This window comes from Triticum urartu, chromosome 4A (assembly GCF_056163025.1).
Source record: "Triticum urartu cultivar PI428250 chromosome 4A, HENAU_Tu73, whole genome shotgun sequence".
Lineage (NCBI taxonomy): Eukaryota > Viridiplantae > Streptophyta > Magnoliopsida > Poales > Poaceae > Triticum > Triticum urartu.
Genome location: NC_141876.1, coordinates 228,085,141 through 228,229,319, shown reverse-complemented (window position 1 = coordinate 228,229,319; position 144,179 = coordinate 228,085,141).

The following is a 144,179-nucleotide window of genomic DNA, read 5'->3' as shown; positions in this document are numbered from 1 at the left end:
TCAATCCTTGATTCAGCTGTCGCCTGCGCCAGTATTCAGATGGTAAGTTTCACCCAGAGTAGAAGAGGATAGAGAAGGTCAACAAGGGCCAACCAGCCTAGCTCAGCATTAAGTTTCAACTGTCAATGACTCGGAGATCATTCAACAAGGCACCTATAGGGTGATAAGCATGGCTAAGCATTTGTACTCTACGGGAACTTTATACTTCTACTCAAGTGTCAAGTAAAAAGGCGACAAGCGGATCAAGGTAATGTGTCAATCGACACGCTAGCTACGAGAATTAAAATAGCATGCACATAGTAACAATAAAACTCAATGCAATTTTGTAAACCATAGGATAAGTATGAACAAAGAAGGAGGCATGCCTTCGTTGTTGAGTCCTTCTTCGGTAACCTGATTATGTCCATGTCCAACACCGTCGTCACTCCCTACTCGTTGTAATGATAGCAAAAGAGAAATAATAAATACTAAAACAAAAGTAAGTCCAAATAACATCCAAAACAAATTCAGAATGGATGGGTAGCAAGATATTGATGACAATGTAGATTCCAAAGTTAGGTAGGACGATAGGAAGGTAGGAAAGATGATTCAGTGAACCAAAGAGTTTAGGTTGACATGAATAAGGAAGGCTTGGTGACCAAGACTAACGTTCTAATACGAACTATGACACTGACTACTAGTAGTGCCCACCCCACATCTCATCCAACTATATAGGAAACTACTATGTAACATGTTGGAAATATGCCCTAGAGGCAATAATAAATTGGTTATTATTATATATTTCCTTGTTCATGATAATCGTTTATTATCCATGCTATAATTGTATTGATAGGAAACTCAGATACATGTGTGGATACATAGACAACACCATGTCCTTAGTAAGCCTCTAGTTGACTAGCTCGTTAATCAATAGATGGTTACGGTTTCCTAACCATGGACATTGGATGTCGTTGATAACGGGATCACATCATTAGGAGAATGATGTGATGGACAAGACCCAATCCTAAGCATAGCACTAGATCGTGTAGTTCGTATGCTAAAGCTTTTCTAATGTCAAGTATCATTTCCTTAGACCATGAGATTGTGCAACTCCCGGATACCGTAGGAGTGCTTTGGGTGTATCAAACGTCACAACGTAACTGGGTGACTATAAAGGTGCATTACAGGTATCTCCGAAAGTGTCTGTTGGGTTGGCACGAATCGAGACTGGGATTTGTCACTCCGTGTAAGCGGAGAGGTATCTCTGGGCCCACTCGGTAGGACGTCATCATATGCGCAATGTGACCAAGGAGTTGATCACGGGATGATGTGTTACGGAACGAGTAAAGAGACTTGCCGGTAACGAGATTGAACTAGGTGTTGGATACCGACGATCGAATCTCGGGCAAGTAACATACCGGTAGACAAAGGGAATTGTATACGGGATTGATTAAGTCCTTGACATCGTGGTTCATCCGATGAGATCATCGTGGAACATGTGGGAGCCATCATGGGTATCCAGATCCCGCTGTTGGTTATTGACCGGAGAACGTCTCGGTCATGTCTGCATGTCTCCCGAACCCGTAGGGTCTACACACTTAAGGTTCGATGACGCTAGGGTTATAAAGGAAGCTTGTATGTGGTTACCGAATGTTGTTCGGAGTCCCGGATGAGATCCCGGACGTCACGAGGAGTTCCGGAATGGTCCGGAGGTAAAGATTTATATATGGGAAGTCCTATTTCGGCCATCGGGACAAGTTTCGGGGTCATCGGTATTGTACCGGGATCACCGGAAGGGTCCCGGGGGCCCACCGGGTGGGGCCACCTATCCCGGAGGGTCCCATGGGCTGAAGTGGGAAGGGATCCAGCCCAAAGTGGGCTGGGGCGCAACTTCCCTTATGGCCCATGCGCCTAGGGTGAAGGGGGAACCCTAAGGAAGAGTCCCAGCAGGGGAAGGCACCTCCTAGGTGCCTTTGGGGGGAGGACTCCTCCCCTGGCCGCCGCCCCCTTGGAGATTGGATCTCCTAGGGGCTGGCGCACCCCCCCCTTGGGATCCCTATATATAGTGGGGTAGGAGGGCCTCTCAAACACACCTTATGCCTTTGGTGCAGCCCCTCCCTCTCTCCCAAGTTCTTCTCCTCTCCCGTGGTGCTTGGCGAAGCCCTGCAGGATTGCCACGCTCCTCCACCACCACCACGCCGTTGTGCTGCTGCTGGATGGAGTCTTCCTCAACCTCTCCCTCTCTCCTTGCTGGATCAAGGCATGGGAGACGTCACCGGGCTGTATACGTGTTGAACGCGGAGGTGCCGTCCGTTCGGCACTAGGATCATCGGTGATCCGAATCATGACGAGTACGACTCCATCAACCCCGTTCACTTGAACGCTTCCGCTTAGCGATCTACAAAGGTATGTAGATGCACTCTCCTTCCCCTCGTTGCTGGTCTCTCCATAGATAGATCTTGGTGACACGTAGGAAATTTTTTGAATTTCTGCTACGTTCCCCAACAGTGGCATCATGAGCTAGGTCTATTGCGTAGATTCTATGCACGAGTAGAACACAAAGTAGTTGTGGGCGTTGATTTTATTCAATATGCTTACCGTTACTAGTCTTATCTTGATTCGGCGGCATCGTGGGATGAAGCGGCCCGGACCAACCTTACACGTACTCTTACGTGAGACCGGTTCCACCGACAAACATGCACTAGTTGCATAAGGTGGCTGGCGGGTGTCTGTCTCTCCCACTTTAGTCGGATCGGATTCGATGAAAAGGGTCCTTACGAAGGGTAAATAGCAATTGGCATATCATGTTGTGGTCTTTGCGTAGGTAAGAAACGTTCTTGCTAGAAACCCATAGCAGCCACGTAAAACATGCAAACAACAATTAGAGGACGTCTAACTTGTTTTTGCAGGGTATGCTATGTGATGTGATATGGCCAAAAGGATGTGATGAATGATATATGTGATGTATGAGATTGATCATGTTCTTGTCAAGGGAATCACGACTTGCATGTCAATGACGAGACAACTTCAAGAAGACACGATGATGGAGATCATGATGATGGAGATCATGGTGTCGTGCCGATGACGATGATGATCATGGAGCCCCGAAGATGGAAATCAAAAGGAGCAATATGATATTGGCCATATCATGTCACTATTTGATTGCATGTGATGTTTATCATGTTTATACATCTTATTTGCTTAGAACGACGGTAGTAAATAAGATGATCCCTTACAACAATTTCAAGAAGTGTTCTCCCCTAACTGTGCACCGTTGCTACAGTTCGTCGTTTCTAAGCACCACGTGTTAATCGGGTGTGATGGATCCTTACGTTCACATACAACGGGTGTAAGACAGTTTTACACATGCAAAAACACTTAGGGTTAACTTGACGAGCCTAGCATGTACAGACATGGCCTCGGAACACAGAAGACCGAAAGGTCGAGCATGAGTCGTATAGAAGATACGATCAACATGAAGATGTTCACCGACGTTGACTAGTCCGTCTCACGCACAGATCGGACACGGCCTAGTTGACTCGGATCATGTAATCACTTAGATGACTAGAGGGATGTCTATCTAAGTGGGAGTTCATAAGATGAACTTAATTATCCTGAACATAGTCAAAAAGGATTTTGCAAATTATGTCGTAGCCCGCGTTTTCAGTTCTACAGTTTAGATATGTTCCTAGAGAAAAATTAGTTGAAAGTTGATAGTAGCAATTATGCGGACTAGGTCCGTAAACTGAGGATTGTCCTCATTGCTTCATAGAAGGCTTATGTCCTTAATGCACCGCTCAGTGTGCTGAACCTCGAACGTTGTCTGTGGATGTTGTGAACATCTGACATACATGCTTTGATAACTACGTGATAGTTCAGTTAAACGGTTTAGAGTTGAGGCACCGAAGACGTTTTTGAAACATCGCGAAACATATAAGATGTTTTGAGGGCTGAAATTGGGATTTCAGGCTCGTGCCCACGTCAAGAGATATAAGACCTCCGACGATTTTCTTAGCCTGCAAACTAAGGGAGAAAAACTCAATTGCTGAGCTTGTGCTCAGATTGTCTGAATACAACAATCTTTTGAATCGAGTGGGATTTGATCTTCCAGATGAGATAATGATGTTTCTCCGAAGTCATTACCACCAAGCTGCTAGAGCTTCGTGATGAACTATAATATATCAGGGACATGTATGATGATCCTTGAGATATTCGCAATGTTTGACACCGCGAAAGTAGAAATCAAAAGGGGGCATCAATCGTTGATGGTTAGTAAAACCGCTAGTTTCAAGAAGGGCAAGGGCAAGAAGGGATACTTCATGAAACGGCAATTCAGCTGCTGCTCTAGTGAAGAAACCCAAGGTTGAACCCAAACCCGAGACTAAGTGCTTCTGTAATAAGGGGAACAACCACTGGAGCAGAATTACCCTAGATACTTGGTAGATAAGAAGGCTGGCAAGGTCGATAGAAGTATATTGGATATACATTGTGTTGATGTGTACTTTACTAGTACTCCTAGTAGCACCAGGGTATTAGATACCGGTTTGGTTGCTAAGTGTTAGTAACTCGAAACAAAAAGGCTACCGAATAAACGGAGACTAGCTAAAGGTGAGCTGACGATATGTGTTGGAAGTATTCTCAATGTTGATATGATCAAGCATCGCACGCTCCCTCTACCATCGAGATTGGTGTTTGTGTTGAGCATAGACATGATTGGATTATGTCTATCGCAATACGGTTATTCATTTAAGGAGAATAATGGTTACTCTGTTTATTTGAACAATACCTTCAATGGTCTTACACCTAAAATGAATGGTTTATTGTATCTCGATCGTAGTGATACACATGTTCATGCCAAAAGATAGTAATGATAGTACCACCTACTTGTGGCACTGCCACGTAAGTCATATCGGTATAAAACGCATGAAGAAGCTCCATGTTGATGGATTTTTGGACTCACTCATTGTTGAAAGGATTGAGACATGCGAACCATGTTTGTTGGTAGATATGCATGAAGAAACTCCATGCGAATGGACCGTTTGAACTCACTTGATTTTGAATCACTTGAGACATGCAAATCATACCACATGGGCAAGATGACTGAAAGCCCCGGTTTCAGTAAAATGGAACAAGAAAGCAACTTGTTGGAAGTAATACATTTTTGATGTGTGCAGTCCAATGAGTGCTAAGGCATGTAGTGGATATCGTTATGTTCTTACTTCACAGATGATTTGAGTAGATGTTGAGTATATTTACTTGATGAATCACGAGTTTGAATTATTGAAAGGTTCAAGTAATTTCAGGGTGAAGTTGACAGATCGTCGTGACAAGAGGATAAAATATCTATGATATGATCATAGAGATGAATATCTGAACTACGAGTTTGGCACAGAATTAAGACATTGTGGAAATTGTTTCACAACTGATACAGCCTGGAACACCATAGTGTGATGGTGTGTCCGAACATCATAACTGCACCCTATTGGATATGATGCATACCATGATGTCTCTTATCGAATTACCACGATAGTTTATGGGTTAGGCATTAGAGACAACCACATTCACTTTAAAAGGGGCACCACGTAATTCCGATGAGATGACACCGTATGAACTATGGTTTAGAGAAACCTAAGCTGTCATTTCTTAAAAGTTTGGGGCTGCGACGCTTATGTGAAAAGTTTCGGGCTGATAAGCTCGAACCCAAAGCGGATAAATGCATCTTCATAGGACACCCGAAACAGTTGGGCATACCTCCTGTCTCAGATTCGAAAGCAATAAGGGATTGTTTCTAGAATCAGGTCCTTTCTCGAGGAAAAGTTTCTCTCGAAAGAATTGAGTGGGAGGATGGTGGAGACTTGATGAGGTTATTGAACCGTTACTTCAACTAGTGTATAGCAGGGCACAAAGAGTTGTTCCTGTGGCACCTACACCAATTGAAGTGGAAGCTTATGATATTGATCATGAAACTTCAGATCAAGTCACTACCAAACATCGTAGGATGACAAGGATGCGTACTACTTCAGAGTGGTACGTAACCCTGTCTTGGAAGTCATGTTGCTAGACAACAATGAACCTACAAGCTATGGAGAAGCGATGGTGGGCCCGGATTCCGATAAATGGCTCGAGGCCATATAATCCGAGAGAGGATCCATATATGAAAACAAAGTGTAGACTTTGGAAGAACTACTTGATGGTCGTAAGGCTGTTAGGTACATATGGATTTTAAAAGGAAGACGGACAATGATGGTAAATGTCACCATTAAGAAAGCTCGACTTGTCGTTAAGAAGTTTCCCGACAAGTTCAAGGAGTTGACTACGGTGAGACTTTCTCACTCGTAGCGATGCTAAGAGTCTGTTGGAATTATATTAGCGATTACTGCATTATTTATGAAATCTTGCAGATAGGATGTCAAAACATTGTCTCCTCGACGTTTTTTTTGAGGAAAGGTTGTATGTGATACAACCGGAAGGTTTTGTCAATCCTGAAAGATGCTAATAAGTATGCAAAGCTCCAGCAATCCTTCTAAGGACTGGAGTAAGCATCTCGGAGTTGGAATGTATGCTTTGATGAGATGATCAAAGATTTTGGGTTTATACAAAGTTTATGAGAAACTTGTATTTCCAAAGAAGTGAGTGGGAGCACTATAGAATTTCCGATGAGTATGTGTTGTTAACATGTTGTTGATCGGAAATGATGTAGAATTTCTAGAAAGCATGTAGGGTTATTTGGAAAGTGTTTTTCAATGGAAAGCCTGGATTAAGCTACTTGAACATTGAGCATCAAGATCTATAAGGACAGATCAAAACGCTTAATAGTACTTTCAAATGAGCACATACCTTGACATGATCTTGAAGGTGTTCAAGATGGATCAGTCAAAGAAGGAGTTCTTGCCTGAGTTGTAAGGTATGAAGTTAAGACTTAAAGCTCGACCATGGCAGAATAGAGAGAAAGGACGAAGGTCGTCCCCTATGCTTAAGACATAGGCTCTACAGTATGCTATGCTGTGTACCGCACCTGAAGTGTGCCTTGCCATGAGTCAGTCAAGGGGTACAAGTGTGATCCAAGAATGGATCACAGGACAGCGGTCAAAGTTATCCTTAGTAACTAGTGGACTAAGGAATTTTCTCGATTATGGAGGTGGTAAAAGAGTTCGTCGTAAAGGGTTACGTCGATGCAAGCTTAACACCTATCCGGATAGCTCTGAGTAGAGATACCGGATACATATAATGGAGCAACAATTTAGAATAGCTCCAAGTAGAACAGTTATTTGGAATAATTCCAAATAGAGCGTGATAGCTGCATCTAGGAGATGACATAGAGATTTGTAAAACGCACACGAATCTGAAAGGTTCAGACCCGTTGACTAAAACCTCTCTCACAAGCAACATGATCAAACCCAGAACTCATTGAGTGTTAATCACATAGTGATGTGAACTAGATTATTGACTCTAGTAAACTCTTTGGATGTTGGTTACATGGCGATGTAACCTGTGAGTGTTAATCACATGGCGATGTGAACTAGATTATTGACTCTAGTGCAAGTGGGAGACTGTTGGAAATATGCCCTAGAGGCAATAATAAATTGGTTATTATTATATATTTCCTTGTTCATGATAATCGTTTATTATCCATGCTATAATTGTATTGATAGGAAACTCAGATACATGTGTGGATACATAGACAACACCATGTCCCTAGTAAGCCTCTAGTTGACTAGCTCGTTAATCAATAGATGGTTACGGTTTCCTAACCATGGACATTGGATGTCGTTGATAACGGGATCACATCATTAGGAGAATGATGTGATGGACAAGACCCAATCCTAAGCATAGCACTAGATCGTGTAGTTCGTATGCTAAAGCTTTTCTAATGTCAAGTATCATTTCCTTAGACCATGAGATTGTGCAACTCCCGGATACCGTAGGAGTGCTTTGGGTGTATCAAACGTCACAACGTAACTGGGTGACTATAAAGGTGCATTACAGGTATCTCCGAAAGTGTCTGTTGGGTTGGCACGAATCGAGACTGGGATTTGTCACTCCGTGTAAGCGGAGAGGTATCTCTGGGCCCACTCGGTAGGACGTCATCATATGCGCAATGTGACCAAGGAGTTGATCACGGGATGATGTGTTACGGAACGAGTAAAGAGACTTGCCGGTAACGAGATTGAACTAGGTGTTGGATACCGACGATCGAATCTCGGGCAAGTAACATACCGGTAGACAAAGGGAATTGTATACGGGATTGATTAAGTCCTTGACATCGTGGTTCATCCGATGAGATCATCGTGGAACATGTGGGAGCCATAATGGGTATCTAGATCCCGCTGTTGGTTATTGACCGGAGAACGTCTCGGTCATGTCTGCATGTCTCCCGAACCCGTAGGGTCTACACACTTAAGGTTCGATGACGCTAGGGTTATAAAGGAAGCTTGTATGTGGTTACCGAATGTTGTTCGGAGTCCCGGATGAGATCCCGGACGTCACGAGGAGTTCCGGAATGGTCCGGAGGTAAAGATTTATATATAGGAAGTCCTATTTCGGCCATCGGGACAAGTTTCGGGGTCATCGGTATTGTACCGGGACCACCGGAAGGGTCCTGGGGGCCCACCGGGTGGGGCCACCTATCCCGGAGGGTCCCATGGGATGAAGTGGGAAGGGATCCAGCCCAAAGTGGGCTGGGGCGCCACTTCCCTTATGGCCCATGCGCCTAGGGTGAAGGGGGAACCCTAAGGAAGAGTCCCAGCAGGGGAAGGCACCTCCTAGGTGCCTTTGGGGGGAGGACTCCTCCCCTGGCCGCCGCCCCCTTGGAGATTGGATCTCCTAGGGGCTGGCGCACCCCCCCTTGGGATCCCTATATATAGTGGGGTAGGAGGGCCTCTCAAACACACCTTATGCCTTTGGTGCAGCCCCTCCCTCTCTCCCAAGTTCTTCTCCTCTCCCGTGGTGCTTGGCGAAGCCCTGCAGGATTGCCACGCTCCTCCACCATCACCACGCCGTTGTGCTGCTGCTGGATGGAGTCTTCCTCAACCTCTCCCTCTCTCCTTGCTGGATCAAGGCATGGGAGACGTCACCGGGCTGTACGTGTGTTGAACGCGGAGGTGCCGTCCGTTCGGCACTAGGATCATCGGTGATCTGAATCACGACGAGTACGACTCCATCAACCCCGTTCACTTGAACGCTTCCGCTTAGCGATCTACAAAGGTATGTAGATGCACTCTCCTTCCCCTCGTTGCTGGTCTCTCCATAGATAGATCTTGGTGACACGTAGGAAATTTTTTGAATTTCTGCTACGTTCCCCAACATAACAAATGTAATGGCATCAACAAACATGGAAAGGAGCCATCCTATGCATTACACGACATGGCATGACAAAAGTTAAGTTAACCACAAACAAATATTTAGATAGAATCTAAATATTGGTCAATAATAGTCAAACATATTCATCAACTATATAATAATTCACAAGGCAATAAATCCATAAGACAATAAACAAACATTACAAATCAATACTAGTTAAGCAATCAAACACCATTCGACAACATGGATTGAATTGATCTAGGTCTATCCCTAAAACATTATTAAAATAAAATAGGACCAACATCATTACATCGAGCAATTTCATTTGTCAAACAATCAACAAGAACTGCACAACACACGGAACAAGTGGATGAACAACTATGGCATGATATGATTAAGAGTAACCATTAACCATAAATAAACATTTAGATACTTCTAAATATTTATAATGGTTAACAAGAAGCAAAATCAAACATCAGCCATAATAAGTATTTACAAGCTTTTCTAGAATAGAAGACAAGCCAAGACCATGACAAAACTAATTAAGTAATAAGACACAACTTACAAGGGATGTGAGTATAGAATCACTAGATGTCTTAACAAATAAGACAAGCATCAGACATACGAGTGACTATGAGAAGATACTATAAACTAGGACATAGTCTTAGTAATAAAGAACAACCAATACTAATAACCACTATCAGTTATAATATCACCACCACACAACTCATTTAGCATGAAAGGTAAAGAATTCTAAGCATGTGATGAACTATTGCAAGACATATAAAACACTCACAACACTAACATGAGACAAGTCAAGCCTATATGAGCAACATAAGTACAACTACAACACATGGAATATAATAAGGCATGAGACATCACTTGCATGAAAGATGTCTAGGCATATAACAATGCAACAACTAGATATATATACCCCTAAGCATGGAATACCATTACATAAGCTACACACTATGCTACCAATACCATACACTCACAATAACAACATAACTTAGTTGATACTACACTAACCAAATATCGAGCAGGTTATTAGCACACAACATTATCATGCTAATAGCGACTTACAAGCATAAGGGATAAATCATACTAAGCAAGTAAACATCAAGGATGTTGCATCAATGAAATCAAGTGACGAAATATCAAAGCATGAATAACAGAAATGGCATGCATTTGGTATCTAGTACAACTTACACTTGCACCAACATAGGACACTCAACTAGGCAAAAATACGTTATGCAACAAAGAACCACAATGGATTTGTTCGCGAACAAGAAAGCATTTCATTTGACTTCTAGCATAAAGAAACTATGCAACGACATGTAGTAAAAATATATAAACATCTATCGTAGACATGGCATGAATTTGAACCAATAAAACAAACATGCGACGATGTACAAAACTATGAGAAATAAATCAAAGAATTTTGTACAACAACTCTAGTCAGTCACATCTAACTCATAAGATTATGATATAATTGAGAACGATTCCTAGGCATGTCATGAACATAAAAATATACTAGACAAACTATAAAAATTACCGAACTCAAAACACCACCGGATTCTAGGCATAAACGACTATATAAAACCCGATTGACCAAACAAGTGGTCTCGTAAATCATATATAACTCCTACGATTATCAAATAATTATGAACGACTCCTAGGTATTCATCACACAAGTAAAAATAAATAAATAGTGTAAGAACATGCACGTAGTGCAATTCCCATTTGCACTAAACGAACTCCTAATATGATATGTACGCAAAATCTAAAACCACAAGCGGGTTCCTCTAACCACTTACAATGTTTCATCTATTGGGATCAAGATCAAACGATGAACCAAAACAATGGAAATATGCGTGTAATATTTGGTTCTTGCGATGGATAGCATCAACGCACCCAACGACAAAAAAATAGGAGGAACTATGATGTCTAGGAGATAATACAAGTGGCATTGAGAAGATTTGCAAGTGGAATTGGGTAGAGGCTCACCCGAGTTTGACGGAACGGTGCAACGAACTTGATGAACAGTGTACGCGTACATGCAGAATTCTTTGTGTGTGGTTGACGGGTCGTGTTCTTTCTTCTCTGAATGGATTCATGGCATGAAGGAGAATATCCTGGTGCGAGGGTTCAGATGGAGATGGCCTGCGTCACCGGAATCGAGCACCGGTGTCCATGGTGCATCATCCTTTGGAGAGGGGTTCTGGAGACAGAGAGGAAGGGAGATGGCAGGGAGACTTGCGAAGTGGAAGAGGAGTTGGAGGCGTACATAATGGTTCCTTCAGTTTTGGAAAGGGATTATTTATAAGGAAGGTTAGAGGAGGGTCAGATTCATGGTTGTACGTTTGATCTTCTGTGGTGTGCGTGGACGAGGAGAGGAAGCTCTTGGGCCTGGTGCTAGAAGATAGGTAAGTGGAGAGAAAATTAAAGGAGGGTGGAGCAGTTTTCTTTCTGTAATTGTAGGTGGTGGCTGTTGACGTTTCTTTTCTTTATAGGTTTGTGAGCCTATAGAGGAGAAGAGGAATTCGCTGGCTAGGAGACATGGGCTAGTTCCGTCAGGCCCATGAGGACGGGAGGTTAGGGAGAAAAATAAAACAAAAATAAAATAGATGGGCTAGGCCCACTCAGTTGAATGAGAAATTAAAAAAAACTAGGTTGTACTCACGTGATGAAACGGGATAAAGCTCACAAGAGAAAGGAAATAAAACAAGAGAGATAAATGGTTTGCCTCATATGGTGCACATCCAAAAATATACTACGAGGGAAGAGGAAGATAAATTGGGTCTGAGAATTCATTCGAGAGTTTGAGAGAGGAAATGAATTAGATTTTCCTAAACGGATTTCTAGAAATAAAAAGAAGCTCAAACAAAATAACACAAACTTAGAAATAGAAGAATCACAGACTCGCATATTTAAATATGCTTAAGACAAAAATAAACCCAACTACAAGAGAAGAACAAAACTCAATTTAATTTTAAGTTCGCATTATATCAAGTTAAACCCTTCAAATTTTCAAAGTCCAATTTAAGCTTCGTTACCAAATAAAGCAAACGAAATTTTCTCGCCCTGATTTTTGGGAAAACTATTTCCTAAACGTTCCGAACATCTGGATGTTACAAATCTACCCCCCTTAAAAGAAATCTCGACCCCGAGATTCAGGCTGACTAAAGAGAATGGGTTTGGGTAAGCTTCGTCTTCGGCACTATTCTTCTTAGAAGCTTATGTAATCACATTTCATTCTGATCTTGGTGCCAAGAAACTTCGGGGTCTTGATTGGAGATGCTTTGGTTGTTGGTACTCTAGCTTTCTCAAGACTTTTAAACAGTCTTTTGATCTTGGTGATGGCAATTTGATAGCTTCTCTAAGCGGTTGAACATTCTTCAATCTTGCATTACACGACATGGCATGACAAAAGTTAAGTTAACCACAAACAAATATTTAGATAGAATCTAAATATTGGTCAATAATAGTCAAACATATTCATCAACTATATAATAATTCACAAGGCAATAAATCCATAAGACAATAAACAAACATTACAAATCAATACTAGTTAAGCAATCAAACACCATTCGACAACATGGATTGAATTGATCTAGGTCTATCCCTAAAACATTATTAAAATAAAATAGGACCAACATCATTACATCAAACAATTTCATTTGTCAAACAATCAACAAGAACTGCACAACACACGGAACAAGTGGATGAACAACTATGGCATGATATGATTAAGAGTAACCATTAACCATAAATAAACATTTAGATACTTCTAAATATTTATAATGGTTAACAAGAAGCAAAATCAAACATCAGCCATAATAAGTATTTACAAGCTTTTCTAGAACAGAAGACAAGCCAAGACCATGACAAAACTAATTAAGTAATAAGACACAACTTACAAGGGATGTGAGTATAGAATCACCAGATGTCTTAACAAATAAGACAAGCATCAGACATACGAGTGACTATGAGAAGATACTATAAACTAGGACATAGTCTTAGTAATAAAGAACAACCAATACTAATAACCACTATCAGTTATAATATCACCACCACACAACTCATTTAGCATGAAAGGTAAAGAATTCTAAGCATGTGATGAACTATTGCAACACATATAAAACACTCACAACACTAACATGAGACAAGTCAAGCCTATATGAGCAACATAAGTACAACTACAACACATGGAATATAATAAGGCATGAGACATCACTTGCATGAAAGATGTTGTGACGCCCCGAGACCGATGCTCGAGAAGACTTCCATGTGTTTCGGGTTTCGCCGTGTGTTTCATTTGTGCCCGCCCTTTTATTTGTGCATTGCATCATGTCATCATGTCATCATGTCATAAGTCTTTTGCATCTCACTAAATAAATTGCATGGATTTTCGGTCCATTTAAATCGAGGGAATTCACATGGTGATTCTCTTTATAACATATCCTCCCGATATTAGGGAGCTATTATAAATATTTCCATTCTTGTGGAGTTACCGTGACGCACTTGCAATGTAACTCTCAAGTCTTTTCTGCTTCGAGTTGCTTCTCAAACCTTGCCATATATCCTTTCGTCATTTTCCAGAGCTACACCTAAATTCTCATCATTTTTGGACACTTCCAAAACCTAGTCCTAGTTCAAACCCATTTGAATTAAATTCAAATGAGTTTGAATTTACATCTTCCAATCTTGGCCTTTTATATTTTCTCGAAATAAGCGTATTTTTGTGAGTTCGGGAAATTTATCCCCATGTCCAAAAATCTTTTCCTAATCATCTCTTTCTTTTCCTCTCTTATTGTCTTTTCTGCTAAAGATTTGGAGGGAGAAGAGAGAGCCCAGCAGCCTGGCCATTTTCCTTTCCATTGGGCCGGCCTCCCAAGGCCCACTCCCCAGCTAACCCTAGTGCAGGGAGAGAGCCCATCTCCTCTCCCTCTCGATCCCATCTCTCCCTCGACCCCTTCCCGCACCACCGCCTCTCCCTTCGTCCCTCCCAGCGCTCGATCCCCTCGCGCTTCTCTCGATCCCGCACGTATCCCCCTCCTCCTCTTGCGCCACCAGAGGAGACCCTCTCCTCGATCCTCACCCTCCCCTTGGCGCTGCCATGCCGGCCTGCGACGCCACCGCCGAGCTCCACCAGGACCACGCCGGCCTCTCCTCCTTCCTCGCCGTGCCTCTGCCTTCGGCCGTTGCCAGCGAGCAGCTCTCCTCCTTCATCCATGGCGGCCGCCGCTCCTGCCAAGTCCCTCGTCCGGATCCGTCAAGCCCCGCCGCCTCCTACTGTTTTCTTCCCTCGCCGGAGCCGCGTCAAGTCACGTTGCTGCCCCACTTCCCCGTCTTCGCCAGCGCACGTCGCCGCTCCGCCGCCCGCATGGCTCCAGCCTGCAGCCGCTACTCCCTGTGTCGAGGAGTCGCCGCGCCAAGTCCCTGTGCCAGGCGCCTCCGCCTCTGCTCCGCTCCACCTTGCTGCCCCGACGTGCCTCGTCCTCCTCGCCTTGCCGCTCCATGCCCATCGTTGTACCTCCCCTACTGCTCCCTGCATCAGTCCTAGGGCTGACCCTCTCACCCACGAGCACTTCCGGCTGCTGCTGTTGTCGCAACGTTCCCGAACAGACGGCTACCTCCATTTGGATTTCGTCAAGTTCCACTTCAGCAAGTGTACCCCTACGTGTTGGTTACCGCACCGGACCGCCAAGTTCGACTACCGGACGGTTACACCAAGTTCATCTACGTGCGTGTACGACTACAGATCCGGGGTGCGTCTAGTACCTCTCCGAACAAACGTGAATGACTGCCGTCGCAAGAACGGGACCAGAGAGTCCGAAGACCCCAAGTACCACGACACCAATGACATGAACATCTACGGAACGTGTACGACTACTTCCTTCTCCGAAGAATCGGGTAACGGAACCGTCAAGTTCGTCTACCGCCTACATGTACAACTACCGTCGCCGAGATCGTGAGAACCTCTACCATCGACCCTAGAGCATGCGAGAATGACTACTTCCACTACGAACGTCCCAAGAACAACTACTTCCTCTACTTTGCACCGAACAATCGTCCCGTTTGCACACTTCGAAGGTATAACCCCGAGACGACGTCCGTGAACGAATGCTTGCGATGTTTGGGATGCTCATGTTTGCACCGTGTCCAAATTGTCACTTGTTTCCTTGTCGCCAACTCGTGGGACACCCGGAATCCGGGAGCGCCCCACCATCTTTTGCACGCATCCGCACACTTCTCCTTTGCATCGGTATCTCAATCGATTTACCGGAACCGGAACGCTGCCATGGCACCGTTTTCGTTATCGTTGCCGTGGCACCCCTTTTTCGTTTCCGCCACGATGACAAATGCTTCATAATGCTCTTGTCAACATTTTTTTTAAAATCGCATAAAACTTGAACATGTCATCCGCATCATGTTAACAACATTAAGATGGTTTAAATTGTTGTTTGCATTAATTTAATAATGCTTATGGGGTTTTACCGGATTCATTATTTGTTATATCCGGCCCCATTTAAATTGTTTAGATGATGTAGTTTTGTTATGCCTCACTTCTTGCCATGTTTAATAACATTGAATATTGGTGAGTACATTACCGAGAGAGAACTAAATAATTGATGTGGTGTTCCGTCAATATGCAACCCGTTGCATATTGTGCTCCACTTAATTTGTAGTGTTGTTTGTTGCACTTTGCCATGCCATGCTTCTTTAAACCGGACATGCATCATACTTGGTTGTGCATCATGCCATGCTTGTGCTGGTTGTTTACCATGTTGTTTGCTTCTTTCCGGTGATGCTTCTTCGAGTTGTTTCCGTTAACGTTGCGTTTGTGAGGAACCGTTCGACTACGTCTGTTTGTCTTCTTCATGGACTCGTTCTTCTTCCTTGCGGGATTTCAGGCAAGATGACCATACCCTCGAAATCACTTCTATCTTTGCTTGCTAGATGCTCACTCTTTTGCTATGCCTATGTTGCGATACCTACCACTTGCTTATCATGCCTCCCATATTGTTAAGCCAAGCCTCTAACCCACCTTATCCTAGCAAACCGTTGTTTGGCTATGTTACCGCTTTGCTCAGCCCCTCTTATAGCGTTGTTAGTTGCAGGTGAAGATTGAAGTTTGTTCCTTGTTGGAACATGGAGATGTTGTTCCTTGTTGGAACATGTTTACTTGTTGGCATATCACAATATCTCTTATTTAATTAATGCATCTATATACTTGGTAAAGGGTGGAAGGCTCGGCCTTATGCCTGGTGTTTTGTTCCACTCTTGCCGCCCTAGTTTCCGTCATATCGGTGTTATGTTCCCGGATTTTGCGTTCCTTACGCGGTTGGGTTATTATGGGAACCCCTTGACAGTTCACCTTGAATAAAACTCCTCCAGCAAGGTCCAACCTTGGTTTTACCATTCGCCACCTAGCCTTTTTCCCTTGGGAGTCGCGCATCCCGAGGGTCATCTTTATTTTAACCCCCCCGAGCCAGTGCTTGTCTAAGTGTTGGTCCGAACTAGAGTCCTTTGCAGCACCACCTCGGGGAAACTTGAGGTCTGGTTTTAGTTGTACGGAGCGCTCATCCGGTGTTGCCCTGAGAACGAGATATGTGCAGCTCCTATCAGGATGTCGGCGCATCGGGCGGTCTTGCTGGTCTTGTTTTACCTGTCGAAATGTCTTGTAACCGGGATTCCGAGCCTGATCGGGTCTTCCCGCTAGAAGGAATATCCTTCGTTGACCGTGAGAGCTTGTGATGGGCTAAGTTGGGACACCCCTGCAGGGATTTGAACTTTCGAAAGCCGTGCCCGCGGTTATGGGCAGATGGGAATTTGTTAATGTCCGGTTGTAGAAAACCTGAAGTTGACCTTAATTAAAATGCACCAACCGCGTGTGTTACCGTGATAGTCTCTTCTCGGTGGGGTCCGGGAAGCGAACACGGTGTTGGAGTTATGCTTGACGTAGGTTGTTCTAGGATCACTTCTTGATTATAGTTTCTCGATCATGCTTTTGCCTTCTCTTCTCGCTCTCATTTGCGTATGTTAGCCACCATATATGCTAGTCGCTTGCTGCAGCTCCACCTCATACCTTTACCTTACCCATAAGCTTAAATAGTCTTGATCGCGAGGGTGTGAGATTGCTGAGTCCCCGTGACTCACAGATACTTCCAAAACCAGCTTGCAGGTGCCATTGAACCGTGCAGATGATGCAACCAAGCTCAAGGAGGAGCTCGATGAAGATCTTGTCCTTTGGGTTGTTTCGTGCTAGTTGATTAGTAGTGGAGCCCAGTCAGGACGATCGGGGATCTGTGTAGCATTTGGGGTAGTCTTCTTTTATTTTGGCTTCGTAGTCGGGCCTTGATTGTATTTGGATGATGTAATGCTTTATTCATGTAATTGTGTGAAGTGGCGATTGTAAGCCAACTATGTATCTCTTTCCCTTATGTATTACATGGGTTGTGCGAAGATTACCTCACTTGCGACATTGCCTGCAATGCGGTTATGCCTCTAAGTCGTGCTTCGACACGTGGGAGATATAGCCGCATCGAGGGCGTTACAAGCTGGTAATCAGAGCCTTCCCCGACCTTAGGAGCCCCCCTACTTGATCGAATTAGCTGACGAGTTGAGTCTAGAAAAATGTTTTGAGTCATTTAGGAATTATATATCGGAGAGCTTAGGAATTCTTTTTACTCCCCAGTCCCTTCATCGCTCTGGTAAGGCATCCTGATGTAGAGTTTTGACTCTTCTCTTCTCAAATTTCACTTATTTTTTTAGGATCACGCGGGTATCTTGGAATCGTTCCGATGGTTTTGTGACGAGAACATTGTCTTGGTGCTTCCTGGCATTTAGGGGTTGTGGCAGTGTCCCGGGGAGTTGAGCTCCGAGGTGTTGTCGTCACAATTTTATCGTTGCAGTTCTGGAATACCTGAGTTTAGTTTTGCCGACATCAAAAATCTCTTTTATGCAGTTGTTGGTGAGATAACCTCGACGCCACCCAGTACTGGGGCAGGAGTTCGGGAGTATTGCCATAACTTGTATAGCGGATGCTTTTCGAAGGTTGAGGTAGATGATTTCCGAAGGTTTCTTGGTTATGTGTTGAAGGATGGATACAGCTGGATGTAGGATTTGCTAGTTTTGGGTGAGATATTATGCTTCCCCTGTATCCCCAACACCTGATTGCATAACCGGAAAGTTTCGGGAGTTTATAAGTGGGAATTCAAGTAGCTCTCAGGATATCTTTCCGTCAGATGTATGATATGAAATTGGGGTTCGACGTCTAGTGGTCCGCCTATTCACGGTCGGTTTTACAGTGGTCTCGTTGTGTCTTAAAGAGTCCTTGGCTATGCCGACTCGGGGACGCTTCGTATGTCATGTGCACTGCCTTGTACATGATGGTGCTGTACGATCGAGCCCGTGTAGGCCCCACCACGAAAACTTCGGACGAAATCTCTATCATATGTTTGTTTTGGCTTATTCTGCAAGCCAATCCTTTGTTTTGTTTTGAATTGTGGTATTCGAGTTGCTTCGAAGTTAAATGTTGATTCCATACCTTCCCCAAATGGTGTTCTCATACTCCGAGGTGAATACTAATCCTTCTCGATAATCGAGATTGTTATGCCAATCTTGTTCTACCGGGGTGTCTCTTTTCAAGTGGATCCGATCACTTCAACATTCACAAGATCAATTATCAGTTCTTCTCAATGTTGTTTGTTTCATCCATCTCCAAGTTGCCTTTGTTTTTTCCCGCCCTCCCTCCCTTGTTTTTCTTTAAGGACTCAGATTTCTTAATCGAGTATCCATCTTATTGATGTGAAGCCTCTCCATTCTTTTCCTTCAATGTTCTTATCCGGTGATTCTCATGAAGATACTAACGGAGCTTCTAGTTCATCATTCTTCTTTCTTTTATCTTCTCCGGTGGTTTCAAGTCAAGCTTTGTTGCTCTTACCCCTTTCCTCATTTCAATGCCTTCTCATACCGGTGTACCTCATAACAATTCACTTCTCACTATTCATTTGTTCCGGCGTGCTCAAAGCTTTCTCAAAAGGCTCGTCTTGTCATTCAAGATCTGTTCAACCTATTTTGAGGTTGTTATCCCATTCAAGCCATTTAATTCAACTGGTGCAATCTCTCCTTCAAATCATTCAACGGTGTTTCTTTTGAGTGGGCCCTAACCCACATGTCTTTTCCCAGGATCTTACCTGACTCCTCTTATTTTCCCGGAGCTATCCTCAAAATTTCCTTTCGAAGTTTGACGTAAGTATGATTTATCATCAGTTAAATGTCTTTCTCCAAGATCTTTCAAATTCATTTCATTGTTGATTCAACTTTTATATTCTTCTTTATTCCGGTGCCTCAATAATTCTTGGTGGTGTTTCTCGTTGTCATTCTCATCTTTTGAAGATCGAAGAAGAGTTTCTCTTTAATCTTGCTCTTTTCTCTTCAAGATTCGTGTTTCTAGCTTTATGCCATCCTCTCATAATTATTTTTGATTGTGGGAATCTTTTTTCACCCATTAGGATATATTCAAGGGTATTTTTAGTTCGATTATCCGGAGCCCATCATTTCAGAAGACTTGTTCATTCTCAGCTTTCAGCTCTCGTTCCCCAAATATCACCGGTGCATCATTCAATATTCATTAATCAGCGCGTGATCTCTTTGTTTCAGTTGTATCTAAATTCTCTCAAGTATCTTCGTTCATTTTCATTTCTTACGGTGGTTCTTCCAGGTTTCTCTTCCTTATCAATTTATTCGTTGTCAATCCCACCGGTGGTTCGTCGAAGACCTTCTCAAGTTTACGCGATATCTATCTTAATCCTTTCTTCGAGAATAAGTAGTATGCCAAATCCGTTTGCTCGTCGTCAATTTAATTGGTGAAGGATGCGCACAACGTAATTCTTATTCTTTGTTTCATCCAAGTGATTTAATTCCTTATTCCGGAGGCTCATCAAATTCTTGATTTCATTTGTTCATCTTTCTTTTCTAGAGTTCCAAGCTTTTCCGCATTATCTCGTCGCGAAGCTCCATCTAAATCATTGCAAGGCTCCACCTTGTGTTTTCAACTACCCTTTCTTTCCGTTTGATCATTCTTTTGTTTAACGGAGTTCTTCATGGAGGTTCTACATGATGGTTCATCAAGGATTTATTTCCTTCTCGAAGTTTTCATCGAGATTCTTTTAAGGAGCTCAAGCATTCTTCTTCTTGTAATCCGTAGTGCAATTCTTTCTTCCGTACCATTGGAGGTGGTATTATGTCATTCTTGATAATTTTCCTTCGTGCTTCATGTTTCTCAAGCTATCAAGAATTAGGTATTTTAAATTCATCAACCTCTTCGTTGGAATTATCTTGGGTTATGTTTCACCTAAAGCCTTCCCTAAGGATTGTTACTATTTATGGTGCTTATAAACGACCCTAGTTCTTCATCTATCCTCCTGGTGAAATAGCTTTCTCGTCTCCTTGTTCATATCAATCCAATTCTTTCTCCCGTGAGTGGGAGGTTGTCAGCTCATAATTTGAGATGTATTCCATAAGACCATATCAAGCTTATTATTTTAGTTGTTGGTTTTCCAACAACTCCGTTCTAGCATTTGTTGTAACCGTGCTCTCTCAAGATCTTGTTTCCCTGCGTTCCGGAGGCATTGTGATGTTGCTCTCTACAACCCATCTTCTTGTTTTGTCAGGATCATGTTCTTTTTGTCCTTATCCTTTTAACCGGAGTGTCGTGCCCGCTTTTCGAGTTCTTCCCATCCTGTCAAATTTTTTCCCTCCCTTCTCAACCGGAGTGCCGCCTGAAATCGTTCTTACCCGTTGTGCCATTCTTTCAATAGTTACAGAGGCAGCGTATTGTTGTTTTCATCAAGTATCCCCTCATCTTGTCAAATTCATGTTCAATTCCTTCCGTTTATAGTCGGAGTGCTCTCCAAATTATATCATTCTTAATCCTTCTCTATCTTGTCTTAACCGGAGTGGTTTCAATATATATCTTGCCCTTCAACCTCAAGGATTTTTTCGCAATGATTCTTTGTCCCTCTTTTCTAACGGAGTGTTTTCGACTTTGTTCACCTTCGTTGTATTCTTTTCTCGAATTTGTTCAACCTCGCAAGGTTCTTTGGTCTCACTCGTTTGTCAAAGAAGCAACTTAGGTTTACCTCTTCTCTTTCTCTTTCGTTTTCCCTCCGGTGCCATTCTAGATCTCGGGACGAGATCCTCTCGTAGTGGTGGAGTGTTGTGACGCCCCGAGACCAATGCTCGAGAAGACTTCCATGTGTTCCGGGTTTCGCCGTGTGTTTCATTTGTGCCCGCCCTTTTATTTGTGCATTGCATCATGTCATCATGTCATAAGTCTGTTGCATCTCACTAAATAAATTGCATGGATTTTCGGTCCATATAAATCGAGGGAATTCACATGGTGATTCTCTTTATAACATATCCTCCCGATATTAGGGAGCTATTATAAATATTTCCATTCTTGTGGAGTTACCGTGACGCACTTGCAATGTAACTCTCAAGTCTTTTCTGCTTCGAGTTGCTCCTCAAACCTTGCGCAATATCCTTTCATCATTTTCCGGAGCTCCACCTAAATTCTCAACATTTTTGGACACTTCCAAAACCTAGTCCTAGTTCAAACCCATTTGAATTAAATTCAAATGAGTTCGAATTTACATCTTCCAATCTTGGCCTTTTATATTTTCTCGAAACAAGCGTATTTTTGTGACTTCGGGAAATTTATCCCCATGTCCAAAAATCTTTTCCTAATCATCTCTTTCTTTTCCCCTCTTATTGTCTTTTCTGCTAAAGATTTGGAGGGAGAAGAGAAAGCCCAGCAGCCTGGCCGTTTTCCTTTCCATTGGGCCGGCCTCCCAAGGTCCACTCCCCAGCTAACCCTAGTGCAGGGAGAGATCCCATCTCCTCTCCCTCCCGATCCCATCTCTCCCTCGACCCCTTCCCGCACCGCCGCCTCTCCCTTCGTCCCTCCCAGCGCTCGATCCCCTCGCGCTTCTCTCGATCCCGCACATCTCCCCCTCCTCCTCTTGCGCCACCAGAGGAGACCCTCTCCTCGATACTCACCCTCCCCTTGGCGCTGCCATGCCGGCCTGCGACGCCACCGCCGAGCTCCACCAGGACCATGCTGGCCTCTCCTCCTTCCTCGCCGTGCCTCTGCCTTCGGCCGTTGCCAGCGAGCAGCTCTCCTCCTTCGTCCATGGCGGCCGCCGCTCCTGCCAAGTCCCTCGTCCGGACCCGTCAAGCCCAGCCGCCTCCTACTGTTTTCTTCCCTCGCCGGAGCCGCGTCAAGTCACGTTGCTGCCCCGCTTCCCCGTCTTCGCCGCGCACGTCGTTGCCCCGCCGCCCGCATGGCTCCAGCCTGCAGCCGCTACTCCCTGCGTCGAGGAGTCGCCGCGCCAAGTCCCTGTGCCAGGCGCCTCCGCCTCTGCTCCGCTCCGCCTTGCTGCCCCGACATGCCTCGTCCTCGTCGCCTTGCTGCTCCATGCCCATCGCTGTACCTCCCCTGCTGCTCCCTGCATCAGTCCTAGGGCCGACCCTCTCACCCGCGGGCACTTCCGGCTGCTGCTGTTGTCGCAACGTCCCCGAACAGACGGCTACCTCCATTTGGATTTCATCAAGTTCCGCTTCAACAAGTGTACCCCTACGTGTTGGTTACCGCACCGGACCGCCAAGTTCGACTACCGCACGGTTACACCAAGTTCATCTACGTGCATGTACGACTACAGATCCGGGGTGCGTCTAGTACCTCTCCGAACAAACGTGAATGACTGCCGTCGCAAGAACGGGACCGGAGAGTCCGAAGACCCCAAGTACCACAACACCGATGACATGAACATCTATGGAACGTGTACGACTACTTCCGTCTCCGAAGAACCGGATAACGGAACCGTCAAGTTCGTCTACCGCCTACATGTACAACTACCGTCGCCGAGATCACGAGAACCTCTACCATCGACCCTAGAGCATGCGAGAACGACTACTTCCACTACGAACGTCCCGAGAACAACTACTTCCTCTACTTTGCACCGAACGGGAATCGTCCCGTTTGCACACTTCAAAGGTATAACCCTGAGACGACGTCCGTGAACGAATGCTTGCGATGTTTGGGATGCTCATGTTTGCACCGTGTCCAAATTGTCACTCGTTTCCTTGTCGCCAACTCGTGGGACACCCGAAATCCGGGAGCACCCCACCATCTTTTGCACGTGTCCGCACACTTCTCCTTTGCATCGGTATCTCAATCGAGTTACCGAAACCGGAACGCTGCCATGGCACCATTTTCGTTATCGTTACCGTGGCACCCCTTTTTTGTTTCCGCCACGATGACAAATGCTTCATAATGCTCTTGTCAACATTTTCTTAAAATCGCATAAAACTTGAACATGTCATCCGCATCATGTTAACAACATTAAGATGGTTTAAATTGTTGTTTGCATTAATTTACTAATGCTTATGGGGTTTTACCGGATTCGTTATTTGTTATATCCGGCCCCATTTAAATTGTTTAGATGATGTAGTTTTGTTATGCCTCACTTCTTGCCATGTTTAATAACATTGAATATTGGTGAGTACATTACCGAGAGAGAACTAAATAATTGATGTGGTGTTCCGTCAATATGCAACCCATTGCATATTGAGCTCCACTTAATTTGTAGTGTTGTTTGTTGCACTTTGCCATGCCATGCTTCTTTAAACCGGACATGCATCATACTTGGTTGTGCATCATGCCATGCTTGTGCTGGTTGTTTACCATGTTGTTTGCTTCTTTCCGGTGATGCTTCTTCGAGTTGTTTCCGTTAACGTCGCGTTTGTGAGGAACCGTTCGACTACGTCTGTTTGTCTTCTTCATGGACTCGTTCTTCTTCCTTGCGGGATTTCAGGCAAGATGACCATACCCTCGAAATCACTTCTATCTTTGCTTGCTAGATGCTCGCTCTTTTGCTATGCCTATGTTGCGATACCTACCACTTGCTTATCATGTCTCCCATATTGTTAAGCCAAGCCTCTAACCCACCTTATCCTAGCAAACCGTTGTTTGGCTATGTTACCGCTTTGCTCAGCCCCTCTTATAGCGTTGTTAGTTGCGGGTGAAGATTGAAGTTTGTTCCTTGTTGGAACATGGAGATGTTGTTCCTTGTTGGAACATGTTTACTTGTTGGCATATCACAATATCTCTTATTTAATTAATGCATCTATATACTTGGTAAAGGGTGGAAGGCTCGGCCTTATGCCTGGTGTTTTGTTCCACTCTTGCCGCCCTAGTTTCCGTCATATCGGTGTTATGTTCCCAGATTTTGCATTCCTTACGCGGTTGGGTTATTATGGGAACCCCTTGACAGTTCACCTTGAATAAAACTCCTCCAGCAAGGCCCAACCTTGGTTTTACCATTTGCCACCTAGCCTTTTTCCCTTGGGAGTCGCGCATCCCGAGGGTCATCTTTATTTTAACCCCCCCGGGCCAGTGCTTGTCTAAGTGTTGGTCCGAACTAGAGTCCTTTGCAGCACCACCTCGGGGAAACTTGAGGGCTGGTTTTAGTTGTACGGAGCGCTCATCCGGTGTTGCCCAGAGAACGAGATATGTGCAGCTCCTATCAGGATGTCGGCGCATCGGGCGGTCTTGCTGGTCTTGTTTCACCTGTCGAAATGTCTTGTAACCGGGATTCCGAGCCTGATCGGGTCTTCCCGCTAGAAGGAATATCCTTCGTTGACCGTGAGAGCTTGTGATGGGCTAAGTTGGGACACCCCTGCAGGGATTTGAACTTTCGAAAGCCGTGCCCGCGGTTATGGGCAGATGGGAATTTGTTAATGTCCGGTTGTAGGAAACCTGAAGTTGACCTTAATTAAAATGCACCAACCGCATGTGTTACCGTGATGGTCTCTTCTCGGCGGGGTCCAGGAAGCAAACACGGTGTTGGAGTTATGCTTGACGTAGGTTGTTCTAGGATCACTTCTTGATCATAGTTTCTCGACCGTGCTTTTGCCTTCTTTTTTCGCTCTCATTTGCGTATGTTAGCCACCGCTTGCTGCAGCTCCACCTCATACCTTTACCTTACCCATAAGCTTAAATAGTCTTGATCGCGAGGGTGTGAGATTGCTGAGTCCCCATGACTCACAGATACTTCCAAAACCAGCTTGCAGGTGCCATTGAACTGTGCAGATGATGCAACCAAGCTCAAGGAGGAGCTCGATGAAGATCTTGTCCTTTGGGTTGTTTCGTGCTAGTTGATTAGTAGTGGAGCCCAGTCAGGACGATCGGGGATCTGTGTAGCATTTGGGGTAGTCTTCTTTTATTTTGGCTTCGTAGTCGGGCCTTGATTGTATTTGGATGATGTAATGCTTTATTCATGTAATTGTGTGAAGTGGCGATTGTAAGCCAACTATGTATCTCTTTCCCTTATGTATTACATGGGTTGTGTGAAGATTACCTCACTTGCGACATTGCTTTCAATGCGGTTATGCCTCTAAGTCGTGCTTCGACACGTGGGAGATATAGCCACATCGAGGGTGTTACAACCTCATCCTGAGTTTCCAAATCGGTCCTTCTCTATAGAGAAAAATGGGAAAATTTGATGTATTATAACCATCATGGAGGTAGGATGTATGGGACGAAGCAAAGTAATTGCCATGAATAACATTACTTACACATAACTCCTGGACAAACACCTGCAAGTGGCATTTTCCTTCATCTTCAGTATAACATTTCCAAGATGGGAAGATACACACATACGATTTAACAACATCAAATGCGATAGATGCTAAACTACGACTAGCTGGTTGTGCTTCCTCCACAGGAATAGGCGTACTAACTGGTGGAGTTGGGGTTCGCCGTGATAGTACTGGCCCTATGGGCACTGGAGCTGCCTTACTAACTGCTCTTGTTTGGGAGCTCTGTGGTGGAGATGGTGCTGTGTCAACAGGAACTGGGTTACTATCAGCTGGGGTTAGGGTTAGATTGGGTGAAGCTGGTTCTCTGTCCATCGTAGTAGGGGTACAATCTGCGAGAGTATGGGTTATGTGTGGTAGGGCTGGTTCTTGTGCATGTACAACCGGGGTGCTATCTCCACCAAGAGGTAGCACTGTTTTATTTGAAGACCGTGTTTTTAGTCCGCTAGATACTGGCATCACCCGCTCCAATTCAAATGGATGATAAATAGGAAACATAGTTGAATGAACATACATTGTATGAGAGACAGATGCAATAGATAGTTTGGAAAAAAGAGGGCATGAAATAGTTGACATGTATATTGTTTAACTAAAACGGATAGCATGACATAATTTCACATATATGATGTCTATCTAAACTGGATAGCATAGCATAACATAATTCAAAGATATGATGAATAACTAAATAGGATCGCATGACATAATTCACCTACATGTTATCTAAGTAATCAAGATCGCATCATTTAATTCACATATGTGATTTATATGCTAAATAGAGGGCATTCGATATGATGTCTGAACTAAGAACATGGTGTTGAGTATTGTGTATATGATGTCTAAACTATGCAATGCAAGACACCGTATGCATGATATGAGCAGTATAACCATGCCAAGTTAGAGCATACACCTCAGTGGGGGAATAGGACTGGCCATCTATCTCTGAATCCATCTCTGAGGAGCTATCGGGACCCAACAAGAGATCTGCTTCGACAGGTAGCACTGTCTGCTCTGAAGGCCTTGTTTTCACTCCAGATTTTTCCATCTCCCACCCAAATGGCCGATTCACAGGAAGAGTAGTTTAATGTAAAACATTGTCGACAAATGGAAATGTAATGAAGAAAAGGATGGGCAAGATATCATTCAAATATATGATGCCTGGTTAAACAGGATGGCATTGCACATTTCACATATATTATGGCTGGCTAAAAGACATGAGACTGCATAATTCCCATATATGATATAGAAACTAAACAGGTGGCATTACAGAACATGCCTAAACTAAGAAGATGACATATATGATGTTAAAAGTAGGCACTGCAAGGCAACATATGCATGATATGACTAACATCATCATGCCAAGGTAGAGCAAACACCTTGGGGGGTAAATAGGAGTGGTCAGCAGCGTCCGAATCCGCCTCAGAACAGATATCTTCCTCTGGATTACAATCTGGAGAGGGGTGGGGAGGGTTTGCCATTGAACCCACCATGGAGCGATGTCTGCATGACATTGTATTGTCGCGTAGAACTCTTCTCTTTTTCTCTACATGTTCAGCATGACTGTGTACAATATCTGACATGCATACGAAAAAATATGGTGAGATTATGTAAGGAGAGCATGTAGAAATTTAGAGTGATGGTAACAACGAGTGGATCGATGTTTTTCCGTTGAACCAAAATAGCCCTAATGGGTCGACGTGAATGTATAGTAATAAGTGATGCAATAAGTGTACAACCTCTTTGCTGTAGCCGTGTCGACCTCAGCATCATTGGGTTGGTCGCTAAAGCAGTTGAGGCAGAGGTGGCTGTCGGAGGTGTGGAGGAAGATCTGAGGAATCTGTAGACGGCGTCCAGGGCACTGCTCTGTTGTGACGGATCATTCTGTTGTTGGAGCAGCTCCGGTGAGCCGTAAGACGTCAAGGCTAAAGTAGCACAAGACAGACATCATCATTCTCAAGTGGGATTCTAATAGCATCTCCAATAGATGATGTAAAATGGATGTAAAATTAACATCACCAAAAACCACCTGACTACAACAGATGAGGTAAAAATTGTTGACTCTGAACTTAACTGTCGAAACTGAAATTTACTGTGGAATCTGAATGCCACTGTCGAAACTGAACGCAATGGTAGCAGAGAGGCGCTTGACATGTAGTTTAGGGAGGGCCTGCAGTTCATCTTCAACCTGCACCCCCCTGAGCCGCCAGCCACCACCGGCCGAACCGCCGGCCCCAGCGCCGCCTCGCCGCCCCGAAACATGTCGCCACCGCCGCCCCGGCCAGCCCTCTAGGCCCCCTGCCCCCCACCCTGAACCCTAAGATAGATAGTGGGGTACCTCTCCGGCGAGCCCCCGTCCCCGCTGCGGGTGGTTCTTCCTTAACTCCGGCAAGCCCCCCCCAACCCATGAAAATCGACTGACCCAATAGTCGATTCACTCGACTGAAGTGTGGCTTAATCGGAGCAGAGCAGCAGCACGAGTGAGGGGGAGAGTAGCAGCAGCAGCTGGGCGAGCGAGCGATCGAGCGAGAGCCGGAGCAGTAGCAGCAGATCTGGCTGGTATGGATGCCGCCGCAGAAGGGGCCTCACACTGGGGGAGAGCCGCCGTGGAGATGTCGCCCGTGGCGCCGGCTTCAAGGTAGCCACTCCATGGGGGTGCGGGATGGAGCACCGTCGGTGCCGGGAGGTCGAGTTAAGGAGAAGGTGCGATGCGATGAGTGTACAACCTCTTTGGTGGCGCCGAGTAGGCCTCGACTTCGTTCGAGGAGTCGGTGAGGATGCTGCGGTTCCGTGGAGCAGGTTAAGGCGGTGCTGTGGGGATGGAGCAGCCGCGATAGACGAGGTGATCGTCGGAGCAGCTCCTTGGAGGTGGAGGATGGGACAGCTGAACCGGCGAGATGGCGAGATGGACGACGGATCCTCATCCGGGGAGGTGGACGAGGGACGTCGAGCTGTTGCGCTGGACGACATCGTCGGGGAAGAGGCTCCGGCTGTGCAGCGGTGACGTGGCGGACGGAGGAGGGTGGGGTTTCGCGGCTGGAGCGGAGAGGTTATGGAGGCCTAGGATTTCGAATGGCGAAAAGGGGGCAATGGGAGGGGGTGAAGCATGACTTAGGAACGCGCTTGTCCAAAATGTAGGGTGTGTTACAAAAGTACCCCCCACCGATTTGAACTAGCGGCCCTTTCGGCTCAGGGTTAGAAGGGGGATTTCACGTGTCGGGATTTGGCAGCTCGAGGGAGTTTTCGCGCGCGTTGTAATTTCGGGATAGCAAGGCGCGGGTTGTGAAGGAGCCAGTTTTGGGAGCACGATATCTGAATTTTCGGGATATAACAAGACGCGGGTTGAATTCTAGGGACAATCCTAACATGTAGTAATATTGTACTTGTACGTACCAAATCGATTCACACTTCCCTCAACCAAAAATAAAACAAAAAAATAAAACTATTCACACCACACAAAGAGAGAGTCTTGCCCCGTTTTACTATACAAATGCTATTCAAAGCTACTCCCTCCTTCCATCTATATAGGGCCTAATGCGTTTTTCGATGCTAACTTTGACCAAATATTAGAGCAATGATATATGACATGCAACATACACAAAGCACACCGTTAAATTCGTTTGTGAAAGGTTCTTTCAATGATATAATTTGCACATTGTGCATGTCATGTACTATTTATCTTGTCAATAGTCAAAGGCGGTCTTAAAAATCTCATTACGCCCTATATAGATGGAAGGAGGGAGTATGAATCCATGTTATGTCCGATTAAATTTTTTCTCTTGCTGTATAATGCATGTAACCTACTCATACCAACATTTTAGTGCATTCCAAATGTCTATACTACCACTGCAATTCGAACTAAATTTGAATTCGTTTCTCTATTTCAATAAGAATCTACAATCATGATTGTTGCCAACTTCAACCATCATAGTTTCCTTGCTATCCGCCAGATATAAATCAGACGGCCTATAATGCAGGATGGCAGGCACACCATCATCAACAACTCCGTTTTTTATAAGAGTAGAGATAAAACATATTAAATGTAGTATACCATGTTCATAACCATACCATGTGTATCATCGTTATATATATTCACACATCCGTCGGTTTGAAACACTATGATAAATTCTTCAAATATCCGAATTCCCTTTTTATAATGAAGTATATATGATCTTTATTCGTCTTTTACACCCACACAACCCTCTTATCTTGGTAGCTAGCGCTAACTTTCTCTTGTGCATGCACATGCCCGCATCCCTCTCACCCTCCCTCAGCATTCTCCAGCTCCATCGCGCAAATTCGTCTTTTCACTTTAGGTCGTTCACCCAGTGTGTGTAGGCCCCCCAGCTCCTTCTTTACGGCACACATCGATCGATATGCCTCTCTAGCCAGGTGTGCCTAGCACAAACACAAGCTTCCCCTCTTCTCTTGTCATCGTCCATGCCTCACTCCACCACTCTTTTCATCATTCTCGTACTCGCACGCTCCTCCCCCTCTATATAGTATGCCTCTCGTACCACCTCCTACATGCATCCCTCTCTCTCTATCCTTCTCCTGGTGCCTCATTTGCTTCTAACACACACATGCATGTATACCGATCGATCTCCCAACATATACCTAGATCGACTTTAACTACCCCCCATCGATCGACATACCTCACAAGTTATGTCTCTCCTTTCTCTTACAAAGGGCGATTGATCTTCCTACATAGTTACGTCTTCTTACCACAGCCACATCGTCCCCCCTCATCATTCGTGCATGCCTCCTGACCCGTCTCTCACACGCACGTGCACAGACAACAAGTAGCCATATCCTCTCCTATTGATATTGCGGGCGTGCCCTCCGTTTTTCTAGCAAGCCTATCCCACCATTTGTTAGAAGCAACTCCACTGCCACCCCCTCCAACACTCTAGCTCTTTCTCTCTCCCAACCTTATTCATCTCCTGCACATATGCATGGATGCCGATCGATCTCCTTAATACATGAGGTAGGCCTCTCTCCTCCTCCACACATATACCAGCCATTGTACCTCTATAGTTAATTGGGCCTCCCTCTTCTCCCACCACACACCGATAGTCGAGCGCTGCAGGTAGGTATCCATGCCACAGAGACAAACTGCACATGTCCGATCTCACGTTCCAGTAGGCCAGCCACTCTATATCTTTGACGTGGGCACACACAAATTCGATGGCACTCTTTATCGATCGTGCACGCGCGCACACACACACACATCATCCCTCTCTTCGATTCTATGGACACCTCATGCCGATGATACATCCACTCTCTTCTCGTGGATTGCCCCTCTATATATATGTTATATCCGGGACTCTATTTCACACACATTGCATATGTTAAATTTTTTGATTGACCCCCCTCCACAAAAAAACTCTCAAGAACCCACACACTATATCTCTCTAGGTTTGTATCTCTCTCACACAACCCCACGTAGGCGGTGTACGTATACAAGAAGAGAATAGGTGCACCGTGCACGTACTCATGCTTCGTGCCTAGCCACACACGCGCGGGTACATGGTGGAGCTCATTTCTCCGCAGAAGCTGAATTTGTTTTTGAAACATCAAGTGGCCAGAGACTCGAAAACTTATTTTCCCATTAGTGACTTGTCAGGGTGGTGGATTTTAGTTTGTATGATAATGCTGCATCCACCTAAAGTAACGAAAGTTCTTACGTAAACTTCCTAGTAATTCCCTCTTCGTAGGTGCAGCATTACTCCTAACATTTGTAATATCAGTTTGAAACTTGTAATATTGTCGTGTCCATTCCTCACTCTGTGCATTTAAAAACCGAACCGAAAAACCATACCGAAAATAAACCAAACGGAACCAATTTTATGGTTTCTGGTTTTGGTATGGTATGAACTTTTCATACCGATTTGAACTTGGTTTTTATGGTATATAAGGAAAACCGAACGGTTAACCGAATAAACCAAAGTAAAAAATAAATTTATATTTCTTGAGATGAACAACCATACAAGTTGTCATTTTTCTTGTACATGAGTCAAAGGCACTACTAAGCACGTAATTTTTTCTTGTAACATAGTCATTTTTCTATTTTTAAAATGCTAAGCACGTCCATAACCATCAACAGATGAATCAATGCATGCATATATACTAATATATATAGTCATATACTATTTGTGTAGAATAGTATGTGTTTTGAGTCATAAATTTGCTAATTATTATTACGTAATTTCCAAATTCACGTCAACTTTGGTTTTATGGTATATACCGAAGCCATACCGAAATAATTTGGTATATACCGAAACCGAACCGTATTTTAATTTCATACCATATTTACCGAAGTATTAATACCGTACAAACTGATAAACCGTATAAATCGGACCATGTAAACCGAATAAACCGAACGCACAGGGTGACCTATTCCTGCGTTTTGAAAATCCTGCGAATCAAACAGGTCCTAAGTTGGTGATGATGTTGTGCCTCCCATCTTTCACCAATAGCCATCGGATCTAGATCTGACGCATACAAACCAAGCTTCTCCATTTTTGCAAAAAGATGCCCGCACTTGTTCCCTATTTACAAAGAACTCCTTGTCTCTCACAATCAGCCTCATCTCCTCCCCACCACATCTAGGAGTAGAAGGCCGTGGAAAAATCTGCCGTGATGGCCGCTGCCGGAGCCGTCCACCCTCAATCTTGGTGTTCGTGCAATGCACGGGCATCTACGCACGGGAAATTATGTCGAACAGGGCTAGTTGTAAGCAGGCTAGCTCTAAAGCCATGATGATAGTGACTGCAGACGGTGAGGCTGACTATGGTATGTCGAACACGGCGCCTATACTCAGGTGTCATCTCTAGCGCAGGGTCTTGTCACTTCACTCTGAGGAGCAGCACGTAATAATTTGACCAACGGATAGTACAGTGCTAGTACTCCTACTACTACATTGGTAGTACTACTACTAGTACAAGTAGCACCACCGTCTGGATTTAGGAGTACTACCACATCCATCTGGATTTTAGTATTTGACTAGCAATATCTAGTAATGCATGTCACCAAAAATGTACTACTCCCTCTGTAAATAAATACATGGTGTTTTATTCCTATCGGCGAGAGAACTTAAAGTTTTTTTGCTACTCCTAACTAGAGTACTAATAGGATTACATGCAATGAAATAAACACTGCATGTCATGTTTGGTAGTCTCAAGTCATTGAAAGCATGCATGGCCCACATCTCTCATTGGTTGATATGTCACGAAATAAGAAACAAGGAGGGAGTTAATGCACCGTGCCTAAGTATTTTGGGATTATTTGGTTTTCGTAAGGTGACTTACACAACATTTTTGTTTACATGCATTAACATTTAATAGTTAAATCAAAGGTCAAAACTTGGCGCAAAATGCAAAGGGGACCAATAAACCAGTAAACATCAAACTTCTCTCGTTTGGCCCCAACTAGAGGTCCGGTGAGATGACTATACTGCACCGGCACGGAGGGGGGCGCAACTTCATTGACTTACGGCAACTGCCTTTGGGTGAATGACACGTGGCCCTAGGGGGTGGCTGGCCCACCTATCTTACAACCAAAGGCAGGTGCAGTAGAGGGCCTAGGAGTAGTACGAAATCCTACGCACCTACGCACGCTAACCAAGGGCTGAGTGATCACTCGTATCGCAAGATCAGTTGACTAGAAGCTACGCTAGACCCATGGAGGCGATGAGCGCGAGCATCAGCCGGCTGTGCCAGATGGTCCATGACGCCGACCTGTGGCCCGGCACCGAGGAATGTCTCAAGGTATTATTGCTTCAGGCCGCCAGGGCGAGGGGCCGCTTGGACGACAGCTTCGTCTCCTTGCTCGACGAGGTCCTCGTCGGTTTCCTTGACAAGTTCACCGTCGTCAAGAAGCTTGCGGACGACTTTGACGTAAGCCTCCAGCCGACGCGCCCAGGCTCTGCGATGCCCGCCACCCTCAACGGCCACTATGGTAACAACCTCTTTGACGCACTGGTGGCCCTGCGACTGGCCGCCGTCGCGCCAGAGAATGTCCACCTCGAGGTCGCGCTCGCTGCGCAGCGCCTGGCACAGCAAGACACCATCGACATAATCACCCACGTCTATGCACAAATCATCCATAAGGACTACTACAAGCAAGAGGAGGACGATAGGACGCTGGCCTTCTTGGAGCGCAGGGCAACCTTGGAAGGCACTGTTTAGAAGCACGTTCAGCTCGCCGCCAACGCCGCTGCTCCTCACACATCGGTTGGTGACCCGGCGCACTAGGGCGTGAGGATGTCGTTGAACGCTGATGGATCCGTATGTATTTTTATCTTTCCGTCAAATCCATGTAGTAGTATATGATACTATAGTAATTATCTTACCTTTCGCATCAACTTCATAATTTTCGTATGTACTCCATGCATGAACGGCGCCAGAACCAAACTTCTCATTACTCTAGGCAAAATTGTTATTTTCTATCTATCGGTCGCGCCATGGAGCAGAACCAAATTTTACAAGTTACGAGTTCAAAAGGAAAAGCCTGCCGTGTTCGCATCGCACCCCCACACGGTTGGTCCGGCACACCGCTCAAGCGGGAATGCGTGCGGTGTTGCATTTTCACTTACAAGTGGGACCGTAGTTGAGCAAACCGACTATCGGCAAACCCCCACCCCGCCCACCGTGCGATGGCTGAGAAAACAGGAGGGAGAAGAGATGGTTGTAGCATGGACTCCAAGAAAATTGGTGTCGGATGGGACTCGTGTGGGTGGCGTGTGCCATACTGCTTGACGTGAATGCTACTGAGTTATGGCCCATGCCACCCCACTATATCGAGGTACGTAGAACAAATTTCCTGCAGTCCATGCTCAGCCCTCCTCTATCTCTCTTCTCAGCCAGCCAGCGGACGCGCGGAGCCCATCGTCTGTTTGCTCACATGCGGCCCAACATGTCAGTGAAAATGCAAGAGGACCCACTAAACCTGCACATCTTTCACCTCGACGTGCTGGTGATGAAAAACAAATCCAATAAAGATCTTCGGTGGCCGCTTTTGGAGTTACTGAAGAGTAGTAAGATTCTATTTACAGTTTAACCAAAGATGCACATCTCGTGGCTTCAACTACCACTCTATTTTCTTTCATGACACGACCGGGATGCTGGATGTCCCACGTGTCGGATAAAGGAGGAAGAACCCGACCAAATCTTCAGTTCTGCTCTCGGATGAGATTAGTGCAATTGTTGATACTCCTACTAGAATAGAGGCTAGACATGAGACTAGATGCGAGGAAGCAACATCTACTTCTTTACACTCGAAGAAGAAAGAAGCATGCAAGATCGAGCCTCCCCAGATCAACAATGAATGCATCGAGAAGGCACTAATCCAACTTACACGAGTAGTAAAATGTATTCTTGTGGTTCTTGTTTTCTTTGGTCTTTCTTTTCTAGTCAAAATTATCGTTGGAGTTCGTGCAAAATGGAGGTCTGTTTGGGGTCGTGCGTTGGAGTTGGCCTTACAAGTGGGACCGCAGTTAAGGAAACCGACTATCGGCAAACCCCTACCTCGCCCGCCGTGCGATGGCTGAAGTTAGGCTGGTCATAGTGGGAGTAACTTAGCAAGTAACATAGCGCATTTCAAGACAAGTTTGCTTATGTAGCATATAGTTAATGAGGAGAGAAATGTTTGGAGTAACATAATATGTTACTATAAGATAACGCAAACCAAAGCAAAATGAGTCTATAATGTAATAATGCAATCATCTTTGATACTACTTGTATGTTACTTTGCACTATGAAGGTAGTAACAAAGACTAGTGTCATATGCATGACACTAGTCTAAGTTACTCCCCACTATAACCAGCCTTAGAGAAACGATGAGGTTGAAGAGATTGCTATAGCACGGACTCCAAGAAATAATATGGTGTCAGATGGATGTCGTGGTGGTGGCGTGTGCCGTACTCCTGGACGTGAATGCTTCTTTTGGCACATGCCACCGTACTACTCCTACTACTTATTCCTACTAGTATATAGTATACTAGTATCGAGGATTCGAGGTGCTGGTTACGTACAATGAACACATTAACATATGGCTACAGTAAAAACACCCACCCGACGCACGAAGCATGTGAAGGTAGTACAAATTTAGAGAAGCAACTCGAAAGCCATTCATAAATTTAGTAAGTTTATCACAGGCATATCATTTTATTACATACAACAGGTAATCAACCCGCATCGACAACGAGGATACATTATAAATACAAAAGTTTTCATGACACAACAAATAACAAGCCATCAAATGAACTTCAACTCAACCATTCCGCGGCGTTGGAAACACTTGCTTTGAACCACAACTGATTCTCTGGGACGGGCCATCTGTTGTCGATCTGGAGACCAACGCAGGACCGATCATCCAGGCTGAAGCGGCCTACTATATCAGTACGAGGGTAGGGAACCACCCAAATGTCTGAGGTATAGACACAGTTGCTTCTCATAAATGTGTCAGCAGCAATTGGATCCCCTTTCACTATCATCGGATAGTTTTGTCCAAGGAAGAGCGAGTTTTCTCCAAGACTATAAATTCTGTGCCAGGGAGAAGGAGTTGGCGCTGGCACACTAGTATCCATCCCGAATACCATGCAACGGGTGTTGGAATAGGTCCAGAGAGTGCGACCATGGGAGACACCTGCTTCCTTACCAGTAACATCATCAGTGGGTTGTATACACATAAGAAGAGGTGATCCATCGGAATTAGTTGCCAGGCGCCACAGAGTATATCGGTGCTGCTCGTCCTCATGCTCGTTATCATCACCATCGTCATCTCCCCCTTGGTTATAAAAATTTTCAAGTATAGGTGCTGGGATGTTCACAGGACCTTGGAAACACACGAAGAAGGTTAATTAGTAAAGGGAAACTTGCTAACCCGCATGCATGTGGATGAAACAATTATAATTACGGTGGAAGACAAACGTACTGAAACTACTAGGATGTCATGCAAAAACAGTGCCACGAGTGGTGGCAGCAAACACAAGGCCCTCGTATTGAATTGCATCACAGTACTCATCCATGTACAGAAACTGATTTTTGAGCAATATCCATCGAGTCGAACCACGAAGGATGGCAACAAGCTTGTCGAAGATAGCAACAACTTGATAGTTGTTGTAATTCCAAGAACGGTTGGGAACTCGACAAATTGCTATCTTCCATAGAAGACAGTCACCATGATCGTATTTGAACGTGCGTACATTACCGGTGTGCTCAACCTCTGGGCAGTGTGCTGAGATTTTTGGAAGTGGAACCCGGTGACGAGTGTACACATTCACAAGTTCCCACTCGGAGTTGGACCCAATGTAAACAACTCAATCTCCATTTGCACCTGCCCAAGACATGCCCTCGAGCGATGGCATCTTAACATCATACGTATCATTATCAAACACCATCAACTGGCACAGGGCGAGGCCTCCATCGTGCCGGCGCCAGTCATCAGGGTCACGGCAAAGAAGATAGGGGAGATCAAACCGCTCCTTGACTCTTGGGTTCTTTGTAATGATGTTATTAGTTGAGTCGAGAATGGGCTTGAACGAACCTGCCATGCTAGCCGAGGTGATGACATCGCACCGATCAATGAGTTCCTCCACCACATCATCTTTCAGATCGGGGCAAGAATAACGGGGTCGTTTCCGGCCTGTTCCCTCCATGGAGAAGACAATCGACCAATGGCAGAAGAAAGGGTGAAGGGCTGAAGGAAAATGGAGGAGGGAGAGGAAGAGCGTGCATCAGTAGTTCCAAATCGAGAGGGAAAGGCGAAGAGTCGGTGGACAGTTGCGAGTTTGCCACGGTTCATGAAGAGGCGCCCCGGCCTACTCGTCCGTTCGGAAATACTGGGCTGTGCGGGACACTCTGGCCTGTCTAGACAGCCTTTTCTTTTATGTTTACCACAGACCAGCCCAGTAGTTTTTTTTCTTTCTGAAATGGCTAGCCCAGTTCTTTTGTGATTTGTCAAGTAAGTCGCTTTATCAGGCCTGCTGGGCTGCAAATCTTCCAAGACGAGGAGAGCTTCATTCCGCTGGCCGAGAAAATGGCCTATCAGTAATGAGAAATGGGTTGTACATTTTTAAAACACATCAAACCGGCAATTATTTTCAAATATCTTTTTTCATTTCAAGATTTTAAATTGCATTGATTTTTATGCGTGGACAATTTATTGTATTTTATATTGATATACATTTACTTTTAAAATCAGTCCTAATGTGACTCGAAATTTCGGGATTAAAAACAGTTCAGACCGCACCGACATATGCAAAATTTTGTATAATTTTTTAACCGTGGCCACAATATGGGCTGTAATGCTAACATAAAGAATATGGGCTCCAAAAAAACCCGTAAGAATTAGCAAATGGGTCGTAAATTATTTGAAATAATGACAGATGGGCTGTATGCTGTTTTCCACAGATTTGAGGCTTTCAACAGATGGCCTGTATACTGTTGGATGTCCATCCAACGGCCATCGTGCTTCTTCAATCTCTGCTCTTCCTGCTCCAGCCGTTCAAACAAGCGCCGGCGGGACTGCCTGCTCCCTCCTCCCCGCGGCCGGCTGTGCTACCGCGCAGGCCTCACCGCCCCACCATACTCCCATCGCTGGCCTAGCCATCCCTCTACTCACCCACACCTGTTGTTATTCTCCGGCGACGGCAGACGAACCAGTAAACCTTCGTATAGTCGTACTCCCCTCCGCGTGGGAAACGAAAACAACGGCCGAGTCTTCCCTGCCTCTGTGTCGTTCCCTTCCTAGGCCTTGCCGTTGTCCACCGCCCTGGTGCTCTCGGCGTGGCGTGGTCAGCGACCGACATGCATCTGAAGTAGACTGTACGTGGAGAGGCTGACAGCTGGGTCCACGGCCGCACGCAAGGAAATGCCTCCTTATTACGCGCAAAATAATGATTTCCTCCACCTGACATCTGGGACCCACCGAAACGGCCTCTGTATTTCGTGAAAAAAACGTTACCGCCGCTGACAGCTCGGACCCACCAGCTATATCTTCGCACGCAAGGAAGTGCCTCCTTATTATGCACAAAAAAATGAATACTCCCCCTTCTAGCTGGGACCCAGTGTAGTGGGTGAGGGAGTCCGGGATTAGGGGTCTCCGGACAGCCGGACTATATCCTTTGGCTGGGCTGTTGGACAATGAAGATACAAGATTGAAGACTTCATCTCGTGTCCGGATGGGACTCTACTTGGCGTGGAAGGCAAGCTAGGCAGTACGGATATGTATATATCCTCCTTTGTAACCGACCTTGTGTAACCCTAGCCCTCTCCAGTGTCTATATAAACCGGGGGGTTTTAGTCCGTAGGACACAATAACATACAATCATACCATAGGCTAGCTTCTAGGGTTTAGCCTCTCTGATCTCGTGGTAGATCTACTCTTGTACTACCCATATCATCAATATTAATCGAGCAGGACGTAGGGTTTTACCTCCATCAAGAGGGCCCGAACCTGGGTAAAACATCGTGTTCCCTGCCTCGGGACCCCCTACCCGAGATCCGCCGGTTTTGACACCGACAGTGGGCCTACTAAGTTGACGGGGACGAAGGGCTTTGTCAACTTAGTCAATATGCACGATTCTAGCTCGACTGACCGTACGATGTCCATCCAATGGCTGTAGTGCTTCTTCAACCTCTAGTCTTCTTGCTCCAGCCGCCCAAAGCAGCGCCGGTCGTGCCGCCTATTCCTGCCTCCCATGGCCGGCTGTGCTGCCGCGGAGGCCTCACCGCCCCCATACTACTCCCACCGCTGGCTAGGCCATCCCTCCACTCCACTCACCCACACCCCCTGTTATTCTGTGGCGACGGCAACGCAGCCAAACCAGTGCACCCTCGTACTCCTCTCCACGTGGGCATCCACTGCCGCGTCTTCCACGGCTCCGCGTCGTCCCCTTCCTAGGCCTCGCCGTCGTCCACCGCCGTGGTGCTATCGGCACAGCATGGTCAATGTGGTCAACGACCGAATTCCATCGGAAGAATACTGTACGTGGAGAGGCTGACAGATGGGTCTACGGCAGCTGCAAGGAAGTGCCTCCTTACTACGCGGAAAATAATTATTCATCCACCTCACAGCAGGGATCCACCGGACGCCCACCAGTATATCGCGAAAAAAACGTTTGCCCCTGACTGCTGGGACCAACCCGACGAGCCACCGTATTTCGTGACAAAAACGTTCCCCCTGCTGTCAACTCGGACCCACCGGAAGTGCCTCCTTATTATGCACAAAAAATGAATACCCCCCTGCTAGCTGGGACCCACCTTAGTGGCAGGCTGATTTGTGGGCCTACTAAGTTGACGGGGACAGAGGGCTTTGTCAACTTAGACAATATGCACGATTCTAGCTCCAGTGACCGTATGATGTCCATCCAATGGCCGTAGTGCTTCTTCAACCTCTGGTCTTCTTGCTCCAGCCGCCCAAACCAGCGCCGGTCATGCCTCGTGCCCGTGCCTCCCGTGGCCGGCTGTGATGCGGCGGAGGCCTCACCGCCCCCTACTACTCCCACCGCTGGCCAGGCCATACCTCTTCTCACGCACACCCCCTGTTATTTTGCGGCGACGGCAACCTCACACCGCAGTGAACCAGTGAACCCTCGTACCCCTCTACGCGTGGGCATCCACTGCCGCATCTTCCCCAGCTCTGCGTCGTCCCCTTCCTGGCCTCGCCGTCGTCCACTGCCCTGGTGCTCTCGGTGCGGCGTGGTCAACGTGGTCAAGGAACGGCTTCCATCGGACGTGGACTGTACGTGGAGAGGCTGACAGCTGGGTCCACGGCTGCAGCAAGGAAGTGCCTCCTTATTATGTGCAAAATAATTATTCCTCCACCTGACAACGGGGACCCACCGGACGGGCCACCAGTATTTTGCGAAAAAATCTTTTCCCCCTGACTGCTGGGACCCACCGGACGGGCCACTGTATTTCGCAAAAAAAATGTCCCCCCGCTGTCAGCTCGGACCCACCAGAAGTGCCTCCTTATTACGCACAAAAAATGAATACTCCCCCGGCTAGCTGGGACCCACCTTGCTGGGAGGCTGACTTGTGGGCCTACTAAGTTGACGAGGATGAAGGGCTTTGTCAACTTAGTCAATATGAACGATTCTAGCTCAAGTGACCGTACGATGTCCATCCAACAGCCGTAGTGCTTCTTCAACCTCTGGTCTTCTTGCTCCAGCCGCCCAAAGCAGCGCCGGTCGTGCCGCATGCCCCTGCCTCCCGTGGCCGGCTGTGCTGCCACAGTGGCCTCACCGCCCCCTACTATTCCCACCGCTGGCCAGACCCTGCGGCGACGGCAGCCTCACACCGCAGCCGAACCAGTGAACCCTCGTAGTCCTCTCCGCGCGGGCTTCCACTGTCGCGTTGTCCCCTTCCTAGGCCTCGCCGGCGTCCACCGCCGTGGTGCTCTCTGCGCGGCGTGGTCAACATGGTCAAGGAACGACTTCCATCGGAAGAGTACTGTACGTGGAGAGGCTGACAGCTGGGTCCACGGCCACAACCCAGTTTTTTTGTGATTTGCCAAGTAAGTCGCTTTGTCAGGCATGTTGGCTTGCAAATCTTTCAAGACGAGGAGAGCTTTCATTCGGCTGGCCGAGAAAATGGCCCATCAGTAATGAGAAATGGGTTTTACATTTTTAAAACACATCAAACCGGCAATTAGTTTCAAATAACTTTTTTTTCATTTCAAGATTTTAAATTACATTAATTTTTATGCGTGGAGAATTTGTTGGATTTTATATTGATATACATTTATTTTTAAAATCAGTTTGAATGTGAGTCGAAATTTCAGGATTAAAAACAGTTCGGACCACACCGAAATATGCAAAATTTTGTATAATTTTTTAACCGTTGCCACAATATGGGCTGTAATGCTAACAAAAAGAATATGGGCTCCAAAAAAACCTTAATAATTAGCAAATGGGCTGTAAATTATTAGAAATAATGGCAGATGGGTTGTATGATGTTTTCCACAGATTTGAGGCTTTCCTAAAAAAAGGTTGACGAACAAGCACTGACTGTTGGATGTCCATCCAACGGCCGTCGTGCTTCTTCAATCTCTGCTCTTCCTGCTCCAGCCGCTCAAACAAGCACCGGCGGGACTGCCTGCTCCCTCCTTCTCGCGGCCAGCTATGCTGCCGCGCAGGCCTCACCGGCCGACCAAACTCCCATCGCTGGCCTAGCCATCCCTCTACTCACCCACACCTGCTGTTATTCTCCGGCGACGGCAGACGAACCAGTAAACCCTCATACAGTCGTACTCCCCTCTGCGTGGGAAACAACTGACGAGTCTTCCCTGCCTCTGTGTCGTCCCCTTCCTAGGCCTCGCCGTCGTCCACCGCCCTGGTGCTCTCGACGCGGCGTGGTCAGCGTGGTCAAGGAACGACTTCCATCGGACGTGGACTGTACGTGGAGAGACTGACAGCTGGGTCCACGGCCGCAGCAAGGAAGTGCCTCCTTATTACGCGGAAAATAATGATTCCTCCACCTGACAGCTGGGACCCACCGGACGAGCCACTGTATTTCGCAGAAAAACGTTTCCCCCTGACGGCTGGGACCCACCAGCTACATCTTCGCATGCAAGGAAGTGCGTCCGGGCAAAAAAAATGATTCACCCCCTGACTGCTGGGACCCACCAGCTACATCTTTGCAGGCAAGGAAGTGCCTGACAGTCGGGACACACCTGGTCGAAGTGTACGTAGCGTTGTCTTTCTGGTCGCGAACGTGTACGTACATACTAGTCGATGTAGAGGCGCGCACGTGTCGTAGTAGAGGCGCACACGTAGCATGTACACGTACGTACAGCGGCCAGGGTGCAAGAAAGAAAATACGGCCATGTATGTGTACGTACGGGCGGGGTCTCGAATGCCTACTCACGCATATGTACGGCGAGGGCTCGTGTACATGGCTGGGTCAGAACGGAGAAACAATGTCGTCGTCGTGTTCATGGGGAGGCAACGGAATGCGTCGTGTTCATGGGGAGGCAACGGAATGCGTCGTGTTCATCAGGAGGCAACGAAACGCGTGGGAGCCAACTGGCTGGGTCGGAACGGAATGCGTGGTTGTGTTCATCGGGAGGGCTTGGATGGAACAGGCGATGGAAACGAGGCCTGTCATACCGCACAACGGAGGAAACGGACCTCCTACGTTCGGAACTGGGTCCTGTTGATCGGGAGGGGTCTAGCGTACCGCAAAACGGAGCAAACGGACCTCCCACGGTCGAAACGGGGATCTTGTTGATCGGGAGGGGTGTGGCGTACCGCAAAACGGACGAAACGGACTTGTGTTGGAGCGCTACGGTCGAAAGGGGGTCCTGTTCATCGGGAGGGGTGTGGCGTACCACAAAACGGGACTCCACGGGATACTGTTCATCTCCACCGTCGACCCCCTCCAGCCTCCACGAGCTACTGTTCATCCACGGGCTCCTGTTGATCCAGCCTCCACCGCGCGCTACTCCACCGGCTACTGTTCAACCAGCCCTCTCCACGGGCTCCTGTTCAACCACCCCTCCACGGGCTACTGTTCATCCTGCCCTCCACCGTCTACTGTTCATCCTGCCCTCCACCGTCTACTGTTCATCCTGCCCTCCATGGGGTGGTCCTGTTCATCCAGCCCTCCACGGGGTCCTGTTCATCCAGCCCCAACCGGCTCGATCGATCTGGGTCCTGTTCATCCAGAGGAAACACCACGGGGTCCTGTTCATCCACCCCCACCGGGAACTGTTCATCCAACCCCCGCCCCCCCGCAATGCTCACTGTTCATCCAGAGGCAGCATCGATCGGCTTCAGTTAGCAACAGCAGCGAAGGAATCACTCGATCGGGTTCAGTTAACAGCCATCGATCGATCTCTCGGGTTCAATAAAGTGTAGCCTGTAGTGCAATCGCTCGGGTTTAGTTAGAGCCCAACACCTCGCTCGGGTTCAGTTAGAGCCAACGCCTCGCACACACGCGCGTACGTGTACGAGAGAAATGCTCATCGCTCAGCCCCCAACCTCTCACCGTAACCGGGAACTGCCCGAAATTTTCCTCCCCCTCGCTTCTACCACAGTTTTTTCCGTCATGGACGGCCCAAAGAATGTCCTGCATCTGTGTCTCCGGCCCGCCCAGGACAAAAAGCCCATTTTCTATCATGATTTTTTGTCATAGAAGTAGGAGCCCACCACATCTATGATGATACCGGGTTTTGTCACAATTATCGTCATAGAAGTGTCATATGTATGATAGAAAAAAATTCGTTCGGCCCAAAATGTCACAGATGTGTCTTTTTTTGTAGTGGTGGGTCCCAGCCATCAGGTTTGACCTGCTGATGTCATTTTGTCGTCAAGGCGACGCGGTTAACATTTTCTGGATTAAAAATAATCCAGGAAATTCCAGAAAATAGTTAAAACTTCTAAAAATCATAGAAAATAATCTATAACTCAGATTGAAAAGATTTATATATGAAAAATTATCAGAAACATCTAATCTATGAACATGTACTGTTTCCATGCATGTTAGAACAACTCCTAGCTACTGAATTGTACAAATGAAATAAATGGCATTTGCATATTCACATATGGAGTTGCATTTGAATCTTTGATTCAAGCCAACTACATTTAATCTGGTTGCTAGTTGCATTAGCTCAAATCACATCATATTGCCATGTCATGATCATGCATCATATTGTTGCATTATGCTACCTCTTGAGCACTGCGTTGCTTTTCCCTTGAAGAGGAAAGGGTGCTGCAGCAAAGTAGCGCAAGTATTTCCCTCAGTTTTTGAGAACCAAGGTATCAATCTAGTTGGAGACTACACGCAAGTCCCTCGTACCTACACAAACAAATAAGAACCTCGCAACCAACGCGATAAAGGGGTAGTCAATATCTTCACTATCACTAGCAAAGGACACCGCAAGATTGAACCCAAAGCTAAGCACTTCTCCCATTGCAAGAAAGATCAACCTAGTAGGCCAAACCCAAACTGATAACTTGAAGAGACTTGCAAGATAACCAATCATACATAAAAGGTTTCAGAGAAGAATCAAATATTGTTCTTAGATAAACTTGATCATAAACCCACAATTCATCGGATCTCGACAAATACACCGCAAAAAGAGTTACATACAATAGATCTTCATCGAGGAGAACATTGTATTGAAATCCAAAGAGAGAGCAGAAGCCATCTAGCTAATAACTATGGACCCGAAGGTCTAAAGTAAACTACTCACACATCATTAGAGAGGCTATGGTGTTGATGTAGAAGCCCTCCGTGATTGACTCCCCCTCCAGCGGAGCTCCGGAAAAGGCCCCGAGATGGGATCTCTTGGGTACAGAAGGTTGTGGCGGTGGAAATAGGGTTTCGTGGTGCTCCTGGAAGTTTTCGGGGTATATGGATATATATATATATATAGGAGGATGAAGTAGGTCGGTGGAGCCATGAGGGGCCCCCAAGGGTGGAGGGCGTGCCCAGGGGGGTAGGCACACCCCCTGCCTCATGGCCTCCTCGTTGGTTGCTTGATGTCCACTCCAAGTCTCCTGGATCATGTTTGTTCCAAAAATAACTCTCCCGAAGGTTTTATTCCGTTTGGATTCCGTTTGATATTCCTTTTCTGCGAAACTCTGAAATAGGCAAAAAAACAGCAATTTGCACTTGGCCTTGGGTAAGTAGGTTAGTCCCAAAAATAATATAAAAGTGTATAAATAAGCCCATTAACATCCAAAACAGATAATATAATAGCATGGAACAATCAAAAATTATAGATACGTTGCAGACGCATTAAGCATCCCCAAGCTTAATTCCTGCTCGTCCTCGAGTAGGTAAATGATAAAAACAGAATTTTTCATGTGGAATGCTACCTAGCATGGTTCTCAATGTAATTTTATTTATTGTGGCATGAATGTTTAGATCCGAGAGATTCAAGACAAAAGTTTAATATTGACAAAAAAATAATAATACTTCAAGCATACTAACTAAGCAATCATGTCTTCTCAAAATAACATGGCAAAAGAAAGTTCATCCCTACAAAATCATATAGTTTGGTCATTCTCCATTTTCGTCACACAAGAATGCTCTCATCTTGCACAACCCCGATGACAAGCCAAACAATTATTTCATACTTTAGTAATCTCAAACTTTTTTCAACTTTCACGCAATACATGAGCGTGAGCCATGGATATAGCACTAAGGGTGGAATAGATTAATGATAGGGGGTTATGTGGAGAAGACAAAAAAGGAGAAAGTCTCACATCAACGAGGCTAATCAACGGGCTAGGGAGATGCCCATCAATTGATGTCAATGCATGGAGTAGGGTTTGCCATGCAACAGATGCACTAGAGCTATAAATGTATGAAAGCTCAACAAAAGAAACTAAGTGGGTGTGCATCCAACTTGCTTCCTCATGAAGACCGAGGGCATTTGAGGAAGCCCATTGTTAGAATATACAAGCCAAGTTCTATAATGAAAAATTACCACTAGTGTATGAAAGTTACCAAACAAGAGACTCTCTATCATAAAGATAATGGTGCTACTCTGAAGCACAAGTGTGGAAAAAAGGATAGTAGCATTACCCCTTTTTATTTCTTTTTTTCTCTTTTTTTCCTTTTTTTGTGACTTTCTTGTTTTTGGCCTTCCTCTTTTTTATTTGGGACAATGCTCTATTAATGATGATCATTACACTTCTATTTATTTACAACTCAATGATTACAACTCGATACTAGAACAAAGTATGACTCTATACGAATGCCTTCGGCGGTGTACCGGGAAGGGCAATGAATCAAGAGTGACATGTATGATAAATTATGCATGGTGGCTTTGCCACAAATACAATGTCAACTACATGATCATGCAAAGCAATATGACAATGATGAAGCATGTTATGAATGAAACGGTGGAAAGTTGCATGGAAATATATCTCGGAATGGCTATGGAAATGCCATAATAGGTAGGTATGGTGGCTTTTTTTAGGAAGATATGAGGAGGTTTATGTGTGATAGAGCGTATCATATCATGTGATTTGGATGCACCGGCGAAGTTTGCACCAACTCTCAAGGTGAGAAAGGGCTATGCACAGTACCGAAGAGGCTAGCAATGATGGAGGGGTGAGAGTTCGTCTAATCCATGGACTCGACATTAGTCATAAAGAACTCACATACTTATTGCAAAAATCTACAAGTCATCAAAAACCAAGCACTACGCGCATGCTCCTAGGGTGATAGATTTATAGGAAAAGACCATGGCTCCTCCCCGACCGCCACTCATAAGGAAGACAATCAAAGAACACGTCATGTTTCAAATTTGTTACACAACGGTTACCATACGTGCATGCTGCGGGACATGCAATCTTCAACAAAAGTATTTCTCAAATTCTCAATTACTCAACTAGCACACTCTAATATCACCACCTTTATATCTCAAAACAATTATCAAGTATGAAACTTCTCATAGTATTCGATGCACTTTCTATGATAGTTTTTATTATACCCATCTTGGATGCCTATCATAGTAGGACTAGTTTCATAACCAAAGAAAATTACCATGCTGTTCTAAAGGACTCTCAAAATAATATAAGTGAAGCATGAGAGATCAATAATTTCTATAAAATAAAACCACCACTGTGCTCTAAAAGATATAAGTGAAGCACTAGAGCAAAATTATCTACCTCAAAAGATATAAGTGAAGCACTTAGAGTATTATAATAAATTTCAATTCATGTATATCTCTCCCAAAAGGTGTGTACAGAAAGGATTATTGTGGTAAACTAGAAAGAAAAGACTCAAATCATACAAGGCGCTCCAAGCAAAACACATATCATGTGGTGAATAAAAATATAGCCTCAAGTAAAGTTACCGATAGAAGAAGACGAAAGAGAGGATGCCTTCTGGGGCATCCCCAAGATTAGGCTTTTGGTTGTCCTTGAATTTTAGCTTGGGGTGCCTTGGGCATCGCCAAGCTTAGGTTCTTTCCACTCGTTGTTCCATAATCCATCAAATCTTTACCCAAAACTTCACAACACAAAACTTAAACTGAAAATCTCATGAGCTCCGTTACTATAAGAAAATAAACCACTACTTAAGGTACTGTAATGAACTCATTCTTTAATTATATTGGTGTTAAACCTACTGTATTCCAACTTCTCTATGGTTAATAACCTCCGATACTAGCCATAGATTCATCGAAATAAGCAAACAACACACGAAAAACAGAATCTGTCAAAAACAGAACAGTCTGTAGTAATCTATAGGTTTAGAATACTTATGTAACCCCAAAAATTCTAAAATAAATTTCTGGACATGGGGAATTTATGTATTAATAATCTTCAAAAAGAATCAACCTAATCGCACTCTCCAGCAAATCTCGTGAGCACTGAAGTTTCTGTTTTTTACAGCCAGATCGCAAAGACTTTCCCCAAGTCTTCCCAAAGGTTCTACTTGGCACAAACACTAGCATAAAACCACATCTAAACAGAGGCTAGATGAATTATTTATTACTAAACAGAACCAAAAGCAAGGAACAAAACTAAAATTGGGTTGCCTCCCAACAAGCGCTACCGTTTAATGCCCCACTACTAGGAAAAGGGCTATAGATGATATGGCCACTAATGGCGCACCAGACATGTGGTGCGCCACTACTATATAGTAATGGCGCACCATGAGTTGGTGCGCCATTAGTGTGATAGACACTAATGGCGCACCAGACCAACGGTGCGCCACTAGTAACAATTTTTTATATTTTTCCAAAAATACTAATGGCGCACCTGCCATACAGTGTGCCACTACTATGTTTTTTTGTTGCAAAACTACTCTAATGGCGCACCTCAAGCCGACGACCCACCGCACCCTCCCCCGCTCCACCGCCGCCAACGACCAACCGCACCCTTCCCCACTCCACCGCCACTGATGACCCACCGCACCCTCCCCCGCTCCACGTACCGCCGGCGCCGACACCCCGCACCCTCCCCCGCTCCACCGCCGCCGACGACCCCCCGCATCCTCCCCCGCTCCACCATCACAAATGACTGCAAGTAAAAATCCAAAAAAACAAATTTGATTATATTTTCAAATAACAAATTGGATGATATTTTCAAATAACAAATTTAATGAATGCAACAAAAAATAAAAAAAATTTGATGATATTTTTTTATATTCATAAATATTTTCAAATAACAAATTTGATGATATTCTTTAAAAAATTATTACAGTTTTTATAAAAAAATATTACTGTTTCATATTCATATTCATTTTCTAAAAAAATATTAGATGCAACAAAAAAAAATTAAAAAATTACTTATGGCGCACCTCTAGCCGGTGCGCCATTGCTATCTAAAAAAAATACTAATGGCGCACTGCTAGGGGGTGCGCCATTGCTATTAAAAAAGATTTATAATGGCGCACCGCTAGGGGGTGCGCCATTGCTAAGCCTCCCCCCACTAAAATCCCCAATCCCCTTTCAATTCTTCCCCTTTCTGATCCACTGCGCCCGCTGCCCCCGCCGCACCCGACCACTACCACCCCGGCGCCTTGCTGCCCATCGCCCCACCGCCCCCGACACCCCCGACCCCCACCAGACCGCCGCCTTCCTCCTCCCCCACCCCCTAATCCAGCCTCGCCGCCGCCTTCCTCCTCCCCCACCCCCAATCCAGCCCCGCCGCCGACGACTCCGCCCGCCGCCGGCTCCCCGCACCATCTCCTCCTCCACCGACAACCCCGAGTTCAGGGCCGTGCCCACCATCTCCTCTGCCTCCGGACGCCGCCCCCTCACTCGTCGTGAAGAGCATCCAAGCGAGACGCCGACGCCCCCCTCTTCACCGCCCTCCTCGACGACGCCCCCGTCTTCAACGCCGGCCGTTGCCGACCTGCCTCTGCCTCGTCACCAGACGGTGAGCTCCTCTACACACAATCGATGTAGGTTTTAGGGGGGCACATAGAAATTGACATGTTATCATGCATAATATATTCTGTGTGCAAGTAAATTATAGCTTTGTAAAGAAGAGTATGATATGAAGCAAATCATTTTCAAACATTAATGCTAACTAGTCAAAGGGAAGTGACTGAATGCAGAGTTGACTTGCACATGTTACAGTTGTTGTGAGTCTAGGATGATGCAAGAATTAGACTCAACAGAACAGAGCAACCCAAATAATAAGAGTGTAAGTGACAAAGAAGAAAGTGAAAACACAGAAAGTTCCAAAAGCAAACAGAACAATTACCAATCCTTGGGTCATTTAGTGCAGGAAGGATGTAGAATTTCCCGTATTCACCACCCTCAGGCTTAGGGAGGCTGGTCAAAATATGGTTGTAGGCATGCTCAGTACCTGCACGGAAAGACAAGCAACAAGATGAATACTTAGCATAAATGAGGTGTAATGCATTAACAAAACAGCTATTGGTTGGTGGTCACTAGTTGTTATTGTTGGTGTGGTTATGTTTGTAGCAGCAGAGTAGTAATAGCAGAGGAGAGGAGCATATTGATGCATGTGATGATTGGTCAGTTTTTTATATGATGATGAGGAGGAGTATGTTATTTGGCATGACTAGAGAAGGCAGGCTTGATATGCATGCATGCATTCTTTGCTTGTTTATATTCATTCTTGTAAACTCTACATGCTCATCTATCTAACTATCTATCTACCTGCTTTAGTATGTATATATGCATTGTATTTTTATTTCCTTTGGAAAGTAAAGTTAATGTGAAAGGAAGAGAGAAAAAGAAAGGGAGGAAGAAAGATGCTTCAGTCAGTCTAAGCCCAGATTAATTTGAGTGGCAATCACCTGCCTGGCTGGCTGGCATGATCATCTTTTACAGAATTTTTTTTTCAGCAAAGGTCATGTCTCCGACCATCGTGTCGTGATGATTTTGCAGGTACCCCGAGAGGCCCTTGAGTTTGCTGGAATGTCGATTAACTTCTGTTCCGGCAAATTCGGGTACTCCATATGTCCTATTTTCAGCAAAGGTCATGCTGAAATTTTCCGTGAATTTTAGCATGATTTTGCTAAAAATAGGACATATGGGGTACTTGCGACTAATGCATGGGCCGAGGTATCTTAGTACTTAATTAAGTAGGATCAACTACCTCTTGTGTTATACATATATAAGTGTGATATCAACTCAGAGTTATTAGTAATGTCAGTTGCTCGTCATCGATAAACCCTAATCTAGTAGGATGACCTACTAAAAAAGCCCATACCACATATTCTATTTGGATGGCCCTGCTAACCCTTGACCATAAATACTTGAGATGGATGTAGCAGGCTTAAAGAAAGAAATGTTTTTAGGCCAACTCCACTAGGCCTGGCTGAAAATGCACATGTGTGCATGACTAACAATATTCTATTGTAAAGCTAAACAGGAAAGAGGAACCACTCATCCTAACCATTTGCTCTCAAATTACCACTTCACTTCTTACTACTGAAAATCTTAGACCATCTCCATTCACCAATAGCTCAAACCAGTTCGAAGGACGTGTTTTCACTACACTGTGGATTATCTTATTGGACCCAACGCAAGAGATGATGTAGTTTTGAATTATGAACGTAGGATATGTCGTCATCGGACGATGAAAGTCTCCCGGCGGAGTGCGGCTGGTGCCACCACGATCGAGGTCTGTGCGATATGCCTCACCTAGACGATGATCGGCGCTTCAGCATTAAGCTCGAGGAGACCTTCGAAGTTGAAACGGTAGACAACGATGACAAGTGTTATTTTCATAATTAAGCATGACTTCAACTATTTCAACGTGTAATTTTCATCTTTTACAATTCGAGTATAGCTTATCCCATGCCATGCAAGACGCTATGTCTTGGAGAGGATGGATTTTGAAGACCATGAAATTTCTAAAACAAAGAAAATTCACATAAGGACTCATCACGATGTGGATTTTGAATTAAATCTGTATAATTCTGGGAGTGTAACCCATTTTGGTTGCAAAAATTGGGAAGCATTTTGCAAGATGTATGGTTTTGATGAGGGTATGCTTGTCACCATGGATCTTGGTGATCCTAAAATTGAGCAAGAGAATATGGACATTTGGGTCCTTGTTGATACGGCTCCAATTCTACCGCTATGAGAGTTTCTGAAACATAGTTACTAGCTAATTTATATTGTTTATTTCAAAATAGTTGACAGCTTATTTCCATTGACAGCTTATTTTTATTGTTCAAAGAATGTGCGGGAGATGGTAGCAAAACCCACTACACCGATGGCTCCGAATTAACTACTTACAAGGAGAAAAATCATCTGGTCGGATTTTGTACTGGCATTGACAATTACAATATCTACAATCAAACTCCTCAACATTATGGTCAATACGTGCCACTAGTGCATGTGTTCAACTACGGTAACTACCATGGAGATACCCTGGTAAGATTTTTTTACTATTACGACATCTGTGCATCTTTTGCATACTTCTAAAACTAGTACATCATTGCTAACTATGAAGTTATTACTATGTTTTTCAACAGATAATCCCAGAGAATTGTGTGCTTCATTTGATGTATCAGAAAGGTAGTCTTAATGTTTTGAACATACAGCCAGGTCATCCTACGAATCTCAACTGTCCATACGAGATTTCTAAAAGAAGTGGAGACGTGAAAATCAAAGAATGGAAAATATGTATGGACAGTCGTAAGGAGGTTCTTGGAAGCAAAATGAAGCGAAGCACAAGAATTGGAGACAGGATGATCTCCATTCTCCATAGTGGAGAGTCAGGGTCTATATTGTTTTATGCTATTTTACCTTAAATAGGGTATTTAGGTCCTGCCTAATACTGATGATCATGTGCTAAGAACAATTAAGTAGGGTTGGTTCGATGACTATCAAAACGATGATCGTATGACTTGTTATTAATAACGAGTAGAAGTTGTATGATGATGACTAGTAGGACTTGTTAGGATTAGTATTACTTCCGACAAACTCGCTACTCGCGGTCTCGAGACTTGTAATGTTCTATCTTTGTTCAGTCTTTTGAATTCGGAGACTAATATGATGAATTGAATTCGGAGACTAATCTTCTATTGTATTCGATGAATCTGCTATTGGTGTGTGCTGCTAGCTATATTCTGTCCAATAATATATTTTGTAACCTGTGAAAATATCAGGAGAAAAAATCCCTAATATTCATACTAGTGGCGCACCACCACATAGTGCACCGTTAGTAAGCCAGAGCACACTAATGGCGCATCATCCACTAGTGCGCCATTAGTATGCCAAAGCACATGGGTAAATATGGCCCCCTGGGAGGCATACTAATGGCGCACCATGGGCTATACTAATGGCGCACTGCATGGTGCGCCATTAGTATACCAGATACTAATGGGGCACCACAGGTGCGCCATTAGTAAAAAATACTAATGGCGTGCTACTAGTGGCGTACCTGTAGTGCGCCATTAGTAGGCAAAACAGGTGCGCCACTAGTCGGCCTTTTCCTAGTAGTTCCCCTAGCTAGGCATAAAAGCAAGAATAGATATAGGTATTATCATCTTTGGTTTTAATTTTTTTAGCGAAATCATGCTCGGATCCAGCAGGTTCTTTATGTTTCCCTTCATATTCGGAAATTTTTAGATCTAAAGAATCCAACCACTTATTGCAAAGGGTAATCAACATATTCACGCAGCGAAGGTTTCCGCTAACAATCTTAAGAGGTTCAAGAGACTTTTGTAAAATTTTCGTAACATCGCAAATCTTTTCAAAAACTTGTGTCTCTTCCTGGGTATGATGTGACCCCTTTTGTTGAGGTAGTGCTCCCACTATTCCCTCTATAATTTCATGAGAAATACTAGGATTAATTTCAATAAAATTCCCTTTGGCAACGCAATCCAAGAGTTGTCTATGCGACATATTCAGCCCAACATAAAAATTGCAAAGTAAAATTCTAAAATTCACCTCTAGGGTGCAATTACGATAAGATTCCATCATCCTAAACCAAGCATCTTTTAAATTTTCTCCTTGACTTTGTTTGAAGTGAAGAACTTCAAACTCGGGAGACAAAGGGACGGATAATGGACTAGTCATGACGGCAAATGGTGACACAAGAGGCAAGCGAAAAGAGACGAACAGAAAAGAGGGCGAATAAAACGGCAAGAGTGAAATGGGGGAGAGGAAAACGAGAGGTAAATGGCAAATAATGTAATGCGAGGGATAAGAGTTTGTGATGGGTACTTGGTATGTCTTGACTTGTGCATAGATCTCCCCGGCAACGGCGCCAGAAATCCTTCTTGCTACCTCTTGAGCACTGCGTTGTTTTTCCCTTCAAGAGGAAAGGGTGATGCATAAAAGTAGCGTAAGTATTTCCCTCAGTTTTTGAGAACCAAGGTATCAATCCAGTAGGAGACTACAGGCAAGTCCCTCGTACCTACACAAACAAATAAGAACCTCGCAACCAACGTGATAAAGGGGTTGTCAATCCCTTCACGGTCACTTACGAGAGTGAGATCTGATAGAGATAATAATAAGATAAATATTTTTGGTATTTTTATGATATATATTGAAAGTAAAGATTGCAAAGTAAAATATATTGGAAACTTATATGATAAAAGATAGACCCGGGGGCCATAGGTTTCACTAGTGGCTTCTCTCAAGATAGCATAAGTATTACGGTGGGTGAACAAATTACTGTCGAGCAATTGATAGAGAAGTGCATAATTATGAGAATATCTAGGCATGATCATGTATATAGGCATCACGTCCGCGATAAGTAGACCGAAAGGATTCTGCATCTACTACTATTACTCCACACATCGACCGCTATCCAGCATGCATCTAGAGTATTAAGTTCATAAGAATAGAGTAATGCATTAGGCAAGATGACATGATGTAGAGGGAAAAACTCGAGCAATATGATATAAAACCAATCTTTTTATACTCGATGGCAACAATACAATACATGCCTTGCTGCCCCTGCTGTCACTAGGAAAGGACACCGCAAGATTGAACCCAAAGCTAAGCACTTCTCCCATTGCAAGAAAGATCAATCGAGTAGGCCAAACCAAATTGATAATTCAAAGGTACTTGCAAAGATAACCAATCATACATAAAAGATTTCAGAGAAGAATCAAATATTGTTCATAGATAAACTTGATCATAAACCCACAATTCATTGGATCTCGACAAACACACCGCAAAAAGAGTTACATCAAATAGATCTCCAAGAAGACAAGGAGCACATTGTATTGAGATCCAAAGAGATAGAAGAAGCCATATAGCTAATAACTATGGACCCGAAGGTCTGAAGTAAACTACTCACACATCATCGGAGAGGCTATGGTGTTCATGTAGAAGCCCTCCGTGATTGATTCCCCCTCCGGGGGAGCTCTGGAAAAGTCCCCAAGAAGTGATCTCTTGGGTACAGAAAGTTGCGGCTGTGGAAATAGGGTTTCGTGGTGCTACTGGATGTTTTCAGGGTATATGGATATATATAGGAGGAAGAAGTAGTTCGCTGGAACCACGAGGGGCCCACGAGGGTGGAGGGCACGCACAGGGGGGTAGGCGTGCCCCCTGCCTCTTGGCCTCCTCGTTGGTTGCTTGACGTCCACTCCAAGTCTCCTGGATCACATTTGTTCCAAAAGTAACTCTCCTGAAGGTTTCATTCCGTTTGATATTCCTTTTTTTGCGAAACACTGAAATAGGCAAAAGACAGCAATTTGCGCTGGGCCTTAGGTTAGTAGGTTAGTCCCAAAAATAAGATAAAAGTGTATAAATAAGCCCATTAACATCCAAAACATATAATATAATAGCATGGAACAATAAAAAATTATAGATACGTTGGAGACGTATCAAGCATCCCCAAGCTTAATTCCTGCTCGTCCTCGAGTAGGTTAATGATAAAAACAGAATTTCTGATGTGGAATGGTACGTAGCATCGTTCTCAATGTAATTTTCTTTATTGTGGCATGAATGTTCTGATCCGAGATATTCAATACAAAAGTTTAATATTGACATAAAAATAATAATACTTCAAGCATACTATCTAAGAAATCATGTCTTCTCAAAATAACATGGCAAAAGAAAGTTCATCCCTACAAAATCATATAGTTTGGTCATGCTCCATTTTCGTCACACAAGAATGGTCTCATCTTGCACAACCCCGATGACAAGCCAAGCAATTGTTTCATACTTCAGTAATCTCAAACTTTTTTCAACTTTCACGCAATACATCAGCGTGAACCGTGTGTATAGCACTATGGGTGGAATAGAATAATGATAGGGGGTTATGTGGAGAAGACAAAAAGGAGAAAGTCTCACATCGACGAGGCTAATCAACGGCCTAGGGAGATGCCCATCAATTGATGTCAATGCGAGGAGTAGGTATTGCCATGCAACGGACGCACTAGAGATATAAAAATGTATGAAAGCTCAACAAAAGAAACTAAATGGGTGTGCATCCAACTTGCTTGCTCACGAAGACCTAGGGCATTTGAGGAAGCCCATTGTTGGAATATACAAGCCAAGTTCTATAATGAAAAATTCCCAGTAGTATATGAAAGTGACAAAACAAGAGACTATCATAAAGATCATGGTGCTACCTTGAAGGACAAGTGTGGAAAAAAGGATAGTAGCATTGCCCTTTTTTTCCTTTTTTTCCTTTTTTTGGGCATTTCTTCTTTTTGGCCATTCTGTTTTTTTATTTGGGACAATGCTCTATTAATGATCTTCATCACACTTCTATTTATTTACAACTCAATGATTACAACTCGATACTAGAACAAAGTATGACTCTATATGAATGCCTCCGGTGGTGTACCGGGAACAACAATGAATCAAGAGTGACATGTATGATAAATTATGCATGGTGGTTTTGCCACAAATACGATGTCAACTACAGGATCATCCAAAGAAATATGACAATGATGAAGCGTGTCATGAATGAAACGGTGGAAAGTTGCATGGCAATATTTCTCGGAATGGCTATGGAAATGCCATAATAGGTAGGTATGGTGGCTGTTTTGAGGAAGATATGAGGAGGTTTATGTGTGATAGAGTGTGTCATATCACAGGATTTGGATGCACTGGCGAAGTTTGCACCAACTGTCAAGGTGAGAAAGGGCAATGCACGGTACCGAAGAGGCTAGCAATGATGGAAGGGTGAGAGTGCGTATAATCCATCGACTCAACATTAGTCATAAAGAACTCACATAATTATTGCAAAAACCTACAAGTCATCAAAAACCAAGCACTATGAGCATCCTCCTAGGGGGATAGATTTGTAGGAAAATACCATCGCTTGTCCCCGACCGCCACTCATAAGGAAGACAATCAAAGAACACCTCATGTTTCAAATTTGTTACACAAAGGTTACCATACGTGCATGCTACGACACTTGCAATCTTCAACACAAGTATTTCTCAAATTCACAATTACTCAACTAGAAGACTCTAATATCACCACCTTTATATTTCAAAATAATTATCAAGTATCATATAAGTTTCCAATCTACGGTTTGGATTCAGTTTGATATTCCTTTTCTGCAAAACACTAAAATAGGCAAAAAAAACAGCAATTTGCACTGGGCCTTGGGTTAGTAAGTTAGTCCCAAAAATAATATAAAAGTCTATAAATAAGCCGATTAACATCCAAAACAGATAATATAATATCATGGAACAATCAAAAATATAATGTATCACATTACGTTGATTGTGTCTTTCTTTGTTGCCGGTGTTTGTCCCCTCTCAGTAGACGATGTTCCGACAATATGATCGATGACACTGATGAAGAGTTTTACTATCTTCAGAAATGCCAGGCAAGAAAACCACCTTGAGCATTCCGATACAATCCCACTCTCCCGCTCATGTTCTCTTTACTGCATTCAGACAATAGCGTTTCAACTATTACGTGCTGTGGTAGTTGAACCCCTTTCCTCTGCCTGACCTGTCATTGCCACAGTAAATAGGTGAAACCCACTAGTATGAGTAGGAGTTGATTGAGCCCTGATGTGCCTACTCATTCATGCTTGTTGTCATGCCTGCTACTGCTTAGAGTTGAGTCAGGTCTGATTTATCAGGAATGAATTGGAATGTGGTGAACATTTCTTACTATTGAGAGCTAAGTGTGTGAATATGATTTGGTAAAGGTAGCGGTGAGAGGCCATGTACGAGTACATGGCAGGTTGTCTCATTGAAACCGTCCTCAAGAACTAAGTTCTTTGTTTGTGATCCATGAACAACTACTACCACACGTTGGGCCCTGAAATATGACCTCGCTCGACTTATTATCCCTTCGTGTCCTCTGTCTAGGAGTTGCAAGTAGTTTCTGGTGTCTGTAGTATACTAGAGGCCGTGCACAAAGCTGAACCGAGGGGTGGGCTGTGATGTAGTAGGCACGTGGCCCGGTGTACCGAGCTGCCCGTTTGGTGACCCGGGAACCCTGCACACATCGTTTGGGGCCGTAGTGGAAACCTCGGACGGACTCCCTGCGGATGGAACCTGAATAGGCGATAAACCTGGACAAGGGACTTGTGTGGTTATTCAGGTCCTGGTCTACACCCACATCGGCTTTCGCTTGAAGTCTACCGAGCACATGTCGTGTACAAACGCTAAGTGGTGGAAACATATGTGAAGAAGTACACCCCTGTAGGGTTATAAATGATCTATTCAAATAGCCGCTTCCGCGGTAGAGGACTTCTGGGTTTCCTATACAGTTCATAGACAAGTGAAAGTGGATACTCTAAAATGCGCAAGATAAGCGTGAGTGGATGGCCTTCTCGTAGGGAGACGGGAGAGGATCCATAGTGGTGTATTGATTGGTGAATATGTGGACTCGTCTACACCACCTCAACAGAGTTACGAGCAGTTGTAGTTTAGGATAGCCACCGAGTCAAAGTTGGCTTGCTACAATTAAACTCCACCACCCTGTTTGTTGATTCTAATGCATATGTAGCTAGTTCTGATGTAAGTCTTTCTGGGTACATTTGTACTCATGTTTGCTTAATTTATGTTTTTGTAGAGATACTTCAGTCTCACTAGTAGTTCCATGTTGTACTCAGGTTTGCCTAAAGAATAAATACTTTGAGTCGTAGAGTTTTGTTGTGATGCCATGCTGTATTTTCATATATTGAGCATATTGTGTGTATGATTTTGAAATGCTTGGTATGTGTGGGATCCGACAACCTAGTTTTTTATTCTTGGTAGCCTGCTACTGCTCCGGGACACTTAGGCTGTCTGACATGTGTCCTTCGTTCCTGTGTCTGTCCCTTCGGGGAAATGTCACGCGTTGTTCCTTTAAGTCCTTGTAGCTTGCTACGACTTGGGTGCATACATTGATGACCGGCACGTTCGTTGCTGGGTCATGTATAACTGTCCCTGTAAGTTAGTGCCACTTTGGATTCACGACTAGTCATGTCGGCCCAGGTTCTTTGTCATGTGGATGCTAGCGACACTATCATATATGTGATCCAAAAGGCGCAAATGGTACCGGGCCAGGCAAGATGGCACCCGTGGGAATACCATGCGTGAGGCCGCAAAGTGATATGGTGTGTTACATGCTAGATCGATGTGACTTAGGAACGGGTTCCTAACAATAAAATTAAATAGGAGTGAATAAAATAATGTACGTATGGTTAGAAAAGAAAACAACATGCACGTTCGAAATATAGAGAACATACGGTTGTTTGACGTGAAACGTGAGCGACGCCCAACGGACGCAAATATGGTTTCGTCTCATATGCGTGTGTGATTCATGGTAATACGGCAAACGTTTCAAACCTGTATGCGTGTGTGATAGGAATACCTATCGCACATAGTTATGAAAGTGGACATGTTGGTGATAGTAGAGGCACCACACACATTTTACATTTTTGAACTGTGTGAGATAATGTACCTATCGCAAACACCAGTAGATTAAATGTTTGTGATATCCACCTTTTCCACAAGACTATAGCGTGGTAATTATTTCAAATGTCTCTCGAATCAGAAACATAACATCAAGACGTAACGTGTGGGACATGCGTGACTTCTCATACATTTATTCTATGGTGATCGTCGGTAGCCGCTCGCCTATCCCGACGCTATCTGGGTCATGTGGTAAGGACCTCCCGATCGCCCACACTCAGTAGGCCATGGTTTAAAACTTCGTCGCGGAAAGGGGTTAAATACCGTTTGTATAGAAGTACCAGTGGAGACAACTAGACCAACTCCTACCTGCATCTACTACTTTTACTCCACACATCGACCTCTATCCAGCATGCATATAGAGTACCAAGTTCATAAAGAATAGAGTAACGCCTTAAGCAAGATGACATGATGTAGACAAGATAAACTAACATATGAGTAAACCCCATCTTTTTACCCTTAATAGCAATGTTACATATGTGTCATGTCCCCTTCTATCACTGGGATTGAGCACCACAAGATCGAACCCATTCCAAAGCACCTCTCCCATTGAAAGATAAATCAATCTGGTTAGCCAAACCAAATCAATAGATCGAAGAGAAATACGAAGATATTACAATCGTGCATAAAAGAGTTCAGAGAAAACTCAAATAATACGCATGGATAGATCTGATCATAAACTCACAATTCATCGTATCCTAACAAAATCACCGGAAAAAGTGTTTACATTGGATAGAACTCCAAGAACATCAAGGAGAACATTCTATTGAAGATCAAATAGAGAGATGAAGCCATATAGCTACTAACTATGGACCCGAAGGTTTGTGGTAAACTACTCACGCATCATCGGAAGGGCGGCAAGGATGATGTAGAGCCCCTTCGTGATCGAATCCCCCTCCGGTAGAGTGTAGGAAAAGGCCTCCAGATGGGATCTATCGAGAATAGGAACTTGCGGCGGTGGAAACAGTATTTCTTGGACTCCTCTCTTGGTTTCCTGATCTTAGGGAGTTTATAGAGGCGGAGTTAGGTCAAACGGAGCTGCGTGGGCCCCATAAGCCACCTAGGTGCTCCCTACCACCCTGGGCCTGTCCTGGTGCCTCGTGGACCATAGCCCCATTGTGTCGTCCCCTCTCCAAGCTTCCAGGGTCTCTTGTTGCCAGAAAAAAATTCCAAAAAATTTGGTGGCATTTGGACTTCGTTTGGTACTGATACTCCGAAAAACCAAAAACAGGCAAAAAAATAGCAACTGGCACTGGGCATTGAGTTAATAGGTTAGTCCCAAAAATGATATATAATTCCTTATAAGTGTATATAAAGCATCCAGGATTGATACTATAATAGCATGGAACAATCAAAAATTATAGATACGTTGGAGACGTAACAAGCATCCCCAAGCTTAATTCTAGCTCGTCCTCGTGTAGCTAAATGATAAAAACAAAATTTTATGTGGAATGCTACCTGACATATTCATCATATACTTTTTTTTCTTTTGTAGCATGGACATTTGGATTTGAATGATTGAAAGCAATAGTCTATAGTTTGAAATGAAGACATCAATACTCAAGCATACTAACAAGCAACCATGTCCTTCAAAATGTCAGCGCTAAAGAAAGTTATTCCTAGCCCACTATGCTCATTCATTGATCCATTCATGAAACACACTCAACATTAGCTACATGCAATGCAAAAGTATGACAATAGTGCTCTGTAGTTGGTTCTTTATAAGAGAAGATGGATACTCAAAATAAAAATAAAAATTGCATAAAAGTAAATAGATAGGCCCTTCGTAGAGGGACGTAGAGATTTGTAGAGGTTCAAGAGCTCAACGCTTAGATTAGCGATAAAATTATTTTGAGAGGCATGCTTTTCCTGTCAATAAAAACAACCAAGAATTACCGATATCTTCCATGCTAGACAAATTGTAGGCACTTCCCGAACAGAAAATAAAGTATATTTCCTTTCCACCATTCTTTCACAATCCATGGCTAACCGTATCCACGGGTGCCTTCCATACCAACACTTTCTAAGTAATTTATTATTATCATCATATTATTATTAATTTCATTTCGGACTGGGCATCCCTATTACCTGCCACACTCTCGTGCAATGACAAGTGAATAAACACTCATCGTGAGAATAAAATACCTAGCATGGAAAATATTGGAAACCCCTAATGCCTCACGAGCGGTGCAGGGACACAAAACAGAAATTTATTTTGAAAATTTAGAGTTGGCACAAGCAAATTTACTTGGAACGGCATGGAAATACCGAATATAGGTAGGTATGGTGGACTCATTTGGCACAACATTGGGTTTAAGGAGTTTGATGCACAAGCAACATTCCACTTATAGAAAATGAAGGCTAGCAGATAGATTGAGAAGCGACCAATCAAAAAGAAAAAGAGGTCATAAACATGCATTGAACATAACTAACACTGAATAATGCACCATAAGTAGGATGTAACTTCATTGCATAACTATTGACTTTATGTGCATGCATAGGGAATCACAAACCTTAACACTAATATTCTTACTAAACCACAATTACGCACCTACATGACTCACATGTTATCATCTCTATATCGCAAAACTATTGCAAGGAATCAAACTTATCATATCCAATGATCTATACGAAAGATTTTTATTATGCAAATTACCCTCTTGAATATTCATCACTTTGGGACCAAATTCATATCTCATGCAAATTACCATTGCTATTATCAACTCTCAAAAAGATATAAGTGAAGCATGAGATTGCAAATATTGCTTCAAAATATAATCTTATCAACTCTAAAAATAATGTAAGTCAAGCATGAGAGAGATTTCTTTAAAATATAATCACCGCCGTGCTCCAAAAGATATAAATGAGACACTAGAGCAACAACCTAGCTCAAAAGATTTAAGTTAAGCACATAGAGCATTGTAACTAATCATGATAAATGTGTGGCTCTCTCAAATAAGTGTGTTCAACAAGGATGATTGTGAAAAACTAAAAAGCAAACAAAGAAAAGACTCATATAATACACGACACTCTAAGCAAAACTGATGATATGTGATCAATAAAAATATAGCTCCAAGTAAAATTACCGATAGTTGGTAGAAGAAAGAGGGGATGCCTTCCGGGGCTTCTCCAAGCTTCGTTGCTTGGGAGTCCTTGAATATTACCTTGAGGCGCCTCAGTGTCGTGGGAAAACACGGCCACCTATGGAGCCATCGGCCCTTGTGGTTCGGCAGGGGGTAAGAGCACATTGCACAAAGAGCGGAGGGCACAGAGCGACATGGTAGCGATCACATGGGCAGTTTTTACCCAGGTTCGGGACGCCGCAAGGCATAAAACCCTACTCCTGCTTTGGTGGATTGATGAGAGGACCAGAGTGGAGATACGGCGCTCTTGCCCGGCAGGGTTGCCTCGGGGCGAGAGCAGCTATGCGTGTATGAGTGTACAAGGGTCTGAATCCATTTTAAGGTTGTGACAACCCTCCTTTTATAGATCAAGGGGTCACCACAATGGAAAATCAGTCATTACATACTAATTAGATAGAAAACGGTGCTATCATACATAATTCCGCACACAGGACAATGTGCATTAAATGCACCACTTAGTGTCTCATCATGGAGGAGCCCGGCAAGCCTTGTCGTGCCGTTCTGCCAGCTTCTCGTCTTCCTGCATGACACATCTCGGCACGGGTGTCATTTGGAGCTGATTTCCTTCGGAAGTGGCTGCCATGTGCCAAATAACAACCACTTAGTCACTTCGGGGCTCTACACTGCACCGATCGGTGACTTGCGTTGCTGTGAGGTGGAGCTGTGGAGCCTTGGCGGGGTAATCCGCCTTCGGCGTCCCCAGCAAACTTGCCAGGGTGGTCTTGAGACTTGTCTTCGGGGCAGCTTCGACCCCGCCAGGTTCGCGTGCCCGGCAAGGGAGGTTTTTACTTAGTGGTACCTTGCTCCTTATGCTTGACTTGGTCTTCTTGATCCGCCCTTTGATTCCTCAAAGAGCCATCTATCCGGCTTGGCCTTGTCTTGGATGTTGCAACCTCGCTCTTGAGCCTGTGTATAGTTTGGCAAAATACGCCTGAGGTTTGTTGCACCGATAGGAACCCCCGGGCCTGGCCTGGATGTGCTACCGAGCATCGTTAGGGTATGCCCTGTCTAGTACACATGCGAGGAAGTTGCGATAGCTCACCCTTTGAGATTTCTTTGCTTCTTCATTAACCTGAGCTTTAGTCAGTTTTCGGTTTTTCCGTGCGTCGTGCAAGACGTTGCGGGGGAAATAATAAGCCACGATACATGGGCTACCCACGTCCCACATTCATGGGGTGGTAACTGCCATTCCACTAGCTTTACCGCCTCTGGAGCTTCCGCCATGTCTGCTGCATGCATTGCGCGGGGTCGGTGGCGGATGCGGAGGGCGCGAGAATGGGCATCCTGGCAGAAAACCAGGCGTCATGGATTGGTGCAGGGGGTCGGCCTTGATTCCTCGAGCCGTTGATGGCGAGGAGGGAGCCGGAGTGGAGGAGTGGTGCGTCAACCTCCATGGTAAAAGAGCTAGCCCCCCTGCCCCATTCTCCTATAAAAAGGAACGTGGGACAGGGCATACCATCACACACCTCACTCCTTTCTTTCCCTTAGCAGTTCGCATTCACCATGGTGAGAGGGCGGGGGTGCAGTGGTGTTCCGGTAGTGGCGACGAGGGCTTCTGCTCGACAGCGTCTCCCTCCTCCCACCGAAGATGCGGGGGCGGAGCCTGCCGCGAGAGGAGGTGGGAGGGGGCGAGGGTATGACCGTCGCGGTGGTCGGGGTCGAGGAGGACGGGGGGGGGGGGGGGGCGCTCTGGTCGCCCCTCCGCCGGCTACCCAACCTCCAATGAAGGGCCATGTCGGGGACCAGCCACTAGAGTTCATCATCAGACTGCACAGACCCCCATGCGGTTGCCTCCGTCTCCCTACTCCATTTGCGAGAGTGATGGAGCTTGAACAGTCACACGCATTGAAGCTACACATGAGGGGTTGCTGTAATGGCAGCATGCGGGTGGATGTGGTCTTCCCTGCCCCTCATGTCATGCTCTTCCGACGCGGCGGGAAGACCTTTTCTCATGCCCACAACTTGTCGGAGGGGCACATCCTCCATTTTTGTTTAATTGGGGCTGATCTGCTCTCCGTCAAGGTCTTTGGGTGCTCAAGCGCTAGCTTCGGGTGCTGCGCGGAGAGCTCGAATGATGACGAAAGCTCCTCCTCGAGCGATAGCGACGAGGAGGATAGTGATGGTGATGACGATGGCACTGACAGAGGGACGGCAGCATCGACTCAGGCGGATCACCAACCGCACAATCACCATCAGCAAGAGGTGGGCAGCACCACCATCTGCACCTACATATCCTCCCCGGCAACGTGATTTGTTGGGGCGTTAGATGAGGGGGTGCGGATGGTGCCCCCGGCTCCTCCGGCAGCCTTCTAGCTGGACCTCGGCAGGCCTCCCTGCGACATTCGGCTTCATTCGCCGTGCCACGTCCTGCTGGCCCTGGTGGCGGTGACCAGGAGGATCCCTCCACCACTATCTTCACCATCACCTTCGTCTATGCCCTCCTGATCTTGGGAGGCTCCTTATCCTGGAGCCTGACAGGGTCAGGCTAGGCTTCTGCCCAGGCACTCCTTTTGTCCCCTTTGCCTCCCCCTGTAATTCCTAGGAGGGGAGGGAGAAGAAAGGGACTACGGGGCACTTATCTTTTTTCAATCTATAATATGTGCGCAATCGCCAAACATTAGTCTAAATTATATAATCTTCTCTTCCATGTTTGTGTTCTGTAAGATCTGTACTTGTTTATCAGCATATTAACGAAAAAGACAAGCCCTGCCGGGTACTTGTGCATGTATCATGTCCATGAAGAGGTGTGATCCCTCTATAAGTTAAAGTAAACAAGTTTCCCCAGCAGGCTATCCTGCTGGTGCCCTTAGTTTGTTGCTGCGAGGCTAGGCCTGCTAGGCACAAACTTTAACAAGGGGCCAGCCCCCACTAAACCTTTTCAGTCAAAAACCAATGCGACCACCCTAACCGAAGCAACGCTCGAGTCAAAGGGTGGGAGCACCTATGTTTCTAAGGTGGCATGGTTTTCATATGCACAAGTTTCACTTTACAGAACATGAATGGATAAGAAGGAACTTATCTGTTTGGCTTGTCGGGGACCACTACGTAGGCTTGTCTTCAGTTCTTCTCTTCGGGACCAAGACTGCGGCAAGAATCCTACAGCTTAGTGCAGATGAAAACAGAGCTACATGCGATCTTATCTACATGATCATGCTATTCTCATGATATGCTTATGCATGCATGCAATCTTCTTTGGGGCCCCCAAGGCTTCCTTTATTTCTCTGTTGCTTAGGGTCTCTGCCTGGCTTTGTACAAAGGGTTACATGCAACATCGGCAATGCTTGTACAAAAGGGTGCTGCCGGGCAGGGCCCGACAGCCGCGCCTTAAGGGTAGAACTTACGGAGATTCTCAATGTTCCATGAATTTTGCAACAGAATGCTATCTCCGGTCTCCAGACGGACTACGCTGGGTCTCGTGACTCGTACTAACCGGTAAGGGCCTTTCCGCTTCAGCGTCAACTTGTTTTCACCCTTGGCGGACAGAACACGCCTAAGCACAAGGTCGCCTTCCTCAAAACTCCAGGCATGAACCATGTGGCTGTGATAGCGATGCAAGGCTTGCTGGTAGCGTGCAGCACGCATAGCAGCCCGGAGACAGTTCTCCTCAAGTAGCACAACGTCGTCACGCCGGTGTTATTCTTGCGCTACTTCATCGTAGGCAAGCACTCGAGGTGATCCGTATATGAGTTCTGTGGGGATCACTGCTTCTGCCCCATAGACCCCATAGACTAGGGAGAAGGGAGGCTGGTCAGTAGCTCGATTTGCTATCATATGGAGGCACCAAAGAACCACCGGCAGCTCATCAATCCATCGCCTGCCACAGTTCTGCAGCTTATCAAAGGTTCTTGTGTTGAGTCCTCATAGCACTTCAGTGTTCGCACTCTCAGCTTGTCCGTTGCTTCTAGGATGGGCAACAGAGGCAAATGATATCTTGCTTCCGAAGGCATGAACGTATTGCATGAAGGCGCGACTTGTGAATTGGGTGCCATTGTAGGATTTTGGCGGGTACTCCGAAATGGCAGACCAATCCTTTCAAGAACTTGGTAGCTGACTGTGCGGTTACCTTCCTCACGGGCTCCACTTCCGGCCACTTTGCAAACTTGTCGATTGCAACGTACAAGATTTCAAAGCCCCCGGTAGCAAGGAGGAAGGGGCCCAAGATGTCGAGCCCCTAGACTAAAAATGGCCATGACAAAGGGATCATTTGGAGATCTTTAGTAGGCTGATGGATATTCTTGGAGTGGAACTGGCAGGCTTCACACTTGGTGACTAGCTAAATTGCATCTTGGAGGGCCGTGGGCCAGTAGAAACCTTGCCGGAAGGCTTTTCCAACCAAGGCCCTTGATCCAATATGGGATCCACACATACCCTTCTGAATCTCTGCTAGCAGTTTCTTTCCTTCTTCCCGGCAAATGCCCTTCTATTTCAAATTCTTGGGCCTTCTTCTGTATAGTGTGTCATCAACGAACTGATACATACTGGCCCACCGAGCTACTCTTTCGGCTTCTTCTTGCTCTTAGGGAAGTTCTCCTGTTTGGAGGAAACAGACTATGTGTCGTGCCCAAGTTGGAGCTAGAGTCTTGACAACGAGGATCATCGGCACCTCCTCATTCATGAGGGCGCATGCCTCAATTGCCAAGACTGGTAGTTTGGCGGGAGGGTGTAGCTTACCGATCGAAGGGGAGTTGTTCCTAGCAAGCTCTCTATCGAGGGCTTCGGGAAGCTCTGCCAGGAGAGGCTTGTCGGAGTCCAGTTTCCTCCTCTTTCTGGCCATTGTTGCCGTGGATACAGAGGGTTGAGCCAGATGGACAACAAAAGTCCCTAGTTCCATAGGGTGTTTTTGTGCAATCACTTTGATAGATGGTCAGCAATGTTGTTTTCCACACGTGGTATGTGCTCTGTTTGCAATCATTCAAAGCACTCCTCCAACTTTCTTGCTTCCTCGACATATGCCTCCATCAACAGGATTTGATAATCCTTGTTCACTTGACTCACCACAAGTTGCGAATCTCCATGGATGATCAACTTCTTGACTCCCAGTTTTGTTGTGATCCTGAGCCCGGCAAAGATTCCTTCATACTCTGTAGTATTCTTGGTAGCCTTTTTCGGGGGGGGGGGGTGCATTCTAACGATGTACTTGAGGTGCTCCCTAGTGGGAGAAACGAGAAGCACGCCAACTCCTGCACCTTCTAGGGAGAAGTCACTATCAAAGTACACGATCCATTCTTGGGGCGCTTCCTTTATGGGGACAACTGTCTCCAACACTTCTTCGTCAGTGGTAGGCGTCCATTCCACAATAAATTCGGCCAATGCTCTGATTTGGATAGTTGACGTGCTCTCAAACTTCAAACCAAAGCTGGACAATTCCAATGCCCATTCCACTATTCTTCCTGTGGCATCAGTGTTCCCCAGTATGCGTTGCAAGGGGAAGCGGGTGACAACCGTGATCTCGTGGGCTTGGAAGTAATGGCGTAGTTTCCTTGTGGCCATGATGAGGCCAAAAATCAACTTTTGCATGCCAGAGTTCCTCGACCTGGCTCCCTGTAGCAGGGAACTGACGAAGTACACTGGCCACTGTACCACTTTCTTCCTTGTCGTGACCTTAGAACTATCTTTGTTGCCTCTCTCTTCCTTGTCTTGATATGTATTAGACCTTGCCGGGACGGGTTCACTTTCCTCTCCAGAGGGGACGGCGGTTGTGCCTGCTGCTTCATCTACCTCCCCCTTTGCCACCAGCGCTGCACTAACCACATGATTGGTCGCCGCTAAATAAAGCAACAGTGGCTCTTATGGTTTAGGAGCGACTAAGGTGGAAAAATAGGGACGGTAGGTCTTCAAATCTTGTAGCGTAGCGTCCGCGTCCGGGGTCCACTCTACAGGCCCTGCCTTCTTTAAGATTTTGAAGAATGGCAAGGCGCGCTCGGCGGACTTAGAGATGAACCTGCTTAGCATGGCAACACATCCAGTCAAACGCCTCACGTCTTTAACTGTCTTGGGTGCTTGGATTTGCTCAATCACCTTGATATTGTAGGGGTTGGCCTCGATCCCCCGGTGGGACACGAAGAAGCCAAGTAGCTTACCAGAAGGAATGCCAAACACACTTCTCCGGGTTCAGCTTCAAGTTGATATTGCGTAGATTTGCAAAGGTCTCTTCCAAGTCCTGAATGAGAGTCAATATGTCGTTGGTTTTGACCACTATATCATCCATGTAGGATTCAATGTTTCTGTGCAGCTGGGACTCAATCTATACTGCTCTCGCAAAAGTGGATCCAGTGCTCTTTAACCCGAAGGGCATCCGCACAAAACAGTATGTGCCGCATGGGGTTATGAACGCAGTCTTCTCTTCATCTCCTTGGAGATGAAGATCTGGTGGTATGCGAAGTAGGCATCCAAGAAGGAAAGCAGGTCACACCCAGAGGTGGAATCCACAATTTGGTCGATGCGTGGCAAGGGGAATGGGTCCTTCAGGCATGCTTTATTTAGATCCATGAAATCTATGCAAAGCTTCCATTTCCCATTTGCCTTGCGCACTACCACTGCATTTGCCAACCACGTTGGATGCAACACTCCTCTCACCAAACCAGGTGCCTCAAGTTTCCTGATCTATTCGGCAATGAACAGTTGCCGCTCCAAAGTTTGCTTTCGGACCATCTGCTTGATGGGCTGGGCATGTGGACAGACAACAAGGTGGTTCTCGATTACCTCCCTACGAACACTGGGGATGTCAGATGGTAGACAAGAAAACACATCGACATTCGCCCTTAGGAAGGCAACAAGCGCTTTCCTATTGGTCATCGAGGGAGGCGCTGATAGTAAATGTACCATCAATGCCAACCAGCCTTGCCAGGACCTTCTTCACAGCAGGCGAACCAACCTTTGATCTCTTGCTATTGAAAATCTCTGGCAAGTCATCGACAGTCGTGGCGCACTCCTTAGGAGTGCGCTTGTGCGCTTCCCAAACTCCTTGCTGGCATCCTTGATTGATTTCTTCCCTTTCTGGCTTTCCTTGGCGGGAGCAACAGCTTCCACGGCTTCTGCAGTGATTGCTTCTTGATACATCATGTCCATGCATATAACTGCCTCCTTCTTGTCTGATGGAATGGAAATGACGCCGATTGGCCCCTGCATCTTTAGAGTGTTGTAGGCATAGTGGGATGCCGCCATGAACTTTTCCAAGGCTAGGCGACCAAGGATTCCATTATACAGCAAGGGGAGGTTAACCACGTCAAACACGATCTTCTCAGTCCGGTAGTTTAACACCCCCTTGAACGTTACCAGTAGTGTGATCTTCCCTTTAGGACGACTCATGCCGGCACTACAAAAAAATACACTACCGTGATGATATGTGTTTGTCACAGTAGGTCACGTTTTCTGTCATGCATGTACATCCATGACAATTTTATGACAGAATCAAGATATTCATACTTGTGCTGTCGTAGAAGTGTTCCATGACATTACCAAAATTATCATCACGAAAGTGTCCACTTCCATGACGATAAATCGCGCGTCACAGAAGTGCTTTCGCCAAGGGTGACCGGCACATGGAATCCACCGTAACGGAACGCCGTTAAGCTATCGAGTCTAGTTTTGGATCCGATAACCCGTTAACAGCCCCGACCAATGGGGATTTTCCACGTGTAAAATCATCATTGGCTGGAGGGAACACGTGTCGGCTCGACGTTGGGATAGATGGCATCCACTCATTGGACCCAAACCGCCTATGATATGTTGACATGTGGCATGGCCCAACAGAGGCCCATTCCTGTGAAAAGGCCGGCCCGTTTAACTTGGTCAAAAGGTAGCGGGCCGGCCCACTGCAAGCCTGTTAGCGGCATGTTCGTATATAGCCCATTTGCAGCCCGCTAACGTAGGGCACGTTTACGGCCTATCCAAATTAGGCCCAGTAGCGTCATTTGGGCCATCCAATATAATTCCAGCCCGTTTTAACTTCCGGCCCATGTATGGCCCATGACGTCTTTTGGCCCATATGAGGCCCTTAGTAACCCTCGGCCCATTAATGACCCATTGTAAAACTGGCCCGTAATGAACAGTGTATCACTTTATACCCATTAATGGCCCATTATTCCGTTGGGCCATTTCCAGCCCATGTTATCTTTCGGCCTTCTCAGGGCCCATTCATTCTTGGGCTCATTTCTAGCATTCGTTTACTTTCGGCCTGTTACTGTCATTTCTACTTGTGGGCCAAATTCAGCCCATGGTTACAGTTAGCCCGTTTGTGGCCCATTAATACGTTGGGCCATTTTCATAGCGTCATCAAATATGGCCGATTAACGATGGCCCGTTATGGTCGGCCCGTGAATGGACGATTTCAACTCTAGCCCGTTTACGGCCCCTTATACGGCCCGTATAATGCCCATAGATGAGACGGCCCGTAGAAGGCCCATGGATCCTACGGGGCGTAGAAGGCCCATTGACCCGATGGCCCATAGAAGGACCATGGATCCGACGACCCATAGAAGGCCCATGGATCCGATGGCCCATAGAAGCCCACGGATCCGACAGCCCATAGAAAGCCATGGATTGTCTGTCATGTAGATGGCCCATGGATTGTATGGCCTGTGGACGGCCATGGTCACTACAACGTTTGGGCGAGTTGGCCCCCGTTTGAACGACATAGCATATTCAAAGAATTATCCTACTCTATACTATCACCTCTAAAAAACATACACTATACACTAAAGAGACTAAGGCATAGAAACGTAGAATAATCCTACACTATACAATAAATAAATTACAGCCGATTATACCCACTGGGCATTATGGTTCGGCACCAGTGATAATAAAGCATACACAAACAACAAATTACATACACTGGGTAAATACAACTCATACATCATGGACGCGCATCAACATAACTTACCATTTGAACTATAATCTCTTCAGAAAATAGGATTGGATGGATTTAGATAGCACAAATTTCAGTCTGCAAAATCTCCAATTCCTTCGTTGTTACCTTAGTACCTTGTTTCATTTTTTTGACTCCTGCATCTAATACCTGCATGTACAGTCTCAACTTGTTGATTATACGTTCAGAATCATGTACACGTTGTGTTGCCACCTCTAGTTGATGCTCGAGAACATCAACACATTCCAATTCCAATCCATAATCATTCAGTAACGGCCATGCCGCACTGCTCGCAGATCTTTGTCTTGATGTCACTTCATGCTGAAATGTTTCTGTAAGTACACATGACTAGGGAAAAAATATAGTTACAACAGTGAAGCGAGCAATACAGACTATTTTGTACATGGCAAAACAGGACTAACAATAATGTTACACATCATGAAGCATAAGCAGGTGATATTTTAAAAATTATAAAAAAGGTACTATGTGCAGCCTGCATACAGAAATCTCTCTTAGCTAACCAGAGGAGCATGATGTTGGGGCCCAATCCAAAACAAAGACAAGTTACAAATTTAGAAAATACGTTGCATAGAAGTAAGCAAGCAGTTGGCCATTCTGTAGCTCAATTAAAGTCTTAGGGAGCATAATGAATAGCAGAGGATTTCAGACAAACATACTACAGCAAGCAAAACTATGCAATCATTAGCCTAGTATAAACTAGATTGTGAGCCTCATTCAATAATAGTTGGTTAATAGACTTCAAAGCTTCAGGCACACTTCGGCAGAGTAATTAAATGGTAAGGCCTTTAATTATGTCGACTAATAGTTATACAAGTACCCAACATCAGGCATCATTCTTTGGGAATCTCATTAGCTGAGGACAAATAAAGCAATTGAAAAGAGCAAATTAACTAGGCCTGAAACAAACAAAGAATAGAACTGTTGAGTTGGATATAGTGACTTACCTTAATAGGTTGAAGAGGCTCAGCGCAGCTCCTACTTCTCTTGCAAGGCTCCTTCCTAACATCTTCTAGTTGGAAATCCTCAATCTTATCTTCATTGCACCCCCTCTGGAAGGTGACACAAACTAGTTACTCATCTCCTTAGAAGATAAATATGCATACTTTCCAGTCTATGAACACAAAAGGATGAGATTATAACAAAACAACACCACATAATGAAACATGCTACATCTCTTGCACTTGCACACAATGAAATGAGCATTTATTATGTCTGCAATATGTAAAAACTATGCATACCTTCGAACTGGATCTCCGGGTACTCTTGGAGAGCCTACTTTAGTGTACAGCCAAACCTTTATGTCACCTATGAGTTAGAAAAGGCCCCACTACAGCAGCCCTTAGTGTTTAAATCATTGACAAGCTCTATTAGAGTGTTAGGTCAAGAAAAACAAGTAATCAAAGCAAATAGTCCTAGTATGGCTGGCTGATGCAAACAAGCAATTGAACATATGTGTGAGCAAATCTTACAGATCAAGAAAAGTAGCAAAGAAGGAGGCTTAAAGACCATCACTTGACTGACCAGATTTAATGGGCATTTAAACATCATGTGCAATGTATGAACTAACATAAACATTGCATATTCCATATTCTACAATGGAATGCACATGTATTAGGTTATGCCATGTATGATGATGCCTAAATGTACACTATAGCAGGCAGGAGTGATTCATCATTCCACGCACAATTGAATTGCAGGTTAAGGGCCAGTTCTATTCCGCCTTTTCAGGGCTTATTGTCAAAATAAGCCATAAAAGATGTAAAGAAGTCATTTTTGAGTTATGGGCTTGGGCTTAACTAATTTCGCTTTGGAGGGAGGTATTTCGAGTAGAACCTCACTAAAAATTGAAGGGAAGGGGAATACTGAAATGACTCTGTTGTCTGCCTATATTACACTCAAAATGCAACTGGTGACACCCGCGTCACACCTCACCCTCAAGTAAAAATGAACACGCAAGCGTTCATTGCCCTGCCCGCTTGCATCTCCTCTCCCCTTTCCCTCTACCTCGATACCCTGCCTGCAGCACTAGGGTTCCTCCAGCAAGCCGTCGCCACTGGTCCCATCTGGCCTGGTCCTCAATGATGCACTGTCCAGCTAGCCTACATGGCCGACAGGTAGGGGAAAATCTCCCTGGCTACTCCTCCCTCTGGTGCAGCCCCTCATTCTCATGGTCTCCAGTAGCTGCTCCACTGTGGTTCGTCCAACGCACTACTCCGGTAGGCGCTGCACAACTACGGCTGATGCCACACTGCGGCAGAAGGCACCTTATTCCCCCTCCCTACCTCCTAGGCCATGGCCTTAAGGTGCTGTTGAAGGATGAGCTCATCCAAGAAGGTGAGGATCTCCTCTGTTTTTTTGCCAAATTTTCATTCTGATCCACTATACGATGAATTTCTATGAGCTGCTTCGGCTGCCGCTATATGATGCATTACTATGAGTTGCTCCTGCTGCTGCTATATGATGAATTGCTATGAGCTGTTGCTGCTATATGATGAATTGCTATGAGCTGCTGCTGCTGCAATACGATGAATTGCTATGAGCTACTGGTGTTATATGATGAGTTGCTATAAGCTGCTCCTGGTGCTGTTGCATGATGAAAGTCTATGAGCTGCTCCTGCTGATGCTATATGATGAATTGCTATGAGCTGCTCCTGCTGCTGCTATATGATGAAATGCTATGAGCTGCTCCTGCTGCTACTATATGATGAATTGCTATGAGCTGCTCCTGCTGCTGCTATATGATGAATTGCTATGAGTTGCTGATGGTATATGATGAATTGCACACTACTATTGCTGCTGCTATATGATGAGTTGCTATGAGCTGCTGCTGCTATATGATACTTTCAGGTGGTGGTGCTATATGATAATAACCAGCCACTTGGACCATCCAATTTCAATAAATAATTGTTCTTCATTTAAATGTGGGTCATGTGTTTTTCGTTTAAATTAGGCAATGGGATCTCTATGGAAAACACTAACCAAAGTAGATTGTGCCAAGTAGATGGTATCTTTGTATTTGCATTTTGAGCACATAGTGAAGGTCTATTTTCCTATCATATTAATTACTGCACTGGGTTCAATTTGTGATGTTTGCAAGTCAAATTAATTTTCATATGGGCAGCAAAATGAAAAAAATATAATGCAATCTAGAATTTTCACTGATCATACCAAAGATAAGCTAAAAATGAAATGAAAAGAATTGGTTGGCTTATTACATGGAGCTTATATTCACAGGTGCTTATTTTCTTAGGATAACTCATAATAACTGTCCCTAAGAAACTTGGCCAATAGAACTGACATACAAATAACATGTCACGATGATTGCAATGGAGGAGTGATGTACCATAGCACACTGTATAGGCTCACCATTGGCTCTCCTTTTTTGCAATGTTCCATGAAATTGCCACATACATCTTGTACTTTTCATTGTGTAACCCTATCTGCAAGTTGACACGGCTAATTTCAGACATCTCTACATGATAATACATTGCATATCCCTTGCGCATATTTAAACCACCAATTAATGATTGTGTGCGTAGCATAAACTAGCCATGACTCTGTGTGCTGGATTAGCAGGCACTCTAAGGGAGCCTAATGTAGTGTACTGGAATTCCTACATGCCACCTACGATTTTGTGTAATGTACAGCCTCTGTTCCTAAATATATGTCTATGTAGAGATTCCAGTATGGACCACATACAGATGTATATAGATGCATTTTCGAGTGTAGATTCACTCATTTTGCTTTGTATGTAGCCTATAGTGGAATCTCTAGAAAGACTTATATTTAGGAATGGAGGTACGAGGTAGTATCATGTATGACATCTACATATCTAATTTAGCAGCCAGTAGTAGAAATCATTGTCTACACAAAGGGATTACTGGTCGAAAATCCTAGCAAAGCACGCTGACAGGCATAGAACAATACAAGAGAGAGAGAGAGACATGCTTACAAGATCATAGCAATGCCTCGCTCCAGGATCTTGGTTGGCCAAGCTGTTAGATCTAGAAGAAACATCGTCCTTGTAGTTTTTGCCAGCTGCATAACAGGTAACAGCGACCTATTAGTATATTTGAAGTACATCGGGCAGGTGATGGTAGACGGGTTTAAAGGTGAAAAGTACCTTGTCCGTGGGAATCGGGTTAGAAACGTCAAGGGTGATGACGCTGCGCTGGCTGTCGGGGTCCGGAAAGGATATCTAGAATTGTGGAGTGGGGTGTTTGTGGCGGGGCTCCGGTAGGTTGGACTACGGTGTGGGCGAAGCGGATCTGTGGCCGTGGACGAGGGCGTAGGTGAAGCTGCTCCAATAGGGTGGAGTATGGTGTGGGTGAAGCGGATCTATGGTCGTGGACGAGGGCGTAGGTGAAGCTGCTCCGGTGGTTGGGTTAAGGATGGTGTCGACGATGCGGATCTGTGGCCGTGGACGGGGCGTCAGAAGCTACTCCAGTAGGTTGGATGAGGGTGCGAGGAAGCGGATCTGAGGCCGTGGACTTGTGAGTTGGCAAAGCGGCCCCGGTAGGGTTGAAAATGGTATAGGCGAAGCTACTCCAGTGGGGTTGACGATGGTGTCATCGAAGCGGCTCCCGTAAGGTTGAGGAAGTTGTCGGCGAAGAGGATCAGAGGCCGTCGACGGGGGCGTCGGTGGGGCGGCTCCAGGGGGGTGGGAAGAAGCGTCTCCGGTGGGGAGTATGAATGAGCTGCTGCAGATGCGCTGCGGTTGATGAGAGTACCGGCAAAGCAGATCCGGTGCCGTGGACAAGGCCGACACTGAATGGGCTGTGGTACAGTGGTGGATGAGTAGTCTACTTGTTTCTAGGGGAGGTGGGAGGGTTAGATGCGGCCGCAGAAGCAGATCCGGCGAGGTGGACGCCGGTGGATGAGCAGTCTAGGGTTTCGAGAGGGGAGGGGAGAAAGGCTGATGAAGTATGGACGGCGTGATGTGAGATGCTCTGGTGCTGTGGAGTTAGTCGTTTTTGTGGGAGGGGGAGAGGAAATGGGGGTGCCGTGTAGTGGGGGGGGGCGAAAGTTATGAAAGCAGCCCCGACCTATTATGTAGATGAGGGCGGTATTGTAACTGTTGGTTTCCATGCACCAAGGACAAAAGGGGAATTTCGCATGCTAAAGACTAAGGTGGCGGAAATTTTAGAAGGAGGCAGGAGATTTTGCCGCCCGCGGGATCATTCGTACCCAGTTTCAACTAATTTTGGACCGTGCTAGCGGGAAGGTCATGCGAGACTGTGTACACGGGGCATGCGTCAGCAGTTAATAACTGGTGTGAAGTCCACCCCAGAAAAAAACACAATAACTCGGGATGATGCACCGACAACTTGGACGTTCACACGGGCGCGGCCAATCGTATGGGTGTAGTGGCGCATTCACAAAAAAGGGATCAAATGCTCAGCCTATGTATTTCTCGTGTAAGTAGATAATTTAGTGCAATTGGTTATTTACTTTAAACATAATGCATTGACGTGTTAGTGTAGAGGCGCACAAAAAGAAATGGATATTGTAGTCCGCTACTTAAAAGTGTTACCTCATATGATTACATTGCCTCCATTTCATAAATTGCGTACCCGTTGAATTCATATATGGATATTACATATATTACTTCATAATAGAACCTTAAATTACCCAAGACTAATGATTTTGAATGAAAGAGTAACAACGGTGCATGTACATGATAGCTACATTGGTTGTTTGAAGAAACATCACTATAACTTTGGCATGCACAACTGAAAAGGTTTATTTAAATAGAAAAAAATGTGATACGTGAGTTTCCAATCTTTATAGAATTGAATCGATATTGTACCTTTGGCCACAATACAAAGTAGATATTGATTTATGTTCAAGCGATGCACGTCCACGATCGTAGATAGTGATACGTGAATGAATTGTGCAATCTCTCTCACACGCATACATATCTCATTTCCCTGTGGGCATCAGAATCACACACGCGCACTTCGTATATTTCTCTCCCTCCGTCAAGGTTAGAATTCTTCTTTCTACCCCGTCCTACAAGTCTCTCACACATAAACACACACGCTCTCTCTGTCAAACACGCCCACCCCTTTAATTCCGCCCACCCACAGCCACTAATGTCTCAACGTATAATAATGTCTCTCACACATATGCCTAAGGTTAACTCGAGTTCCAGAACCATATGAATACATACAATGGGATTCCAGCAGAGCATCTTTTGTTTTGAGATTTGCTCTTACTCTCCCTCTCTATCTCTCTTTCTCACACACACACACACACGCGTGCACACACACATTGTTTCTCGCTTCATTTTTCCGACACTTGCATGCACACAATTTTGTTTATCTTCGTGATGCTTTAAGTATGCCTCGCACAAATGCTATCTACCTATCCCTTAATATAGCCAGATATGTGTCACACAAACTCCTTCTCCCTACTAGCAAGATGCCCATGCATTGCACTGAACATCAAGATGCATTTGTATGAGTAGTTTATCTTGTGGGAGAAAAGGATGAACGAGGGAAGGCCTCTAGAGATAGAGATAGACACTACTACTACTAATGTGCTGCCCCGTGTGTTGCAATGGATCCAAAGTAGTAGAATAATACTTGTTCACGTGCTTGAAATATAAAAACTCTAGTTTTGATATACTCCGACCGGTCCTTTTTCCTTTGCATATAAGGATTGTCTGAAATCAAACTTCATAAAGTTTGACCATATTTATATGAAAAATTATTAACATCTATAATGCTAAATTTATACAATATGCTAAATTTAGAATGTGAAATCAACAACATTAGATGCGTCATGACTTTACTTTTCATATTGTATAAATTTAGCATTATAGATGTTAATATTTTTTCGTATAAATATGGTCAAACTCTATGAAGTTTGACTTCAACAATCCTTATATGCAGAGTAAAAAGGACCGGAGGGAGTATATCAAAACTAGAGTGTTTATATTTCAAGCACGTGAACAAGTATTATTCTACTACTTTGGATCCATTGCAACACACGGGCCAGCACATTGGTAGTAGTAGTGTCTATCTCTATCTCTAGAGGCCTTCCCTTGTTCATCCTTTTCTCTCACAAGATAAACTAATCATACAAATGCATCTTGATGTTCCGTGGTGACAAACCAGGGGACTTGTTTCGTATGGGACACATCCTACGATATACTCCCTCTCTCTTAGTTTATTTGTTTTGAATCTTTTCGTTTTATAAGTTTCAAATTCAAATTTATAGGGGCAGTGGGGTCAAGAGGGGTGAGCCACAGATCGGGGGACGTGTGGTGTCATGGGTTCGTGCGGCGTCGTGGGAATCGCGTTTGGCTGTGGTAGAAACTTGATGCTCGCCGCATTTAAGGTGTCCCACATGTCATGCACACAAAGGCAGAGGGGCGGTGCGGCTGAGAGGGGTGAAGCGCACGTCAGGGGACGTGGTGCCGTGGGTTGGAGCGGCGTCACCGGAATCACGAGTGGCAGTGGATGAAACTAATCACGGAACATCCTTTTCTGTGGGAGATGGCTTCGTAATAAGCTCTGGACCTTGCAGCTATCTCAAAACTCACACGGGCATCGAGGGTAGCATATTTTGTCCGCTCATACGTCAAGGGATAATTCTCCCATCCAGACAACCTTAATGCCAGCGTCTCGTCACCCTTCTGAAGATTTGTTCCGAGCACAAAATTTGCTATATCGAATAGGGATAGTGTCGGTTTATCACAATCTTCTACATGAATTTTTATTATGGTTTGTAGGTCAGCGATGCTTTTCGAATCAAGGTTGTACGGCTCCAACTTTTGTTTGTCCCCTGCGATGGCTTCCCCATAGAAGTATATGTCCTCCCGAGACAAGAAATCGTGAAGCTCACCCGGTATGGAGGGCACGTGTATGATGTGGTACACCACAACATCTTCTTCGAGGCACAGCTAAAGGACAGCAGCGCGTTGGATCTTCCCAGTGGCACGCTTCGTGTACTCTGCATCGAGACCGATGACATTCATCTCCACCTTTTGGAGGGAGTTGGATACATTGTTGATCCACTTCCGAACAACCCTTCGGTGGTCGGTGACTATGGCAACTATGCTCAACGAGCCCTCGACGAGGACATGTTGGACGCAAAAAAACCTTCATCTCGATCTCTTTCGCCAGTTGGAACCGCTGGACCGGAGGGCTATGGTTTGGAGAATTAGGATTAGATGGCCAGTCTAATTGAAGAAGATGATTATTTATAGGGGCTTCGGAATTACTCCAGGAGGATGTGAAGAGGTTAGAACAATGTGAATGCAGTGTGGTTTGGATGCAAATGAAGATCAAGGAGTAGCGAAAAAGCCGAGGAAAATCGGTTCCCGATGGAGAAGTAAATGGGAGAAGTTATGCGCATGGACGAGGAGAGTTGCGGTGGTTTGACTGCTGCATGCAATGGATTGGACGGGCTCTTCGGTTGCCTTTTCTCTCTCCTACGCACACAGAATGGCCCACTCATATGCTGTAGTTTATTGGATGGAGTCTGGCTGTAGCTGCTCATGCGTACGCTAATTAATGCTGTGAATGCGGGGCATGGAGGGAAATGGGCACATGCAAAAGGGTATATACACAGACTAATTAGAGAAATACTGAAAAGAGTTATGCACAGACAAAAGAGGACTGGAGGGAGTACTACTCACGTTCCTACTACGGTTAAGGAATATGCGGTTATCCTCAAAAAAGAAAAGTTCTTCTTCGTGCTTCCGCATGCACGATAATTTGGTTCTTCTCGCAATATGGATGATAGCTGGAGGATGAAGTGAACCCAGAGGCATGCTAGCACGGGAGCGTACTCATGTTCCTACTACTCCTACTACTACTACTACTACTACTACTACTACTAGTAGTAGTAGTAGTAGTAGTAGTAGTAGTAGTAGTAGTACAACTGTGGTACACTTGATGGTCAAAATACTATTATTCATCCGGTCCTCACAGTGAAGTGACAAGACCCTATGCCCGAGGTGACATCAGTCCAGGCGGCTTGTCCGGGTTACCAAAGTCAGCCTCACCTTGTGCACTGTGCAGCCACTGTCACCGCCGCTGTATAGCATGCCTCGCCTCGTCTCCCTCTCCCCTAGCACGACTCCATCTCCATCTCTGTCTCGCCGGAGATCTTGAGGTCACTCTTCATTATCTCACTGTTCCCCCACATACCCTCACCTCGCTCGCCTCCCCTAGTACCACTATTCCCTCGCTAGCCGCTCCATCACCGACAGCCTTCTCCCCCGTAAATCAAGCCCACCAAAACCCCACCTTCCAAACTCCACCATGGCCGAACGCGAACCACGCAGGATCCGTATGAGCCGTGATTGGAGCAATCTCCCCAGTGATGTCCTCGACCTCTGTTGTTCGTGTATGGATATGTTGAGCGCCCTGTGGCTGGCTGCATGCTCGAGGGTCATGCACACGACCATCATCGAAGTGAGGCCAAAGCTTTTCAAGTCACCCTGCTTGCTTCTATCTGGTCTTGCGAGATTGGCTCACCATGATACGGAGGCGTACATGATGCCCCTCGACTTCAATCCGATCTCCATTAGCCGAAACTTCTTTGCAGGTATGTAGTGGGTCGCCGTACATCATTTACCTCAAATTCAATCCGATCACCATCGCCCGAAACTTCTTGGCAGGTATGTACTGGTTTGGCATGAACTCCCACTGGATGGCTGCCTTCAGAGAAGACAGTAAAAAGTTGGTGCTCATGAACTTCCAGACCTCCCATGAGATTATCCTTCCTCCGTTGGATTATATAGAGTTTTACCATCGTGGTCCTAGTCATCTAGATTACCACGTTAGTTGGATGGACCTTGTTTTGTAGAAGATTGTAATCTGCCAAGTGCCCACACGACATGCGAATTATGCAGAATTCAAGCTAATTGCCTTGTTCGACTGCGGACTCGCCTATCTTTACGCCGGTGCCTACTTTAGCTCGAGACAACTCAGATCGCAGTGGATCATCGTCAAAGCTGATACACACTTCTGTGATACTATTGAACATAATGGCATCATCTACGCGATCGACAAAGCAGATGGCACCACGTCTTGCTGGGACGGCGTGTGTAAGTTGTTTCCGTCTCATGTTAATGATGACACCATGACACTGTTTGAACTTTTTGTGATGATTGGCATATCCCTGTTTGAGCGGAATTTGAGTAGAACTATGGCAATGTATTAGAGACGCCGGAAATCATCTATATTTGGAATGAGTCAATTCATGCGATTGTGATCATGTCATTACAGCCAATTTGTACCCCTGAATAATCAAACAGTTAGGAATATATGGATATTCTCCTTATTTTACAGTAATTTATATACTACTACTAAATATGAGTCTGTATCAATGGCCATGTTGGTTTCCTCATTTTCATGATGTAGAAACATGCACCACACTATTGGTTTCATCTAACCACACATTAGGGAAGTAAATGTGCATATGGAGAACTCTATATTTGGAAGTAGTGAAATCCTGTAATGCTTGCCATGTGTACATACCTATATTCACCCTTCAGCAATCAATGGCTAGAATAATATCCTCACAAAAAAATTTCCCACAGAACACGAGTATATAGAAATGCATGGTCTGTTAGTTACCTTGAAGAATTTGTTTCTGAGGACAGAACATGATTCCATAACATGCATGACATGGTAGTTTCCTATGAAGAATCGATTGCGAGATAACATGAGTATAACCATGCATGACACTTCTACATTTTCGAACCCAGTATACATTTCCCTGTATTTTCCTCCCAGTTCCAATAGGGACATATCAATGTTGTTTCTTGCATTATCCTACTCATACTCTGAACAATGCTGATCTTACATTAACAATGTCTGTCCTTTTTGATATGATGTAGTGTCCCTACAGTTACTGCCCTTTGTAATCACACCACCTTTGCTAAAAACAGGGAAGCACAACTGGTTCCTCGCTTGATCAGACAATGGCAAAAGACTGATGATCATTCGGACACATGAGCCGGAAAAGTTATATTGCGAAAACCCCACTATATACTAGCACCGTGAAATATGTGAATATCTGGACAGTGGCAGTTACATTTATGAGGAGGATACCAGCTTGTTGGGGCCTTCATGATTTTTTAGTTGGAGGCGGGTAAACAGCCCTGGTTCACACTCTCTGTTTCTCGGACTCAATTATCTGATTAACAAGGAGATCACCGTTGGCAAGGACTTTGATGGCAGAGAGGCTCTGTTTGCTATGGAAAACTATGTCTACACGGCGAGCTCTAGGAGTTTGGGAGCAAACTCCCCTGATTGTCAACGATACAGCATGCAGCCAAACGAATGTGAGAATGACAAAGGCATCCGGATTAACTTTGATCCTTGGATTTCTCAATTGTGACATGCAGTGATGTGGTTCAAGCCTTCAGGTTGATAGGTAATTGGGCTGTTGCATCGAAAGGGTGGAGTATTGGGGTCTCCGGAGCATTGGTCGCTGAAGCGGGGCTGCAAATTATGATGGTGTTGGATCATCTCTTCTAATGACTTTGTTGTCTTTGCTGCTTGTTCTGGATGGGTAGTCCTTTCTTTTGTTATGCATATTCCTTGTCATTTGGTCATCCTCGTCTATGTCACTCTTACTATGTAATAGTTGCCTCTGTTTAGAATGTCATTCTCGTCTGGATCACAAGAGTCTGAGCGCTGCAGATGGGTGCGTTTTGGTGGTGTAGCAAGACTTCTTATGAACTATCATGTCTTGCTATTTATGTCAGTAGTAGTCAATAGTCAATGTTTGAATGTTGTATATATCATTGTTTAGAATTGTTTATTATCTCGAACTACTGGTGCGCTAAATGAGGGCATCACCATTCTCCAGTGTTTAGAGCGTATCTCCTTTTTCAAGTTATATAATTTGAGCTCAGTTTCTTTTTGATGATGTACACTTGTTTGGGCTAGTGAGGTGTCGTTGAATATGGGCTGAGTAGTAACCCAATGCCAAACAGGTAAATTATGACTCTCAGGTCGGGCTCTCAAAAGATCCACAAAAAAGGCCGGGTTCTCCAAAAAAGAAATAATAAGGACTCTTAGGCCGACATGTGGGTGGCACCGGTGTTTTCTTGTGCTTGCGTGCTACCTCTTGAGCACTTGCGTTGGTTTTCCCTTGAAGAGGAAAGGGTGGTGCAGCAAAGTAGCGTAAGTATTTCCCTCAGTTTTGGAGAACCAAGGTATCAATCCAGTAGGAGGCTACGCGCGAGTCCCACGCACCTACACAAAACAAATAAATCATCGCAACCAACGCGATAAGGGGTTGTCAATCCCTACACGGTCACTTACGAGAGTGAGATCTGATAGATATGATAAGATAATATTTTTGGTATTTTTATGGCAAAGATGCAAAGTAAAATAAAAGGCAATAAAAATAAAAAAGTATTGGAAGATTAATATGATGAAGATAGACCCGGGGGCCATAGGTTTCACTAGTGGCTTCTCTCAAGAGCATAAGTATTTTACGGTGGGTGAACAAATTACTGTTGAGCAATTGACAGAACTGAGCATAGTTATGAGAATATCTAGGTATGATCATGTATATAGGGATCACGTCCAAGACAAGTAGACCGACTCCTGCCTGCATCTACTACTATTACTCCACACATCGACCGCTATCCAGCATGCATCTAGAGTATTAAGTTCATAAGAACAGAGTAACGCCTTAAGCAAGATGACATGATGTAGAGGGATAAACTCATGCAATATGATAAAAACCTCATCTTGTTATCCTCGATGGCAACAATACAATACTAGCCTTGCTGCCCCTACTATCACTGGGAAAGGACACCGCAAGATTGAACCCAAAGCTAAGCACTTCTCGCATTGCAAGAAAGATCAATCTAATAGGCCAAACCAAACTGATAATTCAAAGAGACTTGCAAAGATAACCAATCATACATAAAAAATTCAGAGAAGATTGAAATATTGTTCATAGATAAACTTGATCATAAACCCACAATTCATCGGTCTCAACAAACACACCGCAAAAAGAAGATTACATCAAATAGATCTCCACAAGAGAGGTGGAGAACTTTGTATTGAGATCCAAAAAGTGAGAAGAAGCCATCTAGCTAATAACTATGGACACGTAGGTCTGAGGTAAACTACTCACACTTCATCGGAGAGGCTATGGTCTTGATGTAGAAGCCCTCCGTGATCGATGCCCCCTCCGGCGGAGCTCCCGAACAGGCCCCAAGATGGGATCTCGTGGATACAGAAAGTTACGGCGGTGGAATTAGGGTATTGGCTCCGTATCTGATTGTTTGGGGGTACGTAGGTATATATAGGAGGAATAAGTACGTCGGTGGAGCAACAGGGGGCCCACAAGGGTGGAGAGCGCGCCTTGGGGGGGGGGGGGGTAGGCGCGCCCTAATACCTCATGGTCTCCCTATTGGTTGCTTGACGTAGGGTCCAAGTCTCCTGGGTCTTGTTTGTTCCAAAAAACTAGTTCCCGAAGGTTTCATTCCGCTAGGACTCTGTTTGATATTCCTTTTCTTCGAAACCCTAAAATAGGCAAAAAACAGAAATTCTGGGCTGGGCCTCCGGTTAATAGGTTAGTCCCAAAAATAATATAAAAGTGTATAATAAAGCCCAATAATGTCCAAAACAGTAGATAATATAGCATGGAGCAATAAAAAATTATAGATACGTTGGAGACATATCAAGCATCCCCAAGCTTAATTCCTGCTCGTCCTCGAGTAGGTAAACGATAAAAACAGAATTTTAGATGTGGAATGCTACTTGGCATATTTTCAATGTAATTCTTCTTAATTGTGCTATGAATATTCAGATCCGAAAGATTGAAGACCAAAGTTCAATGTTGACATAGAAATAGTAATACTTCAAGCATACTAAGTAAGCAATTATGTCTCTTCAAAATAACATGGCCAGAGAAAGTTATCCCTACAAAATCATATAGCCTGGCTATGCTCTATCTTCACCACACAAAGTATTTAAATCATGCACAACCCCGATGACAATCCAAGCAATTGTTTCATACTTTTGACATTATCAAAGCTTTTTCAATCTTCACGTAATACATGAGCGTGATCCATGGACATAGCACTTTAGGTGGAATAGAATGGTGGTTGTGGAGGGACAAAAAGGAGAAGATAGTGTCACATCGACTAGGCGTATCAACGGGCTATGGAGATGCCCATCAATAGATATCAATGTGAGTGAGTAGGGATTGCCATGCAACAGATGCACTAGAGCTATAAGTATATGAAAGCTCAAAAAGAAACTAAGTGGGTGTGCATCCAACTTGTTTGCTCATGAAGACCTAGGGCATTTTGAGGAAGCCCATCATTGGAATATACAAGCCAAGTTCTATAATGAAAATTTCCCACTAGTATATGAAGGTGATAACAAAGGAGACTCACTACTATGAAGATCATGGTGCTACTTTGAAGCACAAGTGTGGTAAAAGGATAGTAGCATTGTCCCTTCTCTCTTTTTCTCTCATATTTTTATTTGGGACTTTTCTCTTTTTTATGGCCTCTTTTTTTTTCGTCCGGAGACTCATCCCGACTTGTGGGGGAATCATAGTCTCCATTCCTCACTTGGGACAATGCTCTAATAATGATGACCATCACACTTTTATTTTCTTACAACTCAAGAATTACAACTCGATACTTAGAACAAGATATGACTCTATATGAATGCCTCCGGCGGTGTACCGGGATATGCAATGACTCATGAGTGACATGTATGAAAGAATTATGAACGGTGGCTTTGCCACAAATACAATGTCAACTACATGATCATGTGAATCAATATGACAATGATGGAGCGTGTCATAATAAACGGAACGGTGGAAAGTTGCATGGAAATATATCTCGGAATGGCTACAGAAATACCATGACAGGTAGGTATGGTGGCTGTTTTGAGGAAGGTATATGGTGGGTGTATGATATCGGCGAAAGGTGCGCGGTATTAGAGATGCTAGCAATGGTGGAAGGGTGAGAGTGCGTATAATCCATGGACTCAACATTAGTCATAAAGAAATCATATACTTATTGCAAAAATCTACAAGTTATCGAAGCAAAGTATTACGCGCATGCTCCTAGGGAGATAGATTGGTAGGAAAAGACCATCGCTCGTCCCCGACCGCCACTCATAAGGAAGACAATCAATAAATAAATCATGCTCCGACTTTATTACATAACGGTTCACCATACGTGCATGCTACAGGAATCACAAAATTTAACACAAGTATTTCTAAAATTCACAACTACTCAGCTAGCATGACTCTAATATCACCATCTCCATATCTCAAAACAATTATCAAGTATCAAACTTCTCTTAGTATTCACCACACTCATAAGAGAATTTTATTATTAATCTTGTATAACTATCATATTAGGATTATTTAAGAAATTTACCATGCTATTTAAGACTCTCAAAATAATCTAAGTGAAGCATGAGAGATCAATAGTTTCTATAAAACAAATCCACCACCGTGCTCTAAAAGATATAAGTGAAGCACTGGAGCAAAACTATATAACTCAAAAAATATAAGTGAAGCACATAGAGTATTCTAATAATTTCTGAATCATGTGTATATCTCTCAAAAGGTGTGTACATCAAGGATGATTGTGGTAAACTAACAAATAAAGACTCAAATCATACAAGACGCTCCAAGCAAAACACATATCATGTGGTGAATAAAAATATAACTCCAAGTAAAATTACCGATAGAAGTAGATGAAAGAGGGGATGCCTTCCGAGGCATCCCCAAGCTTTGGCTTTTAGGTTTCCTTAGATTATATTGGGGGTGACATGGGCATCCCCAAGCTTAGGCTCTTGCCACTCCTTGTTCCATAATCCATCAAATCTTTACCCAAAACTTGAAAACTTCACAACACAAAACTTAAAGTAGAAAATCTCATGATCTCTGTTAGCAAAAGAAAACAAAAGACCAGTTCAAGGTACTGTAATGGACTCTTTCTTTATTTATATTGGTGTTAAACCTACTGTAAGCCAACTTCTCTATGGTTTATAAACTATTTTACTAGCCATAGATTCATCAAAATAAGCAAACAACACACGAAAAACAGAATCTGTCAAAAACAGAACAGTCTGTAGTAATCTGTAGCTAGCGCAAGATCTAGAACCCCAAAAATTCTAAAAGAAATTTTTTGACGTGAGGAATTTATCTATTAATCATATTCAAAAATAATTAACTCAATAGTACTTTCCAAATAAAAATTCCATCAGTTCTCGTGAGCGCTAAAGTTTCTGTTTTTTTACAGCAAGATTAACAAGAATTTCCCCAATTCTTCCCAACGGTTCTACTTGGCACAAACACTAATTAAACACAAAAAACAAAACCAAAACATAGGATAGATAAATTCTTTATTACTAAACAGGAGCAAAAAGCAAGGAATAAAAATGAAATTGGGTTTCCTCCCAACAAGCGCTATCGTTTAATGCCCCTAGCTAGGCATAAAATGCAAGGAGAGATCTAGGTATTGCGACCTTTTGTAGGAAATCCATAAGTGGCTCTCATAATAGATTCATAAGTTAATTTAATTTTATTTCTAGGAAAGTGTTCCATGCCTTTCCTTAACGGAAATTGGAATCTAATATTTCCTTCCTTCATATCAATAATTGCACCAATCGTTCTAAGGAAAGGTCTACCAAGAATAATAGGACATGAAGGATTGCAATCTATGTCAAAAACGATAAAATCTTCGGGCACATAATTCCTATTTGTAACAATAAGAACATCATTAATTCTTCCCATAGTTTTCTTAATAGTGGAATCCGCAAGGTGCAAGTTTAGAGAGCAATCATCAAAATCACAGAAACCTAACAAATCACACAAAGTCTTTGGAATCGTGGAAACACTAGCAATCAAATCACACAAAGCATAGCATTCATGATCTTTAATTTTAATTTTAATAGTTGGTTCCCACTCATCATAAAGTTTTCTAGAGATAGAAACTTCCAACTCAAGTTTTTCTTCATAAGATTGCTTCAAAGCATCAACGATATGTTTGGTAAAAGCTTTATTTGACTATAAGCATGAGGAGAATTTAGCACCGATTGTAACAAGGAAATAGAATATATAAAAGAGAAGCTATTATAATTAAATTCCTTGAAATCCAAAATAGTGGGTTCATTAACATCTAGAGTTTTGATCTCTTCAATCCCACTTTTATCAAATTTAGCATCAAGATCTACAAACTCCGAATTTTTGGAATGCCTTCTAGGTAAAGGTGGATCATATTCAGTCCCATCATTATCAAGATTAATATTGCAAAACAAAGATTTAATAGGGGACACATAAATAACTTTTAGATCTTCATCTTTATTATCATGGTGACTAGAAGAACGCACTGTTATAAATGAATCTTTCTTAGCACGCATCCTAGCGGTTCTTTATTTGCACTCATCAATGGAAATTCTCATGGCTTTGAGAGACTCATTGATATCATTCTTAGGTGTAATAGATCTAAGTTTCAAAGAATCAACATCAAGAGAAATTCTATCAACGTTCCTAGCCAACTCATCAATCTTAAGCAGTTTTTCTTCAATCAAAGCATTGAAATTCTTTTGTGAAGTAATAAATTCTTTAATATTAGATTCAAAATCAGAGGGCATCTTATTATAATTTCCATAAGAATTGTTGTAGGAATTACCATAATTATTAGAGGAATTACTAGGATAAGGCCTAGGATTAAAGTTTCCTCTATACGCGTTTTTACCAAAATTGTTCCTACCAACAAAATTCACATCCATAGAATCATTATTATTCTCCATCAAAGTAGACAAAGGCATATCATTAGGATCAGAAGAAACACTTTTATTAGCAAATAATTTCATAAGTTCATCCATCTTTTCACTCAAAATATTAAACTCTTCTATCGCATGCACTTTCTTATTAGTAGATCTTTCAGTGTGCCATTGAGAATAATTAACCATAATATTATCTAGGAGTTTAGTAGCTTCTCCTAAAGTGATTTCCATAAAAGTGCCTCCCGCGGCTGAATCTAAAATATTTCTAGAAGCAAAATTCTATCCGGCATAAAATTTTTGTATAATTATCCACAAATTTAAACCATGAGTAGGGCAATTACATATCATTAATTTCATCCTCTACCAAGCTTGTGCAACATGTTCATGATCAAGTTGCTTAAAATTCATAATATCGTTTCTAAGAGAGATGATCTTAGCGGGAGGAAAATACTTAGAGATAAAAGCATCTTTGCACTTATTCCACGAATCAATACTATTTTTAGGCAAAGACGAAAACCAAGCTTTAGCACGATCTCTAAGCGAGAAAGGAAATAGCTTCAATTTAACAATATCATTGTCCACATCTTTCTTCTTTGCATATCACACAAATCAACGAAGCTATTTAGATGGGTAACGACATCTTCACTAGGAAGGCTGAAAAACAGATCTTTCATGACAAGATTCAGCAAGGCAGCATTAATTTCACAAGATTCAGCATCGGTAAGAGGAGCAATCGGAGTGCTAATAAAATCATTGTTGTTGGTATTGGTAAAGTCACACAATTTAGTGTTATCTTGAGTCATCGCGACAAGCAAGCAATCCAGCACACAAGCAAACAAGAAACGGGCAAAAGGAGGCAAATAGAGAAAGAGAGGGAGGATAGAGAGAGAGGGCGAATAAAACGGCAAGGGTGAAGTGGGGGGAGAGGAAAACGAGAGGCAAATGGCAAATAATTTAATGTGGGAGATAAGGGTTTGTAATGGGTACTTGGTATGTTTGACTTTTGCGTAGACCTCCCCGGCAACGGCGCCAGAAATCCTTCTTGCTACCTCTTGAGAACTTGCGTTGGTTTTCCCTTGAAGAGGAAAGGGTGGTTTAGCAAAGTAGCATATGTATTTCCCTCAGTTTTTGAGAACAAATGTATCAATCCAGTAGGAGGCTACGTGTGAGTCCCTCGCACCTACACAAAACAAATAAATCCTCGCAACCAACGCGATAAGGGGTTATCAATCCCTACACGGTCACTTATGAGAGTGAGATCTGATAGATATGATAAGATAATATTTTTGGTATTCTTATGATAAAGATGCAAAGTAAAATAAAAGGCAATAAAAATAACTAAGTATTGGAATATTAATATGATGAAGATAGACCCGGGGGCCATAGGTTTTACTAGTGGCTTCTCTCAAGAGCATAAGTATTTTACGGCGGGTGAACAAATTACTGTTGAGCAATTGACAGAATTGAGCATAGTTATTAGAATATCTAGGTATGATCATGTATATTGGCATCACGTCCAAGACAAGTAGACCGACTCCTGCCTGCATATACTACTATTACTCCACACATCGACCGCTATCCAGCATGCATCTAGAGTATTAAGTTCATAAGAACGGAGTAACGCCTTAAGGAAGATGACATGATGTAAAGGGATACACTCATGCAATATGATAAAAAACCCATCTTGTTATCCTCGATGGCAACAATACAATACGTGGCTTGCTACCCCTACTGTCACTGGGAAAGGACACTGCAAGATTGAACCCAAAGCTAAGCACTTCTCCCATTGCAAGAAAGATCAATCTAATAGGCCAAACCAAACTGATAATTTGAAGAGACTTGCAAAGAGAACCAATGATACATAAAAGAATTCAGAGAAGATTCAAATATTGTTCATAGATAAACTTGATCATAAACCCACAATTCATCGGTCTCAACAAACACACCACAAAAAAGATTACATCAAATAGATCTCCATAAGAGAGGGGGAGAACTTTGTATTGAGATCCAAAAAGAGAGAAGAAGCCATCTAGCTCATAACTATGGACCCATAGGTCTGAGGTAAACTACTCACACTTCATCGGAGAGGCTATGGTGTTGCTGTAAAAGCCCTCCGTGATCGATGCCCCCTCCGGCGGATCTCCGGAACAGGCCCCAAGATGGGATCTCGTGGATACAAAAAGTTACGGCGGTGGAATTAGGGTTTTGGCTCCGTATCTGATCGTTTGGGGGTACGTAGGTATGTATAGGAGGAAGAAGTACGTCAGTGGTGCAACAGGGGGCCCAGGAGGGTGGAGGGCGCGCCTGGGGGGGTAGGCGCACCCGCCTACCTGGTAGCCTCCCTGTTGGTTGCTTGACGTAGGGTCCAAGTCTCCTGGGTCTTGTTCGTTCCAAAAATCACGTACCAAAGGTTTCATTCCGTTTGGACTCCGTTTGATATTCCTTTTCTTCGAAACCCTAAAATAGACAAAAAAACAGCAATTCTGGGCTGGGCCTCTGGTTAATAGGTTAGTCCCAAAAATAATATAAAACTATATAATAAAGCCCAATAATGTCCAAAACAGTAGATAATATAGCATGGAGCAATCAAAAATTATAGATACGTTGGAGACGTGTCATTGCGGGCCGAGAGCATTTGGCGCGTGTTCGAAATTCAAGCTACCTTTTCATCCCCAATCTCCCACCCCTCCCCCACCTCTGGAATCTCGATTCCTACTCCAGTTCCCCCAAATCCCCCTCCTGTACTCCCTGTACTCAAGCTCACTATCATGTCGCCGGTCAACATGGATCTCCGAGACGGAGATCCTGAGGTCCGTCCTGCCTTCGGTCGCTGCGTGCTGTCGCTCAACAGTGGCATGGCAGCGTTTGATGACCAGTTTACCGGCAAAGTGCTGATTGTAACCATAAACGGCAACCGGCCTCCCGTCTTGCCGGACGACCTTGTCAAAGCTCTTGGCATTGCGCACGGCATCCAAATAAGTGACTCGCTCGTCGAAGTCTGTCCGCCACCAGCTGATTTCTTTGTCAGGTTCCGGACAACTTTCGACTGCAGTTGTGTGTTCGAATCTTCCCGGCGTTTGTTCTGCAATGGCGCGCTGGTGAGCTTTGATCGGTGGCACCCAGGATGGGGCTGTTGGGGAACGTTGCAGAAAACAAAAATTTTCCTACTCGTTTCACCAAGATCCATCTAGGAGTTCATCTAGCAACGAGTGATCGGATGCATCTACATAGCTTTGTAGATCGCGAGCGGAAGCGTTCAAAGAACGGGGATGATGTAGTCGAACACGACGTGAATCAAATCACCGATGACCAAGCGCCGAACGGACGGCACCTCTGCGTTCAACACACGTACGGGACGGGAGACGTCTCCTCCTTCTTGATCCAGCAAGGGGGAAGGAGAGGTTGATGAAGATCCAGCAGCACGACGGCGTGGTGGTGGATGCAGGGCGTCACAGTAGCAGGGCTTCGCCTATACTACGAGAGAGAGACGTAACGGGGAGAGAGGGAGGTGCCAGAGGCTGAGGTATGAAGTCCTCCCTCTCCTCAACTATATATACATATCTTCATAACCCTAGCGTCACCGAACCTTAAGTGTGTAGACCCTACGGGTTCGGGAGACATGCAGACATGACCGGGACGACTCTCCGGTCAATAACCAACAGCGGGATCTGGATACCCATGTTGGCTCCCACATGCTCCACGATGATCTCATCGGATGAACCACGATGTCGAGGATTTAATCAACCCCGTATACAATTCCCTTTGTCAATCGGTATGTTACTTGCCCGAGACTCGATCGTTGGTATCCCAATACCTTGTTCAGTCTCGTTACCGGCAAGTCACTTTACTCGTACTGTAATGCATGATCCCGTGATCAACCACTTGGTCACCTTGAGCTCATAATGATGATGCATTACCGAGTGGGCCCAGTGATACCTCTCCGTTATATGGAGTGACAAATCCCAGTCTCGATCCGTGTCAACCCAACAGACACTTTCGGAAATACCTGTAGTGCACCTTTATAGTCACCCAGTTACGTTGTGACGTTTGATACACCCAAAGCACTCTTACGGTATCCGGGAGTTACACAATCTCATGGTCAAAGGAAAAGATACTTGACATTGGAAAAGCTCTAGCAAACGAACTACACGATCTTGTGCTATGCTTAGGATTAGGTCTTGTCCATCACATCATTCTCCTAATGATGTGATCCCGTTATCAATGACATCCAATGTCCATAGCCAGGAAACCATGACTATCTGTTGATCAACGAGCTAGTCAACTAGAGGCTTACTAGGGACATATTATGGTCTATGTATTCACACGTGTATTACGATTTCCGGATAATACAGTTATAGCATGAATAAAGACAATTATCATGATCAAAGAAATATAATAATAATACTTTTATTATTGCCTCTAGGGCATATTTCCAACAGTCTCCCACTTGCACTAGAGTCAATAATCTAGTTACATTGTGATGAATCGAACACCCATGGAATTCTGGTGTTGATCATGTTTTGCCCTAGGGAGAGGTTTAGTCAACGGATCTGCTATATTCAGGTCCGTATGTACTTTACAAATCTCTATGTCTCCATCTTGAACATTTTCACGAATGGAGTTGAAGCGACGCTTGATGTGCCTTGTCTTCTTGTGAAACCTGGGCTCCTTGGCAAGTGCAATAGCTCCAGTGTTGTCACAAAAGAGTTTGATTGGCCCCGACGCATTGGGTATGACTCCTAGGTCGGTGATGAACTCCTTCACCCATATTGCTTCATGTGCTGCCTCTGAGGCTGCCATGTACTCCGCTTCACATGTAGATCCCGCCACGACGCTCTGTTTGCAGCTGCACCAGCTCACTGCTCCACCATTCAACATATACACGTATCCGGTTTGTGACTTAGAGTCATCCAGATCTGTGTCGAAGCTAGCGTCGACGTAACCCTTTACGACGAGCTCTTCGTCACCTCCATAAACGAGAAACATTTCCTTAGTCCTTTTCAGGTACTTCAGGATATTCTTGACCGCTGTCCAGTGTTCCTTGCCGGGATTACTTTGGTACCTTCCTACCAAACTTACGGCAAGGTTTACATCAGGTCTGGTACACAGCATGGCTGAGGCATAGGGGATGACACTCATCTCTTCTATATCTTCTGCCGTGGTCGGGCATTGAGCTGAGCTCAATCTCACACCTTGCAAAACAGGCAAGAACCCTTTCTTGGACTGATCCATTTTGAACTTTTTCAAAATCTTATCAAGGTATGTGCTTTGTGAAAGACCTATGAGGCATCTTGATCTATCTCTATAGATCTTGATGCCTAATATATAAGCAGCTTCTCCAAGGTCCTTCATTGAAAAACTCTTATTCAAGTAGGCCTTGATGCTGTCCAAGAGTTCTATATCATTTCCCATCAAAAGTATGTCATCTACATATAGTATGAGAAATGCTACAGAGCTCCCACTCACTTTCTTGTAAACGCAGGCTTCTCCATAAGTCTGCGTAAACCCAAACGCTTTGATCATCTCATCAAAGCGAATGTTCCAACTCCGAGATGCTTGCACCAGCCCATAAATCGAGCGTTGGAGCTTGCACACCTTGTTAGCATTCTTAGGATCGACAAAACCTTCTGGCTGCATCATATACAATTCTTCCTTAAGGAAACCATTAAGGAATGCCGTTTTGATGTCCATTTGCCATATTTCATAATCGTAGAATGCGGCAATTGCTAACATGATTCGGACGGACTTCAGCTTCGCCACCGGTGAGAAAGTCTCATCGTAGTCAACCCCTTGAACTTGTCGATAACCCTTAGCGACAAGCCTAGCTTTATAGATGGTCACATTACCATCCGCGTCTGTCTTCTTCTTAAAGATCCATTTATTTTCTATGGCTCGCCGTTCAACGGGCAAGTCAGTCAAAGTCCATACTTCGTTTTCATACATGGATCCTATCTCGGATTTCATGGTTTCTAGCCATTTGTTGGAATCCGGGCCCGCCATCGCTTCTTCATAGTTCGAAGGTTCACCGTTGTCTAACAACATGATTTCCAAGACAGGGTTGCCGTACCACTCTGGTGCGGAACGTGTCCTTGTGGACCTTCGAATTTCAGTAGGAGCTTGATCAGAAGTATCTTGATCATCATGAATAACTTCCTCTCTAGTCGGTGCAGGCACCTCAAGAACATTTTCTTGAGTTGCGCCATTTACCGGTTCAAGAGGCAATACTTCATCAAGTTCTACTTTCCTCCCACTTACTTCTGTCGAGAGAAACTCTTTCTCTAGAAAGGATCCATTCCTGGCAACAAGGATCTTGCCTTCGGATCTGAGGTAGAAGGTATATCCAGCAGTTTCTTTAGGGTATCCTATGAAGACGCATTTTTCCGACTTGGGTTCGAGCTTTTCAGGTTGAAGTTTCTTGACATAAGCATCGCATCCCCAAACTTTTAGAAACGACAGCTTAGGTTTCTTCCCAAACCATAATTCATACGGTGTCGTCTCAACGGATTTCAACGGAGCCCTATTTAAAGTGAATGCGGCAGTCTCTAAAGCATAGCCCCAAAAAGATAGCGGTAAATCGGTAAGAGACATCATAGATCGCACCATATCTAATAGAGTGTGATTACGACGTTCGGACACACCGTTACGCTGAGGTGTTCCAGGCGGCGTGAGTTGTGAAACTATTCCACATTTTCTTAAGTGTGTGCCAAATTCGTGACTCAAGTATTCTCCTCCACGATGTGATCGTAGAAACTTGATTTTCCTGTCACGTTGATTTTCAACCTCACTCTGAAATTCCTTGAACTTTTCAAAGGTTTCAGACTTGTGTTTCATTAAGTAGACATACCCATATCTACTCAAGTCATCAGTGAGGGTGAGAACATAACGATAGCCACCGCGAGCCTCAACACTCATTGGACCGCACACATCAGTATGTATGATTTCCAATAAGTTGGTTGCTCGCTCCATTGTTCCTGAGAACGGAGTCTTGGTCATTTTTCCCATGAGGCATGGTTCGCACGTGTCAAATGATTCATAATCAAGAGACTCTAAAAGTCCATCTGCATGGAGCTTCTTCATGCGTTTGACACCTATGTGACCAAGGCGGCAGTGCCACAAGTATGTGGGACTATCATTATCAACCTTACATCTTTTGGTACTCACACTATGAACATGTGTAGTAATACGCTCGAGATTCATTAAGAATAAACCATTGACTATCGGAGCATGACCATAAAACATATCTCTCATATAAATAGAACAACCATTATTCTCAGATTTAAATGAGTAGCCATCTCGTATTAAACGAGATCCTGATACAATGTTCATGCTCAAACATGGCACTAAATAACAATTATTGAGGTTTATAACTAATCCCATAGGTAAATGTAGAGGTAGCGTGCCGACGGCGATCACATCGACCTTGGAACCATTCCCGACGCGCATCGTCACCTCGTCCTTCGCCAGTTTCCGTTTATTCCGCAGCTCCTGCTGTGAGTTACAAATATGAGCAACGGCACCGGTATCAAATACCCAGGAGTTACTACGAGTACTGGTAAGGTACACATCAATTACATGTATATCAAATATACCTTTGGTGTTGCCGGCCTTCTTGTCCGCTAAGTATTTGGGGCAGTTCCGCTTCCAGTGACCCTTCCTTTTGCAATAAAAGCACTCTGTCTCAGGCTTGGTCCATTCTTTGACTTCTTCCCGACAGCTTGCTTGCCGGGCGCAGCAACTTCCTTGCCGTCCTTCTTGAAGTTCTTTTTACCCTAGCCCTTCTTGAACTTAGTGGTTTTATTCATCATCAACACTTGATGTTCCTTCTTGACTTCTACCTCTGCTGATTTCAGCATAGCAAATACTTCAGGAATGGTCTTTACCATCCCCTGCATATTGAAGTTCATCACAAAGCTCTTGTAGCTTGGTGTAAGCGACTGGAGGATTCTGTCAATGACCGCGTCATCCGGGAGATTAACTCCCAGCTGAGTCAAGCGGTTATGTAACCCAGACATAGTGAGTATGTGCTCACTGACAGAACTATTTTCCTCCATCTTACAGCTGAAGAACTTATCGGAGACTTCATATCTCTCGATCCGGGCATGAGCTTGAAAAACCATTTTTAGCTCTTCGAACATCTCATATGCTCCATGTCTCTCAAAACGCTTTTGGAGCCCCGGCTCTAAGCTGTAAAGCATGCCACACTGAACGAGGGAGTAGTCATCAGTACGTGTCTGCCAAGCGTTCATAGCGTCTTGGTTCTGTGGGACGGGTGGATCACCTAGCGGTGCTTGTAGGACATAATCTTTCTTGGCAGCTATGAGGATGATCCTCAGGTTCCGGACCCAGTCCGTATAGTTGCTGCCATCGTCTTTCAGCTTGGTTTTCTCTAGGAACGCGTTGAAATTGAATACAACGTTAGCCATTTGATCTACAAGACATATTGTAAAGATTTTAGACTAAGTTCATGATAATTAAGTTCATCTAATCAAATTATTAATGAACTCCCACTCAGATTAGACATCCCTCTAGTCATCTAAGTGTTACACGATCCGAGTCGACTAGGCCGTGTCCGATTAACACGTGAGACGGACTAGTCATCGTCGGTGAACATCTTCATGTTGATCGTATCTTCCATACGACTCGTGTTCGACCTTTCGGTCTCTGTGTTCCGAGGCCATGTCTGTACATGCTAGGCTCGTCAAGTCAACCCTAAGTGTTTTTGCATGTGTAAAACTGTCTTACACCCGTTGTATGTGAACGTAAGGATCTATCACACCCGATTAACACGTGGTGCTTTGAAACGACGAACTGTAGCAACGGTGCACAGTTAGGGGGGAACACTTCTTGAAATTGTTGTAAGGGATCATCTTATTTACTACCGTCGTTCTAAGTAAAAAAGATGCAAAACATGATAAACATCACATGCAATCAAATAATAATAGTGACATGATATGGCCAATATCACATGGCTCCTTTGATCTCCATCTTGGGGCTCCATGATCATCCTGTCACCGTCATACTCATCGACATGTAAGTTGTGATTCCTTGTACAATAGCATGAACATCTCATACATCACATATAGATCATTCATCATTCATCACAACTTTGGCCATATCATATCACAAAGCACTTGCTGCAAAAACAAGTTAGACGTCCTCTAATTGTTGTTGCAGGTTTTACGTGGCTGAAGTGGGGTTCTAACAAGAACGTTTTCTTACCTACGTGAAAGCCACAACGTGATTTGTCAACTTCTATTTACCCTTCATAAGGACCCTGTTCATCGAATCAGCTCCAACTAAAGTAGGAGAGACAGACACCCACCAGCCACCTTATGCAACTTGTGCATGTTTGTCGGTGGAACCGGTCTCTTCATCCCACAATTCCGTTGAAGCAAGATAAGACTAGTAGCGGCAAGAAAGTTGACAACATCAACGCCCACAACAAATTGTGTTCTACTCGTGCAAGAGAACTACGCATAGACCTAGCTCATGATGCCACTTTTGGGGAACGTTGCAGAAAACAAAAATTTTCCTACTCGTTTCACCAAGATCCATCTAGGAGTTCATCTAGCAACGAGTGATCGGATGCATCTACATACCTTTCTAGATCGCGAGCGGAAGCGTTCAAAGAACGGGGATGATGTAGTCGAACACGACGTGAATGAAATCACCGATGACCAAGCGCCGAACAGACGGCACCTCCGCGTTCAACACATGTACGGGACGGGAGACGTCTCCTCCTTCTTGATCCAGCAAGGGGGAAGGAGAGGTTGATGAAGATCCAGCAGCACGACGGCGTGGTGGTGGATGCAGGGCTTCACAGTAGTAGGGCTTCGCCTATACTAAGAGAGAGAGACGTAACGGGGAGAGAGGGAGGCGCCAGAGGCTGAGGTATGAAGTCCTCCCTCTCCTCAACTATATATACATATCTTCATAACCCTAGCGTCACCGAACCTTAAGTGTGTAGACCCTACGGGTTCGGGAGACATGCAGACATGACCGGGACGACTCTCCGGTCAATGACCAACAGCGGGATCTGGATACCCATGTTGGCTCCCACATGCTCCACGATGATCTCATCGGATGAACCACGATGTCGAGGATTTAATCAACCCCGTATACAATTCCCTTTGTCAATCGGTATGTTACTTGCCCGAGACTCGATCGTTGGTATCCCAATACCTTGTTCAGTCTCGTTACCGGCAAGTCACTTTACTCATACTGTAATGCATGATCCCGTGATCAACCACTTGGTCACCTTGAGCTCATAATGATGATGCATTACCGAGTGGGCCCAGTGATACCTCTCCATTATATGGAGTGACAAATCCCAGTCTCGATCCATGTCAACCCAACAGACACTTTCGGAAATACCTGTAGTGCACCTTTATAGTCACCCAGTTACGTTGTGACGTTTGATACACCCAAAGCACTCTTACGGTATCCGGGAGTTACACAATCTCATGGTCAAAGGAAAAGATACTTGACATTGGAAAAGCTCTAGCAAACGAACTACACGATCTTGTGCTATGCTTAGGATTAGGTCTTGTCCATCACATCATTCTCCTAATGATGTGATCCCGTTATCAATGACATCCAATGTCCATAGCCAGGAAACCATGACTATCTGTTGATCAACGAGCTAGTCAACTAGAGGCTTACTAGGGACATATTATGGTCTATGTATTCACACGTGTATTACGATTTCCGGATAATACAGTTATAGCATGAATAAAGACAATTATCATGATCAAAGAAATATAATAATAATACTTTTATTATTGCCTCTAGGGCATATTTCCAACAGGGGCTCGGTGCCCTCTGAGCTTGAGTTTTTAGGAAAGCTTACCTTCCACGGCATGCCTCGACATGCTTGGAACATCGAGTCCATGAATGAGCTTATCAACGACCTTGGAGGTGAGCTCGTAAGTGTGTTTGTTCGTCTAGACAGCTGGGCTCCGACGGTTATGGCATGGATGAAGAAGCCGTCCACCATACCAAAGGTGATTGGTGTTAAGATACCGGTGCAGGAACCGGGGTTGTACTATTCGTTGCCACTAAGGCCACCACGGACCACGTTAGGTATTTACCTGTATCGAGTGTTCGTGCATGTTGAAGAAGTGGTCAATCCATCAATCGAAGTCCTGCCGCCGCCGCTGGTGCCAGGGTCCATCGACGACGTCCATTATAGGAGTCAACGTCAGATTTTCCCCATGTTGCTCGGAACGATGGATGGCACAGGGCCTACTCCCTCGCGCGGCGGAGGCCACTGCTTCTTTGGGAGAAGAGGCAGGGCTGGCTGCCTGGATGTGCTCTAATTTGAGGTAACAACTGAATCTTGTCAGATAATAGTTAAACCCGAACTCTGGGTTTGAAGCACTGATGTGCCAGTACATTTGATTGTGACATGTTCTAATTTTGTACCTGAACTTTTTTAGAAAGGGATGTACATCAACTTAATGTGCTAGCAAAACTTATTGTGTTGTCTATCTGTTTTCTTTGCACATCATTCAAGGGATGAACCGTTATGGATGAGTTCATTGGTTTCAACATAGCCCTACCTGTAGCGATCCACTGCTTCCATCTTGATTGTGCCGCCTGCGTGAAATTTTTGTACGCAAGTTCAGTGTGCTATGATGTTTTATATGATTGTGTCAACTATATAAGTTTGTACTGAGCATCAGCAATGCATATGGTTGAAAGATGTATTTACGAGCATCGATCGATGGGTCTCTCTCTCTCTCACACACACACACACGCACACACGCACAAGTGGGACCCGTTGAATTATTTTTTTTGCTCGTGACACCTTTTAATTAGGTTCCACTGTAATCTAACTTTTTGTTTAAGTTATTAATTGAGCTCAGTGACTTCAAAAAGTTGTACAGAAGCCTTGTTTGGGCCTTTCTGGCGTCGCTGAATGTGGGCTGAGTAGCCATGTTAGGTTGTACAGTACACTTGTTATTCTCCGCCCCGCTGGGCTGCAAACTTTCCGAGGAGGTATGCATTAGGATTCATAAGAAAATGGACTTTAAGAAATAATAAATGGGATGTAATTATAATAACTGGGCAGTAACTATAAAAAATGCACCAAACGTGTAATTAGTTTTAAAAATATATTATTTTTGGAATTTGAAAATTTTAGTTTCATTACTTGTTGCGCACGCAATATTTCGTTGGATTTTAATGTAATACAACTTTATTTTGAAATTATATTTAATCTGACTAGAAATTTCAGATAAAAATATTTCAGATCCCATAAAAGTCTGGGAATTTTTTTGAATTCTATTTTGAGCGGTTGGTTGAAATTATTAATCGTTGTCCTAGCTAGAAAATGGGTTGTACTTTTCACAAACTGTAAATGGGTTGTAGTAAATTCCATTGGAAATAAAAAATGGGTTGTACATTCTTACAAATCACAAATGGGCTATATGTTCTCTGCCACACACTTGTGGGCCTTCTAAGTTGACGCGTCCCCTAAAAAACTAAGTTGACGCGTATGCAAGTCTTTGTCAACAACACAAGGTTCTGGCAGCTGTGGCCATTGGATGTCCATCCAACGGATGTCGTGCTTCTTCAATCTCAGATATTCTTGCTTCAGGCGCCCAAAAAATGATTCCTCCCCCTGACATCTAGGCGCACCGTTTCGAAGGCTGACCTATGGGCCTACTAAGTTGACGCGTACCAAGGGCTTTGTCAACTTAGTCAATATAGACGATTCTAGCTGTAGTGACCGTACGATCTCCATCCAACGGCCATAGTGCTTCTTCAACCTCTGGTCTTCTTGCTCCAGCCGCCCAAAGCAGCGCCGGTCGTGCCGCGTGCTCCTGCCTCCCATGGCCGGCTGTGATGCGGCGGAAGCCTCACCGCCCCTACTACTCCCACCGCTGGCCAGGCCATCCCTCTACTCACCCACACCCCCTGTTATTCTGCGGCGACAACAGCCTCACACCGCAGCCGAACCAGTGAACCCTCGTACTCCTCTCCGTGCGGGCTTCCACTGCCGCCTCTTCCCCGGTTCCGCGTCGTCCCGTTCCTAGGCCTCGCCGTCGTCCACCGCCCTGGTGCTCTCGGCGCGGTGTGGTCAACATGGTCAAGTAACGACTTCCATTGGACGTGGACTGTACGTGGAGAGGCTGATAGCTTGGTCCATGATGGCAGCAAGGAAGTGCCTCCTTATTACGCGGAAAACAATGATTCCTGCACCTGATAGCAGGGACCCACCGGACGGGCCACCATATTTCGTGACAAAACGTTTCCCCCCTGACTGCTGGGACCCACCGGACAGACCACCGTATTGTGCGAAAATAGCGTTCCCCCCGCTGTCTTCTCCGACCCACCGGAAGTGCCTCCTTATTACACAAAAAAATGAATACTCCCCCTGCTGGTCGGGACCCACATTGGTGGGAGGCTGACTTGTGGGCCTACTAAGTTGACGGGGACGGAGTGCTTTGTCAACTTAGTCAATATGAACGATTCTAGCACCAGTGACCGTACGATGTCCATCCAACGGCCGTAGTGCTTCTTCAACTTCTGGTCTTCTTGCTCCAACCGCCCAAAGCAACGCTGGTCGTGCCGCATGCTCCTGCCTCCCGTGGCCGGTTGTGCTGCCGCGAAGGCCTCACCGCCCCTACTATTCCCACCACAGGCCAGGCCTTGCGGCGATGGCAGCCTCACACCGCAACCGAATCAGTGAACCCTCGTACTCCTCTCCGCGCGGGCTTCCACTACTGCGTCTTCCCCGGCTCTGCGTCGTCCCCTTCCTAGTCCTCGTCGTCGTCCATCGCCCTAGTGCTCTTGGCGCGGCGTGGTCAACGTGGTCAAGGAATGGCTTCCATCGGACATGGCCTGTACGTGGAGAGGCTGACAGTTGGGTCCACGGCCGCAGCAAGGAAGTGCATCCTTATTACTCACAAAATAATTATTCCTCCACCTGACAGCGGCAAGCCACCGGACGGGCCAACGTATTTCGTGAAAAAACCGTTTCCCCTTGACTTCTGGGACCCACCAGCTACATCTTCACACGAAAGGAATGCGTCCGGGCAAAAAAAAAACGATTCGCCCCCTGACTACTGGGACCCACCAACTACATCTTCGCATGCAAGGAAGTGCCTGACAGTCGGGACCCACCTAGTCGAAGCGTATGTAGTGTTGTCATCCTGTTCACGAACGTCTACGTACATACTGGTCGATGTAGAGGCGCGCACGTGTCATAGTAGAGGCACGCACGTATCATGTACACGTACGTACAGCGGCCAGTGTGCAAGAAAGAAAATACGACCACATACGTACATACGGTCAGGGTCTCGAATGCCTACTCGTGCATACGTACGGCCAGGGCTCGTGTACATGGCTTAGTCGGAACGGAGAAACAACGTCGTTGTTGGGTTCATGGGGAGCCAACCGGCTGGGTCAGAATGGAATGCGTTGTCGTCTTCATCGGGAGGGCTTGGATGGAACAACCAATGGAAACGGGGCCCGTTGTACCGCAGAATGGAGGAAATGGCCTTGTGTTCGACCGGCCACGGTCGAAACGGGATCCTGTTCATCGGGAGGGGTCTGGCGTACCGCAAAACGGAGGAAACAGACTTCCTACGGTCGAAACGGGGGTCCTGTTGATCGGGAGGGGTGTGGCGTACCGCAAAACGGAGGAAACGGACTTGTGTTGAAATGCTACGTTCAAAACGGGGGTCCTGTTCATCGGGAGGGGTGTGGCGTACCGCAAAACGGGACTCCACGAGATATTGTTCATCTCCACTGTCGACCCCATCCAGCCTCCACGGGCTACTGTTCATCCACCGTCGACCTCCTCCAGCCTCCACCTGCGACTGTTCATCCATGGGCTCCTGTTCATCCAGGCTCCACCGCGCGCTACTCCACCGGCTACTGTTCAACCAGCCCTCTCCACGGGCTCCTATTCAACCACCCCTCCATGGGCTACTGTTCATCCAGCCCTCCACGGGGTGGTCCTGTTCATCCTGCCCTCCACGGGGTCCTGTTCATCCACCCCAACCGGCTCGATCGATCAGGGTCCTATTCATCCAAAGGAAACACCACGGGGTCCTGTTCATCCACCCCCACCAGGAACTGTTCATCCAAACCCCCCCAACAACGCTCACTGTTCATCCAGAGGCAACACCATGGGGTCCTGTTCATCCACCCCACCAGGAACTGTTCATCCAACCCACCCCCCCAGTAATGCTCATTGTTCATCCAGAGGAAACACCACCGGGTCCTGTTCATCCACCCCCATCGGGAACTGTTCATCCAAACCCCCCAGCAACGCTCACTGTTCATCGAGAGGCAGCATCAATCGGCTTTAGTTAGCAGCATTAGCCATTGATTGATCGCTCGAGATCAGTTAACAGCCATCGATCAATCGCTCGGATTCAGTAACACGTAGCCTGCAGTGCAATCGCTCGGGTTCAGTTAGAGCCCAACGCCTCGCTCAGGTTCAGTTAGATCCCAGTGCCTCGTACCCACGCAAAACGCGCATCGCTCGGCCCCGACCACCCACTGTAACCGGGAACACCCCGATATTTTCCTCACCCTCGCTTCTACCACAGTTTTTTTCCTTCATGGATGGCCCAAAGAATGTCATGCAGCCGCGTCTCCAGCCCGCCCAGGATGAAAATCCCATTTTATGAAATGATTTTTTGTCATAGAAGTAGGACCCCACCACATCTATGATGATACCGTGTTTTGTCACAATTATTGTCATAGAAGTGTCATAAGTATGACAGAAAAAATTTCATTTGGCCCAAAATGTCACGGATGTGTCTTTTTTTAGTGCGGGGTCGATCCTTTCGAATGTATCACTGACCTTGAGCTCTTCATATGCTATCTGGAGCTTGCTAATGACCTTGGGAGAGATTAGATTCAACCCGGCCCCTCCATCAACCAACATCTTTGTGACCTTAAGGTTGCAGATTGTTGGTGAAACCAACAATGGCAAACATCCTACCATAGTGGTGCGATCAGGGTGATCCTCTTCATCAAAGACGATGGGTGTCCCGTACCACTTGAACGGTTTCCGAGAATCTTCCACTGGCTCCACGACATTGACCTCACGCGCCCACTTTTTAAGTTGGCGGTGAGAGGAGTGCAAGGACACACCTCCTTCAATGCACATGGCGTGAGTGGCCTTCTGGAACTCCCGCTCACAGGTTCCCTCTTCATCTCCTTCATCACTCTCATCATTGTATTCCTTCTTCTCACGGCCTCTGGCGGGATTCTCTTGAAACTGAGGGGCCTTGCCGGGCGACCTCCTCTGCCGCCTCGACCCTTCCTGCCAGGGATGGAAATAAAAGGTGAACTTCTCACAAGAATTTTTTTAATTTCTTGAGCCGAGCACTTGAACTTCTAGCAACAAAACTTTTTAGCCTTTGATTTTTCATTATTATTTTTAATAAAAAATACACACCGTTTAGTACGTGAACTTCTGGCGGTTATTAATCCAAACTTCTCTCGGTTACGCGAAAATATCTGAGTTTTTTATAGACATTGAACCGCTCTACTTTTTCTATTTGAACTTCATTGTGCCTTTTATAAATGTGAAAATTGGAGGGTTTTTTAGAAACATCCAGCTTCTTCGTTATTTCGAATTGAACTTATTGGTTTATTTTTTAGTAACTAGAAAAATACGATTTTTCAATTCAATATCAAACTACTCGGCTTTTCCCACTTGAACTTCTTGGTTTATTCATTAGTAACTCGAAAACCTGAGTTTTTATATACATTCAACTACTTTATTTTTCGAAATTGAACTTCTTGGTTTTAATGTTTAACATTTGGGAAAATCCGAGTTTATATGAACATTAAACAACTTCATATTTTTTAGTTTGGACTTCTTGGTGTTATTCATTAGTAACGGGAAAAGTTCTAGTTATGTAATAAATATCGAACTACTGAATTATTTAAAGTTGAACTTCTAGGTCTTATTTTTAAAAGAAGGAAAATCTCTTTTTATAAACTTTTTGAACTGCTCATTTTTTTCAATTTGACCTTCTTGATATTGTAATAAATATCAAACTTCTCCGTTACTTAATTTTTTTAAATGGGAAAAAACCATTTTGTGTATATTTTTTGAACTGGTCTGCTTTTCTTATTTGAACTTCTTGGTTTATTTTTATTAAATGTGAAAATCCCAGTTTTTTAATTAACAAAGAACTTCTCCGCTATTTTAATTTGAACTTCTATTTTTCAAAACAAGTGTTCAATTTTTGCCTTTTCTCTTTTTTTACTGTTCACTTTAGTTACATGATGTTTTACAATGGAACATTTTTTAAACCCTGTATTCACAAGGTTCACTTGTCACCTAATATTTTTCATGAGTTCAACTCTCTTTTCTTAGACATCGAAGGTGTTTTGTTTTTTCAAAAGCGATGTTTTTGAACTATGAGTGACAGAAACTATGAACTTATCCCTCTTAGAACAGTTTTAGTACACCCCACACACACGGCACACACAACAGAAATATATCCTTTTTGAAATTTGTGAATACCTGCAACTGGCGCACACATTGAACCTTCACAAGGATAAGGCTGAACTTCCTCATTTCTACAATGAACACCGGAACAGGAGCACACAAAGACAACCCTATGCACATAGTGCTCGATAATTTCCATCCCTGGGCACATGGTGCTTGAGAAGGAAAATGTAGAGGCGAGGAGAAATTTTCCAACATGTGTTTCTCTACCCCAAAGTTGATTATTTTTGCAAACTATGTGTTCTTTTTACCACTCGTTACGTACTAGTTTTATCTCAAAAAGTAGCTGGTTAATTATGCACATCCTTGCGAATTTTCATACATGCCGATTAGAGCAACAACAAAATTACACCCAAAAGACCACTTGTTCACTATGAAAAAAGCTCCTTTTGTTCATACCGAAGTCTTCACATGTATTACAGAAAAAACAACTCGAAAAAAGCTCCACTTTCTCATGGCACTCGCACAACAATAGCTCTTACAGACATACACAAATAGTTTGTACGCAAACTTTTTGTACCCTGTTGAACACAATATAAGTGAAGCAATGAATTCACATAAAAGTTGAGACAAAATGCACCATACAAGTGCAAAATCAACATATTAGAAGAAACTTCTTCCCCTTTGTTCACACAAGCGGAGTTGCACAGCCTGACGCAGCGAAGTTGAACAGCCTGGGCGTTAATTACCTCTTCTTCTTTCGCGGTGAGTGATTGTTGAACTCCTTGGGTAGTTGTACATGAACTTCACACAAATCAATATGTTCGTAACATGGAAAAGATCACACATGTACCAATCCTTTTGGGCAATGGATCGATCGTTGTATCAACAAGCATGTGGCTGTCAGCGCCGATCCCGAAGCACCTGCCATTACAATAAGCCGCCCCCATCTTTATCTGTAAAGAAACCACTCTGTTATATTTAGGGGCCAAAGCCAAACTATTAGGTGACATTGTTCGCTGCCTGTAACTAATCAAACCCAACCGGTAGCCACAACGCTTTCTTTTATATAATCATCGCATGCAAAGGTAGAAGACGCCTTGCGAAGCACATTTCAGCAGCGCCAGTTTTGACCACCCCATTCACATCCGTGATCTGCATGCGAATCAAACTGGGGCAGCATTAGTAAAATACAAGTTCTCTTCTTCTTTACAGAAGAAAACTACAGCGGGCTACTACTACGGAGGAGCGTATTGCATTTCAGACCAGTGGCATGCAGTAAGCTGCACCGAGAGGAGGCCGATCACCGGTAGTACGTGCGGTGTGGACACTGGACAGGACAAGCACGCACAGCCATGCCAGGTGCGGCTAGCAAGTAAACACGAGAGAAGAAACAACATGGACTGTAACATCCCAAATTTTCAATTTGGAATGTTGTACATAGGTCATCCATGCATATCATATTTTATTGCATTTTCATTTTGCAATCCTCAAAATCGTAAGCAACTCAAGGACCCTCGGAGAGAGTTGGGGATTTCCCCGGTTTTCATATTTGATTTTAATTATTTTTCCTTCCTAAAAATATTTCACATTAAAATATATGAGAGGAGATAATATGACTTATCCAAAATAATTGAAATATTGGAGGAAAAATATTAAAATCATTTATTTGATTTTATTTGGTTTTTATTTGCATTAGAAAAATTGCACGTTTTCAAAATTGCATTTTAGAACCAAGAAAATGTTCATCTCGTTCTAAATATTTTATTTAAACGATGAAAATTTGTTTTGGCATTTTAGGTTTTTATTTTATTTTCTAAGGTTTTATTTCTGTCGGCGTAACTATTTAAAAAAAAGTTTCCCGTGCCCGGCTGGGCCTAAGGCCCAGCCGAGCCAGGCCGACCCAAGCCGCCACCGCCCCCGCGCGTGTGCACCGCCCCGCCGCTGCTAGGACCGTAGTCTGAGCCGGACTCTGCCTCCGCCGTGTCTTGCCCCCTCCCCCAAGTCGCCGCCCCACCCCCTTTATAAGCCGCCACCCCCGCCGCCCCAAACCACCACCACCACCGCAGCCACCGCCGCCCCAAGCCGCCGACGCTTTGCGCCACTGCCGCCTGCCTCGCCGCCGCCATCGCCGAGCCCCGCCGCCCGCGAGTCGCCGCCGCCTCCCAAGCCCGCCCCGCCGGAGCCCTCGCCAGAGGTACCGCACCGGTTCCGAGCCTCCGGTTTTTTTAAAACCGTTCGGTTTTTTAGAAACCCTAGATCCGTTTTTTTCGGTTCGCCTGTTTTTCTTGGTTCTTCTAGTTAGCGGACGTTCGTCCATACGTTCGTTTTAACGAACAGTTTTCACTCGTTAGTTACAGCTAACGAACGCTCGTTCATTAGTCTTTTCGTCAGTTTCTTTTTGTCGGATTTATCCGCGATTTTCTCGATCACGATTTCTGATCCGATCTTAGTTTCTGTTTATCTTTTAGCTTGTTAGTCGAAATCAGGCGATTCAAGCGCCTAGATCTTCGTCTCGATACCCTCTTTCTATTAATCAACATGAACAAGTTTTTGCTACTGTAAAATTTGACCTAGGTCCAGATTAGTAAACGGATCTTGTTTCTTTCGTCGTTTGAGTTTCGTTGCTCCATTTGATTTGATTCTTTATGCTAACCGGAGTTCTTAAGTTGAACTTTCCGTTCAACCTCTTTTATTTGGGTTTTTCTAGTGCATCTTTGCTTGTTGCTTATGTATGTTATTGTTTGTTTGTGATAGAACACCCAGAGTGCAAAGCGTGCTACTACAAGTCCCTAGGTTTTGCGGATCGTTAGCAAGGCAAGTAACACATTGATCATACTCTTTTCATACCCAGTTTTTATGCATTAGTTCCAATCCTCAAACATTGCATGATTAGGATGTCATTAACTTGTCGATTGGGAAGTAGTTATTGAGGTAGAACCTATTACCCTGTTATTATCAAACCCTTGGGAGTTACTTCTACGTGTGGCTTATATTATTTTGCTATGCTCGTAGACGTGATCGGGTTTGAGTGAAATCCATGAAAGATGTGAGATTGTTAATTAATGGTTCAACTTAAGGTGGCAACTTAAATAAACATCTGGGTGGATTGAGGCACCTGGGGAACCCAATGTTGTCTGTTTTTTTGGATATCCCAGGGAACCCGTGTGATCTTCCTATGGACCGGCACCCAGGCTCAAAGGGAACTGAGATGATTCATGCTAGAAACTTCCGTGTGCAGCCACAAGCTATTATGGGCTCTAGCATAGTTAAGTAAGTTACGTGAAGCTCTTGAAGAGGTAGATCAGCAGGTAGTGGGTTTCGTAGGTTTGGTATGGTCTACCCGGAGTAGAGAGTTAATGTTTCTGAAAGACTGTGTCTCGGTCATCCGTTTGTCAAACACCTTGTAGTGCGAGAAATCCAACGGAGGCGATCGAGTCTTGTGGGGAAAAGTGCACAAACCTTTGGAGATTGTACAATCTAATCATGGTTAGCCGTGTCCCTGGTCATGGACAATGTTGAGTATCTAGTACTTGGGTTATCACACGTATCTCATCACTTTTAATTAAATTTGTTGGGTTGTTAATCACTTTAGTTGGCATTGAGTTGGAGTTACCTTCTCAATGTTTCAACCACCATGATAGTTAAATTAAAATCTATTCCTTTGTTGTAGGGAAAAATTGGCTTTTCACAAAAACTATAACCCTAGAGCTTTCGACCAGCCAAATATGCATGTAGTATTAGCATTATTCTGGTCATGCTCTACTGTGTTATATTGCCAGCATATTCCATGTGCTGACCCATTTTTGGGCTGCAACGTATTATGTTGCAGACTTTTCAGACGAGGAGTAAGGTTCGTTAGTCATTGCCGTGCAGCTCAGTTATGCAGTTGGAGTTGATGGACTCACTTTATCTTCCAAGCCTTCCGCTGTTATCGCATTAGATGGCCTTAAGCCTGTCAGGACCCTGATCCAAAGTCACACTGATCTAGCATGTAACACTTCATATCACTTTGCGGCCTCACGCATGGTATTCCCATGGGTGCCACATTACCTGGCCCGGGACCGTTTGCGCCTTCTGGCTCACGTATATGATAGTGTCGCTAGCATCCATATGACAGAGAACCCGGGCCGACATGGCTAGTCGTGAACCCAAAGCGGCACATACCTATGGAGACAGGCATACATGAATCACATCGAGCATGTCGGTCAACGGTGTGTGAATCCGGGATGTAGCACTGGGATAACAGGACTCCGGGGAACCCGGGCTGTAGCAGGCTAGGCAGGACTCCGAATGTCACCGCGTGACATTTCCCCGAAGGGACAGACATAGGAACGAAGTGAAACACATGCCGGCCAGTCAAGTGTCCTGAGCAGTAGTGTTGGGCTAGTAGGACTCCGGTGAACCGGGCTGTAGCGGACTACTATGGCTCATGGGAGCACTAGACTACATTTCCTCATAAGAGAGGCTATCAAGGATAAACAACTAGATTGTCGGATCCCACACATACCAAGCATTTCAATCATCCACACAATATGCTCGATATTTGTAAATACAACATTCATTAGGCTCCGAGGAGCAGGATATTACAAACATGGGTCTCATGACCCAACAATCATAGCATACAAATTAAAGCACATGCGGAAGCTTAACATGTCTGAGTACAGACAACTATAAATGAAAAAAGGCTGAGAAGCTTGACTATCTACCAGATCCTGCCGAGGGCACAAGATCGTAGCTGAGGTATCAAGCTAAACGTCGAAGTCCACGTGGAACTACTAGCGAGACTGAAGTCTCTCTGCAAACCATAAATTAAGCAAACGTGAGTACAAATGTACCCAGCAAGACTTACATCAGAACTAACTACATATGCATCGGTATCAACAAAGGGGTAGTGGAGTTTAACTACAGCAAGCCAGCTTTGACTCAGTGGCTAACCTGAACTACGACAGCAAGCAACTCTTTGAGGTGGCACAAACGAGTCAACATATTGACCATATCAACACACCACAATGGATCCGCCCCCATCTCCCTACGAGAACGCCATCCATAGCACTCATGCTTATCTTGCGCATTTTAGAGTATCCACTTTCACTTGTCTATGAACTGTATAGGCAACCAAGTAGTCCTTTACCGCGGACGCGGCTATTCAAATAGATGATGATAACCCTGCAGTGGTGTACTTCTTCACACACGCTCTCACCACTTACCGCCATTTACACGACATGTACTCGACAACCTTCAAGCGGAAGCCCAACGAGGGTGTCGGCCACGGCCTACCTAAACACTCAAGTCTCTAGTCTAGGTTTATAGTCTATCCAGGTTCCATCCGCAGGGAGTCCGACCGAGGTTTCCACATACAGCCCCGGACGATGTGTACAGGGTTCTCAGACACCAATCGGGCGCCCCGCATGCCCGGCCATGGTGTATCTACTGCATCATAGCCCACCCCTAGGGTCAGCGATACGCACGGCCGCCAACACATATCCTATAAACACCAGAAACTAGTTGCAACTCCTAGACAGAGAACTAGGGTGGTTAAGAAGCCGAGAGGGTCCATTGGTTTCGGGCCCAATGTTTGGTAGTAGCTGGTTCTTAAATCACACATACAAATCTCGGTGCTTAAGGACGGTTCCAATGAAACAAACCACCATGTACTCCTACATGGACTCTCATCGATACCTTTACCAAATCCTGTTCAACACACTTATATCACACACAGAAGGACATGTTCACAACTTTCCAATTCATCCCCGATGAATCAGACCTGACACAACTCTAAGCAATAGCAGGCATGACAAACAAGCATGAATGAGTAGGCACACAAGGGCTCAAACAACTCCTACTCATGCTAGTGGGTTTCATCTATTTACTATGGCAATGACATGTCATGCAGAGGAAAGGGGTTCAACTACCGCAACATGTAATAGTTGAATCATTGTTGTCCTAATGCAGTAAAAGAGAGCAGGAGCGAGAGAGTGGGATTGTATCGGAATGAACAAGGGGGTTTTGCTTGCCTGGCACTTCTGAAGATAGTATAACTCTTCATCGGTGTCATCAAACTCATTGTCGAAACACGTCTACTGAGAGGGGACAATTACAGGCAAAGGAACATAAACAACATTCAATTAATGCAATGCACAAGCAAATGAATGATATGACATATTAAGGTACCAAATTGAGCTAATGCAACAGGAAGTCATTTTAATTGAAGTGGAATTCAAACTACATCAAATTCCAACTCCAAACCTATTTTTCAAATTTACCTTAATCATGTTTTATCCTAATCATTGGAGTTAAATTGCTCAAACATGCATGAACATGTCATAAAAAGATTCTTTGGATTTTTCTGATTATTTTTCATATATAAATTATTTCCATTGGAGTTATAGATTATTTTCTATGATTTTTTGAAGTTTTAACTATTTTCTGGAATTTCCTGGTTATTGAAAATGCCAGAAAAGCTTTATGGTGTCAGCAAGGTCAACAGTGACGTCAGCAGGTCAACTGACCCGGTCCAGGTCAAACCTGACCTGTCGGGCCCACGGGTCAGTGACAGAGGCACTAATCCCACGTTGACTCGTGCCTTGACTTGATGCGGGGCCCACTGTTAGTGGCTTTGGGGTGGTTAGCTGGTAGGGCTTAGTGCTAATGATGGCCACGTCGGCAGTCGCCGGAGTTCGGCCGACGGCGACCAAAACCACGGCGGCAACTCGTCGGATTTGCGCTACGAGCAGCTGCTGGACGCGCGGAGACCACCAGAAGGTAGCCCGCGCTGGACCGCGTCTAGCAGAGCGATCGGCAGGCCTCGGGGTCGCTAGAAACGACGACGACGAGCATAGAGGCGGCGGCCGGAGTTCGGCCACGACGAACACGGCGATGCGGTGGACGGCAGGAGCAGTGGGTGTGGGTTTTGGGCTTCTGGCATTGCTCTGAGCACGGTGGTGTGCTTGGTTGCGGCTCAAGGTGACTTTGGCCATGGCGGCGACATGGCTGGGCGGCGGTGAGCTTCGGGCACGGCGGCGCTAGCGCTAGGGGGCGTGCGAGGCGACGGGGAAAGGGGCGAACGGAAGAGCAGCTCACAGATGTCTCGCAAAGAAGCCCAGCGAGGTTGGGGAAGCGTCGGAGGCGGCGAATCGAAGGGCGGCGATCGTCGGGGTAGAGGACGACGATGAGCTCGATGGCGATGTTTCAGGCATCCCGCGAGCACATGCTTCGTCTTGGTGATCCACGGCATCGAGGCGAGCCCGTTGGACAAAGTAGAGGACGAGGGGAGCTCGGTGGACGCGGTGGCAGTGAACGGCGGCGACGGAGCGCTCTTGGGCGTCCTCGGAGAGGGGGCTAGAGGAGAGGGAGAGAGTTCCAGGGTGAGGGGAAAGGCAGAGGGGGATGCGGGGCACCTCCCAGGCGACGCGGATGGGCCCGGGGACGCTCCGGAGGTGGCAAGCAGGAGGTGGCCCTCGCCTCCTGTGCGTGCGCCACACACAGTGCACAATGGCGGGAGGAAGGGGATGACTGGCATGTTGCCTGGTGGGCTGGGCCGCCAGCAACAGTGCCAGGCCACAGGTGAGTGGGCTCTAGGTAGGCCTCTGCTCTGTTTTATTTTTGTTTTGTTTTGTTTTTATTTATTCATTTTGCCACTGATTCAAAATTCAAAATAAATTCAAAACAGGGCAAAACCTTCTGAATATTTTTATGTTGCCATTATGGACTTTTCCAGAGGCACCTAAATAATTCCAGGGCCTTTTGAATTATATTCTATAAAAATGAATATAATCCAAAACTCAAATACTTATTGATTTAATTTCAAAGTCCCAAAATAATTCCTTCAAAAATGTTCACCATTTTTGGTTTGGTCTCAAAGCCTTGCCAAAATTATCAAACATTTATGAAGTCGTTTTGGAAACAATGAATGCAATTTAAAGGGTTCTTGCCCTTCTTTTAAAATGATTTTTGAGGCTTTCAATTTCCTCATTTTAAGTTTCTTGAAAATAACAGGATGCATGATTCTCACTGATGTAACTATCTGCAACCAATTCTAGGGCTGTGACAACCCACCCCCACTAAACAAGAATCTCGTCCTGAGATTCTAGTCGTGAGGTAAGAAGGCAGAGGGACACAAGCTAACATGATCTTCTTGATCCAACTGCCCTTCTTAAAGATGTCGACTCCGTGCGTCATATTGATCTTGGCATCTTTGCTTGTGAGATCTTCACCCAACACGAGGATAAAAGAGCAAGATAACTCTATAGGAATCGATCTTCTTAAAGACCTAGCAACTCACGATCAACTCGCGGAATGAGACGTTGAACATCTCTTGAGCTGAGACACAAAACACACCTTAAAAAGGATGGAAGAAACAATTGACGAGGGTTTCAAAGTAGCGAGGAGAAACTGCCATGATCCCATTACGGGACACCTCGGGGGAGGTGACTCGTAGAATTATTCCCTTAAGTGGCAAAAAGAATTACTTTTGATATCTAGATCATTAAAACTCTTTATACCAGCCTAAGGAAAATCACAGTCAATCGTTTGAGGAAGTTCGGAAGAATGGCATACTCAAACTAGGATGGATGATGTGGACTACCTTGTTGAAGACAACGCAATGGATGATTTTTTCCTATCACCAGAAATGGGTGGAACCCATGGTAAGTCCACTTTTGAGGATGATCCTTGACAACAAGTGCTGAGAAGGACAAACCATGGGAAATTGGCACAATGGGGTGCAAGCTGGGAACAAAATGCAAATGTTGGGAATGTTCCAATCATCATATCTGCCTGAGATTCAGATCTGGTTGGAAACAGGATATTTCAGACAGCCTGTCTGGAAAAGAAAGTTTGCAACACAAACCGACGAGACGGAGTTGCGAGATTCTTGGGGAATGAACCACGATAGCAAGCTCCAAAACATGAGCTGGTTCTGCTACATACATGTGAACACACTGTCCTAGACAAGCATGATCACGTAGTAGTCTTATAATAAAACACTACCGAATTTAGGTGGGGCACCATCAACGAGGATATCGATGTCTTGTGCATAAACTAGTATTCGCACAGCAACTCCTTTTCCTTGAGCAAATCAATCAGTGGCTTGGGGTGCTAGGGAATACATATGGGCTGAAGGTTGCAAGTCTTCAAACCATAGAATACTTCGCACATATGCATGACTGACTTGGGATGGTTCCGAAGGAAGCAAAAACAAGCTTTCTCGAATTCACGGCGGCAACTTACATCAAATGCACGTGAATTAGAGGAGCTCACTCCTTTCATCCAAACATATACCTCATGAACAGAATATGAAGGCAATCCTTACAAAGTTTCCAATACTAGTGTAATGTTCAACATGAATCATGGGGGAGACAAAATGCTGCTGATGGGCTCAACAACAACTCATCGGAGCTTCCATATCACTGGACTTCCACCATCATGTAAACACGGTGATAGCATTGGTTAGAACAAAGATGTAATGGTGTATGCTCGAGGGATCAACCACGAGTAAGACGACATTACGAACATCGTTGGTTCTTATTTGAGTTGACGATAGCCCATACTCAAGTCAAAGTTTTGACAAGGCAATAGATCCAACAACTGATCACGAGGACCAATCGATGGAGACATCATCTTTCTTCAACACACACAAACACACAAAGATATCCCTTAACATGAGCTAAGTCAGACAAGCTTTATCTTCCAACTCTCCAAGTTGTTGTTTGGCTTAACCAACTAGCTCAGGGTATCCAACACAGATTCTTGGAGAATGGGTGGTCTGGAGGAAAACCAACATGATGACGAACTCAACATAGCGGTCAGGTGACAACCTGGTAATACTTCCGAGAAGATAACCGGAAAATCACGAACCACCGATATGTTACTAAACTCGAGAACATTCTTGCTTTTCAGGGCAAGACGATGGGACCAAGAGAGTGTTGGATTGCCACAATCCTATCTCATTGATCGAAGAGTGCACTGAAAATAAGGTCTAGGTAGCACGATCCATCTTAGGATGATGATTCAATAACCAACACGCTAAGAATGAAATTATTGTCCATTAGCTACCAAGCAACGGGGTTGCTAGTAGTATTGATTTCACACATCATGGTTCACTTGCCGGCATTCCGGTTGCGACAAGACGGGACCGAGGAATGAAAAATGATGGCAAGAAGTATCATTTCACCAAGAATTCATGAGAGATGGTGCAATTCTCATGACAATCCTGACATAAAGAGGGCAATACTTCAGGGTAGAACAGAATCAAAAGCTGGATTGGCATTTTGATCTGCGGAATACAACTGCTTTGACCCAATCCTAGATATGGATGAGGTACTGGAGTTTGTTTCTCCTAGTCATTCAGAAATAGAACGGCTCGACGGACCGCAAGAATAATAGGCATCGATGAACACGAATGCACAGCTATTCCTAACTATCAATTGATAGATGAAGGTCGGAATATAACTGAAAGGGGACAACTCAAAGAACATCTGATTTTTTTTGAGTTGTGGATTCATGGATTAGCATGTCGAACCAAGTTCAACATGTTTCTTCCGAATAAAACCCATGGAGAAAAGGAAGGACTAGCAGACTAACAACACAGAATCGAGAACTCGCCAAGAGCACTCTAGTTGTGATCTTTCGGTTCAACGAGGAACTTCTGCCATAAGTAGTTCATGGTAGTTGGAAGAACGATGTACCACGGACCTCGAGGACTATCGCAAAGGTTACTAATATCCTAAAGGAACTACCAAACACTATCAACACGAGGTAAGTAGAGTGAATCTTAGGTCAGGAACCCAGGAGTAGAATACCTACTACTAAATGGCACCACGAGATGCTTTCGAGAATGATGGCCAGAATCATCACACTGGGATACAAAGCATTGCTAGATTACCGAGAGGTTCTCTAAGACAACTAGGGTCATAATAATAGCTCCAACATAAATGCTGAGGCAGTGGTACCTCAACACACCGGTTAGTGTGGTTAATCTGGCCCAAAGGGACAGTGGGAATGGAAATAATGGATTTCAAATGCATCAGACTATGTAGAAACCTAGGATGACTCGGAAAACATAACGGCTATAAATGCTCAAAATGATTTGAGACATCCTGCAAAATGGTGGCATAACCACTCAACATCACAATATCAAAGTTCCGAGATCAACTGTCAACATACGGAAGTAGTAGGAATGGAACTGAGGCTTGAAACTAGCAATCCTATAAGTCTATGGATTGGTAACACGTCATCCTGATAGATAGATGAGAAGGCCTAATTCTTAATCCCCGTATAAGAGAAGAGAATGACTCAGATCAGAGGGCATAAGGTAAAGGAGTAAAAAGAGCCTTACGTTCCCTTCCACAATCAATTCCCCTACATAACTAAAGCATTTCTAGACACAACTTCGACCAGTTTGGCTTGGTAATCCTATAGGCAGTCAGGCTCTGATACCAAACCTGTCAGGACCCCGATCCTAAGTCACACCGATCTAGCATGTAACACTTCATATCACTTTGCGGCCTCACGCATGGTATTCCCACGGGTGCCACCTTACCTGGCCTGGGACCGTTTGCGCCTTTGGGCTCACATATATAATAGTGTCGCTAGCATCCATATGACAGAGAACCCAGGCCGACATGGATAGTTGTGAACCCAAAGTGGCACAGACCTATGGAGACAGGCATACATGAATCACATCGAGCATGTCGGTCAACAGCGTGTGAATCCGGGATGTAGCACTGGGCTAACAGGACTCCGGGGAACCCGGGCTGTAGCAGGATAGACAGGACTCCGGATGTCACCGCATGACACTTCCCCGAAGGGACAGACATAGGAACGAAGTGAAACACATGCCGGCCAGTCAAGTGTCCTGAGCAGTAGTGTTGGGCTAGCAGGACTCCGGTGAACCGGGCTGTAGCGGACTACTATGGCTCATGGGAGCACTAGACTACATTTCCCCATAAGAGAGGCTGCCAAGGATAAACAACTAGATCGTCGGATCCCACACATACCAAGCATTTCAATCATACACACAATATGCTCGATATGTGTAAATACAACATGGCATCACAACATAACTCTACGACTCAAGTATTTATTCATTAGGCTCCGAGGAGCGGGATATTACAAACATGGGTCTCATGACCCAACAATCATAGCATACAAATCAAAGCACATGTAGAAGCTTAACATGTCTGAGTACACACAACTATAAATGAAAAAAGGCTGAGAAGCCTGACTATCTACCGGATCCTGCCGAGGGCACAAGATCATAGCTGAGGTATCAAGCTAAACGTCGAAGTCCACGTGGAACTACTAGCGAGAGTGAAGTCTCTCTGCAAAACATAAATTAAGCAAACGTGAGTACAAATGTACCCAGCAAGACTTACATCAGAACTAACTACATATGCATCGGTATCAACAAAGGGGTAGTGGAGTTTAACTGCAGCAAGCCAGCTTTGACTCAGTGGCTAACCTGAACTACGACAGCAAGCAACTCTTTGAGGTGGCGCACATGATTCCACATATTCACCATATCAATACACCACTATGGATCCGCTCCCGTCTCCCTACGAGAACGCCATCCATAGCACTCACGCTTATCTTGCGCATTTTAGAGTATCCACTTTCACTTGTCTATGAACTGTATAGGCAACCAAGTAGTCCTTTACCGCGGACGCGGCTATTCGAATAGATGATGTTAACCCTGCAGGGGTGTACTTCTTCACACATGCTCTCACCACTTACCGCTGTTTACACGACATGTACTCGACAACCTTCAAGCGGAAGCCCAACGAGGGTGTCGGCCACGGCCTACCTAAACACTCAAGTCTCTAGTCCAGGTTTATCGCCTATCCAGGTTACATCTGCAGGGAGTCCGGCCAGGTTTCCACATACGGCCCGGACGATGTGTACATGGTTCCGAGACACCAATCGGGCGCCCGGCATGCCCGGCCACGGTGTATCTACCACATCAGAGCCCACCCCTAGGGTCAGCTCTACGCACGTCTGCCAACACATATCCTATAAACACCAGAAACTAGTTGCAACTCCTGGATAGAGAACTAGGGTGGTTAAGAAGCCGAGAGGGTCCATTGGTTTTGGGCCCAATGCGTGGTAGTAGCTGGTTCTTAAATCACACATACAGATCTCGGTGCTTAAGGATGGTTACAATGAAACAACCCACCATGTACTCCTACATGGCCTCTCATCGATACCTTTACCAAATCGTGTTCAACACACTTAGCTCACACACACAAGGACATGTTCACAACTTTCCAATTCATCCTCGATGAATCAGACCTGACACAACTCTAGGCAATAGCAGGCATGACAAACAAGCATGAATGAGTAGGCACATCAGGTCTCAAACAACTCCTACTCATGTTAGTGGGTTTCATCTATTTACTGTGGCAATGACAGGTCATGCAGAGGAAAGGGGTTCAACTACCGCAACATGTAACAGTTGAATCATTGTTGTCCTAATGCAGTAAAAGAGAGCAGGAGCGAGAGAGTGGGATTGTATCAGAATGAACAAGGGAGTTTTTCTTGCCTGGCACTTCTAAAGATAGTATAACTATTCATCGGTGTCGTCGAACTCATTGTCGAAACACGTCTACTGAGAGGGGACAATTACCGGCAAAGGAACATAAACAACATTCAATTAATGCAATGCACAAGCAAATGAATGATATTACATATTAAGGTACTGAATTGAGCTAATGCAACAGCAAGTCATTTTAATTGAAGTGAAATTCAAACTACATCAAATTCCAACTCCAAACCTATTTTTCAAATTTACCTTAATCATGTTTTATCCTAATCAGTGGAGTAAACTTGCTCAAACATGCATGAACATGTAACAAACAGATTCTTTGGATTTTTCTAATCATTTTTCATATATAAATTATTTCCATTGGAGTTATAGATTATTTTCTATGATTTTTTGAAGTTTTAACTATTTTCTGGAATTTCCTGGTTATTGAAAATGCCAGAAAAGCTTTATGGCGTCAGCAAGGTCAACAGTGATGTCAGCATGTCAACTGACCCAGTCCAGGTCAAACCTGACCTGTCGGGCCAACAGGTCAGTGACAGAGGCACTAGTCCCGCGTTGACTCGTGCTTTGACTCGACGCGGGGCCCACTGTTAGTGGCTATGGGGTGGTTAGCTGGCAGGGCTTAGTGCTAATGATGGCCACGTCGGCAGTCGCTGGAGTTCGGCCGACGGCGACCAAAACCACGGCGGCAACTCGCCGGATTTGCGCTACGACCGGCGGCTGGACGCGCGGAGACCACCAGAAGGTAGCCCGCGCTGGACCGCGTCTAGCAGAGCGATCGGGAGGCCTCGGGGTCGCTGGAAACGACGACGACGAGCATAGAGGCGGCGGCCGGAGTTCGGCCACGATGAAAACGGGGATGCGGTGGACGGCAGGAGTAGTGGGTGTGGGTTTTGGGCTTCTGGCATTGCTTTGAGCACGGTGGTGTGCTTGGTTGCGGCTCGAGGTGACGGTGGCCACGACGGCGACATGACTGGGCGGCGGTGAGCTTCAGGCACGGCGGCGCTAGCGCTAGGGGGCGTGCGAGGCGACGGGGAAAGGGGCGAACAGAAGAGCAGCTCACAGAGGACTCGCAGAGAAGCCCAGCGAGGTCGGGGAAGCCTCGGAGGCGGCGAATCGAAGGGCGGCGATTGTCGGGGCAGAGGACGACGATGAGCTCGATGGCGACGTTTCAGGCATCCCGCGAGCACTTGCTTCGTCTTGGTGATCCACGGCGTCGAGGCGAGCCCGTTGGACAAGGTAGAGGACGAGGGGAGCTCGGTTGACGTGGTGGCAGTGAACGACGGCGACGGAGCGCTCTCGGGCGTCCTCGGGCAGGGGGCTAGAGGAGAGGGAGAGAGTTCTAGGGTGAGGGGAAAGGCAGAGGGGGATGCGGGGCACCTCCCAAGCGACGCGGATGGGCACGGGGATGCTCGGGAGGTGGCAAGCAGGAGGTGGCCCTCGCTATAACATCCCAATTTTTCAATTTGGAATGTTGTACATTAGATCATCATTGCATATCATATTTTATTTTGCATTTTGGTTGATCCTAGAAAATTCTACGCAACTCAAGGACCCACGGAGAGAGTTGGGGCTTTCGTTATTTTCATATTTGAGTTTTCTCAAATTTTGAGAATAGGATCATTTGATTTTATTTATTTTATCATCAATTATTTCTATTACAAAAATATGAGAGAGGGAATAAAATGACTTTCCCAAAATAGAGAAATATTGAGGATTTAATAATAAAATCAAATAAGATTTTATTTTGGAGTTTTTCTGTGTTTTATTTGAATTTAGGAAAAATGTGCGTTTTTCAAAATTGCATTTAGGGCCCAAATAAATTTATTTCGGGATTTTTGGAGTCCGTTTAGTATTTTTTTATTTTTCTTCCGAGCGTAACTATTAAAAAAAGGGGGGGAACCGACCTACGGGCCGTGTCCGACTAGGACTCCCGGCCCGTAGGGGCTTTATAAGCCGGCCCACCCCCGGGGGGGGGGGGGAAACCCTAGCCCAGCACCCCGCCCTAGCGCCCTGCCCTAGCCCCGCCGCCGCCGCCGCCTGTGCGCCGCCGCCGTCGCCCCGCCGCGCCGCCACCGCGCCGCCCGCCGGAGCCGCCGCCCCACCGCACGCCCGCCGAGGTTCGCCGCCGCCTCGTAGTCCGCGCCGCCGGTTTTTTTAGAAAACCGAACGGTTTTCCGTCAGTTTTTTTTTCGTTTTTGTAGATTGGTTTTTTTCCGGTTTAGGTGAAATAGCGAGCGTTCGCTCGTTTGTTCATTTAAACGAATACGTCCATCGTTTAGACTGGATAACGAACATTCGTTCATTAATCCGTTCGTCGTTTTCTTTTCTCGGATTAAATCCGTGATTTTTCTAATCGCGATTCCTGATCCGATTTTCGTTTTAGTATAACTTTTCGCTCGTTTATCGGAATCAGGCGATTCAAGCGCCTAGAGTTTCATCTCGAAACCCTCTATCCGTTTAACCAACTTAAACAAGATTTTGCTACTGTAAAACTTGCCCTAGATCCAGATTACTAGAACTAAGTTGTTTTTTTTCGCCGTTTGACTTTCGTTGCTTCGTTCGATTTGATTCTTTTTGCCAACCGGAGTTCTTAAGTTGAACCTTCTGGTTAGATCTCTTACTTGAGTTTTACCTGTGCATTAGATGAGTACTTATTGTATGCTTGTTTGTTTGTTTGCGATAGAGTATCCGGAGTGCGCCGCCTATTACTTCGAATCGTTAGGTTTCCCGGATCATCAGCAAGGCAAGTAACACTTTGATAATACCTTTTCTACTACCCAGTTTTATTGCATTAGATCAATCCTCACACATTGCATGATTAGGACCTAATTAAATTGTGGGATGGAGAGTAGATGAGGTAGTACCTATTACCTGTTTATTATCAAACCTTTGGGAGTTACTTCTACATTTGCTTATTATGCCGTGCTATGCTAGTAGACATGGATTGGGTGAGTAAAACCCATGACAGATGTGAGATTGTTAATTAATGGTTTATCTAAGGTGGCAACTTAAACACACATCTGGGTGGATTGAGGCACCTGGGTATTCCAGGACTTGCCTGTTTTCTTTTGGACCGCCACCCAGGCTCAAAGGGATCATGAGATTATTCATAATAGAAACTTCCGTGTGCAGCCACAAGCTATTATGGGCTCTAGCATAGTTGACTAAGTCATGCGAACTCTTACAATGGTAGACTAGCAGATGTAGGGGATGTAGGTGGTACGGTCTACCCGATCGTAAGGTGCTAGCGTTTCTGAAAGGCTGTGTCTCGGTCATCCGTCTTCTCAAACACCATGTAGTGCGAGAAAACAAACGGAGGTGATCGAGTCTTGTGGGGAAAAGTGCGCAAACCTCTGCAGAGTGTAACAAACTAATCATGGTTAGCCGTGTCCCCGGTTATGGACATCTTGAGTATCTAGTACCTGGATTTTCATGTGAATCTCAACATGTTACTCTAAACTAATTTTATTGGGTTATGTTTAATGATGATGCTTAATTGGAATTGAGAATGCTGTCAACCATTCTCAATGTTTAACAACCACCATGATAGTAATTAAATTTATTCCTTTGCAGTAGGGAAAAATTGGCTTTACGCAAAACAGTAACCATAGAGCTTTCCACCAGCCAAATATGCATATAGTATAGCTGTTTCATTCCATTACTCTATGTGTTACCTTGCCAGCATATTCCATGTGCTGACCCATTTTCGGGCTGCAACGTTAATGTTGCAGACTTTTCAGACGACGATTAAGGAGTTTTAGGTCGTGGTTCTATACCCAGTGATGCCGTTGGAGTTAATGGACTCACTTATCTTCCAAGCCTTCCACTGTTATCGTTATTAGATGGCCTTAAGCCATATTTATTGTAATAATTTCTCTTTTGAGACACTCAATGTAATAAGTGTGTGATTGCTACTCTGCTATAAATCCTCCGAGTACTGTGTGGTGTCAGCATTACTGATCCAGGGATGACACCGGAGCACAGAGATCAGACTGTTTGAGGACTGGTCGCTACAGAGATGGTATCAGAGCACACGCTGACTGTAGGACACGACCACTAAGCTGCAGACCTAGATCACTCTCTTCTGTTCTGACTTCTCATCTTTTCTACTCTTTAGTATGGCGGATGCAAGGAACAAGTTCACACAACCGGATGAGGATACACCCTTTGGACGACACTTGAAGGAAGTCACTAGACACCTGAACATAGGAGTACCAAGCTTCACGGGAACCTACAACGCCACTTTACCTGAAGAAGAGCGCTGGATGATTCAAGTTCAAGTTCCAGGAAGAACGTTTATGCCAGTCACTGAGCCCATAGAGTTTTCTTTTGATGCACCAACTTGGAGTCTAGGAAAGAGCATGGCAGCTCACATCGCCATGGGACGCATTGGAGAAGTCTACCGCAAGGATCTCAAGGATACTATCTACCAGATTTGTGGGCGCCGAGATGAACACTGGGAGATGATTAGCACCAGGAAGGATAGATCAATCGCAGCTTTTATCCAGGAATTAAACCAGCACATTCGACGCCAGGAGAACCAGATGTGTGCCGACATGATAGATCTGAAGAAGGCTAAGACTAGAACCAATGAACTGGAGGAAGAACTCAAGGCTACACGTGAAGATTATGAAGAGGAAATTGAAGTATTGTTGGAGAAGAATGACGACCTGATCAAGAAGATTGGAATATTTATGGGAGGCCCGACACCCGTAGATGAAGACGAAGAACCCAAGGAGATCAGCCCGGAAGAGTACATCATCATCGACGACACCGACTCGGAAGCAGATAGTAGCGATGATGACTATGTTGATGAAGCAGGAGCAGATATTATGGAGTCAATGACCGTAGAATATTTCTAATAGACCACCTCATCAGTAGTAGTAGTCCACCATGTAAATATAGTAGCCCGAGCACTTTTGCGATAGTTAGATTGATTGTATGCCTTTGTTTGATTGATTGAAGTGAATTGTTTGCTTTTGCCTCATGTGCATATGGGTAGTGTTTTCTCTTTAGACCATCTCTATTCTTATATCTCATCTTTTCTAAACCCTCAGATGCCTCCGAGACGTGACCCCAGTTTTCCTTTCCCACCAGAGCTCACCCAGTTGATCCAGCAGCAGAACACATTGATGCAGTTGCTAGTCCAGAATCAGAATCAGGGGAACAACAACAACAACCCACCACCACCACCACCACCTGTTGACCACTTGGCCCGTTTTCTTAGGCTAAATCCGCCGGTGTTTTCCAGTAGCACCGAGCCGATAGTAGCAGATGATTGGATCCGCAAGATAGCTAGGGAGTTGACCACAGCAGGATGCACAGATGCGGAGAAGGTGAAGTTTGCCGCACATCAGTTAGAAGGACCCGCAGCATCATGGTGGGAGAATTTCACAGCCACTTTCCCAGTAGACACTATCACATGGGACCAGTTTCAGCAGGCTTTCCGTACTGCCCATGTTTCAGCAGGAGCTATGGCCATGAAGAAGCGTGATTTTCGCAACTTGCGCCAAGGAGGAAGGACAGTTGGCCAATATGTGGAGAAATTTAGTAAGTTAGCACATTATGCCCTAGATGACGTCGCTACGGATGCAGCTAAGCAAGAGAAGTTTTTGGAAGGACTCAATGATGAGTTGAGCATGCAGTTGATGGTAGCCACCTTCAATAACTACCGGGAGTTGGTAGATCGTGCTCTTATGATTGAAGGGAAGCATCAGCAAATTGAGAATCGCAAGAGGAATTATGGACAAGGAAAGTACAATTCAGGAGCTCAGCAGAAGCCACGTTTTACCCCTAGACCGGGAGGACATTTTCAGCATACCCATGGAGGAGGTAGCTCGCACAATCACAATGGCACCAAGAATGGTAATGGCAATGGAGGAAGCAACGGCCAGAACCGCACCAACCCCTCAACCCCAGCCAAGAAGGATTTGAGCCAAGTCACTTGCTATAAGTGTTTGAAGACCGGACATTATGCCAATGAATGTCCTGAAGGCCAAAATGGCAATGGAAGTTCTGGGAAGAAGCCGAACCCTTTCAACAAGGGACAGGTGAACCACGTTAGCGTGGAGGAGGTTGAAGCTCAGCCCGATGAAGTAATAGGTAAGTTTTTGGTTAAGTCATTTACTGCACTCGTTCTTTTTGATACTGGTGCATCGCATTCATACATCTCAAGGGGATTTGTGGATAAGTATAACCTACCAACCCAAGCCCTTAGGTCACCCATGTTAGTAACCTCGCCCGGAGCAGAGTATGTGGCTAGTCTATGGTGTGATCGGTTACCATTAAGGATTGGTAACTATGTTTTTCCCTCAGACCTAATAGTATTGGAATCTCAAGGATTGGATGTGATATTAGGCATGGATTGGTTATCAAAGTATGAAGGGAATATTGAATGTGCTAGTAAGTCAATTTTGCTTACCACACCAGAAGGGAGAAGGATCAAGTATGTATCCCGGCATGTGCCAAAGAGGACCCAAGTAAATTTCCTAACAGGAGTTGTGCAGGAGGAAGTACCAGTGGTAAGGGATTTCCCTGATGTATTTCCAGAAGAGTTGCCAGGCATGCCACCGGATAGAGATATTGAGTTCTTGATTGAGCTATTGCCCGGCACTGGGCCAATATCAAAGAGACCTTATAGGATGCCAGCAAAGGATTTGGTGGAAATTAAGAAGCAGATTAAGGAGTTACTGGATAAGGGATATATTCGCTCAAGTTCTTCACCTTGGGGATCGCCAGTACTTCTAGTGGAGAAGAAGGATGGATCGTTAAGGATGGTTGTTGATTATCGAGGATTTTCGAAGTAACGATCAAGAACAAGTACCCACTACCAATGATCAATGATCTGTTTGATCGATTGCAAGGAGCTAAGGTATTTTCCAAGATCGATCTGTGATCAGGATACCACCAGTTGAAGATTCGAGAACAGGATATTCCGAAGACAGCTTTTACCACTAGGTATGGGCTGTATGAGTATACCGTTATGTCATTTGGTCTGACTAACGCGCCTGCCTACTTTATGAACATGATGAACAAAGTGTTTATGGAGTTTTTGGATAAGTTCGTCATAGTGTTCATTGATGATATCCTGGTTTATTCGAAGAATGAAGAGGAGCATAAGGAGCATTTGCGTTTGGTACTGGGAAACCTCAGAGAACACCAATTATATGCCAAGTTCAGCAAGTGCGAGTTTTGGTTGAAAGAAGTAGGATTCCTCGGACACGTTATATCCGGAGAAGGTATAGCAGTAGATCCCGCTAAAGTTGAAACCGTGACCAAGTGGGAAGCCCCAACAACAGTTGGAGAGATCCGGAGTTTTCTTGGACTCACAGGATACTACCGGAGATTTATTGAGAATTTCTCAATGATTGCAAAGCCTATGACTGAGTTCTTAAAGAAAGATACCAAGTTCATATGGACAGAGGAGTGTGAGGCTAGTTTTCAGGAGTTGAAGAAACGCTTGGTTACCTCACCATTGTTGATTTTGCCAGGCCAGACCAAAGATTATGAGGTGTACTGCGACGCTTCACGTAGAGGACTTGGAGCAGTGCTTATGCAGGAAGGGAGAGTTGTTTCATATGCCTCAAGAAAACTGAAGCCCCATGAGTTGAATTATGCTATGCATGATTTGTAGTTAGCAGCCGTAGTGCATGCTTTGAAAACATGGAGACATTTCCTCATTGGAAACCATTGTGAGGTGTACATGGATCATAAGAGTTTGAAGTACATTTTCACATAGAAGGGGTTGAATCTCAGACAAAGGAGATGGTTGGAGCTTATCAAAGATTATGATATGAAATTACATTATCATCCCGGAAAGGCTAATGTAGTAGCTGACGCATTAAGCCGTAAGAGCCATGTCAATACGTTAATGACGGGAGAAATACCCAAGGAGTTAGCAGAAAATCTTCGTGAACTATGTTTGGAAATAGTTCCGAGAGGCTATGTACCAGCATTGGAGATTCAGTCAACCTTGATGGATAAAATCAGGAAAGCTCAGAAGACTGACAAAGAGGTTGCCGCTATAAAGAAGAACCTGAGCAAAGGAAAAGCTAAAGGATTTCGTGAGGATGAGCACGATACCCTATGATTTGAAGACCGTGTTTATGTGCCCAATAACCCGGAGATCAGGAAGTTGATTTTGCAAGAGGCACATGATTCACCGTATTCGATTCACCCAGGAAATACCAAGATGTATTTGGATTTGAAGGATATTTTCTAGTGGACCGGAATGAAGAAGGATATGCGGAGTATGTAGCAGTTTGTGATGTATGCCAGAGAGTAAAGGCAGAGCATCAGAAGCCAGCAGGATTGTTACAACCATTGCTGATAGCCGAATGGAAGTGGGATAAGCTAGGCATGGATTTTATCACGGGTTTGCCCAGGACTCGTTCAGGCTATGACTCAATTTGGGTTGTAGTTTATCGATTGACGAAAGTAGCTCATTTCATCCCAGTAAAGACCACTTACACCAGTGCTAAGTTGGCAAAGATATACATGACCAGAATAGTATGTCTGCATGGAGTTCCGAGGAGTATCGTATCTGATAGAGGAACCCAGTTTACCTCAAAGTTCTGGAAGCAGTTGCACGAAACTTTGGGTACCAGGCTAGAATTCAGTACAGCTTTTTCATCCACAGACAAATGGACAGACCGAGAGAGTCAATCAGATTTTGGAGGATATGCTGAGAGCTTGTGCGCTAGATTATGGATCTAGTTGGGACGACAATCTGCCATATGCTGAGTTCTCTTACAACAACAGTTACCAAACCAGTTTGAAGATGGCCCCTTTCGAAGCTTTGTACGGAAGGAGGTGCAGGACACCACTGTCGTGGGACGAAGTTGGAGACCGCCAGTTGTTTGGACCTGACTTGATTAAAGAGTCTGAACAGAAGGTGAAATTGATTCGCGATAGGCTCAAGGTAGCCCAGTCCAGACAGAAAAGTTATGCAGATTCTAAATGCAAGGAGACAGTTTACGAAGTGGGAGATAGAGCTTATCTTCGAGTATCTCCACTTCAGGGAACAAAGCATTTTGGAGTTAAAGGAAAGTTAGCGCCATGATTTGTAGGACCATACCAAGTTTTGGAGCGTATGGGAGAAGTGGCCTACCAGTTGGAATTGCCTGAAGGATTGTCAGGAGTTCATGATGTGTTCCACGTTTCTCAGCTGAAGAAGTGTCACGCGGAGATGGCTGACATACCATTGAGAGATACAGTGCCTTTGGAAACTATACAGTTGGATAACGATTTGACCTATGAGGAGAAGCCAGTCAAGATTCTCGAGTTTGCCAGCCGAGTTACCCGCGGCAAAGTTATCAAGTTTTGCAAACTTCAGTGGAGCCACCACTCAGAGGATGAAGCCACCTGGGAACGAGAGGAAGATTTGCTCAAAGACCACCCTCACCTATTTTCTAGCCAACCCGAATCTCGAGGGCGAGATTCATCTTAAGGGGGGTAGGTTTGTAACATCCCAAATTTTCAATTTGGAATGTTATACATTAGATCATCATTGCATATCATATTTTATTTTGCATTTTGGTTGATCCTAGAAAATTCTACGCAACTCAAGGACCCACGGAGAGAGTTGGGGATTTCGTTATTTTCATATTTGAGTTTTCTCAAATTTTGAGAATAGGATCATTTGATTTTATTTATTTTATGATCAATTATTTCTATTACAAAAATATGAGAGAGGGAATAAAATGACTTTCCCAAAATAGAGAAATATTGAGGATTTAATAATAAAATCAAATAAGATTTTATTTCGGAGTTTTTCGATGTTTTATTTGAATTTAGGAAAAATGTGCGTTTTTCAAAATTGCATTTAGGGCCCAAATAAATGTTCACTTTGTCGGTCTTGATTTTAGAAGCCCGGGAAAATTTATTTTGGGATTTTTGGTGTCCGTTTAGTATTTCTTTTTATTTTTCTTCCTAGCGTAACTATTTAAAAAAAGGGGGAACCGACCTACGGGCCGTGTCCGACTAGGACTCCCGGCCCGTAGGGGCTTTATAAGCCGGCCCACCCCCCGGGGGGGGGGGAACCCTAGCCCAGCACCCCGCCCTAGCGCCCCGCCCCAGCCCTGCCGCCGCCGCCCCGCCGCGCCGCTCGCCGCCCCGCCGCCCCGCCGCACGCCCGCCGAGGTTCGCCGCCGGCTCATAGTCCGCGCCGCCAGTTTTTTTTAGAAAACCGAACGGTTTTCCGTCGGTTTTTTTTTTCAGTTTTTTTAGTTTTCGTTTTTTTAGATCGGTTTTTTTCGGTTTAGGTTAAATAGCGAGCGTTCGCTCGTTTGTTCGTTTAAACAAACACGTTCATCATTTAGATCTGGATAACGAACGTTCGTTCATTAATCCGTTCGTCGTTTTCTTTTCTCGGATTAAATCCGCGATTTTTCTGATCGCGATTCCTGATCCGATTTTCGTTTTAGTATAACTTTTCGCTCATTTATCGGAATCAGGCGATTCAAGCGCCTAGAGTTTTCTCTCGAAACCCTCTATCCGTTTAACCAACTTAAACAAGATTTTGCTACTGTAAAAGTTGCCCTAGATCCAGATTACTAGAACGAAGTTGTTTTCTTTCGTCGCTTGACTTTCGTTGCTTCGTTCGATTTGATTCTTTTTGCCAACCGGAGTTCTTAAGTTGAACCTTCTGGTTAGATCTCTTATGTGAGTTTTACCTGTGCATTAGATGAGTACTTATTGTATGCTTGTTTGTTTGTTTGCGATAGAGTATCCGGAGTGCGCCGCCTGTTACTTCGAATCGTTAGGTTTCCCGGATCATCAGCAAGGCAAGTAACACTTTGATCATACCTTTTCTACTACCCAGTTTTATTACATTAGATCAATCCTCACACATTGCATGATTAGGACCTAATTAAATTGTGGGATGGGAAGTAGATGAGGTAGTACCTATTACCTGTTTGTTATCAAACCTTTGGGAGTTACTTCTACGTTTGCTTATTATGCCGTGCTATGCTAGTAGACGTGGATTGGGTGAGTGAAATCCATGACAGATGTGATATTGTTAATTAATGGTTTATCTAAGGTGGCAACTTAAACACACATCTGGGTGGATTGAGGCACCTGGGTATTCCAGGACTTGCCCGTTTTCTTTTGGACCGCCACCCAGGCTCAAAGGGATCATGAGATTATTCATACTAGAAACTTCCGTGTGCAGCCACAAGCTATTATGGACTCTAGCATAGTTGACTAAGTCATGCGAACTCTTACAGTGGTAGACTACCAGATGTAGGGGATGTAGGTGGTACGGTCTACCTGATCATAAGGTGCTAGCCTTTCTTAAAGGCTGTGTCTCGGTCATCCATCTTCTCAAACACCATGTAGTGCGAGAAAACAAACGGAGGCGATCGAGCCTTGTGGGGAAAAGTGCGCAAAACTCTGCAGAGTGTAACAAACTAATCATGGTTAGTCGTGTCCCCGGTTATGGACATCTTGAGTATCTAGTACCTAGATTTTCATGTGAATCTCAACATGTTACTCTAAACTAATTTTGTTGGGTTATGTTTAATGATGATGCTTAATTGGGATTGAGAATGCTGTCAACCATTCTCAATGTTTAACAACCACCATGATAGTAATTAAATTTATTCCTTTGCAGTAGGGAAAAATTGGCTTTACGCAAAATAGTAACCATACAGCTTTCCACCAGCCAAATATGCATATAGTATAGCTGTTTCATTCCATTCCTCTCTATGTGTTACCTTGCCTACATATTCCATGTGCTGACCTGTTTTCGGGCTGCAACGTTAATCTTGCAGACTTTTCAGATGACGATTAAGGAGTTTTAGGTCGTGGTTCTATACTCAGTGATGCCGTTGGAGTTGATGGACTCACTTATCTTCCAAGTCTTCCGTTGTTATCGTTATTAGATGGCCTTAAGCCATATTTATTGTAATAAGTTCTCTTTTGAGACACTCAATGTAATAAGTGTGTGATTGCTACTCTGCTATAAATCCTCCGAGTACTGTGTGGTGTCAGCATTACTAATCCAGGGATGACACCGGAGCACAGAGATTAGACTGTTTGAGGTCTGGTCGCTACACTCGCCTCCTGTGCGTGCGCCACACACAGTGCACACTGGCGGGAGGAAGGTGATGACTGGCATGTTGCCTGGTGGGCTGGGCCGCCAGCAATAGTGCCAGGCCACAGGTGAGTGGGCTCTAGGTAGGCCTCTTCTCTGTTTTATTTTTGTTTTGTTTTGTTTTTATTTATTCATTTTGCCACTGATTCAAAATTCAAAATAAATTCAAGACAGGGCAAAACCTTTTGAATATTTTTATGTTGCCATTATGGACTTTTCCAGAGGCACATAAGTAATTCCAGGGCCTTTTGAATTATATTCTATAAAAATGAATATAATCCAAAACTCAAATACTTATTGATTTAATTTCAAAGTCCTAGAATAATTCCTTCAAAAATGTTCAGTATTTTTGGTTTGGTCTCAAAGCCTTGCCAAAATTATCAAACATTTATGAAGTCATTTCGGAAACAATGAATGCAATTTAAAGGGTTCTTGCCCTTCTTTTAAAATGATTTCTGAGGCTTTCAATTTCCTCATTTCAAGTTTCTTGAAAATAATAGGATGCATGATGCTCACTGATGCAACTATCTGCAACCAATTCTAGGGCTGTGACAAAGCCATATTATTGTAATAAGTTCTCTCTTGAGACATTCGATGTAATAAGTTTGTGATTGCTACTCTGTTATAAATCCTTCGAGTACTATGTGTGTAAGCATTACTGATCCAGGGATGACACTGAAGCACAGAGACTTGACCTTTTGAGGTCGGGTCACTACAAGATGGTATCAGAGCACATGCTTAGTGTAGGACACGACCACTAAGCTAAACCATAGGTCACACTTCTCTTCTCATTTCTGACTCCTCTTCAATTTCTACTCTTTAGGATGACGGAGATGAAGAACTAGTTTGCCCAACCGGATGAAGACACACCTTTTGGATGCCACTTGAAGGAAGTCACTAGGTACTTGAACATTGGAATACCAAGCTTCACCGGGACATACAACACTACCTTGCCAGAAGAGGAGCGCTGGATGATTCAAGTACAAGTTCCAGGAAGGACGTTCTCGCCAACTTCTAAACCCATAGAATTTTCTTTCGAAGCACCCACCTGGAGTGTAGGCAAGAGCATGGCAGCCCACATTACCATGGGACGCATTGGAGAAGTCTACAACAGGGAACTTAAGGACACTATCTACCAAATATGTGGGCGCCGAGACGAGCAATGGGAAGTATCAGCACCAAGAAGGATAGATCCATTGCAGCTTTCATCCAGGAGTTAAACCAACACATTCGACGCCAGGAGAACCAGATGTGCACGGACATGATGGACTTGAAGAAGGCGAAGACTAGGATCATCGAGCTGGAGGAAGAACTCAAGTTTACACGCGATGGATATGAGGAAGAAATCAAGACACTACTGGAGAAGAATGACGACCTGGTTAAGAAGATCGAAGTATTCATGGGAGGTCCAGCACCGGGAGTAGAAGATGATGATTCCACTTGCCCAGACAACTACATCATCATCGACGACACCGATTCCGATCCAAGTGATGATGACTTTGAAGACGAAGCTGGAGCAGATATTATGGAGTCTTCCACCGATCAAAATTTCTAGAGGAGCACCATATATTAGTAGTATTTCCCCCCATGTATTTAGTAGTAGTTGAGCACTTTTGCGATAGTTCCAGACCGCTTGTATGCCCTTGCATGATTGATTGAGTGAAATGATTGTGTTTGTCTCATGTGCATATGGGTAGTGCTTTCTCATTAGACCCCTTTTCTATTCTGATCTCTTCCATCTAAACCCATCAGATGCCTCCGAGACGTGACCCCGGTTATTTTTTCCCACCGGAGCTCACCCAGTTGATCCAGCAGCAGAATACTTTGATGCAATTGCTAGTTCAGAACCAGGGCAACAACAACAACCCGCTACCAGTGGACAACCTAGCCCGCTTTCTAAGGTTACAACCGCCGGTGTTTTCCAGTAGCACCGAGCCTATAGTTGCAGATGATTGGCTCCGCAGGATTGGAAGGGAGTTAACCACTTCAGGATGCACTGATGCTGAGAAGGTGTGTTTTGCCGCATATCAGTTGGATGGACCAGCAGCATCATGGTGGGAGAATTACACTGTCACATACCCCATAGCCACGGTGACATGGGACCAGTTTCAGCAAGCTTTCCGCACATCCCATGTCTCAACCGGAGCTATGCAGATGAAGAAGCGGGAGTTCCGCAACTTACGCCAGGGGAACCGTACTGTGGCTGAATACGCGGATGAGTTTAGCAAGTTATCACGCTATGCCCCTGATGATGTGGCCATAGATGTCGCGAAGCAGGAGAAGTTTATGGAAGGGCTGAATGACGAGATGAGCATGCAGTTGATGGTGGCAACCTTCAACAACTACCAGGAGTTGGTAGAGAAGGCTCTTATGATTGAAGGAAAGCAGCAGCAGATTGAGAGCCGTAAGAGGAAGTACGGACAAGGGAAGTATAACTCAGGAGCTCAGCAGAAGCCTCGCCTAACCCCGAACTCGGGAGGACTAGTTCATAACCATGGAGGTCACAACCGCGCTGGAGGGGGATCGGATGACCACAATGGTGCTAAGAATGGGAATGGGAACAGAGCTAACAACAATCAGAACCGTTCCAACCCGGCCACCCCCTCCAAAAGAGATCTAAGTCAAGTTACTTGCTTTAAGTGCGGGAAGACATGGCACTATGCCAATGATTTCCCTGAAGGAAGGAATGGAAACGGAAATGGGAGCTCGGGGAAGAAGCCTAATCCATTCAACAAAGCACAAGTGAACCACGTTAACGTGGAGGAGGTTGAAGAGCAGCCGGACGAGGTAATAGGTAAGTTTTTGGTTAAGTCATTTACCGCTCTTGTTCTTTTTGACACTGGTGCATTGCATTCATACATATCAAGGGGATTCTTGGATAAGTTTAAACTACCAACCCAAACCCTTAGGACCCCTCTCCTAGTGAGTTCACCCGGAGCAGAGTACATGGCTAGCCGATGGTGCGACCAGATATCCTTAACCATTGGTACACATGTTTTTCCGTCTGACCTAAATATCTTGGAGTCACAAGGATTGGTTGTGATATTAGGTATGGACTGGATGTCAAAGTATGGAGGAAGAATTGACTGTGCTAGTAAGTCGATTTATCTAACCACCGCGGAGTGAAAAAGGATTAAGTATGTATCTAGGCATGTGCCTAGGAGGAGCCAAGTGAATGCCCTCATGGGAGTTGTTCAGGAGGAAGTGCCTGTAGTGAAGGAGTACCCGGATGTTTTCCCAAAGGAGTTACCAGGCATGCCACCGGATAGAGACATTGAGTTTTTGATAGAGCTATTGCCAGGTATAGGGCCAATATCCAAGAGACCCTATCGGATGCCCGCAAATGATCTGGAGGAAATTAAGAAACAGATCAAGGAGTTATTGGAGAAAGGTTACATTCGAAGAAGTTCGTCACCTTGGGGAGCCCTAGTACTTTTGGTTGAGAAGAAGGATAAATCCCTAAGGATGGTTGTTGATTATCGAGCCTTGAATGAAGTGACGATTAAGAACAATATCCACTACCGATGATCAACGATCTGTTTGATCAGCTGCAAGGAGCTAAAGTGTTCTCAAAGATCGATTTGCGATCAGGATACCATCAGTTGAAGATTCGAGAGAAGGATATACCAAAACAGCGTTCACCACGCGGTATGGATTATACAAGTATACGGTCATGTCGTTTGGACTGACTAACGCCCCTGCCTATTTCATGAGCATGATGAACAAGGTGTTCATGGAATATTTGGACAAGTTTGTTGTGGTGTTTATAGATGATATTATGGTATACTCGAAGAATGAAGAGGAGCACAAGGAGCATTTGCGCTTAGTTCTCGAGAATCTCAGGGAACACCAGTTGTATGCTAAGTTTAGCAAATGCGAATTTTGGTTGAAGGAAGTCGGATTCCTTGGTCATGTTATATTAGGGGAAGGAATAGCAGTGGACCCCAACAAGGTTGAGTCAGTCACTGAATGGTTGGCACCCACTTCAGTTAGCGAGATCCGTAGTTTCCTTGGACTCACAGGATACTACCGGAGATTCATTGAGATTTTTTCCAAGATTGCGAAGCCAATGACTGAACTATTGAAGAAGGATACTAAGTTTAAATGGACAGAAGATTGTGAGGCAAGTTCCCAGGAGTTGAAGAAACGTTTGACTACAGCCCCAGTGCTGACACTGCCAGTTATACATAAGGATTTCCATGTGTATTGCGATGCCTCTCGCTTAGGACTTGGATGTGTACTTATGCAGGACAGAAGAGTTGTTTCATATGATTCACGGCAACTAAAACCTCATGAGTTGAACTATGCCACACATGATTTGGAGCTAGCAGCCGTAGTGCATACATTGAAGACATGGAGACATTACCTTATTGGAAACCGTTGTGATGTGTACATGGATCATAAGAGTTTGAAGTACATTTTCACACAAAAGGAGCTGAACCTTAGACAGAGGAGATGGTTGGAGCTTATAAAGGATTACGATATGAAGCTACACTATCATCCCAGAAAGGCCAATGTCGTAGCAGACGCTTTGAGCCGAAAGAGTTATGCTAATACCCTTGAAAGTAAGGGATTGCCGAAGGAGTTAGAAGAGGATATCATGGAACTTCAGTTGGAGATTGTTCCAAGAGGTTTCGTTGCAACAATCGAGGTTCAGTCTACATTGTTGGGCAAGATTCAGAAGCTCAGAAGGATGACAAAGAGATTGTTGAGATAAAGGAAAAGATGGGCAAAGGAAAGTCAAAGGTTTTCGTGAGGATGAGCACGATACCTTATGGTTGGAGGATCGAGTTTATGTGCCCAATAACCCAGAGATCAGGAAGTTAATACTTCAGGAGGCTCACGACTCCCATACTTGATACACCCCGGAAACACCAAGATGTATTTGGATTTGAAGGAACGTTTCTAGTGGACTGGTATGAAGAAGGATATTGCCGAGTACGTAGCCGTATGTGATGTATGTCAGAGAGTGAAGGAAGAGCATCAGAAGCCAGCAGGACTATTACAGCCTATGCCGATAACCGAATGGAAGTGGGATAAATTTGGCATGGACTTTATCACCAGATTGCCTAGGACCAAAGCAGGATATGATTCAATATGGGTAGTAGTTGATCGCTTGACCAAAGTGGCTCACTTCATCCCAGTGAAAACCACTTATACGAGTGCGAAGTTGGCCAAGATATATATGTCCAGGATCGTATGTCTGCATGGAGTTCCGAGGACCATCGTATCAGATCGAGGAACACAATTTACTTCAAAGTTTTGGCATCAGTTACACCAGACCTTGGGTACAAGATTGGAGTTCAGTACAACATTTCACCCGCAGACGAACGGATAGACCGAGAGAGTCAACCAGATACTAGAGGACATGTTGAGAGCCTGTGCACTAGATTATGGAGCTAGTTGGGACGACAATTTGCCATATGTAGATTTCTCATACAACAATAGCTATCAAGTCAGTTTGAAGATGGCACCGTTTGAAGCTATGTATGGACGCAGATGCAGAACGCCGTTGATGTGGGATGAGGTAGGAGACCGACGGTTGTTTGGACCAGACTTAATCAAAGAGTCTGAAGAGAAGGTTAAATTGATTCACGATAGACTGAAGATTGCTTAGTCCAGGCAGAAGAGTTACGCGGACTCAAAACGCAAGGAGGTAACCTATGAAATTGGAGATAGAGCATACTTGCGAGTATCACCCTTGCGAGGAGTGAAACGTTTTGGAGTTAAGGGAAAGTTAGCCCCAAGATTTGTAGGACCGTATCGTGTTTTAGAACAGATGGAGAAGTTGCCTACAAGTTGGAATTACCTGAGGGATTGTCAGGAGTTCACGATGTGTTTCAGGTTTCGCAGCTGAAGAAGTGTCATGCTGAGATGGCCGATATACCGTTAAGAGATACAGTGTCCTTGGAGGCGATTCAGTTGGAAAGTGATTTGACTTATGAGGAGAAGCCAATTAAGATTCTTGAGTTTGCCAGCCAAGTCACCCGCAGCAAGGTTATCAAGTTTTGCAAAGTTTAGTGGAGCCACCATACCGAGGATGAAGCCACCTGGGAACGAGAGGATGATCTACTCAAAGACCACCCGCACCTATTTTCTAGCCAACGTGAATCTCGAGGGCGAGATTCATCTTAAGGGGGGTAGGTTTGTAACATCCCAAATTTTCAATTTGGAATGTTATACATAGGTCATCCATGCATATCATATTTTATTGCATTTTCGTTTTGCAATCCTCAAATTCCTAAGAAACTCAAGGACCCTCGGAGAGAGCTGGGGATTTCCCCAGTTTTCATATTTGATTTTTATCAAATAATGAATCGAGGATTTCGATTTTAATTATTTTTCCTTCCTAAAAATATTTCATATTAAAATATATGAGAGGAGATAATATGACTTCTCCAAAATAATTGAAATATTGGAGGAAAAATATTAAAATCATTTATTTGATTTTATTTGGATTTTATTTGCATTAGAAAAATTGCATGATTTCAAAATTGCATTATAGGGCCAAGAAAATGTTCATCTCATTCTAAATATTTTATTTAGACGGTGAAAATTTGTTTTGGCATTTTAGGTTTTTATTTTATTTTCTAGGGTTTTATTTCTGTCGTCGTAATTATTTAAAAATAAAGTTTCCCAGGCCCGACTGGTCCTAAGGCCCAGCCGAGCCAGGCCGGCCCGAGCCGCCACCGCCCCCGCGCGCGTGCGCCGCCCCGCCGCCGCTCGGACCGGAGTCAGCGCTGGACTCCGCCTCCGCCGCGTCTTGCCCCCTCCCCAAAGTCGCCGCCCCGCCCCCTTTATAAGCCGCCACCCCCGCCGCCCCAAACCACCAGCACCACCGCAGCCACCGCCGCCCCAAGCCACACCCGCCGCCGCTTGCCGCTGCCGCCCCAGCCGAGCGCCGCCGGCGCCGGTTGCCGCCGCCGCCGAGCCCCGCCGCCCGCGAGTCGTCATCGCGACCCAAGACCGCCCCGCCGGAGCCCTCGCCAGAGGTACCGCGCCGGTTCCGAGCCACCATTTTTTTTAAACTGTTCGGGTTTTTTAGAAACCCTAGATCCGTTTTTTTCAGTTCGCCGGTTTTTCTCAGTTGTTCTAGTTAGCGGACATTCGTCCCTACGTTCGTTTTAACGAACAATTTTCGCCCGTTAGTAACAGCTAACGAACGCTCGTTCGTTAGTCTATTCGTCAGTTCTCTTTTTGTCAGATTTATCCGCGATTTTCTCGATCGTGATTTCTGATCCGATCTTAGTTTCTGTTTATCTTTTCGCTCGTTAGTCGGAATCAGGAAATTCAAGCGCCTAGATCTTCGTCTCGAAACCCTCTTTCTGTTTAATCAACTTGAACAAGTTTTTGCTACTGTAAAATTTGACCTAGGTCTAGATTAGTAAATGGATCTTGTTTCTTTTGCCGTTTGAGTTTCGTTGCTCCGTTTGATTTGATTCTTTTTGCTAACCGGAGTTCTTAAGTTGAACTTTACGGTCAACCACTTTTATTTGAGTTTTGATTGCGCATCTTTGCTTGTTGCTTATGTATGTTATTGTTTGTTTGCGATAGAACACCCGGAGTGCGAAGCGTGCTACTACGAGTCCCTAGGTTTTGCGGATCGTCAGCAAGGCAAGTAACACATTGATCATACTCTTTTCATACCCAGTTTTTATGCATTAGTTCCAATCCTCAAACATTGCATGATTAGGATGTCATTAACTTGTGGGTGGGAAGTAGTTATTGAGGTAGAACCTATTACCCTATTACTATCAAACCCTTGAGAGTTACTTCTACGTGTTGCTTATATTATTTTGCTATGCTCATAGACGTGGTTCGGGTTTGAGTGGAATCCATGACAGATGTGAGATTGTTAATTAATGGTTCAACTTAAGGTGGCAACTTAAATAAACATCTAGGTGAATTGAGGCACCTGGGGAACCCAATGTTGTCTGTTTTTTTGGAAATCCCGGGGAACCCGTGTGATCTTCCTATGGACCGCCACCCAGGCTCAAAGGGAACTGAGATGATTCGTGCTAGAAACTTCCGTGTGCAGCCACAAGCTATTATGGGCTCTAACATAGTTAAGTAAGTTACGTGAAGCTCTTGAAGAGGTAGATCAGCAGGTAGTGGGTTTTGTAGGTTTGGTATGGTCTACCCAGAGTAGAGAGTTAATGTTTCTGAAAGACTATGTCTCGGTCATCCGTTTCTCAAACACCTTGTAGTGCAAGAAATCCAACGGAGGCGACCGAGTCTTGTGGGGAAAAGTGCGCATACCTCTGCAGAATGTAAAATCTAATCATGGTTAGCCGTGTCCCCGGTTATGGACAATCTTGAGTATCTAGTACTTGGGTTATCACACGTATCTCATCACTTTTAATTAAATTTGTTGGGTTGTTAATCACTTTAATTGGGATTGAGTTGGGGTGACCTTCTCAATGTTTCAACCACCATGATAGTTAAACTAAAATCTATTCCTTTGTTATAGGGAAAATTTGGCTTTTCGGAAAAACTATAACCCTAGAGCTTTCCACTAGCCAAATATGCATGTAGTATTAGCATTATTCTATTCATGCTCTACTGTGTTATATTGCCAGCATATTCCATGTGCTGACCCGTTTTCGGGCTGCAACGTATTATGTTGCAGACTTTTCAGACGAGGAGTAAGGTTCATTAGGTCATTGCCGTGCAGCTCAGTTATGCCGTTGGAGTTGATGGACTCACTTTATCTTCAAAGCCTTCCACTGTTATCGCATTAGATGGCCTTAAGCCATTTTATTGTAATAAGTTCTCTCTTGAGACATTCGATGTAATAAGTGTGTGATTGCTACTCTGTTATAAATCCTTCGAGTACTGTGTGTGGCAGCATTACCGATCCAGGGATGACACTGAAGCACAGAGACTTGACCGTTTGAGGTCGGGTTGTTACATGGACGCACGCTGTCACACGTCCCGTCACGTCGCCACTAGGAAAAGCTCCATGGTTGAACCTTCCTCCACGAAGGTCAAGGTGGCCCTCATGAGAAGGTTAGTGTGGCCGACCAGGATGGCGCGGGGGCAGGGGAGGGGGAACCCGGCTAGCTGGGTGATGCGGTGGCCCACATTAGCTCCGGCGAGGAAGAAGGGCATGCGTGGAGAAGAGGAGTTGGGGTAGGCGAGCTCCACCGTGGCGCAGGTTTAGGAGGTTTGTCTCCAAGGCGGCAGTGAGAGGAACAACGCGGTGGTTGTTGTGGCGAGCTTCGCCTGTGGGATTCGGTAAGAGGCCGCGGCGCGCGGGGTTTCCAGCGGGCGGCGGCGCGCGAGGTTGGCCGGTGGTGTGGTGGTGTCGAAGAGGATCTCGAAAGAGGGGGGTGCTGTCGGCCGGTGGCGGCGGCGCCGCTGGTTGGGGGTAGGGTGGCGGGCGCGTTGCCGGTTTGGGGCAGGAGGTGCGGGAGGGAGGTGGGGGATCTGGAGGGGGGCAGGAGGTGCGGGAGAGAGGTGGGGGATCTGGATCGGGGGAGGTGGGGTGGGTTTCCTTCTTTTGTTTTTGTTTGTCGCTGCCCGGTTCAGCAGTTCGGGAACATCCGATCGCTCCCTATATATATGCGTGTCGTGATCCAAATAACTATTTCTAATCCTGGGATTAGAATAGTGTTACTATATATATATGTATATATATATAGGACAACACTATTCTAACCCAGGATTAGAATTGTTATTTGGATCATGGCAGCCCTATATAGGGCCCGATAAACCTCCTCCTGAACTTCCCTAAACTACCCGGCCCAACCAGACAGAATCCCACCCGATCCCGAGCCGCCCCGATAGGATCCACCTGATCCCCCGATCCCGAGCCGACCAACCCCCCCTCCTCGCCGCTCCTCCCCTCGATCCCCGACCTCCTCCCCTCCTCGCTGCCAATCTTCGCCGGATCCGTCGCCTACCCCCGTCTACAGCTCCTGGTAGGCCGGATCCGCCGCCTCCCCTCCTTCCCAGCTCCTAGCCGGCCGGATCCGCCGCCTCCCATCCGTATCCAGCACCTGGCCGGCCACCGGCGCGGGCGAGCGAGCGACGGTGGACGCCGGTGCGAGGGAACCCGCATCGCTTGGATGCGGCGAAGCCGCCATGGACTTCAGGAAGCCGCATCCTCGTTCCATCGCCACCACCCGGAGCCTTGGCAGACCAGATGACGGCCCCGACGCAAGCTACGGCGAGCGACGCAACCAATGGAGCAACTCCTCCGCGGAGGCGGCATCGGCTGCACCCTCAAATTCAGCGGCAAAAGTACATGAACTTCCTCCCAATTTTGCCTTCTTCTTCAATCTTGCCTTCTCTGACCTTCTTGCTTCGTGCAGATGAACTTCGCGCCCTCTGGAAGACATGGATTGCCATGGAATTCTTCTCCTACCTCCACGATGAATTGTTCTCAAGGTGGCCTATTAGCTGCTGGAAAAAGGTTGGCCGAACTTCTAGCGAGGGTATGGTTGAACTTCTTCCTTCTATTTGTTATTTGCTTATAGCTATGTGAAGTTCAGGTGGTGTGTGAGCATCAGTACAGTCTACAAAAGCTTTTTTTAAAATTTGCCTGTTTACAACCATGTGAAGTTCTGGTAGTGTCTGAGCCTCAGTCCAGGCTAGAAAACAACATTGTAAAATCTTCCTGCTTACAGGCTTGTGAAGTTCAGGTAGTATGTGAGCCTCAGTCCAGGCTACAAACACTATAAAATAGGCCTGCATTCACATTCACATGTGGAAAAGCCATGTGAAGTTCAACTAGTAAGTGTGCTAGAGTTCAGGTTGGTATGTATCTGGTTCTGTGCAAAAAAAGGAAAATAGAACATGTATGTGATCTCACATGAAGGTCAGGTTGGCATGCACTGGCAGTCCAACCATTCAAACTCATGAAGGTTCAAATTTTTTAACCATAGATAGTATTTCCCCTTTGCAAAACAAGAAATTCGGGTTGTAGAGAGTGCTCAGTTCAGGTACATATAAGTAATCAAATAGTGTAGAATTAACAGGATGTGTGGTTCATTCTGTAAAGGGTGATCAGTTCAGGTACAAAAGTATTGGCAGATGCTCAGCTCAGTGCATAGTGTGATGGCTCTCCTAGGGGAAAAATCTGTACATGAACACCACTTTTATATGAGAAGTTAAGGCTGTGAATAATGCTAAGTTTAGTTACAAAGGTATAGGCAGATCTAACTTGTGTGCTAATAGACATTTTTTCTTTTATGTCAGCAAGACGAGAGACGCATGAAGAAGCTTAGAAGTACCCAGCAGCAAGTACACAATCCAAAACCTGTATGCGTTGCACCACCCCCTCAATGGGTCACACCTTAAACGCACGAACAACATTACCAACCTACTCCAGACCAAAAATGGATGACACCCGAAACACACGGAGACTTCCAAGATGCTGGGTCATAGCCATATCCGCACAACCTTGCGCCTCCACCTAATTGGGTAACACCGGAAATCCCCCGCAGATTCTTTGTATCCACCAGCAGACTCCCAAGCACGCCGATGGAGGAGGGGGTTAGCTCAAGTCCTGGTGTGCCTCATCAAGGCCAAAGCGAAGCAACTAAACCGGATCCCAGGACAAATCCAATAGCAACACACACACGGAGGAGAGTGC